The sequence below is a fragment of the Adiantum capillus-veneris genome, unplaced genomic scaffold, assembly GCF_014529385.1.
Source record: "Adiantum capillus-veneris isolate H3 unplaced genomic scaffold, ASM1452938v2 Hic_scaffold_461, whole genome shotgun sequence".
Lineage (NCBI taxonomy): Eukaryota > Viridiplantae > Streptophyta > Polypodiopsida > Polypodiales > Pteridaceae > Adiantum > Adiantum capillus-veneris.
In genome coordinates this window covers 160,848-304,487 of record NW_028221547.1, presented here as the reverse complement: position 1 = coordinate 304,487, position 143,640 = coordinate 160,848, and the positions used below count along the sequence as shown (strand labels likewise).

Sequence of the window (143,640 nt, the reverse complement as noted above, 5' to 3'; positions counted from 1 at the left end):
ACAAGATTATTTCCGGATGAATCCAAAGAAAAAACATAGTAAGCAGAGCCCTGACCCAAATGAAGAATAAGTGGTAGATTGGTAATGTTATCATTAAGGTTCATTGGTTTTATATAATGTCAACAATACAACTAAGCATTCGTTGACAGAGTCAAAGTTCCCCGTTTCTCAATCGTGGCATCCACGTTAATAAGTCGAAAGCCTCTTGGGCCGTCATTATCAACCAGGAAGGAAATCCTAGAGGAACTAGGATTTTTGGTCCAGTAGCAAGGGAATTGAGGGAATGTAATTTTGCCAGAGTAGTCTCGTTAGCTCCCGAAGTGTTGCGATAACTAATGAAAAAAAAAAGAAAGCTCGTTTCATTTATTAGAACTCAAAGAAACTTCAATTCCTTTAAAAATTTGGGTTTGAAGAGTTAGTTGTCGAATAGTCCAATACATACACATATACAAATATACAGAAAAATCTATCTATATCTATTCTATCTATATCTATTTAGATAGATACAACTCAATAAAACGAAGATGGATAGCCAATGAAAATGAGTAGAAAGGAAAGAACCTTTTTTCCGCCTTGAATATCATTTAGATTTTGCCAAGAGGAAAGGCTGGAGATTTTAGGAATTACTTAAGTAAAAACAATTCTAATAATTACCGATTGATATTTCACGAATAATGATGCCATCTCCACCACAGTTACTTCAATCAGAAATGCGAATACGAAAAGAAAAGCTATGACTAGGATACCAGCTACTAAAATGACTAGAGGTATCGTGCAAATCTTACTGGAAGAAGGTTTTTTAAAAAGCGTCACGGAACACACAGAGGGGGGAAAATTTTTATGGATGTCAAGATATTTTGGCAAAGAAAAAAAGCCTTACCTTACGTGGCAACTAAACTATAACTATTAGGTACATTAGCAAACCCGGTCTCAGAATCTATTGCGATCATATAAGAATCCCTAAGATCTTAGGGGGCATGGGAATTGCAATTTTATCAACGTCTTATGGACTCATTACAGATCGGGAAGCTAGGCGAAGAAAAACTGGGGGGGGAAATTCTACGCCATATTTGGTAATTGAAAGGGAGAAACAGGGACAAAAGTTACTTATTTTCACCAGTTACGTCTTCAATGAAAAGAATTTTTTTGGAGAAACCTGTAATGTAAATAGGAGGTTTACTTATTCCAAATGATGAAGAAACAGAATCTCATTGACATGGAAGGTACAGTTACAGAATCTTTACCCAATGCCACGTTTTGAGCGTGTTCGGATAATGGATGTCAAGTTTTGACTCATATATCGGGGAGGATGCGACGCAGTTATATAAGAATACTACCAGGAGATAGGGTAAGAGCTGAACTGAGTCCCTATGATCTTACAAGGGACCATCATCTACCGCCTTAGAAGTAGGCATACAAAAATAGTCAGTAGATTTCGGTATCAGTTTAGATTTTCGGCAGTTAACCAAACCACTTCTCTTGCCAAATTTTCCTATCTTGATTAGATCGAAGAAACATGTAGCAAACCTACAGGTAGATTTACCCAATTAATTCAAGGTTATAGATACGAAAATCCGTGCTTCCATTCGGAAAATATGTAAAAAATGTCGATTGATTCTACGACGTAGACGAATCATGGTAATTTGTTGCAACTCAAAACAATAAACAGAAACAAGGATAATAAATATTTCTATCTGAAAAAGAATATTAATTAAACAGAGCTTCCCAATAAAAATAATTAATTAATTATGTCAAGTCAAATAAATCGAGAAAAATTCGTTCACGTGGGGAAAACGCGGAGTTCAAAAGGGAGTCATTCATATACAGGCGAGTTTCAATAACACTATCATTACCGTCACAGACGTCCGGGGACAGGTAATTATTTGGTCTTCCGCCGGTGCCTGTGATTTAAGGGAACACGCAAAAGCACGCCATTTGCTGCGCAAGCTGCGGCAGAATGCAATTAAAGCATCAGTGGATCGGGGTATGAAACAAGCAGAAGTTATGATGAGCGGGCCCGGACCGGGAGAGACACCGCTTTGCGAGCTATTCGCAGAAGCGGCATAATCCTCAGTTTCATACGTGACGTGACTCCTATGCCGTATAATGGTTGTAGACCCCCCAGAAAGAGACGCGTCTAACTAGTGATTAGTCACATCAAAAGGAGAGAAAAAAAAATTACGTATGCGCACGCAAAAACGAGATGTCGACCTCTAAGCAGGCAATTCAGTGGAAATGCCTTGAATCCAAAATAGAAAGTAAGCGGCTTCATTATGGTCGTTTCCTTGTATCTCCCTTTAAAAGGGGTCAAGCCAGTATTGTAGGAATTGCCATGCGTAGAGCTTTGTCACAAGAGATTGAAGGGACAAGCATAACACGTGCAAGATTTTGCGGAGTCGTGCACGAGTATTCCACAATAACGGGTCTTCAAGAGACAATACATGATGCTTTAGTTAATCCGAAAGAGATTGTGCTTAGGGGCGATTCAAAAGAAGATATTCAAGAGGCGTTTTCATCTGTAACAGGTCCTAAAGAAGTAACTGCGGGCGATCCATCATTACCACCTGGCGTCGAAGCAATTGACAATTCGCAATATATAGCTACCATTACCCAACCAATATCTCTAACTATTGAATTAGAGATTGAAAAAGATTGCGGATATCGTATAGAAAATCTAGCGAAATCCGAAAGGGACAATTTCCCATCGATGCTGTATTTATGCCTGTCCGAAACGTAAATTATAGCATCCATCTATTTGGAAGTGGTAGAGCGACGCAGGAAATCTCATTCATTGAAATATGGACTAATGGTAGTCCGACACCACACGAAGCACTTAGGAAAGCTTCTGAAAAACTCATGGACTTGCCAACCACCTTCTCGTATGTAAGGGGCGGAGACGTATCTCTCTTCGAAAATGGATTCTCTTGCTTCCTTTGCCTCCTTGAAAGTTTATAAAGGGTGATTCCCTTGCCTCTGCTTCCAAAGTAGCTTTTGCCTAAACATTTTTAGATTCCTTTGCCTTTTTTAGAGTTTCTAATGATTTTATGCCTTTGTTAGGCACATCTCTATGTTTATAAGCATAATAATAGAATAAAAAAGGCGTTCTTTAAAAGATCTACTAAGAAGCAGAAACACACTACTGTAAGCACCAGATGAGTAATAAACAGTAATGAAACCCCCCTAACCTAAAAAAGTTAGTGGTTGGCTTGTTTTGTTTGCCCTAGCGACACCATTAAGAGGACTGGGTGATTGTGATTAGAGATCAATTCACTGTCGCTTCGAGTACACGACGAGGTTACGAAACCCGTCATGGCGATAACATGGTAATTTAGAAACAAGGCGTGTATGAGGAACTATCAATGTCTACGGTTTGCGTTGGGATTGCCCTTCGGCACTTCAGGGCTCAACCAATTAAACTCTCGGTGTCTACGGCGTTAGAATGAACTTCGTGCATCCATTTATTTCTACGGAATTACCAACGCTAGACTGGACGTATTCGACCATGCGCCCAGATTATGCAGGGAAAACCAGCGATACTTTTTAAGAGCAAAGGGTACAGGAACGTAGTGGCGTTCTCAACTCATTCCTCTGATCCCAGTATAAATTGGATCGGCGAGAAAGGTTAACCCAACCCTGCTTGACACTTTGTGCCCCTCGCTCCCTAGTCTTGGCATAGGATTTAAAACATCGAAAAGGTGGGCTATAGGAAAAAGCGTAGGGAACCGCTTACTTTAAATAAAACAAGAACTGAAAGAAAGAGGACTGAACATAATACCGGGTGGAAGATACATGCTTTACCTTGCAAGTTGTGAAAGCTTTCTTCTCAATAAGAGTGAGAGTTAGTGGTATATAGCTTTATCGAAGCCCGAAATGAAACGATGTTGCACTGAAGAGGACTCGAACCCCTAACTACCTGGTTCGAAGCCAGGGACTCTATCCAATTGAGCTATCGGTGCGGGGGGGTTGGGTCAAGGAAAGCCCAACCCTGGAAATGTTTTTTGCGTTATTTCAAAATGAGTTTACGTAATTAAAGAAAATTAACTCAATTAAAAGACAAAAAAGTCAATCTTTGTCGTTGATGATCTCTCGGTTGGTTACCGAATAATTTAACCATCCCTTCCCTAAAAGAAAGTAATTACTTGATATATGTAATCCGTAATATTCGGATTCAGTCGTCAGCTGTGGTTTTTACCCTCCCCAGGGTGTCCGCTCTGCCCGTGAGACGGTTTTTTAACCACGACGTCTACGTTTAAGTTTAAAGGCAGTCCCTTTACGAATCCGGCTTCTAAGCCTATGGAACTTAACGAAAATCTGGACAGCGTCCCTGGCTTTATTATGAACGGCTTGGATTTTATCCGCCTCCTCCTGCGAAACAGTTATTTCTGTTTCTGGATTCAGCGGCGGCATGTCTTGCTCAACAAAAACTACTTCTGGAGTCGAAGGCAAGAGCTCAAACAGGGCTTTATACATGTCAATCAAAGGTTGCGCCTGGGAGACTATTTGCGCGGCATAATGCGCTATCACTTCCTGGGAGAAGGGGACCTTCAAGAGGAGTTCTATGCCCTCTTCCGGGGACATGCTTAAAGGAGAGATACCCCAGAGATGAGCATCAAGCCAGAATAAGGTCCTTATGGAACGACGTGAACAGACGGGAGTTTGCCTCCTTAAACTGTACCGAAATCTGAGCCCATTCCTGCATTGTGGCTTCGCTGACTATGGAGGGGTTTAACTTGGCAGAGATAGAGTTTACTAGATTGTTTATTTGCGCAGGCTGCAGTTGTGAAACGAATTCATAACCGTTCTCAGCGCTGGGCAATCTGCCTTGTTGGCAGGTTTTTAGTATTTTATCACAATCTTGCCAAGTTTCAAATAAGATTGAACGGCAATCCTCCTCCTTTAGTTGCATAAACTGTGAATGTGAAGACGCTTGAGTTACTATTGAAGAACTACTAGCGCCCATATTCATACAGTATGCTGTTTCAGCAAACCCAAGCCCAATTAGATTTAATAAAATTAAAAAAAGAGCAACAAACAAGAATACCTTTCTCAACGAAAGAAAGGAGAGATATATGGTGAGGTTATTAAAAAGAAAGGAGAGATATATGTTGAGGTTCTTAGAAATAAAGGAGAGATATATGGTGAGGTTATTCAAAAGAAAGGAGAGATTTCTGGTGAGGTTATTCAAATTCAAAAGATTTCTGGTGAGGTTATTCAAAAGATTTCTTTTTTTAGTAGAGTTACTCATTTATGTCAAGTTTTCTGTTCAGGTTCAAGCTTGCAGCTTCTTTTAAACAAAGTAAATGAATTTCTTTTGTTATTTCTTTACTTAAGAGCTTTTCTTCTCAAATCTTTGAAAATATGTATGGGTTGTCAAGAAGTTTTTTTTCATATGTTGTGATCTGCGTTAAAGGGATTTAGTCCAGGAACCCATTGACCGCTACATAAATAATTACAATTTATTATTCGATAGGAATTAGGGAATATTATGCTTGTTTAAGTACCTCAGTAGGTCTAGCGCCGCGATGTGGCAAATACCGAGTAGCAGGATCGAGGTCTGACCCAAATTGCGCAAAAGCGGCAACTTCACGATATTATGCTAGCTCCAATTTCAAGGTGCCACAAAGGGCTTTCATAGCTTTCAGCTAAGCAGCAGACCCAACGCGACTAACGAATAATCCTACGTTAATAGCAGGCCGAATTCCGCGATAGAAAAGTTCAGTTTCCAGGAAGATTTATCCATCTATAATGGAAATGACATTAGTAGGAATATAAGCAAAAACGTCTCCAGCTTATGTTTCAATGACAAGTAAAGCGGTTAAGCTACCTGCACCAGTTTAATCTGACCTTTTGGCGGCTCTTTCCAATAAACAGAAATGTAAATAGAAGACATCTCCAGAAAAAGCCTCACGACCTAGTAGTCAACGTAGCAATAATGGCATTTATCAATATGCCACTGATTGCTTACTGAGATCGTCATAGATAATTAATGCGTGCATTCCATGATCTCTAAAAAACTCTCCCATAGCACAAGCCAAATATAGTGCCAGAAATTACAAGGGAGCAGGATCTAAAGCCGTAGCTGCAACAATAATAATATATTCTAAAGCACCAGCTTCTGCGAGAATCTTAACCAATTATGCCACGGTTAAACGTTTTTATCCAATCGCTACGTACACGCAAAACACTTTTTCACTATCGGAAGTGCCCTGTGCGTTGATTAGTTTCTGGTTCAAAATGGTATCAATAGCTATAGCAGTCTTTCCGGTTTATCAGTCGCCGATTATCAGTTCTCATTAACCACGACCTATAGGGACTAGGCTATCTACCGCTTTTAACCCTATTTACATAGGTTCGTGAACAGATTTACGTGCAATAATCCCAGGAGCTTTGACTTCTACACGTCTTCGTTCTATCGCGCTTAAAGCACCTTTTCCATCAATAGGTACTCCTAACGCATCAACTACGCGACCTAACATGGCCTTTCCTACAGGAACATCCACAATAGATCCAGTGCGCTTAACCATATCTCCTTCTTTAATGGCGGTATCACTACCGAATATAACAATTCCTACATTTTCATTTTCAAGATTCAAAGCCATTCCTTTCACGCCGCTGGCGAATTCTACCATTTCCCCTGCTTAAATCTTGTTTAATCCATAAACACGTGCAATTCCATCTCCAACCGCTACCACACTCAACCGATCTCATCCACTGGCAATTTAGTGTAATAATTGGTAATTCTTTCTTCTAAGATAGTAGAGAATTGTTCTGTTGCTCTAGCTTTACTCATTTCCTCTTTTTTCCGTCAAATCTCAAACCTTGCCTTGGTGTTAATAATAACTCGCTTAGCTAGGGCAGTCTCCTGCATTCATGGCAGTTCCTATCCTAATGGTTAGCTATAGTGGCAGATTTGGCCTTTAGATGAAAGGGAATACGTAGAATGGCTGCCGCTTTTTGCACTGATTGACTTAGTGCGGCTTAGAATCGAGTTTAGAACCACAACTAAATCTTCGACGTTGCCTCTTCCCTTCTTTAACATGCGGCTTTAATCTCCTGAAACGATAACTTCCATGTATCAAAGTATTTGTCCGCCGTTAAAGAGAGAAGTAGGGGAGACTATAAAGGAATAGTTCTGTCCGGGAAACTGGGTAGAGGGAGAGGTTACCTGCCCTCGACCGGAGTTATAATAAAATATTAGAGGTAACTCTCAGAAAGGGGCATTGGGCTTTAAAATACTCTCTGCCCCCTAAGCAATAAACAAAGTAGCAGTTCGATTCAACTTAACTCCAGCTAAATAAAACCTTACTTTACGCTTAATGTGAACCTCATTAAAGTATCCCGCTTACCCTTGCGAACTGCAGCAGCTTGGAATGGCTCGCGTCTTCAAATAACCGCCTCACAGGCAGCATTCCTTTCGAGCTGGGTCTCATGGCCGAAATTAACTATCTGCATCTCAATAACAATTCACTGTCTAACACAATTCTTTTTGCACTGAGAAACTGTAAGCATCCAGTGTGAGTAGATCTCTTTGCAATGAATTGAAGGGCACCATCCCTAAGAGCTTGCCAAGCAGAGAAGGTGAAAAAAGGGACACTAGCTTGCATTTAGCCTTTTTCAAGCAGATTTTGTTAAAACTTAAAGAACACGCTATGGCGAAAGTAATTCCTAGAAGAACTATATTAGTTCAATTCATATCCGTTCATGATAAAGGTTATCTTCTTTTCTTTTACATATATTTATGGCATTTTCCTTTTACTTTAGAAAGGTTATTTTGATTACTATAGGATAGGCCTCGCAGTTTCCTAGTGGTCATAGCGTAGGTTATACCTGCTATTTGATATTTTATGCTTTTTTTCTTTCTGCACTTATTGCCATAAGGTTAGGAAGTGAATGACAGTTTCTCTTCTTTCATTAAGTCAATGTCAATGCGGGGAAAAGGCCTAACATCTACAATTCACTATTAGAGTAGTCGAAGGAAAAAACAAACCCAGCAAAAAATTAATGTTACTTGTTTGTTTGTGAAGTCAATAATTGGGCAACAATAAAGTAAGAGCCGTAGCTATGAGTGCCACAGATGGTTCAATGAGAGGTATGGGCGCTGTTGAGTTGATACAAGAGCCCTTTTTAGTGTTCCTGTTAGTGAAACTACGCCGAATAGATAATGTCCTCGGACATTAGCGGCGCAGCGCTTCGCTTTTTAAGAGCTAAGCCTAAGGGATCGTCATAATTTGTGATGCGGGCAGTAAGTCACGCTGCTTTCCTGGGAGAATTAAAATGTACAGTGGCAGCCTAATTGCTACGCTATCTAAGCTTTGCTCTGCCATTGGCTTGGCTTTATTTGGTCAACTGTGAAAAAGGGTTGTTTTCCAACTCAATAAGAACATTTCGAAGTAAGAATCAATGTGCGGATATGATGGAATTGGCAGACATGCCAGGTTTAGGTTCTGGTGACCTTACTCAGTCGTGGGGGTTCAAATCCCTCTATCCGTATTCCTTGAAGTTATACAATCATTAGGCTTCTAGTAAGAAATCGAATAGACAAAAGCTATTTGCCTTAACTCTTGCTTGCCCTTGACAAATCTGTGCATGCTTCCGACAGACTTAGGTATCGATGACTTGTGGATTTCCTATCCTTAAGGCAGATTCCATGGCTAAAACCCATGATCCACTTAACTCTTATTTTCAATTAACTTTCTTTGTTGTTTAGTGATAGGTGCATGCTGGCTTAAGTTTGCAGCGCTTCAGGAGGAGGGTCCTCCTTCCCTTACCTTAGTGGATTTTGGCTGGTCGACCTTAGCGAAAGATACGCAAACTTTCGTACCTTGGAATGCCAGTCAGTGTGTGTTCCCTTCAGTCCACAGGTTACGATCAGGTGCCGGGGCTAGCGTTTCAGCAGCGGCAAGCCACTACCACTGCGATTTGATCTGCTGCCCACGTGTTAGATTCCTCGTAGCCTTGCGCCTGTCCTTGAGAACTTAATCCCTTGCCCGATCCATTGCTATTCCTGTAGAAGGAAAGAAGATAGTTGGACAGAGAGTCTGATTCAGACGAGCCATGAGAGCCCAGAAAGAAAGAGCAAGTCTGAAGCATCAGTAGTGACAGCCTACGAGTTCGGTATTTGACTCGTGCCTGCTTTCGTCTCCATGCTATCTGTCCTACGGCCTTATGCCCTGTTCTTTACGAAGATTAATTCGGTAAATAATAGTATAGACGTGTACACCGTAGAAGTTTTAGTCATATATGCATTAAGTCAAATGTTTAATGATATCCTTAGGGTAAATCCAGTATTGAAATGAAAGTGGCTACAGTAACGGATAAACAAACACCCGGCATTAGCGTTCAACAACGTAATCTTTGCAGCCACCTCCTGCCGCTAACATTTTCATTTAATACGTTAGTAGTTATTAAACTATACGTTATGTTTTGGTTATCTGACGACATCCAACGTGTTTGGTAGGGTAGATAGGCTTTCTATTTGAGAAAAAGGAAAGTCCCTTTACATCATTTGTAAGGGAAATTTATGATGAAAGAAAGGAAGCTAAAAAGAAAGGAGATCAAGTTATCTCATCTTTACATAAATTAACCATGAATTCCCTATACGGGAGGTTCGGCATCAAACCTGATTGTAATATAACAGAAATCTGCAATCAAGAAAGAGTTAATAAACTAATCTTTATCAATTTCACATGGTAGAACAATTAAACAATACCCACTACGTATTAAGCTATACGGGAACCCTACAAAGATTGTCTGATGAGACTTTTATAGATGCAAAAGCCCATTGGCGGGATTCAATTAACAATAACAGTTCAGCTGCAGTGCAAATGTCAGCTGCAATTACATCTTATGCTAGGATACACATGTATCCCTATATTTCTTTACCAGGTTGCTACTACACAGATACTGATTCAGTAGTGTTGGACAAACCACTTCCTGACTTGGAGGTATCCTCAGTGGAATTAGGTAAACTTAAATTAGAGCATAAAGTTAAAGAGGGATACTTTTTAGTACCTAAATGCTATACATTAGTCTTAGAAAGCGAAGATGTAATAATTCGTAACAAAGGATTGGCTAAAAACGAAGTTAACCTTCAATGGTTCATTGATCAATAGAAAGATATAAGCTTTATAACGAACCGCACTGTTCAAGCAAACTTCTGCATAGATTGGAAAAAGTTAAATATTTATAAAACAACCATAATGTTAAATATGGGTATTAATCCATCAAGCAAGCAAAAGAGACCTTATAATAGACGAAAACAATAAATGGGTTGGTACCTCGAAAATTACCACTTTATAACCAAAAGCCAATTGATTCACTACAAAGCAAAGAGACACGCAGTGTACCACTTTATAACCAAAAGCCAATTGATTCTACGCATAACGATTCATTACAAAGTAAAGAGGCACGCACGCAGTGAAGCAATGAAGCTCTTTAAAGAACTACAAATTGAGCGTGAACATAGGGCTAAAAGAGAGAAAGAACTCTTTGATTTACTAACATATAATAAACAACTCTTTAAAGAACTACAAATTGAGCGTAAACATAGAGCTGAAATAACTAAAGAACAACAAAATTCAAATGAATACAATAAACAACTCTTTAAAAAATTGCAAATTAAATACAATGACCTTAAGGAAAGATTTAAAGCCTTGGAGTTAAGTATTTATAGCAAACATCCCACAAGGCTAAAGGATGAAAAACCTTGGGAAAAGGATGATTTATCAAGCCCACCTAAAGGTAAACATCAAATGAATGATTTACCAAGCAAAGACTTTATAAGCAAAAGAGTTTTTTTAACTAAACTAAAGAACTCCTTAATGAGTATTTAAAAGCTTCAAAGGCAAAGGAGGATAAAAATCAAGACTCTGAAACTACTTCAAGTGTAAGTTTCGGGGCTCCATTTATGTTAACTAAAACTAATTTAGAGAAGCATTTAGCAACGGATAATTTTTACAGTCTTTGCGTGCCTAAAATAACTGCTAGCTATCTATGGTACTTAGCAAGTGAGCTGCTTTTGATTCTTTCCCTATTTCTAGTAGTATGTGCACGCAGTCTAAGAAAATATTGGCATGTAAAAGTTAAAAAAAGCGAAACCCCATATCAATAAAAAGCAAGAGGAAAAGGACAAAGAGCGCATAAAGAGTGGGCAAAGTTAGTGGTCAGACATGTATAGTGGTCGAATAGTTAATACAGGTTATGGCTTGAAAGGACTAATTACTGTGATTCGTGGAGCTATCAATTGGTTTAGATCCGTTAGTCGACGCAAAAATGTTAACCAAAAACTCCGTGACCGAGGAATCGTGTAATCATGCCTCTAATTCACGTATTGGCGAATCGTCTGCATGTGGGCGACGGAGATGCGGTTTATTCCTTGGCTTTAGATCTTTTCAATTTGTTCAGATCGCATCTAAAGCTTACTTTTCGTTGTAGATTTAACGCTGCCTTTGTTTTGTTTAGCTGTGGATTAATTGCTTTGCTTTTTGTCTTAATACTAATTGCATTCCTGCTTGTTTTTTCTTTTCTTGTGCTGCTTTACCTTGGTTAGCGTTCCGGAACGCGTTGTATGCCTGTCTCTGCGACTCAGCGGGTATTGACTAAAGCCAGCCCTGCAGGCGGGCAAAGACTGGATCCGACCGCACCGCGCCAAGTGTCCAGTGCTGAGTTGTATGTTCGCTATGGTCTTGAAGTAAGACGAAACAAAAAAGGTTATGAATACAAAAGATGAAAAACCCAATACGAAAAAAAGATTAAACTAAAAAGTTTATGGTAAACGCTTTATCTGTTTTTAAAAGCCAGTATCCCGCGTTCAACGAGATGGAAGACCAACGTTTTCTATCTATCGTTGGTTTTATGACAACAAATCTGGGAACCAGTCGGACCAGATTGTTACACAATAAAGGGTTTTAACCCCTATCGCAGAATCTAAAGCAGCCTTAGACGCCTTCCGATTACCGGAAGGTTGGGGGCACTTTTTACGTTCTTTCACAGATCAGTTAGTTGAGGGAATACCCTGGGTATGTCTCTTACCGCAATAGCTGATATTGCGGGGATCCATATTTAACTTTATTACTTCAGATCGTGCGAATATATTCTTTATTTATCGAAAGTCGAAGTAATAAAGGTAAAACTAGCCTAGATCAAATTCTTACGCGGCAAGATGCCCGTGAAATAGTTAAAGAAAATGAACATTTAGGGGCTCTAATGTCAAATGCAGAAGAGCTGCTAAATTTATTGGGATTCCTAACTAAATTAAAAGGGGGAGAAACTAGGCTCCATAAGCGTATTTTCGACTGTGTCGAGAGATTGTTGGAAACACCCTGATAATCTAAAATGCCTTTAATCCTTATTTTTACAATATACGGGTCAGGGCTCCGCCTACCCATTACTCTACTTTTTGAAACTTCATTTTGCTTTTCGTTTTTCATGGCTATACGCTATGCCAACGCCGTCTTAATGCCTGGATAGTATGGCTTTCCCTTTAGGGTCAAAAATACTCACCTTAAACCGGCCCCTTTTCGAAAGGAAAGGACTACTGGTATGGTTCCAGAGCTTGCTTGGTGTTGGTTAGCGTTGGCAGGGTCTGGATGTTTGTGTCCAGGCTGGCGGTGTTTTATTAAAAATGTAAATTTGCTTACTTTTTGTAAAAAAAGTATAACATAGAACGAACACTGAGGGAATTATTCTCCTCCCGGAGGTATGGCTGAGCGGCTTAAGGCATTGGTTTGCTAAATCAACATACAATACATTGTATCATGGGTTCGAATCCCATTTTCCTCCAAGCAGTAATTGTAGTTTTTCAATTTAATTTGATTAAATAATTCATTCCATTCATAAAACGTAGGTTACGGCAAGCGTAGCTCTGGATTCCCGGGGGGAAGCCAGAGCGTAGCGATAGGGCTGTTCCTTAAGTCAAACTAACTCATGCAAAGCTAAAAGGTCTAAGTTACAGTTTCAGATTGATAGACCCCGAACATTCAGTTTACAAACTCAGTGTCGATGGACCTGGCGATTGAAATTGTTTGCCACCGGACTTTGCAATTGTTTGGTCTTGTCATTGATACTTTGCTTTGTAAATTGCCTGGAATGGCAAACATACCTTGCCCCACATCAGATCAATAACGGGATGTTCATGCAGCAGGTCGCCAGTGCCTGGCGCAGCTCCCTGCCTTCTTCATACGCGTGGAGGAGTTTCGACCTACCGCTTGGTCGAGCTTTTTTGTGTGTGTGGAGCAGGTTATCGGGTTGCGCCATTGGCGGGTCTGCCTATGGGTCACTATGGCGCTTACCACGCCGATGGCTTTCCATTTGGTTGGTCTATTACTATCCTAGAGGTCACCATCCCATCCCCTGGATGTGATGGTTGTCAGCCGCTCGACGGCGCCTCGTTTCGTCAGAGGCAATTGGGGTCCTTCACCATCAATTATTGGAAGCTTGGTTTTCGTCACTTTCCGGTGAGGGATGGTATACGAAGGATTCTCAGTTTGACGACACGGTTTGGTGGGAGGAGGCTACTCGAGCCCCTTGGGTAGAGATTTACCTCAACCAACTCCGTGATACCTCTTTGAGTTGATACAAGGTGAACCGATAGATCCTCTGCTGGATGCAGTTGAAGTGAAGAATGACCTGGAACGCCTGCCCCTTGTGGGGCTTCAAGTGAGGCGCTCCGTAAGTGGTCTCGGAGCTTCCGACTGTATGATCGTATGAGTCGTATCTTGCCGCATCCGTTGCCGAAGCTACTGACTTCGGGGGGAGCGCCTCTGAGCTGAGGAGGCGTCTCCTTAACCTTAGTGCGTGACTGAACTTGAGTCACGATCTATCCTACCATTACGTTGAATGTGGATGCATCTGAGCAATTATTGTTCTTTAAATCCTTTATTGATATGGGGCCCACAAATGCTTCTCTTGTATTGGCTTGACCGCTTGGGCTTTCCCCCGCCCTTCGCTTGCCATTACAGGGGCTAGCTTTATGTCGTAGGAACAAAGGTGCTACTAAAGCAAAGGAAGAGCTAGTGCAACTTGTTAATAACAACTTGTTTTCTAAGGGTAAATAGGGTTTAATTATTAACCATAATAGATTCTTTGTTTAAGGGTTAAATCGTTAATTTTAATGGCCTTTAATAGTTCACTATTAAAGTAAAGTCGTATAAGCCCTGGTCCATCACCTTATTGTCTAGCAATGCTTGGTACGTTGAGGCGAGACGGGCGACTCGCTTAGATCACCCAGCGGCAGTGTCAGGCCTTTACTGCTAAAGGATACGTCTTTACATTTAACAAACACTACACTACCAACAGTTCAGTTCCCTAGCCCGGTTAGTTAACGTCAGGACAACTGTGAGAAGGGTCTCCGTGCCGTGCATGAACCGCCGCGATGCAATCATAGCCATAGACAACGCCAAACAGTTGCAGCTTCTTCAGTTCAGGGATACGAAGCAATCAGCGCTAAGCAGCAGCTTCGAGAATACAAAGCAAAGCCTCTACGTTCATTGACTGGACAAACAGTTATAAAATACGTATCTTCGGTGGTTGAAGGGCAAAGTGTTGACTAACGTCTACGGGCTTCAATTTTTTCATACTGGCCCTTCCCTTTTGCATGACCGAATAAGCGAGTAGCTATTACGTATTTCGGTATAGCTATCCCTCACTAATTCGTAGTTCGGTCGAGCAGTCATAGAAATCTATCACGGTTCATGATTAGACTTCATTCCACCTTGCAAAAAGTGGCATAATTGGCCCCGGCTAGAGCCGCGGTAGCTGCAGAATCGAGTAAGTAGACCACCGTATGGACAGATAGGCTTACCAGTCGACCGCCTTTCTTGCTACTAAAGCAGTGCCGCAGGCAGTGCTTGCTTGGTTGCAGGGATTTCAAAATACCTTTTCCCTGCCGCTCGGACGGACAATTAATTACGTTTCCCTGCCTCCCATTAATTACGTAATATAGAGAGTTGTTTCATTGCTCGGACGAGGAAATTAAGCAAACGACACCCTATTTGATCAAGGTATTTTGAAATCCCCGTGTCTGCGTGCTCGTTTGGGCACGAAGTTCACTCTAACGCCGTAGACACCGAGAGTTTAGTTGGTTGAGTTTCGAAGGGTAGAGCGGTAGCCTACGTTATAGTTCGTACAGTTCTTCGCTTCGAGGAGCCATAGTTGCCTACAAATAAGAATCAATCTGCCCACATTCTATCTCAAAAGAGCTTTGCTTTCCTCGCTTGGCAGTAGTTTAGTTTTTCGCAGCTCATGTAACTTAAAGGAGAGAGTCTGTGAAACGGCACCGGTTCAAGCCCGGTCATGAGCCAAACTGGATCGGAAGGATCATCTACTACTCTGTCATTAAGTTGAGCACTGGTATGGTGACTGGAGATTATTGGGGCAACCCTTTTCCGGAATGTAAGATGATCCGCCTTGCCGTGGCCATTCCGCTTACGGTTATTGGCTTTGCCAGTAACTAACTACTAAGAGATCATCAACAAAAAATGATGAAAAATAACCTATTCGAAACTTCAAAAAGTCTAACTCTTTCGATGATTAGCCGTCGGGGGGTTTCCAGTGAACTACCAAAAAGAAAAATCCCTTTTCGTTTGTTCGTTAAGAGTTACCCGTACGGTGTCACTCTAGAGTGACTCGGGAGTTCATATCGAATGTGTTTTCTTAGTGGTCGCCATTTCAATGTACGAATTTGGAAGGAATAAGCGGGGGCAATTTTTTAACTTGTTACTTCTATTCTTCCAATTCCGACAGTTCAGAAGACAGGCCGGAAGCGGAAACAAGCCAGCAGCCCGCCGAACAAGGCTCGACGCCGACAGAGAATTTATCGTTTCCTCCTCCTCCATCATCTTCGGGGGCGCCGTTATGGGAAGAGGAGTTTGGAGGGGATACTCGTGAAATCAAGGATGACAACTCCACTCCAGAAGGAGACAAGGCCGGACACGAATTGAGCTCAGGGCCGTCAAGCGAAGTTGAGGGAAGCCCTTCGTCATCGAAGAACAGGAAGGAGGAGGGTACTAGCGAGGCTCCCGAGACTAGCGAGGCAAAGAGCCAGAGCCCCTTTTCTTGACAACAAGAAGAGGAGCTGCTTTCCAAGCTGGATCACCTTGCACAATCACAAGTGCCTAAACGTTCTTGGTGGAACCGGGTTTTGTGTTTCTGTAGGGGACCAAAACCGGAGGAAGACACTCCTTCCGGAAATGAAGGGAACGGTCAGGATACTGGGTCGGGCGATAATGACCCCGGAGAATAGGAAGCACTGGGGGGAATTTCCTGGCTTTGCCCCTTCCTGCTTCCCGAAAAAGAGAATGGCAAGGATGAACCCGAGAATGAGAAAAGGAGCAGCAGTAGGTATTGGAAACGTATTTAGTCCTTTGACAAGCCCTGTGGCGTGAAATCTATCATTAGCCAAACAATTATTCGGTCTCCAGGCTTTGCCTTAACAAAAGCTATTGCCCTGTTTGCTTTGATGATGGCCTTTTCGATATTCTTCGTATTTTAAGGAAATCAATAAACAACCCTGAAGATAAGTCTAGATAAATAACGGTTACTTCGGGGTGGCCTTTGCTTTGGTCACCCCCCAACTAGGTAACATAATGGTAATGCGTTGGACTTACAGTCCTAGAATGATGGTTCGACTCCATCCCCAGTTTTTTTTAAGTAAACCCACTGTGGCATGACGGTACATGACAAGGGACCCTAGCTTAGAATGCAATGGATGTATGTGGGTTCCCCCCAGCTACCTACTCCTTTTGCTAGGGATTTGGACACGCGAGGAGGAGGCTCTGTTGCTAGCCCTTATTGACATAGAGCTACTGCCTTGGCAAGAGCTGCTGTCTTCGCTATGTCAACCGTGCATAAAGAAATGCCATAAACGTTGAAAACAAAGAAATTGCTAGAAGAATGTCGATTGATTCTACGACGTAAACGAATCATGATAATTCGTTGCAACTTGAAGTCCCGCCTTGGCAACCGCTACGTAGCATCCCAGGTTCAGTAAGCACATAGACTCTTAACAAGCTATGGGGCCGGATCATGTTAAGATGAAATGCCATTTGACCTCAGGTGCTGGCAAGGGCATCTAGCCAATGCCTTCCTGGCATGCGTGAATGCTGGGTTGTGAAATTAATCGTTTAAATGCAGAAGCCAACGATAGCACTATGACTACGAGATTAGGTCAGGCCCAAGGATTCCTCCCTTTACCGCGTCCTTTTCTATCTATCTATCACGGATTACCCTTTTAGCATTTGACCATGCCTATCTATTCGTAGCGTCTTAAAAGAGCTTTCGAAAGAATAGTCGTTTAATTTGTTTTTTTGGATTCGTCCGGAGAGAAGCAGTTAGTCGATTTACGCGTGCCGACCTTTTTTTAGAGCTTCGGTTCTTCCGCCTGAGCATCAGTGGAATAAGGACTACATGGCGCTAGCCACACAAATTCTTTGCTTTAAAAGAAAAGTTTTGTTTGCCTATATGATACGTGTTGCACATGAAACGAGGGCGGGGGCGTAGTTTAATCGGTAGAACGCATGTTTTGCAAGCATGAAGTTATTGGTTCAAGTCCGATCGTCTCCATTCGTATACAGATTAGCACATTAAATTTATAACTAGGCTAGGAAATTCAAATTGTAATGAAAACTTCCCTGTTGCCTGGAGCCCAGCACTACATTGGCCGGGACGCCTTACCCCTTGGCACGGCACCTTAAGCTAGGGAAAACCCGGCTAACCGCCACCCCGAGTCGCTGCCGGGGCCTGGTCAAGCGACTCAACGACGAGTGCACAGCGGCAGTTAATGCATGCTACATGCTCTATAGGCTCTTCTGGCCAAGGGAAAGCACCTACTTTAACCAAAAGAGCTCAGTACGGCACCTGTTCGCTACCACCTATACAGAATCGGTGGGTTACCCGCTTTAGGCTGTAGCCGAAGAACAGGCGGGGGGCTGCTACCATAGCCAATCTAAGGCGCGACCTTGAGGGGGTTCTAAGGGCGGCAATTGACCGTTTAATCCTCTTAGAGGAACTCTCCCTGAGCAAGGTAGACATGGTGGCTTGCCACACTGGCATATACGCCGGGCCCTCTAAAGCACCCGAGACATAGGAAGCCTACATATCAGGGTCCCTTCCCTATGTGAGTACATATTCCTTTGATGGGCTAGACATTTCGACTGCCCAAACCCAAAGCTCAAGCGCTGGCATTCATAAGGGTCAGTTTGCTTGCTGTTTTAGAAACGAAAAAGTTTTCTTGTCGAAGAGTATCTCAAGGATCGAAGAGTTTACATCTTTTCTTAATTCTTCACGAAAGTCGAAACCGTATTTTTCTAGGGCTATAGCGGGAATTGGGCTTATTTTAGCTTTCGTTGAAGTAATTGTTTTTCTATTTGTCTTAATCGTCGGCTTGGTCTATGCATGGCGAAAAGGAGTTATTTTGCAGCGTGGCTTCTCATCTAGTTTAATAACAACACTTTAAAACAAAGCCTATATCGTATCCTATACGTCACGTTACGTATTATATCATTCCTGACTTACGCAAGCAAAATACTTGATAACTACGACCCGTATAGGATTTCAACTCGTTACTACTTTAGCTACCCATCTCTTTAGATCGTTTTTTTACCCGGCTATACGTGCTCATGCTAAGGTGTGTGTCGTACGCGCTTTCGTGCCATCCCTTGCCCCACCTGGGGTAACCATACAACATCGTTAGTGGAATCTTGAAAAGAGATTAGTACGAGGAAGCCCATTGTCCTTGCGGCGCTTTTACCTCTCGCCTATCAAAGTGATGTTCTTTCACCCGGTAGAAGAACTTGTCTAGAGAAGGATTTCCCGCTTAGATGCTTTCAGCGGTTCTTCCCTACCAACTTAGCTACCCGGCGCTGTTACTGGCACAACAACCGGAACACCATAGGTTGACCTAACCCAGTCCTCTCGTACTAGGGCAAGCTTCTCGCAGTTCTCTAAAACCAACGGTAGATAGGAACCGAACTGTCTCACGACGTTCTAAACCCAACTCACGTACCACTTTCATCGGCGAACAACCGAACCCTTGGGACCTTATTCAACCCCAGGATGTGATGAGTCGACATCGAGGTGCCAAACGACTCCGTCGATAAGAGCTCTTGGGAGTCATCAGCCTGTTATCCCCGGCGTACCTTTGATCCGTTGAGCGAGAGCCCTTCCACACGGGACTCCCGGATCACTATGGCCGACCTTCGTCTCTGTCCGACTAGTAAGTCTTACAGTCAGGCAGGCTTCTACCATTACGCTCATAAGCTGTTATAATATTAGCTTGAGCCTACCTTCGCACACCTCCGTTACTCTTTGGGAGGCATCCGCCCCAGATAAACTACCCACCTTGCAATATCCCGCTTCTGACAGCAGCGGCGGTTAGGCATCCAACGACGAGAGAGTGGTATTTCAAGATTGGTGGCGACATTGCCATCACCTCCCATCTATCCTACACATTAAATCAAGGATGTCACTGCAAAAGTATAGTAAAGGTGCACGGGGTCTTACCGTCTAGCCGTTAGTACTCCGCATCTTCACGGAGAATTCAATTTCACTGAGTCCATGTTGGAGACAGCGGGGCAGTCGTTACCTGTAAGTCTTGCTAAACTTTTTGGTTTAGCTTGGGCTTTCTCTTTACCCAGGCCTTTTCTCAGTTCCAATAGAATAAGCCATAGCGGTAAGCCTGGGCGCTTCATGTAAAGTCTCTGGGGATTGGACCTCTGCTATCCAGTCTGGATGTTCTGGAGCAAGTGCATGCTTTTCCATTCCCCAATCCTGCGGATCGTCCATTGTGTCATATCTAAGTCCTTGAAGACAAGTGCACTTAGATCTTTAAAGTGTTCCCGCATGTAATGTGGCCTAAAACCTAATAATTACTTAGAAGGCTGGCGTAACTTACTGTGTACACCATTCATGCAGGTCGCTACTTATGCGACACAATAAAGTTAATCAAACGGCAATGGATGGTATTCAGTTCCATGCCATCCTCGCCTATGGCCTTATAGTCGCCTATAAGTTCGGACTATATCATCATCTCGAAGGATGTCTGGCGTGTGGTCGTTGGGGATCGAGTTTAGATCTTGGAACTACGTTCGCGGGCGCACGGCGCGAGGCTACGAAAATGGTCAGCCGCGGGCTCGAAAGACGATGTATTTCCAACTTGCTATCCTGCTGATGGTCCGCGCCACCAACTACATTTTCCATTCAGCCGTGGATAGGCCGTAGGTTGGTTGAAAGCGCTTCGCGCTGTCGACAGCCAGATTTTTTTGATTTTATCCTGTTCTGTATGAGTATTGGATACTGAAATTCGGGCGGATGTCCCAGCATATTGCCCGATTATGTTGTCGAACATCTCTGTCAAACCACCCCTTTGTCGGGGAATTTCGCTACCTTAGGACAGTTAGAGTTACTGCCGCCGTTTACCGGGGCTTCCATTCAAAGCTTATAACACTTCTCCTTTTTACCTTCCGGCACCGGGCAGGTGTCAGACTCTATACATCGTGTTACCACTTAGCGGAGTCCTGTGTTTTTAATAAACAGTCGCTACCCCCAATATGTGCCGCTTTCCCAATCCTTCAATAGGAGAGCACCCCTTCTTCCGAAGTTACGGGGCCATTTTGCCGAGTTCCTTCAACATGGTTCTCTCAAGCGCCTTAGTATATTCTACTTGTTCACCCGTGTCAGTTTGGGGTACGGTTGGTTTTGCATTTTAAATGTTGAATCGCCCTCCCAATTCCACGAAGTTTTTTCCCGGGAGTTTCAACCCTGCAGCCGGAGTGACTTTGTAGCCCCCTGCCCAATCATCCAATTCACGAGTTTAACAAACACGCATGGTTCAGTAGTTAAAGCAACTTCGTCGCTTTCGTGTACCCATCGGACGTTGCCCTTTCGGGGTTCCTTAGGGACCGATTCACTCTGCGTAGATTGACTGAACGCAGAAACCCTGGAACTGGCAGGCGATCATGTTTTTCACATGATTTCTCGTTACTCATGTCAGCATTCTCACTTCTGGTACCTCCAGGTGTTGTCACCAACAACTTTCCTTGATTGACAGAACGTTCCGCTACTGACACTTGAAAAAGCTTCTTTCAAGGTCTCGTCGCTTCGGTGAGTCACTTGAGCCCCGAGACATTTTCAGTGCCATGAAGCTAGACCAGTGAGCTATTACGCTTTCTTTGAAAGATGGCTGCTTCCAAGCCACCCCCTGGTTGTCATCGCTTGATCACTTCCTTTTCCACTAAGTGATTGCTTAAGGACCTTAGCGTACGATCTGGGCTGTTTCCCTTTCGACTTTGGATCTTAGCACCCGAAGTCTGTCTGTACAAACCCATGGCCTGTATTCGGAGTTTCCTTGGGGTCGGTCAAGCTTTGGGCTACCCTAGCCCATTGAGTGCTCTACCTCAAGCCATAAACGTTATACGCTCTACTTCAATAGATTTCGCGGAAAACCAGCTATATCCGATCTTGGTTATTCAGATAGGTAAGCCCGGAACGGAAGAGCTTTCCCCCCTCTTTGAACCGCACGTGCAAGTTTCCTTGCATACGGCTCAAATGACGAATGGGAAGTCTAGGCCCCGGCAGCTTTTGGTTCCTGCGTTTCAGGAACCGCTCGGAGCGTTTAGAGAGAAGCTAGAAGCAAAGCGCAACTCAGTTTCCTTGGTTTCCAGTATGCATGAAACCAGAAGAAAGGGCAGCTGGCTCAGCCAGGGGAACCCTAGCGGGGGAAGCCCAGCGACCCTTGCATAACCTTTGTGGCGTTACTGCTCGCAGTTATTCATTTAAGGCACGAAGTGCGTATAAATGGTCTTTTCGCGCGCGCTTCGTCATTCATGATACGAGTTAGCACCGGGCCCCCAACTCAAAAGGTCAGGTCGGCGATTCATTGAATAGATATGTCTCTATCTACCTCCGCTGCCTATTTTACCCTACCCAGTAAAGCAAGCTGGTGGCTTTTCATATCGTCTTCTGCCCACTGGACGGTATCTGATCTTACGACCAGACCTCCTGAGGGGAGCCCATTGGGTTTACCTTGTCGACATGTTGACTTTATTACAAGGAAAAGCGATCCTGTGCTATACTCCGGTGATCATTTGCCGATCGGGGCACGCAGAGGCCCATCGTGTCCCAAATCACATTCTGGTTCATTCTTCGCCAACAGAGTGCCTGCTGGCCCGTAATGATACAGCAGCTTTATGGTTTCTACGAAGCGTTGTCGCACAGTTCACTTGCGTTGATCAGTAGTCTTGCCACTCCTAGCGGGTTCTATGCTGCCACCTCTTGCATTGTTTTGTTAGCTTCACACCCTCCCCAAAGGAACGCATGGTGGGGTAGGAGCCTCCCGCTAAGCTGAAATGACAGTAGCCTTGGCAATCGGGTCTCCCCGGACACTTGCTTGTAAAGGAGACAGGGCGCGCGATTTGAAAGGGATAACCAAAGAAGCGCGCTTTTTTAGGGCCCTCTCTCTCCAGCGGAGTGACGTTTGCCCTAACGCAAGCAATTTTGCATTCTGCGGAATCTCATTTCAGCCAGCCATTTCTTTTCAAACAGTTTTCTCTTTTCGATTTGAAAAGAATGGAATGTTGAGAAAGAGTTAGTGCCGTTAGGCACTTCCCCCGGCAAAAGTGGGCGCTGCAGGCACTTACCCTGCCCGGCGGAAGAGAGGGACCTTAGGCTCCCGAAAGGAAAGTGCCGGTAAGTACAACGTTGGTCTTGAGTTTGGCGGCTGCCATAACCATTGCCTTATGCTCCTCAAGTCGCACGGCCTTTCCAAGCCGCTCTATCTCTCGATTGAGATTAGACTATACATTTTTCTCATCTCTAATTTAAGGTCAACGTTAGGGTACAAGTGCCGATGCAATATTTTCATAAAGGTGTGACTCTTGGTCAAAGAAGGCCTTGGTCTCTTCTCCATAAGCCGGACGCCAACGTCAAGGCGAGATCACATTGGTCCAGTCCCCGCCCAGTGGAAGCATCCACTCGGATAGCAAGGAAAGGTCAGATGACTGCAGCATCCGCCGCTAGCAATTGTTTAGAATGACTGCAGCCACGTCATCGCTTTGGTGGTCGAATTACTGCAGTTAATTCGAAGAATTGCCTAGCTTTTGCTATCCGTTATGGCGTTCCTTTCTCTTTCCTCTTCGCATCTTTAGTGGGTCCGGGCTGTCAACTATGTCTCCCGACAATTCTCAGTACATATAGCGGAAAACGCTTTTCACATATCGAGGTCGGAATGGGATCAGGTGTTCCGCGTTTTACTAGGATGCCCGGACAAAACAAACACGCTTGATTAAGAAACAAAAAAGTGCTAACGACAAAAGCACCTGCCAGAGAAAATGCAAATACAGCTAGTACAAGCCTTTGATTATTTAATCGCTACCAACCCCACACTTCCCCCTCGCACAGTTAGCTTACCCGAACGAATTGACTTTATCAACTCACGTACAGTTAATAAAAAGACGCTAGCGCCTCCCTTTAAGATTCCCTCCAGCCACAGGTTCCCCTACGACTACCATGTTACGACTTCACCCCAGTCACTGACCCAACCGTGATATGCGCCAAGGAGACCACCCATACCAAAATGGGCCACACTCAACGCCGGCATGAAACACTTTAGCAATAGGTGATCTCTGGTCGATGCTTTGGGCGAAACCAATTCCCAGGGTGTGACGGGCGGTGTGTACGGGGCCCGGGTACGTATTCACCGCGGCATGCTGATCCGCGATTACTAGCGATTCCAACTTCATGTTCTCGAGTTGCAGAGAACAATCCGAACTGAGGCAATCTTTATGGATTCGCTCCGCCTTACGGCCCTGCTTCCTATTGTAATTGCCATTGTAGCACGTGTGTAGCCCAGCCCATAAGGGCCATGCGGACTTGACGTCATCCCCACCTTCCTCCATAGTAGAACTATAGGCAGTCTCCTGTGAGTGCAACATCGGCACAGAGGAAGTGTCATCAATCCCGTACCGCCCCGCTGACAAGTAAATAATGACATTGATCCTTTGAGAGCAGCATGTCTTAGCAACACAAAACAAGGGTTTCGCTCGTTATAGGAGTTAACCAAAAACGTCTCACGACACGAGCTGACGACAGCCATGCAGCACCTGTATGAATTTTCGTTTCATCCCGTTAAGGACAAGCACACTTGTTCATATGTCAAGTGTTCATACGTCAAGTGTTCATATGTCAAGGGCTGGTAAGGTTTTGCGCGTTGTATCGAATTAAACCACATGCTCCACCGCTTGTGCAAGCCCCCGTCAATTCCTTTGAGTTTCAGTCTTGCGACCGTACTCCCCAGGCGGAGTGTTTAATGCGTTAGCTGAGCCCCCGATCCGCGGACCAAGGACGAACACTCATCGTTTACGGCATGGACTACCAGGGTATCTAATCCTGTTTGCTCCCCAAGCTTTCGCACCCTAGCGTCAGTAGAAACCCAGAAAGCTGCCTTCGCTACTTCGGCGTTCTTTCGTATATCTCCGGATTTTATCCCTACCACACGAAATTCCACTCCCCTCTATCCCACTCAAGTGAATTGGTTTTGAAAGCATTCCGCCAGTTGAGCTGGCGCCTTTAACTTTCAACCTGATTCACTGCCTACGTGCCCTTTACGCCCAGTCATTCCGAATAACACTAGCCCCTCCCGTCTTACCGCGGCTGCTGGCACGGAATTAGCCGGGGCTTCTTTTTCGAGTCTTGTCATAATCGTCACTCGACGAAAGAGCTTTACAAGCGGCATTGCCCTTCCTCGCGTTAGCGACGTTTTTCACTCACTCACGCGATATTGCTGGATCGGGCTTTCGCCCATTGTCCAATATTCCCCACTGCTGCCTCCCTATGGAGTCTGGGCCGTGTCTCAGTCCCAGTGTGGCTGATCGTCCGAAAAGATCAGCTAAGCATCTGCGGCTTGGTCAGCCTTTACCCAACCAACTACCTAATACTACGCAGGCTCATCAAATAGCGCTTTTTAGCTTTATCGAAGCTTGCTTTTTTGCTTTCGTTTCTTTGGGATTCGGCCCAAACTGTTTGGCAGATTCCCACGCGTTACGCACCCGTTTGCCACTTTGTCTTCAACTGTTCTATAAACAGAAAACAACGTTCAACTTGCATGTGTTAAGCATATCGCCAGCGTTCATTCTGAGCCAGGATCAAACTCGGTTTTTTGGTTAAAAAAGGTCAATCTTTGTCGTTGATGATCTCTTGGTTAGTTACCAGCTCTTGCCAATAACCGTAAGCGGAACGGCCATCGGCAAGGCGAATCATCTTACGTCCCGGGATTGGGGCCGAGCGGGGGTTAAGCATAATCTCAGATCAACAAAGCAGTGCTCAACTAAATAATAGATACTACCGCGACCTTTCCGATCCAGGAAAGCGACCGGACTTGAACCGGTGCCGTTTCCTTTCCTGGTACATAGGAATGCTCTATCCCTTAAGCTACGTGAGCCAAACGGGGAAGCCCAACAACCCCAAGCCCCCTGTTACTTTGTCGCCTGTGCGCCTCTCTTTTTGTTGAGTGCCCAAAAACACAACACTCTGGCTATCCAATTTCACTCCACCTTATGATTGATAGCCGACAAGTACACAGCTTGCTATCAACGACCTGGCCTCTTAGTTTAGTGGTTTGTTACGTAAAGGATGGCTAAAGCCTAAAGACAAAGATTCTCTAGCGTTCTCGTATAATAGTCAAACTATAATAATCAAATGTAAATATTTGTGTGGTTAATGGACAGATCATCAAGAGGTGACTTGCGATGTTGAGAAGTCCCCACTTGCGCTTGGTCCGGGATCCCTGAGGGATAGTTTGGCTTCAGGGCGGGCGCTCCAGCAAAGCTAATTCTGTATGCCTATGCAGCGTGTTAGCCAAAGAAGAAGACTGAATTAACGCCATAGCTGCTCTCCGCAGTCTTAGTAAGAGATTTTATCCTACTTGGTTTTGTGAATAAAGAAAGTTGAACTGTGCTCGATACAAATCCGCAAGGTTTCAGAGCCTCTCCAATTCCAAAAGCATGCCCCGCACAAAAGAAACAAAAAAACAGCTTCCGCTTACGGAAAGCCCCGCAACGAAACCTAAACCAAACAAGAGCATGGTGCAATTAATGCTTTTCTTTTAACATCTGTTTTTACACATTTTCATAAATGCTTTTATGTAGTGTAGCTAGCACGCAAAAAAGCTAATGTCGAACGGAGTAAAGCAGTTGGCCGGCAAAGATTGCTTTGCTTCGATTTTGCTTTCTTTTAAAGCAAACGCATCTTTTTCTGCTTTCGCTTGTTTGCTTTCTCTATCGCATCTTTTTCTTTGCTTACAGCTTGCTTTCCTTTTCTTTTAAACGGTGTTTTTCTTTGCTTTAAAACTGCTGACAACATGTAGTGCGGGGGCAGGATTCGAACCTGCAGTCTTCAGGTCATGAGCCTGACGAGTTGGCCATTTACTCCACCCCGCAATCTTGGCCTTGGCGTTTGGGGTTGGTTGCCCACCAGCATAGGGACCACCTAGCCTACCATCGGTCCCGAGAGGTTACGTTAGCCTAGCACCTAAAGATCTAAGGGGAACGATACTCCCCAGGCGGGATACTTAACGCTAAGTTAGCTACAGCACTTAGGGGTTGATACGCGCAGCGCAGCGATTAGTCTCCATCGTTTACGGCTAGGACAGGGGTATCTAATCCCATTCGCTCCCCGCTTTCATCTCTCAGTGTCAGTGTTGGCCTAGCAGAGTGTCTTTGCCAAAGGAAAGGTGTTTGAATTGATTTCTACGCATGAAATAAATTGGAGCAGTGGTTTTAAGCCTTTTTTTTTCTCCGTGCGTCGTATCCATAACTTTTTATTCTGAAGCAGACATATCATCTCATTAGGAGTTGCCTCGATACCACCGGCATTGCAGCGCCAGTAACTTAATTATTCTCTTATCCCTCGCCCTCAAAGCGTACAGAATCAGTGACCACTCCGCATACAGCCTCAAAGCATACGCGTACAAAATCAGCGACCACTCCGGCCTCAAAGCGTACAAAATCAGGTAAAATATCTTATTTGTTCCATCCTTTGCCTTGCAGGGAATCGGTGGTTCACGTTGTAATGGATAGTAAAACTTCGATTTATCGTGGTTCGGTCTTGGATTTGACCCGTTAGAGTCTGTCTTCGGTTTGCTACTTTAGTTTCGCAACGCGCCATCTTTCATTTGTCGATGCCTCTGGCCATCTTCCTCCTTCCGTTGAGTGTAAATCCGCTACGCCTCCTTTTTTCCCCAGTTCTCGTTATTCGTTTCGCAACGATTCGAAGGCTGGCGTAAGGCTAACAAATCGGGTGTAGAGCAACTAGGCATTTCGCGTAAGTCATGAACAAAGGAGCTGTCGTCCTTTGCATTTGCTATCCTACGCTCTAAAGCTTTAATTCTGTCAAATAGTCTCTCCTTTTGTTCACGCACGACTTGTAGCTCTTTTTCAAGTTTTTTACTTGTGTTGCGTTCGATCCTACGCTCTTCCTCAAGTATCCCACGCTCATTGCCTGTACAAATTCGTTTACGTGCATGGTCCACGATATCCGAGTAGAGACGCTAAGGTTGTACCTTTGGAAGGAATTCTGCTAAGCCGGGCGAACTGGTAAGCACTGATCCCAAGCCATACTTTGTGCATTGATCGCCTAAAGATGCTTAAAAAAGGCTAAATGCAAGCTGGTGTCCCTTCTATCACCTTCCCTGCTTGCTTGGCAAGCTCTTAGGGATGGTGCCCTCCAGTTCATTGCTGCTGAGATCCACCCACACCAGATACTTACAGTCCCCCAGTGTGGGAGGAATTGTGCCAGACAGTGAATTGTTATTGAGATGCAGATAGTTGATTCCGGCCATGAGACCCAGCTCGGAAGGAATGCTGCCCACGTGAGAGCGCGAGCCACTCCAAGCTGCTAAAGTTAGCATATCCTTTATCCAAACAAAACGAAAAGAGCCGGCTATGCTATTTCGGCTCATGTAATGTAGCTGCTACCTTTGGATAGAGCCTTTCTATGTACTAGGAAACGGCACCGGTTCGAGTCCGGTCATGGGCTAGTAGGAAAGAAAAACGGGAACTTTGCTTTCACTTGTCTGAGGATGAAGAATATTATCTCAACCAAACCAAAAGAGCCGTGATTCGTTTGGTGTCGCTTGTTTCCTTTCCGATCCTGAAAATGCGAGCGGAAAAGCGAGGCGATAGCACCGGGGCTGCCAGAGGTTCAAGTCCTCTTTGCCTTCACAAAACATGGAGTCCTAGGATGGCAGAAATCGAGCGAAACAGACCCTCTTCAAGGTATTTCCTCTTCGAAGCTTTGATGAGCCAACCTATGTCGCCGTTAACCAAACAGGTAATCGCGATTAGGAGGAAATGGGATTTGAACCCTTCGCTCCTTGTCTAAAGTAATATGAATGGCGTAGCTCTTTCATTGCATTGTTTCTGGCCGATACCAGATTCGCATCTGAAGGCAATCGCATATACGATTTGTGGGTCCGGGCTGTCAACCACGTCTCCCGAGAATTCTCAGTACATATGGCAGAAAACGCTTTTCACATATCGAGGTCGGAGTGGGATCGGGTGTTCCGCGTTTTACTAGGATGCCCGGACGGAACGAACACGCTTGATTGATGAACAAAAGAGTGCTAACGACAAAAGCACCTGCCGGAGAAAGTGCAAATACAGCTGGTACAAGGATCGTTCAATCGCTACCAACCTTTTGTGTTATTTGTTCTGAATGTATATGCCATGGTTTTGTGAATCAATGTTTCGTTGATGATCTCTCGGTAAGTCATTAGCCTAGGCTAACAACCGTAAGCCGGACCGCCAACGTCAAGGCGAGATCACATTGGTCCGGTCCCCGTTAGCCCAGTGGAAGGATGAGGTGCATCCACTCAGATAGCAAGGGGAGGTCGGATGACTGCGGCCACGTCAATCCGCCGCTAGCAATTGTCTAGCTTATGCTACTAACTGAAACCCTCACCGGTTTCATCGGGCCTTGGAAAGCTTTCTCAGCATAAGTACGTAAAATAAGGCTAAAGGTCAATCTTTGTCGTTGATGATCTCTTGGTTGGTTACCGGCTCTCGCCAATAACCGTGAGCGGAACGGCCATCGGCAAGGCGGATCATCCTACGTCCCGGGATTGGGGCCTGAGGGGGAACCCCAATAATCTCAGATCGACAGAGCAGTGCCCAACTGAATGATAGATACTCCGATCCAGTTTCGCTCACGACTTCCCCGGACTTGAACCGGTGCCGTTTCACATGGGAATGCTCTATCCAAAGGTAGCAGCTACATAAGCGTTTATTATACGATAATTTGTAAGGTGGAATGATCCAAGTAAGCCAGGTAGCGATAGTGGCTGATTTGCAGGACAGAAACGTGGTGCGCAGGTTGCTTAGCACTTGCTGCGCAAAGCCACGCTTTTTCAATCGTTTGATTATTACATGAGAATCCTTGTCGCAGCGTCTGCACGGCGACAACGCCATCCTTTACCACGCAAACCACCAAACTAAGAGGCCAGGTCGCCGATAGCAAGCTGTGTGCTCGTTGAAGGACGGCAATAACACTAATCCAGGACTGGAGCGAGTTGCTCCAGGCACTGAGTTCAGCCACTATACTACCTACAACGCGTCGATAAGGAGAAGCGTTAGGCGCACAGCAACGTAGGGCCTGCTGACAACATGTAGTGCGGGGGCAGGGTTCGAACCCGCAGTCTTCAGGTCATGAGCCTGACGAGTTGGCCATTTACTCCACCCCGCAATTGATCTCTCTCGGCTAATTTCCTTTGCATAATTGAGCCTTTCGCATCCCTGTAAAGGCGTGTTGTTGATTATTTCGTTACTTGGTTAGTAGCGTGCTTTAGCTAGCTCATGCCATTTTACCGGTCCAGTTTTCATCATCGCGTGCTTTCTTCTCCGAGCCAAGGAACAGACGCGAGGCTCTTTGAAGAAAGCTTAATAGGAAATACGTGCGTGAAGAACGGACAGAATTACGCTTCAATCAGTGCACGATAACAAAGAAGAAAAGTTGATTGGACCTCTAGTAGCCCGGCCATTCCACTAAACTTTCTTGTATTGCAACTTTCTTACCGTCAAAGAACTAAATATGTTTCCAATACCTATACCTACTGTTGCGATGATTTCTTTTGCATTATTTAATTGAATGTTTTTCGTTGATTCCCTTGCCTTGGTGTTCGCCTAGCTAGGGTAGTATCCTGCATTTATGGCAGTTCCTAATGGCGTGGCGCCAAACCTGTCGTTGTTAATTAACTTGCTATGTAGCGTTACCTGTCGTTGCTGATCAACGCAGTGTAGTAGCGTTACCTTAACGTGTTGATTCACACCTAAGGTTTGGAAATAATGTTGCCTGCTCTTTTTCTTTTGCCGCCAAAGTAACCAAACAATTGCCTAGCTTTTGCTACCCGGCCGATATTCATGGCAATGTGAATCAATGTTTCGGATCTCTTGGTAAGTCATTAGCCTAGGCTAACAACCGTAAGCTGGACCGCCAACGTCAAGGCGAGATCAGATTGGTCCAGTCCCCGTTTTGTCTTCCACCATTCGATGGAAGCGGATAGCAAGGGGAGGTCGGATGACTGCAGCCACGTCAATCCGCCGCTAGTAATTGTTTAGAATGACTGCAGCCACGTCATTCTTCAATTGTCTAGCTTTTGCTATCGCTTTAGGGTCCGGGCTGTCAACCACATCTCCCGAAAACTATCAGTACATATGGCCGAAAACGCTTTTCACATATCGAGGTCGGAATGGGATCGGGTGTTCCGCGCTTACTATAATGCCCGGACAGAACAAACAATCTTGAGTAATGAACAGGGGCAGGAAGGCCGCCCCTGTGACCTGCTAGTTGGAGGGCAGGGCTGAAACCGCGGAACCGCCAACGTCAAGGCGAGATTACATTGGTCCAGTCCCCGCCCAGTGGAAGCATCCACTCAGATAGCATGGAGAGGTCGGATGACTGCGGCCACGTCAATCCGCCGCTAGCAATTGTCTAGCTTATGCTACTAACTGAAACCCTCACCGGTTTCATCGGGCCATGAAACAATGCAAAAAAGTTCTTTTGTTTCCTTTCCTCAGCAACGAACGAGTAAGGAAAACTATCATTTCTCTTATTTCAAGCATTAACCGCATCATCTTCGTAGGAATAACCGGGATTGTCGTTGAGATTTTTTTAACATCACTTACGTAATCGTTATCATTATTTACGCATTTGCCTGTTAGAAATGATTTTTCACTTGCCCCATCATATTTCACTTCCTGTCTACCATCGTTATTGGCCTTAACGCCATCATTATGAACCTCGTAACCATTGTTTGTGGCCTTGACACCATCGTTGTTGACAACGTACCTTGTTAGGATATCGTATAGAAAAGATGCTAGCGAACTTTTCGTGGTTGGTCTTTTGTTTAGTTTTTTTTCTTTTAGCTCTCGATACGCCGGTGCATATGGCCAGAGAACCAAAGGTTCGAGAGGGATTCGGCCGGGGTGAGAACCGGCGTGTTAGCATTAACAATCATGCTCTCATCTTTTAAATCAGTCGTTACGGGGTCAGTGAGCTAGCTTGTAGCGTAGAGAAAAGAAAAGAAAAGAGGGACAAGGTGTTTTTTCAAAACAACTTTATCTTTTGTTGAGGGCAAAAAAGGGCACTCAACCGCAAGCAACAAAGGGGGAGAAGCTTTCATGACTTCCCACGGTGTGGCCATTACTTCCAGAAACAGCTGGTTTCACCGTTATGAGCCAGTTATTGAAAAAGCGTTCGCACGCTTGTGGGGCGAAAGGCCAAAGGAGGACTCCTTTTCTTGCCTATAGGTTCTTATGGTCCAAAGGACTTCAACAAAGGCACTTTTTGGAGTCGTAGCTCTTTGATTCACCCCTAGCCACAAGTCATCCCCGTATTTTGCCACATACGTGAGTTCGGTCCTCTAAGGCCTCTGTGGAGAGCTCGATTCAACCTGCTCGTGGCTAGATCAATCGGTTTCGGGTCAAATAGAAACAACGCCGAAGATTCAACCTCATTACGCCTACACCTAATGGCTTAAGCCGCTGTTCCCATTTACTCGCTGACCCATTATGCAAAAGGTACGCCGTTAAAGTGGAAAGTGCGCCAAGCAAGAGCCGACAACGCGAAGCTTCGCTCAAGGGTTCGCTCAAGGCAAACATTAGTGGCTTTGCCTGGCTACAGCGCTTTCTTAGCTTCGCGTATGCGTTCCATTAAACATTAGTGGCTTTGCTTTTGTTTTCAACGCTTTGCTCTTCCGACTGATAGTTTGCATCGGATTTCAGGTTTTCTATTGCACTCCCGGCATACGGCGGGGTCTTTTCACCTTTCCCTCACGGTACTTGTGGTACGCTATTGGTCATTGAGGAATACTTAGGCCGCGAGGGTGGTCCCCCTTAGTCACTACAAAGCGATCATTATTCAAACACGGTATTCGCGTTTTGCAATAGGAATCAAACTTGTTAGGAAAGATTTACGGGGCTATCACCTTCTTTGGCCAGATCTTCCAACCTTTTCATAATTCCTTGTGGTTTTAAGCCTTTTTTTTTATCGTTGCTACGTTCACGTCGTCATCAATGGTAAACTACAAATAATCATCAGATCCCTCCCATTTTCTATGGATCCATAGTTTAGTTCACCTACTTATTCTTATTGGGTAGTTCGTTAGGTTGCCGAATCCTCCTCAGGTAGCCTCGTCGGAACGAAATGAAGAACGAGAGTGAGATGTTGAAACTGCCTTCATTTCAAAATGAATTCCTTCTCAGAAAATGATTAATCATGTGGATAAGCTGATACCGACTCGTCAATCTCCTCCATATTCAATCCGCCTCATATTATTGACGCAAAGGCGGGAAACTCGTTGTATCGGTAAACCCACGCATCAATTTGGGATATTTTTCATTTTTCCATCTGCGTCGCTTTTTTGCAATCTGGCAAATTGGTGGGGCGCAACGGCGAAACTTTGAAAATGAATTTGCAAGGAAAAAGGGTAAGATTTCTTTTCGTAAATTTCTTTTTGTACTTGTAGTCGAAATCGATTGAGAAGAGCAACAGTAATTGAATGACGAGGAGCCGTATGAGATGCGAATCTCACGTACGGTTTTGTATAGCGACGTTATAGCTGTCGACTATCTCACAACTACACCGAAAAAACCCAACTCTGCCCTACGTAAAGTCGCCAGGGTTCGATTAACCTCCAAATTTGAGGTAACGGCTTACATACCAGGTATTGGCCACAATTTGCAGGAACATTCGGTGGTCCTCGTAAGAGGCAGAAGGGTCAAAGACCTACCCGGCGTTAGGTATCACATCGTTAGAGGAGCCTTAGATGCTGTAGGAGTGAAAGATCGTAAAAAAGGGCGTTCCAGTGCGTTGCAGAGCATTGTCGCAACTCGTATCATCGCAACGATTCCGTATCAATTGTTCTGATATGTTAAATGTGTAGCCGACCCAACATTGCCAGGGGACCGAAGCCTGCTACTGCAAAGATTGACCATTACCCGTCTATTTGTGTGAAACAACTTGGTGTCTAAGGTGTTTTACTTCAGTAGGTTAAGTTGAGTTTTACCCGGACTCCCACCTGATAAAAAAAAAAAAGCCTTTTCCTTCCGGAACAGGTTCGGGTTAAGACTACGAATATTTGACGGAGACTTTGCCTACATCTACCGATTGGATCGGGAAACCTACGGACATTACTGGTGAGATAACTGAATTGCAAGATTTTTCCTTTCCATGCCTATTTCTTCTTCCTCCGTGGAAGAGAGGGAGACGGATACTCAATGTGCAATGAGTAAATATGATTTATGTGATGAATAAAAATTGGTTGGAAACCATAGTTATTACCCAATCATATGGAAAGCTGTATTCGACGAAAGTCGCACGTGCAGTTTGGAGGGAGATCCCCCACTAACCGGTGGATCCACTCTACAATATGGAGTGAAGAAGCCGAAATAGTAGCTTAAAACACCGCCGCGCCGGGAAAAGACATAAAAAAAAATTGGTTGAAGTCTGACGTAGTTGTAAACTCGTGGTACATCGGAGCAGTGTAGCGAACGAAATTATAAATATCGAATCGGATCCAATTTATCGCAATCGATTGGCAAACATGCTAGTTGATCGTATCCTGAAAAACGGCAAAAAATCACTAGCTTATCAGATTTTTTATCAGGCTATGAAGCGGATTAGATAAAAGACAAATAGGAACCCACTGTCTGTTCTGCGACAGGCAGTGCGTGGGGTAACTCCCGATGTAGTCACAGAAACCAAACGTGTGGGTGGATCAACTTATCGAGTTCCCATTGAAGTAGTACCTGCAAAAGGAAAAGCTTTGGCCATCCGGTGGTCATTGATCGCATGTCGAAAACGCTCAGGTCGAAGTATGGCTTTAAGGTCGAGTGATGAATTGATAGATGCCGCCAGAAATTCTGGGAGTGCCATACGGAAGAAGGAAGAGACTCATAAAGTTGCGGAAGCTAACAAAGCTTTTGCCCACTTCCGTTAGTTTTGCTTAGATGAGATTAGTTCCAATCCACAATCTTTTCGTTGTGGATTGGAATCGGGGCGCAAGTATCGGGGAATCGAGAAACACTACGCAGAGATGGATGAGTGAGGGGTTGACGACTACTTCCTCCTTAGTTCGTCAATTATTCCAATATTTACAATACGTTGGCCGATGCAAAGCTGCGGAGTGCTTCGTCCATGAAAAGGCTTGACGCAGGATTCTTTTTTTAGAGACCAAAATTGATTAGGGGCGTGCATTACCTAGGAGATAAATTTCATTTCTCCCTCTCCCCTTGTTTTAGGGAATCCAGGTTGTGAAATAAGTGACAAAAAATTTTGAGATACGGGGAAAAAGCCTCTGTATCCAAGAATTCTAGAGACTCAATCGATTTTGGTTGACACGGATAGGTTTTTGTGATATGCTACATAGTAACAGGCTTACTAGCCTGGGGAATCACTAATTCCTTTTCGAAAACCAAAAATTCCCATGACCGCAACTTTAGAACGACGCGAAAGCGCAAGCCTATGGGGTCGCTTCTGCGACTGGATCACCAGCACTGAAAACCGTCTTTACATCGGATGGTTCGGTGTCTTGATGATTCCCACCCTACTAACCGCAACCTCTGTATTTATCATCGCCTTCGTCGCAGCTTCTCCCGTAGATATTGACGGTATTCGCGAGCCCGTTTCTGGTTCTTTGCTATACGGTAACAACATTATCTCTGGCGCTATCATCCCTACTTCTGCAGCTATTGGGTTACACTTCTACCCAATCTGGGAAGCAGCTTCCGTCGATGAATGGCTTTACAATGGTGGTCCCTACGAACTGATCGTTCTTCACTTCCTACTTGGTGTAGCTTGCTACATGGGTCGCGAATGGGAACTAAGCTTCCGTTTAGGTATGCGCCCTTGGATTGCTGTCGCTTATTCAGCTCCAGTCGCAGCTGCTGCCGCCGTCTTCCTGATCTATCCAATTGGTCAAGGAAGTTTCTCTGACGGTATGCCTCTGGGCATTTCTGGTACTTTCAACTTCATGATCGTATTCGGCGGCTGAGCACAACATCCTTATGCATCCTTTCCACATGTTGGGTGTAGCTGGCGTATTCGGCGGCTCTCTATTCAGTGCTATGCATGGTTCTTTGGTAACTTCTAGTTTGATTAGAGAAACTACTGAGAATGAGTCTGCCAATGCAGGTTATAAGTTTGGTCAAGAAGAAGAAACTTACAACATTGTAGCTGCTCACGGCTACTTCGGTCGTTTGATCTTCCAATATGCTAGCTTCAACAATTCTTGTTCTCTACACTTCTTCTTAGCTGCTTGGCCCGTGGTAGGTATCTGGTTCACCGCCTTAGGCATCAGTACTATGGCATTCAACTTGAATGGTTACCCATCACACGGCTCTCCAACTTAAGTTACCTTAGGGAAAAGGATCGCTCTGGGCACAGCCAAAGGTTTATTATTCAACCATAATGATTGCCGTCCAAACATCCTACATCGAGACCTCAAGACAGCGAATGTGCTTCTTGACGAGGCGCTAGAGGCTCACGTCGCCGACTTCGAGATGGCGCGGTTAGTGAGTGCATGTGACACATATCTTATTGTGTTGTGCTGTGAGCGCAGGGGACACCTGGATATGTGCCGGTACTACCAGACTCCCAAATGCACAGACAAAGGCAATGTGCACAGCTTCAGGGTGGTTGGTGTTTTCAGAGCTAATGACAAAAAGGCAGCCAACATGGTCGTCGGGAGCGACCGACAAACTATTGAATGATAGCTCTCGTAACCCCTCATATACTATATGACCTCCGGCTCGCCTAACCCCGATAAGCTCAACTCAGATAAGCCTGACTCGGATAAGCACGATAAGCTTAACTCAGATAAGCCAGACGGCCAGACAGTGGCTTGCCCCTGACCAACACTACCTAACAAGAAAAGAAGGCACGGTAAGGTTTAAGGTTGCGTTTTGCTCGCAGGACTTGTGGTTGCCGTGAAAGGGATAGCGGGTGACAGGATTCAGAAGGGCGGAAAGCAAATAAAACGAATCCTTCATCTACTCAAGCTACTTCAAATTTACTTAAAGCACCCGCATCTTCATCTACTAAAGGTACTTTACCTGAAGCACCTGCATCTTCACCCACGACTTCATCCACTAAAGGTACTTCGCTCGAAGTAACAGCACCTTTCATCCACTAAAGCTAGTTCACTCGAAGTACCTGTTCCAGACTCAAAGAATGTACCGTCGAAATCGCGTGCAGGCTTCTTTTCTTTGGTTATATCGACAGAAACTGCAGAGAAAAGACACTTACTTGAAGAATTAGCCGCAGCTCGTGGGAGAGAGCACCTAATAATGGAGGAATTCCGCGGGATTTCTTGCGCGCGCTAAAAGTCGAGTCGACTAAAGGCCAATTCATCCCCTCCCGCAAACCACCTAACCTATAGGTTAGATGATCTATCTCGAAAGATGGAGAAACCCAGTAGAGTAGTTCCAGTCCTGCCCTGAGCATTCCACTTTCACGATAACTGGTATGGTAGCTTCGCAGAGTGGGTTCGATGATTCATCATCAAATTGTTGACAGAAATCGACGATCAACGTTAAAAAGTACCCCACCCGGGTTCGGTTCATCCAGCCGCTATTTTCTTTTAATGGCGGAGGCAGAACAGGCGCAGTACGACAGGGAGTGGATTTGTAATCTTGGGGAAGGGAAGGGTTTGATTGCGTGCTTGACAAGGCTTTCGCACAACAACTTCTCTGGCGCTCTCTCCTCCATTGCGGCGCCCTTTCTTTCATGGCGTTTCAAACAACAGCCTTTCAGGCAGCCTCCCGATGGGTATCGGCCAATGCAGGACACTTAAACATCTTAACATTTCCTTTAATCAAGGAACTGGCGAAATACCTCTTAAAGCCTTCTTATTATCTACCTTGAACCTCACAACTGCCATAGCTGGTAGTTGCTCAGACCTAACTCTGTTAGATCTCTCTAAAAATTTTATAACAGGCCCAATTCCCACATCCCTCAGCTCCTGCCAAAGCTTGCGCCATGTCAACATCTCCTTGAACTCCATATTCCCACCATCTTCAACCAGCTAGTAAGCCTAGAGGTGCTTTCCGTCTCCAAAAACAATCTCACAGGCGCAATACTACCCGATTTTGGGGATTCTTTACACCAGCTTAAGAAGCTGGATCTTTCGGCAACAAGAAGAAACAAGATAATCCCAATTGCCGGCTCTGCATAAGCTTGTATTGAGCTTCAACAAGTTCACGGGGCCTCTTCCTGCATCCCTCCCCAACTCCAGTAGGTTAAGGGTACTTGACCTCAGTGCAAATGCCTTCACAGGAAGTATTCCTGGCAAGATCTGTGGTCCTTCGCTCCGCAGATTGCTATTAGCAGACAATGATTTGTCTGGGGTGGTGCCCTTGGTCCTCTTTTTTAGGTAAGTGCTTGCCTTCTTTTTCTTTTAAATCACTAGTTTGATTCCTAAGCTCTATAGCTTGAAGCCTTTCATTAAGCTCTTCACGTGCTAGACGTTCAATTCGTAGTTGTTTTTCAATACTTTCACGTGCTAGACGTTCATTTTGTAATTGTTCAAATAGCATCTTACGTGCTAGACATTCATTTTGTAATTGTTCTTTGAGCACCTCACGTGTTAAACGTTCATTTTTACGTTGTTCTTCGACAACCTTACGTTCACTTTTACGTTGTTCTTCGACAACCTTACGTTCAATTTTACGTTGTTCAAAGACTACCTTACGTTCAATTTGTAGTTGTTCAAAGAAAAGATGTAGTTCAATTTGTAGTTGTTCAAAGAGTATTGTTCTGGCATCATTTGATTGGTCAGCTTGCTGCATGGAGGGCTTAGACTCTGACTGCGGCATGGAGGGCTTAGACTCTGACTGCGGCATGGAGAGCAACGAATCTGAATGCAGTGTAAAGGGTTTAGACTCTGACAATTGCGTAGATAGCAACGACTCAGCCTGCAACGACTCTGACAATTGCGTAGATAGCAACGACTCAGCTTGCTTCATAGACTCTGACAATTGCGTAGCTGGCTGCAGGTTAGATTTCGTCGGCTTATTTGGTCTTGTCACTGACTTTTCAGATACCTTCAAGGGTAAGGTATCAACCCATATATTGTTCTCATCAATCACGAGGTTTCTTTTGGTTGATGGGTCAATGCCTAGATTTAACATAATTGAGGCTCGGTAAATATTGAGTTTTGGCCAATTAATCTTAAAAGAAGACTCGTAAGTACTTTTAATAACTCGCCCAAGATTTTTATACTGTTCTATAAACCATGAAAGGTTGACCTTGTCTTTGGCTAACCCCTTGTTACGAATTATGTTATTAGATTCATCTAAGACTAAAGCATAGCATTTAGGCGCTAAGAAGTAACCCTCTACAATCTTGTGCTCTAGTTTAAGTTTTCCTACCTAAAATTCAATAACTTACTTCATGAAATACACTGCACTGCGGCAGACACCCACGCTATAAGATTTCTTCATCAGTCAAAGGGACTCAGTCAAAACCTATCCCATAATATAGTGGTTAAAAAAGAGGCATCAAGCAAAGCTAGAGTAGGCGGAGCGAAAGAATAGTTGTAGCTTATTCGACTGGTATTCATTTCGTTTAATAAGAGGTGGATTGTTAATGCAAGCAAGCAGTCGCGGAAAGAGCCGGGGTCCCCCGTTCCTTAGCGACGACATCAGTTTGAGAATGTTAAACAGGTTTTGCATCTGCGAACTGATAAACCATAGGTAGGCATTATTCGCAACAATATTCTCTCCCTCTTCTTCTTCTATGGCAAATGTGCCATATGCAATTAGCAGTTTTATCAACAAAACCAGGCTCGGGTCACAGGTAACCTGAGAGATCAAGTCGACAGTCGGTATTCCTTGAACGAGAGGAGCGGTTAAATAAAGCAGATAATCGCCCCAACCTTCAGGTAATTCCAAAGAGGTTAAGAATACATTTGCTCTCGCCGGGTCTACTGGCTCCAACGAGCGCTTGCCTTGCACCAATATTGTTCGAATGGTTGCAGAGTGGGTTTTCGCTTTGTACGCAAGCATCTCAAATTGGTCGTTATCTAGATCTTGAAGCGCAGGATATTCCTTTCTGATTCTGGCCCAGATTTGCGCATTATTCATGATGTAAGGTTGCTTTTTGCTACGCAGGTAGTGCGTTGATGTAGTTACTCTCACTAGTTTCTTCGTATCCATAACTTTTTTGCAAGCAAATTGCCCGATCCCAGCACCAGTCACGAATTAGTTTAGGGATTCCGAAACAAGTTTTTTGCCGCCCACCCTCGCAAACTGCAGCAGCAATAAAGGGCCCACATAATGCTTGCCAAGCAAGCGGAAAAGGTAATAAAAGCTTGCATTTAGCCTTTTTCAAGCATCTTTAGGCGATCGATGCACAAAGTATGGCTTAAGATCGGTGCTTACCACGGGAAGAGTTCGGGTTTAGCTCAGCATAATTCCAAACTTAACTAAACTAACTTACAGAGCAGAGCAGAGCAAAGCAGAGATGCAACCTTAGCGTCTCTACAACGATATCGTGCCATACTACATCCCTGGCCCTCCAAGATCAAGTTGAAAAGGAAGCCTCGATGTCGGAACAAGCTCACGGGCACGATCCCAGAGCAGAGGAATTAAGAACCCTAACCTACCTCACCAGCTCGACCTCCCTAACAACGACCTATCTCCCGCCCGCTACGAGTGGAATGCCAGCGAGACTGAAGGCACTCGACGGGGTAATCCGTGATAGATAGATAGATCGTAGGGTTTGGTTTTATAGTATACGAGGGATACATGTGTATCCGGGCATATGCGGGCTGCCGACATCTGCACAGCAGATAAGCTACTCTTAGGGCCCATATCGAATCCATCCAGTAGATCATGGATGAGGCATCCTCGTTCTGACGATCCTGCATTCTTTGCAGCGTGCCCGTGTAACCCGGGAGTTTCAACCCTGCAGCCGGAGTGACTTTGTAGCCCCCTGCCCGGGGCGGGGAGATTTCAGCTTTCAGAAGCGGGCTCGTTAGAAGGAGTTTGGAAGAAGCATTCATTCACGAAGTCGCGCATCAATATTATGTTTTATCGATGACGATGAATAGGGTGTTACGCTAAATAAACTTATCAAACCTTGCCTACTTAGTGAATAATACGCAGCTAAAGCAATAATAAATGCGCTAAAGAAAAAGTGAAAACAAAGATGATCGCTACACTTAGGCTTCCCAACCCAAATAGGGGAATCCTTTCGTTCCGCTTGCCTTGCACCAAGTTATAATATAAAATAGGCAATGATCGCTATGCTCAGGCTTCCCTATTGATTTAATAGGGTAATCCTTTCGTTACGCTTGCCAAAGCGCCCGTGCACTCTTTATATTGTATTGCCGTGTGCGCATGGGTAGCGATCGCTCAGGCTTCCCTGCCCTTTGCTTGCTTTTTTCCTTTCCTTTCCTTGCCTTTTTTCCATGAAAAAGAACAAAAACCTAAGGTAATAAGTAGCGATTGCTACGCTCAGGCTTCTCTGAATCCGAAAGCGAGGAAACCAAAGAAAACCAAAAAGAAAAGATAAAACAGGAAAGAAAAGATAAAACCAAAAACACTTTAGTTCTTAGATTTATTAGTTGAAACTAAGTTTCTTTTGAAATGTGCCTTGCACTTTGTTTTTTGGTGTGCGTGCGGCCCTTATGCAAGCTCCAGTCTTGCTTCTACCGCTCTTTTTCTTCTTCTATATCAGAGTTACCCTTTGAGTCTTTCACTACATATTTTTCTAAACCGTCAAACACGCATGTTAGGGAAGCAGGCTGGGTTTTTCACTTTACGTTTATGGGCTTATGTGTTTTCTTTTTTTCATTGGGGTCTGGACGCCGCGACCAGAACCCCATTCTTTTAACATCATGATATGCTCAATTCATTCTCTAAGGTAACCAATCAAAGGCTACTAAAGCGCCAAATACAAAAACTACCCGAGCTAATGATAAAGGCAGGAAGACTTTCCGTCCAGGTCTCGTTAGTTAATCATAACGATGTCATAGAAATGCTGCGCAAACCCATATATGTACAAACGAAAATAAAATAACCTTTATACCAAACCGGATTGAGCCTGGGATTCCCTAGAAACCGGGAAGATCTAAAATGAGTTGCCAACCTCCCAAGAGAGGTAATGTACACAGACTAGGAGAGTGAGGGCGCGGCTCTGTAGCCCTTAGCCCGATAGGTGTATCCACACCCTTCTCAAAGAACCGTACGTGACACTTTCGCGTCATACGGCTCCGTCCCGGAAAACACAGGAATATTCAATTTCCTTTTCTTTAACCTGTCCTAAAAGGTAAAAGGAGGATCGAAGGGACGAAAGCAAGCCTAGACAAAAGCAGCTCTCTTTACTTTAAAGAAGGCCAAGGACACTCCACTCTGCAAAAGGGAAAACGCCAAGCGTTGGATGCGTCGAGATTTACTTTTGGCCTCAAATTTATTGCATTACCAAAATAATAATAATATTCAAGCCAAGTCAACTTGCGTATATAGCGCATCTACACCAGGTCCTCCTTACATCTTCCTTCCCGCATAATAGCTTAGACCGGTAGTCACGTTTTCGGAATATCATATGTACACCTAATCTAAGGTCTCGTATGCGTCCCCCTTGTTTAGACCCTTTCTCGTCAGGAACTCTGATCTAAGCTTCCTAAGCTCTATGCTGTTAGGAAACTTGGCAAGGGTCTCGCCTTTTCCATTAACTATATGCAAGTCTTTGGAGTACTTTGAGATTCTTTCTCACGCTGAGGATTTATATTTATAGGCAAGGGTAAATATAGTAGACCAGCGAATCTAGTAGTCGACAATCGCTCGGACTTAGTGAAAGTTATCACGACACTTATAATAGGACAAAAAACCTCTTGCGACGCTCGCGAACCAATTGACGATGTATTCGTCGCTGACGTCTGTTAAACGGGCCACGTAGATTGGACAGGCCCTTTTCTAGCTGAGGATATCCCAATCCCGAAGTCTCTAGAATATTCTCCTCATGAGCGCCCAAATCTATATAAGTAACTTGCTAAGAGATCCTGCCTATTTCCAGCGCCCCCGTTTTTTTAAGCTTTTCTGACCTCTTAGTGCTCTAAAAGTATCTAATGAAGACATCCAAACACTCAACGATTCGTCTAATCATAGGACTGCCTATTAAACATCTAATGGCATGTTGCTCCGACCTGGACTATGCAAGATCTCTTTTGATCTTTACTAAGTGTCCCTGGCGGTCTTTTATAATACGCTCCCTTAAGAACTGACCCCTGCCGTTTTCAGAGTCTCCGCTAGTTAAAGCTCTGCGTCCCGTAAACTTCCTGTTTCTTTTCTCTTCTTCGTTAGCTACCAAACTAAGATACTCTTCCCCAGGTCTTCTGACTTGGAATAGATAGCGGAGCGTTAGTAGGGAGCTGTGAGATGGATACGGTGCTTTATTCTCCGACGCTTCTCTAACCCTCGCAAAAATCAAGTATTTGAAGCCGGGACTCTCTAAACAATCGTACCAGGGAATTCCGTCGTCCCTGCAGCTATTTCCGTGAATTTTGCGGAGCCTGTTTCAGGGTTTAGGTCAAATTATGGAAAGTGAGTGATACGTTCCCAGATTTTCATTATCAACTCTACAAGACCAACGATTCCCAGTCAGAAGTCGTCGGCATGTCAAACATAACAGATCCTAATAAAGTCTAGGTCACTGGAGTCTATAGGGGATAGCTCCTGCTTGCGAGCCAGGCGTCTATGTTCCAACTTGATAGCTAGTCTTGCCTCCTTATCTAACGTCATCTGGCCATGGTGGTTTCTCACGGAGAATGCGTGGAGCTCTCTATCTCTGGCCTTTGTTCATTTCAAGGGGAAACCGTTGGCTTTACAAATGAAGGCATGAAGGCTTTATTTTGGCTCTGCCTCGGCTTAGAGGCCCAAAAAACGAAAACCGCCTCTTAGCGTTAGAAGAGGGAACGGAAAGGAAAAAAGGGCAAGGAGCCGCTCCCCTCCCAAGTCAGGGAAGAAAGGGAAGCAAAAAGGGGCGAAGCCAGAAAAGTGCAAAGCAATTCCCCTAATTTCGGGGGTCTGGGATGGATTTCCGGGGAATCTATTGGACCTCCTGATGGAGGTCCGAAAAGAAACCGCTTTACGTTATATGCATTTTATCTCCACGATGGCTTTGTTGCCTGGAGAGTCAGAGTTAGAGCCTGCTTCTTTTTCAGAGTTTATTTAGTTCTTTTGACTCGTTATTCCAAAGAAAACCGATCTTTCTTTTTAAGCCTCCGGAGTTTCGTGTTCCTACCGGATCCTTTCCATCTCCCGATCGGGCTTATATAAGTAAATATTGCACAGTAGGGGTGATAGTACACTGCCCTGTGGGACCCTGGAGGAAAGGCCAAAGGGGAAAGTTGGCTTGCTTGCTTTCCGGCCATCTTTTTTGTCTCCGTAAAGTCTAGCAGAAAACGGTTTGTAAGTAAGGCTAAATAAATTGAGATCGCTGATCTCCCCTTTCAAGATTGAAGTAAATCAATGTCAGTTAATGGTGCCAAAACACTTCCTAATGTCAAATTCCAAAAACCAAGAAGTTCTAGTCCACTCTGTTTTGATCTATTTCGAGGCTGAGTGGCAGCTTTAACTTAAACGAAATCCATGCAATGTATCTAGAAACTAGGGTTCGTAAATAGATTCAAGTACCGCCCCTATTGCCCCCCAAAGAATTTTGTCTTTTGGTGCTACTGCTATGAGCAGTTTAAACTTGCCTGTTTTTTGCAAAAAAATCGTCGGTCCGAAGAGGAATTTATAGAAAAGGCCCTAAATACAATTTCCAATAACGAAATAGGCAATACCATCACTTCTCTCGCGGGCTCAGGGCGCCTGACAAAAGGCGGGTCTTTTTCCGACCATTCCAAAAAGATCCCACAAGTTTTTAAAAATGAACCCTCTTCGCTGGGGGTTAAGTCGCAGTTGCCTAGTCTAAACTTAATTCGCTTATAAGATGCTAGTAGCAGTCTTTTGTTTGCAACAGTTCTGAGTACATGGATGCGCTTTGTGTCTTGCCTTAGTGATTCGTAGTGCTTTGCGCTTCCGGTGTCTCTTTTTGTTGGTGAGTTATTTTTTCTAGGACTGGAATGATTATCCCTGTTTAATGAGTTTACATTTATCCCTAGATATCAGGTACTGCTTTCTTCCCCGCTATCTTTGTAGCTGTTACCTGTAATCCATGCAAGTGTGTCTGCACCCCCTGGAGAGGACGAAAGAGGATTTATCAAAGCAACCCTCCCTGGTTCCAGACCTAAGAGCGCACTTTTCCATATGAGCATTTAAGAATATAGGTCTAAGGAAGAGTTACGGGATACCCATTTAATATATCCCCTTAATCTTAGATAAGTCGTCCGATGGGTTCGCGGTTCATTGCTATGCCTACACACTAGGCTACCCCTCAAAGAAAGCTTCACGATACCTATTAATTTTTAGATCGTCGCCCAAAGAAGTTTACTGCACAAGGCCCTTAAGGGGACGCTGGCTCTTGCAGAGAGCGAAAGCTCAACGAATGTCGGATACAAAGCTCCGCACCTCATTAAGATCATATTAGCATACTCTCCTAAAAGAAAAGGAGCAAATCCCATTAAGAGATATTCCGCATTATGGCCCACGACTGATTCAGCCTCTGCTTCTAGTAAATCGGATAGAGCCCAATTAGTTTCTACTAGGCAAGAGATAAAAAACGGAATCAATACAAGAAACAAAAGAATGCAAAACCATATCTACTCTTACGCTACGACAATCTCACTGAAATTGCGAGGACCTACACAAGTTAGTGCAGTAATAATAATGAGACCAATAGATACTTCATACAAAACCATTTAGACAGCAAATCATAATACTCCTAAGAAAGCATATTTAGAATAAGGAGTGAAGCCTTTCTACCAATCAACAAGATCAGTGTGCGCCAAGTCCTCTCCAAACCATACAAGCACGTCGCCGTGCATATGGCTCTCTACCCCAACAACTTACGCAGGAGACCTACGTTTTTATGTTCTGTTTGTTTCCAAAAAATCCGATTGCGAAATCATCGATATTCCCTCCGTAGAGGCACATTGACACGTGGCTGGCGGGTAAGGCAAAGCCCCTCTTCAAAGCCATACGTGATAGTCTATTACTATCTGGCTTTCTTTTTTACTCCGTTGATTTAATAGAGAGAGGCTCGACATAGTTGCAGGGGCTCGGTTCGTTGTCTTTTGCTTTTTTGTCGTTTGGAGTGGAAAATTCCGACTCAGCGCCCTCGCTTCGTACCCTTCCGTCCTGTTTAGGTTCAGTTCTGGCCCTCTTTGAGTACACCTGTGGCAATCGTCTCTGTGGTTTGTTTAAAACTGGGGCAAGGCGAACTGGACGTTACGGATCCAGGTCCTGTGATCCGGCCTTAGCCCTCGCAGATCGATTGTTTGGCAGCTAGGCTATATGTTCTCCCTTCGAATCTTATGATACGTCCCGTTCTTTCGGTTAAAACTAACCGGAGATCCACCAAACGACGATCAATTCTATTCCGCATTGAGTTAGATTTCAAGGATTGGATTCGTGAGATTCGAGTTCGCAGATTGCGTTGAGTAGAATCCGCCGAAGCTAGGCAAACATCCAGACTCCTTTCCTGCTATTAAAAGAAAACAGAGTGAAAAAGAGATACTTTCTTTTCTTCAAACTAGCGTCTTCCCTTCACGGGGCTGGGCCCCTTTTAAGTACAGCGGGTACTATGAGTCCTCTGACTACCTGCCATCTGGCTGGGTTTCGCCGGTATCACCTACGGCTCTCATCCCAGATGATATGTCCCGGAATGCAGTAAATCGGGATGTCGTTTAGTCTCTTGTCCCCAAGAGGATAGGTAATGTGTTTCCATGTAATGGTTGCTCCAATCTGACCTAGCTGGCAAGCAATCCCAGCCGGCAGGAAGCAAGACAGCATACAGTCGTTCGCTTTAAGATAAGAGATGCAGGGAGAACTATAGGTCATTGGCAGGAGACTTCGATTCGCTAAGACAGCACCTCATCCTGATCCACAAGGAAAGGTTCCACATGGTGTTGTTAGGTACTCTTTGGGAAGAAGAGATCGACTCTTAACCATGCATGCACGCTTTTATGGCATGCTCTCCTTTTCTTCCTTCTTTAAACGTATTCTTATCAAAAAGCGGCTTTAGCCTTTTACACAAGAACCCCCTATCTTTCACGAGTCAAGCTTATTACTAGTTCTGTTAAAGAGCCTTACACCCTGTATGGATAGAGCAGATTGTTTCGCACTACAAACAATTTAGGGCGTACTACAGGTGGCTGAACGGCCGCCCTACTAGACCAACCCACTATAATAATACCATAAACCCCTAAGGAAGATATAGCAAATGGATGGAATATACCTACATTTGAATCCAACAATACCATACCATAATCAAAAGGTGTAACGGCCCAAGCAACCAAACTTAAATAGGGGTCAGTTAATGCTATGCTGCCCTCCAAACCGTACGTGACAATTTTTCGTCATACAGCTTTCACTTAGAACACCTCAATTGAATTGCTGAGAGTATCACTGTTCTGTCCCTTCTGTTTTAAAGATACAATTGTTCCTTATTCTTAACGCATACGTACTGGCTGCCAACGTTGAATTAAGGTTTGTTCTGACTAGTTGCCTTCGCGGCTCGGCCAGGTTGCTGGCATTTATTCTTTGCTACTATGCAACCTCTGAGGCCGCGCATCGTTTGCTAGACAATGCAAAGCGGTTACTTCCCGTGGTTACTCTTCTCTTGTACCTTTGCCCTTCGAGAACAGAGTAAGCGCTACACACTTTCTTGCTTCGCCCCGTCAGAGCACCCAATGGTTACAGGTCCTTGCGCACCTGTTTAATAGTTCAAGTCAATTCCTATGTTTGCTTGTGGCTTACTGTCTAGCAACCTTGACCGCTTCATGTGGAAGTCAAAGCTTTCGCCTAGATTGGGCCCTAGATTACTCCGCTCCGCTACACACATATTGACGTATTCCGTTTAAGATACGTAGCCCTTACTTGGGCAGTAGGTACGTATCAAGTAAGTCAATCTAACCTTTCTCGCATCAGCTAAGGGACACCATCGAAGGGGGCTAGGCTGTCTGTCCTTCAGGGAACCTGCTTTGCGCTCCCGGCTTCGCCTCTTTTTGTTTTCGACTAATCGCTTGCGAACTCGATGGATTATTAGCCCAAGATGTTTATTGTATTAGCTTTTTCAAGCAAGTTAAATATCTATGTAGAAGGGTCTTCCTCTATTACGAAAACAAAAACAAGAATGAGCCTCACACGACGCACCGTAGATGTAATTACTAGAGCCATTACAAAAAGAAAAAAATTAGCATTTGGAGGTAAAATAGGTTCTTTTAAAATTGATTTCAAACCATCCACTAAAAGTTATAACAACCCAAATGATCCCACCACATTAAGACCCTTTCAACGTTACATGGAAGCCATGACTTTGCATTCAACTGACACTGGAAAGGCTACTCCTAGTAGAAATGATATAATGATTCCAAAGATTTTAGCTAAAAGATAAAGGATATATAGCAAAGATACATCGACAGCCAATCCCTATCTCCACATATAGCAAAGACAGTAAGTTGCAGTGCCTAAAAACCCGATACCGCCTCCAAACAGACTTAAAGAGAAAAGAAAAAGGTTAACTGTTTCAAAATAGTCCGTTTTATTCCCTCTGCCTTATTTTCGTTTGAAATGTAAGACATATTCATGACAATTTTACGTTTCTTTCTTTTTATCAGTTAAGCATCAAGCTTATCATTAGGGAAGACCCAATGATGACACGCGGCCAAACGCCAAAGTAATTTGCGTAACCGGAACTAGAAAGGCAAGCAAAAACTCTTGCTTAAGGAATCAAGGCATGTTCTATTCAATAGTTCCGGCTGCGGTTTCCTTGATAGCTGAAAGGAAAGTATGAAAAGAATTTTTTTGGAGAAACCTGTAATGTAAATAGGAGGTTTACTTATTCCAAATGATGAAGAAACAGAATCTCATTGACATGGAAGGTACAGTTACAGAATCTTTACCCAATGCCACGTTTTGAGCGTGTTCGGATAATGGATGTCAAGTTTTGACTCATATATCGGGGAGGATGCGACGCAGTTATATAAGAATACTACCAGGAGATAGGGTAAGAGCTGAACTGAGTCCCTATGATCTTACAAGGGACCATCATCTACCGCCTTAGAAGTAGGCATACAAAAATAGTCAGTAGATTTCGGTATCAGTTTAGATTTTCGGCAGTTAACCAAACCACTTCTCTTGCCAAATTTTCCTATCTTGATTAGATCGAAGAAACATGTAGCAAACCTACAGGTAGATTTACCCAATTAATTCAAGGTTATAGATACGAAAATCCGTGCTTCCATTCGGAAAATATGTAAAAAATGTCGATTGATTCTACGACGTAGACGAATCATGGTAATTTGTTGCAACTCAAAACAATAAACAGAAACAAGGATAATAAATATTTCTATCTGAAAAAGAATATTAATTAAACAGAGCTTCCCAATAAAAATAATTAATTAATTATGTCAAGTCAAATAAATCGAGAAAAATTCGTTCACGTGGGGAAAACGCGGAGTTCAAAAGGGAGTCATTCATATACAGGCGAGTTTCAATAACACTATCATTACCGTCACAGACGTCCGGGGACAGGTAATTATTTGGTCTTCCGCCGGTGCCTGTGATTTAAGGGAACACGCAAAAGCACGCCATTTGCTGCGCAAGCTGCGGCAGAATGCAATTAAAGCATCAGTGGATCGGGGTATGAAACAAGCAGAAGTTATGATGAGCGGGCCCGGACCGGGAGAGACACCGCTTTGCGAGCTATTCGCAGAAGCGGCATAATCCTCAGTTTCATACGTGACGTGACTCCTATGCCGTATAATGGTTGTAGACCCCCCAGAAAGAGACGCGTCTAACTAGTGATTAGTCACATCAAAAGGAGAGAAAAAAAAATTACGTATGCGCACGCAAAAACGAGATGTCGACCTCTAAGCAGGCAATTCAGTGGAAATGCCTTGAATCCAAAATAGAAAGTAAGCGGCTTCATTATGGTCGTTTCCTTGTATCTCCCTTTAAAAGGGGTCAAGCCAGTATTGTAGGAATTGCCATGCGTAGAGCTTTGTCACAAGAGATTGAAGGGACAAGCATAACACGTGCAAGATTTTGCGGAGTCGTGCACGAGTATTCCACAATAACGGGTCTTCAAGAGACAATACATGATGCTTTAGTTAATCCGAAAGAGATTGTGCTTAGGGGCGATTCAAAAGAAGATATTCAAGAGGCGTTTTCATCTGTAACAGGTCCTAAAGAAGTAACTGCGGGCGATCCATCATTACCACCTGGCGTCGAAGCAATTGACAATTCGCAATATATAGCTACCATTACCCAACCAATATCTCTAACTATTGAATTAGAGATTGAAAAAGATTGCGGATATCGTATAGAAAATCTAGCGAAATCCGAAAGGGACAATTTCCCATCGATGCTGTATTTATGCCTGTCCGAAACGTAAATTATAGCATCCATCTATTTGGAAGTGGTAGAGCGACGCAGGAAATCTCATTCATTGAAATATGGACTAATGGTAGTCCGACACCACACGAAGCACTTAGGAAAGCTTCTGAAAAACTCATGGACTTGCCAACCACCTTCTCGTATGTAAGGGGCGGAGACGTATCTCTCTTCGAAAATGGATTCTCTTGCTTCCTTTGCCTCCTTGAAAGTTTATAAAGGGTGATTCCCTTGCCTCTGCTTCCAAAGTAGCTTTTGCCTAAACATTTTTAGATTCCTTTGCCTTTTTTAGAGTTTCTAATGATTTTATGCCTTTGTTAGGCACATCTCTATGTTTATAAGCATAATAATAGAATAAAAAAGGCGTTCTTTAAAAGATCTACTAAGAAGCAGAAACACACTACTGTAAGCACCAGATGAGTAATAAACAGTAATGAAACCCCCCTAACCTAAAAAAGTTAGTGGTTGGCTTGTTTTGTTTGCCCTAGCGACACCATTAAGAGGACTGGGTGATTGTGATTAGAGATCAATTCACTGTCGCTTCGAGTACACGACGAGGTTACGAAACCCGTCATGGCGATAACATGGTAATTTAGAAACAAGGCGTGTATGAGGAACTATCAATGTCTACGGTTTGCGTTGGGATTGCCCTTCGGCACTTCAGGGCTCAACCAATTAAACTCTCGGTGTCTACGGCGTTAGAATGAACTTCGTGCATCCATTTATTTCTACGGAATTACCAACGCTAGACTGGACGTATTCGACCATGCGCCCAGATTATGCAGGGAAAACCAGCGATACTTTTTAAGAGCAAAGGGTACAGGAACGTAGTGGCGTTCTCAACTCATTCCTCTGATCCCAGTATAAATTGGATCGGCGAGAAAGGTTAACCCAACCCTGCTTGACACTTTGTGCCCCTCGCTCCCTAGTCTTGGCATAGGATTTAAAACATCGAAAAGGTGGGCTATAGGAAAAAGCGTAGGGAACCGCTTACTTTAAATAAAACAAGAACTGAAAGAAAGAGGACTGAACATAATACCGGGTGGAAGATACATGCTTTACCTTGCAAGTTGTGAAAGCTTTCTTCTCAATAAGAGTGAGAGTTAGTGGTATATAGCTTTATCGAAGCCCGAAATGAAACGATGTTGCACTGAAGAGGACTCGAACCCCTAACTACCTGGTTCGAAGCCAGGGACTCTATCCAATTGAGCTATCGGTGCGGGGGGGTTGGGTCAAGGAAAGCCCAACCCTGGAAATGTTTTTTGCGTTATTTCAAAATGAGTTTACGTAATTAAAGAAAATTAACTCAATTAAAAGACAAAAAAGTCAATCTTTGTCGTTGATGATCTCTCGGTTGGTTACCGAATAATTTAACCATCCCTTCCCTAAAAGAAAGTAATTACTTGATATATGTAATCCGTAATATTCGGATTCAGTCGTCAGCTGTGGTTTTTACCCTCCCCAGGGTGTCCGCTCTGCCCGTGAGACGGTTTTTTAACCACGACGTCTACGTTTAAGTTTAAAGGCAGTCCCTTTACGAATCCGGCTTCTAAGCCTATGGAACTTAACGAAAATCTGGACAGCGTCCCTGGCTTTATTATGAACGGCTTGGATTTTATCCGCCTCCTCCTGCGAAACAGTTATTTCTGTTTCTGGATTCAGCGGCGGCATGTCTTGCTCAACAAAAACTACTTCTGGAGTCGAAGGCAAGAGCTCAAACAGGGCTTTATACATGTCAATCAAAGGTTGCGCCTGGGAGACTATTTGCGCGGCATAATGCGCTATCACTTCCTGGGAGAAGGGGACCTTCAAGAGGAGTTCTATGCCCTCTTCCGGGGACATGCTTAAAGGAGAGATACCCCAGAGATGAGCATCAAGCCAGAATAAGGTCCTTATGGAACGACGTGAACAGACGGGAGTTTGCCTCCTTAAACTGTACCGAAATCTGAGCCCATTCCTGCATTGTGGCTTCGCTGACTATGGAGGGGTTTAACTTGGCAGAGATAGAGTTTACTAGATTGTTTATTTGCGCAGGCTGCAGTTGTGAAACGAATTCATAACCGTTCTCAGCGCTGGGCAATCTGCCTTGTTGGCAGGTTTTTAGTATTTTATCACAATCTTGCCAAGTTTCAAATAAGATTGAACGGCAATCCTCCTCCTTTAGTTGCATAAACTGTGAATGTGAAGACGCTTGAGTTACTATTGAAGAACTACTAGCGCCCATATTCATACAGTATGCTGTTTCAGCAAACCCAAGCCCAATTAGATTTAATAAAATTAAAAAAAGAGCAACAAACAAGAATACCTTTCTCAACGAAAGAAAGGAGAGATATATGGTGAGGTTATTAAAAAGAAAGGAGAGATATATGTTGAGGTTCTTAGAAATAAAGGAGAGATATATGGTGAGGTTATTCAAAAGAAAGGAGAGATTTCTGGTGAGGTTATTCAAATTCAAAAGATTTCTGGTGAGGTTATTCAAAAGATTTCTTTTTTTAGTAGAGTTACTCATTTATGTCAAGTTTTCTGTTCAGGTTCAAGCTTGCAGCTTCTTTTAAACAAAGTAAATGAATTTCTTTTGTTATTTCTTTACTTAAGAGCTTTTCTTCTCAAATCTTTGAAAATATGTATGGGTTGTCAAGAAGTTTTTTTTCATATGTTGTGATCTGCGTTAAAGGGATTTAGTCCAGGAACCCATTGACCGCTACATAAATAATTACAATTTATTATTCGATAGGAATTAGGGAATATTATGCTTGTTTAAGTACCTCAGTAGGTCTAGCGCCGCGATGTGGCAAATACCGAGTAGCAGGATCGAGGTCTGACCCAAATTGCGCAAAAGCGGCAACTTCACGATATTATGCTAGCTCCAATTTCAAGGTGCCACAAAGGGCTTTCATAGCTTTCAGCTAAGCAGCAGACCCAACGCGACTAACGAATAATCCTACGTTAATAGCAGGCCGAATTCCGCGATAGAAAAGTTCAGTTTCCAGGAAGATTTATCCATCTATAATGGAAATGACATTAGTAGGAATATAAGCAAAAACGTCTCCAGCTTATGTTTCAATGACAAGTAAAGCGGTTAAGCTACCTGCACCAGTTTAATCTGACCTTTTGGCGGCTCTTTCCAATAAACAGAAATGTAAATAGAAGACATCTCCAGAAAAAGCCTCACGACCTAGTAGTCAACGTAGCAATAATGGCATTTATCAATATGCCACTGATTGCTTACTGAGATCGTCATAGATAATTAATGCGTGCATTCCATGATCTCTAAAAAACTCTCCCATAGCACAAGCCAAATATAGTGCCAGAAATTACAAGGGAGCAGGATCTAAAGCCGTAGCTGCAACAATAATAATATATTCTAAAGCACCAGCTTCTGCGAGAATCTTAACCAATTATGCCACGGTTAAACGTTTTTATCCAATCGCTACGTACACGCAAAACACTTTTTCACTATCGGAAGTGCCCTGTGCGTTGATTAGTTTCTGGTTCAAAATGGTATCAATAGCTATAGCAGTCTTTCCGGTTTATCAGTCGCCGATTATCAGTTCTCATTAACCACGACCTATAGGGACTAGGCTATCTACCGCTTTTAACCCTATTTACATAGGTTCGTGAACAGATTTACGTGCAATAATCCCAGGAGCTTTGACTTCTACACGTCTTCGTTCTATCGCGCTTAAAGCACCTTTTCCATCAATAGGTACTCCTAACGCATCAACTACGCGACCTAACATGGCCTTTCCTACAGGAACATCCACAATAGATCCAGTGCGCTTAACCATATCTCCTTCTTTAATGGCGGTATCACTACCGAATATAACAATTCCTACATTTTCATTTTCAAGATTCAAAGCCATTCCTTTCACGCCGCTGGCGAATTCTACCATTTCCCCTGCTTAAATCTTGTTTAATCCATAAACACGTGCAATTCCATCTCCAACCGCTACCACACTCAACCGATCTCATCCACTGGCAATTTAGTGTAATAATTGGTAATTCTTTCTTCTAAGATAGTAGAGAATTGTTCTGTTGCTCTAGCTTTACTCATTTCCTCTTTTTTCCGTCAAATCTCAAACCTTGCCTTGGTGTTAATAATAACTCGCTTAGCTAGGGCAGTCTCCTGCATTCATGGCAGTTCCTATCCTAATGGTTAGCTATAGTGGCAGATTTGGCCTTTAGATGAAAGGGAATACGTAGAATGGCTGCCGCTTTTTGCACTGATTGACTTAGTGCGGCTTAGAATCGAGTTTAGAACCACAACTAAATCTTCGACGTTGCCTCTTCCCTTCTTTAACATGCGGCTTTAATCTCCTGAAACGATAACTTCCATGTATCAAAGTATTTGTCCGCCGTTAAAGAGAGAAGTAGGGGAGACTATAAAGGAATAGTTCTGTCCGGGAAACTGGGTAGAGGGAGAGGTTACCTGCCCTCGACCGGAGTTATAATAAAATATTAGAGGTAACTCTCAGAAAGGGGCATTGGGCTTTAAAATACTCTCTGCCCCCTAAGCAATAAACAAAGTAGCAGTTCGATTCAACTTAACTCCAGCTAAATAAAACCTTACTTTACGCTTAATGTGAACCTCATTAAAGTATCCCGCTTACCCTTGCGAACTGCAGCAGCTTGGAATGGCTCGCGTCTTCAAATAACCGCCTCACAGGCAGCATTCCTTTCGAGCTGGGTCTCATGGCCGAAATTAACTATCTGCATCTCAATAACAATTCACTGTCTAACACAATTCTTTTTGCACTGAGAAACTGTAAGCATCCAGTGTGAGTAGATCTCTTTGCAATGAATTGAAGGGCACCATCCCTAAGAGCTTGCCAAGCAGAGAAGGTGAAAAAAGGGACACTAGCTTGCATTTAGCCTTTTTCAAGCAGATTTTGTTAAAACTTAAAGAACACGCTATGGCGAAAGTAATTCCTAGAAGAACTATATTAGTTCAATTCATATCCGTTCATGATAAAGGTTATCTTCTTTTCTTTTACATATATTTATGGCATTTTCCTTTTACTTTAGAAAGGTTATTTTGATTACTATAGGATAGGCCTCGCAGTTTCCTAGTGGTCATAGCGTAGGTTATACCTGCTATTTGATATTTTATGCTTTTTTTCTTTCTGCACTTATTGCCATAAGGTTAGGAAGTGAATGACAGTTTCTCTTCTTTCATTAAGTCAATGTCAATGCGGGGAAAAGGCCTAACATCTACAATTCACTATTAGAGTAGTCGAAGGAAAAAACAAACCCAGCAAAAAATTAATGTTACTTGTTTGTTTGTGAAGTCAATAATTGGGCAACAATAAAGTAAGAGCCGTAGCTATGAGTGCCACAGATGGTTCAATGAGAGGTATGGGCGCTGTTGAGTTGATACAAGAGCCCTTTTTAGTGTTCCTGTTAGTGAAACTACGCCGAATAGATAATGTCCTCGGACATTAGCGGCGCAGCGCTTCGCTTTTTAAGAGCTAAGCCTAAGGGATCGTCATAATTTGTGATGCGGGCAGTAAGTCACGCTGCTTTCCTGGGAGAATTAAAATGTACAGTGGCAGCCTAATTGCTACGCTATCTAAGCTTTGCTCTGCCATTGGCTTGGCTTTATTTGGTCAACTGTGAAAAAGGGTTGTTTTCCAACTCAATAAGAACATTTCGAAGTAAGAATCAATGTGCGGATATGATGGAATTGGCAGACATGCCAGGTTTAGGTTCTGGTGACCTTACTCAGTCGTGGGGGTTCAAATCCCTCTATCCGTATTCCTTGAAGTTATACAATCATTAGGCTTCTAGTAAGAAATCGAATAGACAAAAGCTATTTGCCTTAACTCTTGCTTGCCCTTGACAAATCTGTGCATGCTTCCGACAGACTTAGGTATCGATGACTTGTGGATTTCCTATCCTTAAGGCAGATTCCATGGCTAAAACCCATGATCCACTTAACTCTTATTTTCAATTAACTTTCTTTGTTGTTTAGTGATAGGTGCATGCTGGCTTAAGTTTGCAGCGCTTCAGGAGGAGGGTCCTCCTTCCCTTACCTTAGTGGATTTTGGCTGGTCGACCTTAGCGAAAGATACGCAAACTTTCGTACCTTGGAATGCCAGTCAGTGTGTGTTCCCTTCAGTCCACAGGTTACGATCAGGTGCCGGGGCTAGCGTTTCAGCAGCGGCAAGCCACTACCACTGCGATTTGATCTGCTGCCCACGTGTTAGATTCCTCGTAGCCTTGCGCCTGTCCTTGAGAACTTAATCCCTTGCCCGATCCATTGCTATTCCTGTAGAAGGAAAGAAGATAGTTGGACAGAGAGTCTGATTCAGACGAGCCATGAGAGCCCAGAAAGAAAGAGCAAGTCTGAAGCATCAGTAGTGACAGCCTACGAGTTCGGTATTTGACTCGTGCCTGCTTTCGTCTCCATGCTATCTGTCCTACGGCCTTATGCCCTGTTCTTTACGAAGATTAATTCGGTAAATAATAGTATAGACGTGTACACCGTAGAAGTTTTAGTCATATATGCATTAAGTCAAATGTTTAATGATATCCTTAGGGTAAATCCAGTATTGAAATGAAAGTGGCTACAGTAACGGATAAACAAACACCCGGCATTAGCGTTCAACAACGTAATCTTTGCAGCCACCTCCTGCCGCTAACATTTTCATTTAATACGTTAGTAGTTATTAAACTATACGTTATGTTTTGGTTATCTGACGACATCCAACGTGTTTGGTAGGGTAGATAGGCTTTCTATTTGAGAAAAAGGAAAGTCCCTTTACATCATTTGTAAGGGAAATTTATGATGAAAGAAAGGAAGCTAAAAAGAAAGGAGATCAAGTTATCTCATCTTTACATAAATTAACCATGAATTCCCTATACGGGAGGTTCGGCATCAAACCTGATTGTAATATAACAGAAATCTGCAATCAAGAAAGAGTTAATAAACTAATCTTTATCAATTTCACATGGTAGAACAATTAAACAATACCCACTACGTATTAAGCTATACGGGAACCCTACAAAGATTGTCTGATGAGACTTTTATAGATGCAAAAGCCCATTGGCGGGATTCAATTAACAATAACAGTTCAGCTGCAGTGCAAATGTCAGCTGCAATTACATCTTATGCTAGGATACACATGTATCCCTATATTTCTTTACCAGGTTGCTACTACACAGATACTGATTCAGTAGTGTTGGACAAACCACTTCCTGACTTGGAGGTATCCTCAGTGGAATTAGGTAAACTTAAATTAGAGCATAAAGTTAAAGAGGGATACTTTTTAGTACCTAAATGCTATACATTAGTCTTAGAAAGCGAAGATGTAATAATTCGTAACAAAGGATTGGCTAAAAACGAAGTTAACCTTCAATGGTTCATTGATCAATAGAAAGATATAAGCTTTATAACGAACCGCACTGTTCAAGCAAACTTCTGCATAGATTGGAAAAAGTTAAATATTTATAAAACAACCATAATGTTAAATATGGGTATTAATCCATCAAGCAAGCAAAAGAGACCTTATAATAGACGAAAACAATAAATGGGTTGGTACCTCGAAAATTACCACTTTATAACCAAAAGCCAATTGATTCACTACAAAGCAAAGAGACACGCAGTGTACCACTTTATAACCAAAAGCCAATTGATTCTACGCATAACGATTCATTACAAAGTAAAGAGGCACGCACGCAGTGAAGCAATGAAGCTCTTTAAAGAACTACAAATTGAGCGTGAACATAGGGCTAAAAGAGAGAAAGAACTCTTTGATTTACTAACATATAATAAACAACTCTTTAAAGAACTACAAATTGAGCGTAAACATAGAGCTGAAATAACTAAAGAACAACAAAATTCAAATGAATACAATAAACAACTCTTTAAAAAATTGCAAATTAAATACAATGACCTTAAGGAAAGATTTAAAGCCTTGGAGTTAAGTATTTATAGCAAACATCCCACAAGGCTAAAGGATGAAAAACCTTGGGAAAAGGATGATTTATCAAGCCCACCTAAAGGTAAACATCAAATGAATGATTTACCAAGCAAAGACTTTATAAGCAAAAGAGTTTTTTTAACTAAACTAAAGAACTCCTTAATGAGTATTTAAAAGCTTCAAAGGCAAAGGAGGATAAAAATCAAGACTCTGAAACTACTTCAAGTGTAAGTTTCGGGGCTCCATTTATGTTAACTAAAACTAATTTAGAGAAGCATTTAGCAACGGATAATTTTTACAGTCTTTGCGTGCCTAAAATAACTGCTAGCTATCTATGGTACTTAGCAAGTGAGCTGCTTTTGATTCTTTCCCTATTTCTAGTAGTATGTGCACGCAGTCTAAGAAAATATTGGCATGTAAAAGTTAAAAAAAGCGAAACCCCATATCAATAAAGCAAGAGGCAAAGGACAAAGAGCGCATAAAGAGTGGGCAAAGTTAGTGGTCAGACATGTATAGTGGTCGAATAGTTAATACAGGTTATGGCTTGAAAGGACTAATTACTGTGATTCGTGGAGCTATCAATTGGTTTAGATCCGTTAGTCGACGCAAAAATGTTAACCCCAAAACTCCGTGACCGAGGAATCGTGTAATCATGCCTCTAATTCACGTATTGGCGAATCGTCTGCATGTGGGCGACGGAGATGCGGTTTATTCCTTGGCTTTAGATCTTTTCAATTTGTTCAGATCGCATCTAAAGCTTACTTTTCGTTGTAGATTTAACGCTGCCTTTGTTTTGTTTAGCTGTGGATTAATTGCTTTGCTTTTTGTCTTAATACTAATTGCATTCCTGCTTGTTTTTTCTTTTCTTGTGCTGCTTTACCTTGGTTAGCGTTCCGGAACGCGTTGTATGCCTGTCTCTGCGACTCAGCGGGTATTGACTAAAGCCAGCCCTGCAGGCGGGCAAAGACTGGATCCGACCGCACCGCGCCAAGTGTCCAGTGCTGAGTTGTATGTTCGCTATGGTCTTGAAGTAAGACGAAACAAAAAAGGTTATGAATACAAAAGATGAAAAACCCAATACGAAAAAAAAGATTAAACTAAAAAAGTTTATGGTAAACGCTTTATCTGTTTTTAAAAGCCAGTATCCCGCGTTCAACGAGATGGAAGACCAACGTTTTCTATCTATCGTTGGTTTATGACAACAAATCTGGGAACCAGTCGGACCAGATTGTTACACAATAAAGGGGTTTTAACCCCTATCGCAGAATCTAAAGCAGCCTTAGACGCCTTCCGATTACCGGAAGGTTGGGGGCACTTTTTACGTTCTTTCACAGATCAGTTAGTTGAGGGAATACCCTTGGGTATGTCTCTTACCGCAATAGCTGATATTGCGGGGGATCCATATTTAACTTTATTACTTCAGATCGTGCGAATATATTCTTTATTTATCGAAAGTCGAAGTAATAAAGGTAAAACTAGCCTAGATCAAATTCTTACGCGGCAAGATGCCCGTGAAATAGTTAAAGAAAATGAACATTTAGGGGCTCTAATGTCAAATGCAGAAGAGCTGCTAAATTTATTGGGATTCCTAACTAAATTAAAAGGGGGAGAAACTAGGCTCCATAAGCGTATTTTCGACTGTGTCGAGAGATTGTTGGAAACACCCTGATAATCTAAAATGCCTTTAATCCCTTATTTTTACAATATACGGGTCAGGGCTCCGCCTACCCATTACTCTACTTTTTGAAACTTCATTTTGCTTTTCGTTTTTCATGGCTATACGCTATGCCAACGCCGTCTTAATGCCTGGATAGTATGGCTTTCCCTTTAGGGTCAAAAATACTCACCTTAAACCGGCCCTTTTCGAAAGGAAAGGACTACTGGTATGGTTCCAGAGCTTGCTTGGTGTTGGTTAGCGTTGGCAGGGTCTGGATGTTTGTGTCCAGGCTGGCGGTGTTTTATTAAAATGTAAATTTGCTTACTTTTTGTAAAAAAAGTATAACATAGAACGAACACTGAGGGAATTATTCTCCTCCCGGAGGTATGGCTGAGCGGCTTAAGGCATTGGTTTGCTAAATCAACATACAATACATTGTATCATGGGTTCGAATCCCATTTCCTCCAAGCAGTAATTGTAGTTTTTCAATTTAATTTGATTAAATAATTCATTCCATTCATAAAACGTAGGTTACGGCAAGCGTAGCTCTGGATTCCCGGGGGAAGCCAGAGCGTAGCGATAGGGCTGTTCCTTAAGTCAAACTAACTCATGCAAAGCTAAAAGGTCTAAGTTACAGTTTCAGATTGATAGACCCCGAACATTCAGTTTACAAACTCAGTGTCGATGGACCTGGCGATTGAAATTAGGTTTGCCACCGGACTTTGCAATTGTTTGGTCTTGTCATTGATACTTTGCTTTGTAAATTGCCTGGAATGGCAAACATACCTTGCCCCCACATCAGATCAATAACGGGATGTTCATGCAGCAGGTCGCCAGTGCCTGGCGCAGCTCCCTGCCTTCTTCATACGCGTGGAGGAGTTTCGACCTACCGGCTTGGTCGAGCTTTTTTGTGTGTGTGGAGCAGGTTATCGGGTTGCGCCATTGGCGGGTCTGCCCTATGGGTCACTATGGCGCTTACCACGCCGATGGCTTTCCATTTGGTTGGTCTATTACTATCCTAGAGGTCACCATCCCATCCCCTGGATGTGATGGTTGTCAGCCGCTCGACGGCGCCTCGTTTCGTCAGAGGCAATTGGGGTCCTTCACCATCAATTATTGGAAGCTTGGTTTTCGTCACTTTCCGGTGAGGGATGGTATACGAAGGATTCTCAGTTTGACGACACGGTTTGGTGGGAGGAGGCTACTCGAGCCCCTTGGGTAGAGATTTACCTCAACCAACTCCGTGATACCTCTTTGAGGTTGATACAAGGTGAACCGATAGATCCTCTGCTGGATGCAGTTGAAGTGAAGAATGACCTGGAACGCCTGCCCCCTTGTGGGGCTTCAAGTGAGGCGCTCCGTAAGTGGTCTCGGAGCTTCCGACTGTATGATCGTATGAGTCGTATCTTGCCGCATCCGTTGCCGAAGCTACTGACTTCGGCGGGGAGCGCCTCTGAGCTGAGGAGGCGTCTCCTTAACCTTAGTGCGTGACTGAACTTGAGTCACGATCTATCCTACCATTACGTTGAATGTGGATGCATCTGAGCAATTATTGTTCTTTAAATCCTTTATTGATATGGGGCCCACAAATGCTTCTCTTGTATTGGCTTGACCGCTTGGGCTTTCCCCCGCCCTTCGCTTGCCATTACAGGGGCTAGCTTTATGTCGTAGGAACAAAGGTGCTACTAAAGCAAAGGAAGAGCTAGTGCAACTTGTTAATAACAACTTGTTTTCTAAGGGTAAATAGGGTTTAATTATTAACCATAATAGATTCTTTGTTTAAGGGTTAAATCGTTAATTTTAATGGCCTTTAATAGTTCACTATTAAAGTAAAGTCGTATAAGCCCTGGTCCATCACCTTATTGTCTAGCAATGCTTGGTACGTTGAGGCGAGACGGGCGACTCGCTTAGATCACCCAGCGGCAGTGTCAGGCCTTTACTGCTAAAGGATACGTCTTTACATTTAACAAACACTACACTACCAACAGTTCAGTTCCCTAGCCCCGGTTAGTTAACGTCAGGACAACTGTGAGAAGGGTCTCCGTGCCGTGCATGAACCGCCGCGATGCAATCATAGCCATAGACAACGCCAAACAGTTGCAGCTTCTTCAGTTCAGGGATACGAAGCAATCAGCGCTAAGCAGCAGCTTCGAGAATACAAAGCAAAGCCTCTACGTTCATTGACTGGACAAACAGTTATAAAATACGTATCTTCGGTGGTTGAAGGGCAAAGTGTTGACTAACGTCTACGGGCTTCAATTTTTTCATACTGGCCCTTCCCTTTTGCATGACCGAATAAGCGAGTAGCTATTACGTATTTCGGTATAGCTATCCCTCACTAATTCGTAGTTCGGTCGAGCAGTCATAGAAATCTATCACGGTTCATGATTAGACTTCATTCCACCTTGCAAAAAGTGGCATAATTGGCCCCGGCTAGAGCCGCGGTAGCTGCAGAATCGAGTAAGTAGACCACCGTATGGACAGATAGGCTTACCAGTCGACCGCCTTTCTTGCTACTAAAGCAGTGCCGCAGGCAGTGCTTGCTTGGTTGCAGGGATTTCAAAATACCTTTTCCCTGCCGCTCGGACGGACAATTAATTACGTTTCCCTGCCTCCCATTAATTACGTAATATAGAGAGTTGTTTCATTGCTCGGACGAGGAAATTAAGCAAACGACACCCTATTTGATCAAGGTATTTTGAAATCCCCGTGTCTGCGTGCTCGTTTGGGCACGAAGTTCACTCTAACGCCGTAGACACCGAGAGTTTAGTTGGTTGAGTTTCGAAGGGTAGAGCGGTAGCCTACGTTATAGTTCGTACAGTTCTTCGCTTCGAGGAGCCATAGTTGCCTACAAATAAGAATCAATCTGCCCACATTCTATCTCAAAAGAGCTTTGCTTTCCTCGCTTGGCAGTAGTTTAGTTTTTCGCAGCTCATGTAACTTAAAGGAGAGAGTCTGTGAAACGGCACCGGTTCAAGCCCGGTCATGAGCCAAACTGGATCGGAAGGATCATCTACTACTCTGTCATTAAGTTGAGCACTGGTATGGTGACTGGAGATTATTGGGGCAACCCTTTTCCGGAATGTAAGATGATCCGCCTTGCCGTGGCCATTCCGCTTACGGTTATTGGCTTTGCCAGTAACTAACTAAGAGATCATCAACAAAAAATGATGAAAAATAACCTATTCGAAACTTCAAAAAGTCTAACTCTTTCGATGATTAGCCGTCGGGGGTTTCCAGTGAACTACCAAAAAGAAAAATCCCTTTTCGTTTGTTCGTTAAGAGTTACCCGTACGGTGTCACTCTAGAGTGACTCGGGAGTTCATATCGAATGTGTTTTCTTAGTGGTCGCCATTTCAATGTACGAATTTGGAAGGAATAAGCGGGGGCAATTTTTTAACTTGTTACTTCTATTCTTCCAATTCCGACAGTTCAGAAGACAGGCCGGAAGCGGAAACAAGCCAGCAGCCCGCCGAACAAGGCTCGACGCCGACAGAGAATTTATCGTTTCCTCCTCCTCCATCATCTTCGGGGGCGCCGTTATGGGAAGAGGAGTTTGGAGGGGATACTCGTGAAATCAAGGATGACAACTCCACTCCAGAAGGAGACAAGGCCGGACACGAATTGAGCTCAGGGCCGTCAAGCGAAGTTGAGGGAAGCCCTTCGTCATCGAAGAACAGGAAGGAGGAGGGTACTAGCGAGGCTCCCGAGACTAGCGAGGCAAAGAGCCAGAGCCCCTTTTCTTGACAACAAGAAGAGGAGCTGCTTTCCAAGCTGGATCACCTTGCACAATCACAAGTGCCTAAACGTTCTTGGTGGAACCGGGTTTTGTGTTTCTGTAGGGGACCAAAACCGGAGGAAGACACTCCTTCCGGAAATGAAGGGAACGGTCAGGATACTGGGTCGGGCGATAATGACCCCGGAGAATAGGAAGCACTGGGGGGAATTTCCTGGCTTTGCCCCTTCCTGCTTCCCGAAAAAGAGAATGGCAAGGATGAACCCGAGAATGAGAAAAGGAGCAGCAGTAGGTATTGGAAACGTATTTAGTCCTTTGACAAGCCCTGTGGCGTGAAATCTATCATTAGCCAAACAATTATTCGGTCTCCAGGCTTTGCCTTAACAAAAGCTATTGCCCTGTTTGCTTTGATGATGGCCTTTTCGATATTCTTCGTATTTTAAGGAAATCAATAAACAACCCTGAAGATAAGTCTAGATAAATAACGGTTACTTCGGGGTGGCCTTTGCTTTGGTCACCCCCCAACTAGGTAACATAATGGTAATGCGTTGGACTTACAGTCCTAGAATGATGGTTCGACTCCATCCCCAGTTTTTTTTAAGTAAACCCACTGTGGCATGACGGTACATGACAAGGGACCCTAGCTTAGAATGCAATGGATGTATGTGGGTTCCCCCCAGCTACCTACTCCTTTTGCTAGGGATTTGGACACGCGAGGAGGAGGCTCTGTTGCTAGCCCTTATTGACATAGAGCTACTGCCTTGGCAAGAGCTGCTGTCTTCGCTATGTCAACCGTGCATAAAGAAATGCCATAAACGTTGAAAACAAAGAAATTGCTAGAAGAATGTCGATTGATTCTACGACGTAAACGAATCATGATAATTCGTTGCAACTTGAAGTCCCGCCTTGGCAACCGCTACGTAGCATCCCAGGTTCAGTAAGCACATAGACTCTTAACAAGCTATGGGGCCGGATCATGTTAAGATGAAATGCCATTTGACCTCAGGTGCTGGCAAGGGCATCTAGCCAATGCCTTCCTGGCATGCGTGAATGCTGGGTTGTGAAATTAATCGTTTAAATGCAGAAGCCAACGATAGCACTATGACTACGAGATTAGGTCAGGCCCAAGGATTCCTCCCTTTACCGCGTCCTTTTCTATCTATCTATCACGGATTACCCTTTTAGCATTTGACCATGCCTATCTATTCGTAGCGTCTTAAAAGAGCTTTCGAAAGAATAGTCGTTTAATTTGTTTTTTTGGATTCGTCCGGAGAGAAGCAGTTAGTCGATTTACGCGTGCCGACCTTTTTTTAGAGCTTCGGTTCTTCCGCCTGAGCATCAGTGGAATAAGGACTACATGGCGCTAGCCACACAAATTCTTTGCTTTAAAAGAAAAGTTTTGTTTGCCTATATGATACGTGTTGCACATGAAACGAGGGCGGGGGCGTAGTTTAATCGGTAGAACGCATGTTTTGCAAGCATGAAGTTATTGGTTCAAGTCCGATCGTCTCCATTCGTATACAGATTAGCACATTAAATTTATAACTAGGCTAGGAAATTCAAATTGTAATGAAAACTTCCCTGTTGCCTGGAGCCCAGCACTACATTGGCCGGGACGCCTTACCCCTTGGCACGGCACCTTAAGCTAGGGAAAACCCGGCTAACCGCCACCCCGAGTCGCTGCCGGGGCCTGGTCAAGCGACTCAACGACGAGTGCACAGCGGCAGTTAATGCATGCTACATGCTCTATAGGCTCTTCTGGCCAAGGGAAAGCACCTACTTTAACCAAAAGAGCTCAGTACGGCACCTGTTCGCTACCACCTATACAGAATCGGTGGGTTACCCGCTTTAGGCTGTAGCCGAAGAACAGGCGGGGGGCTGCTACCATAGCCAATCTAAGGCGCGACCTTGAGGGGGTTCTAAGGGCGGCAATTGACCGTTTAATCCTCTTAGAGGAACTCTCCCTGAGCAAGGTAGACATGGTGGCTTGCCACACTGGCATATACGCCGGGCCCTCTAAAGCACCCGAGACATAGGAAGCCTACATATCAGGGTCCCTTCCCTATGTGAGTACATATTCCTTTGATGGGCTAGACATTTCGACTGCCCAAACCCAAAGCTCAAGCGCTGGCATTCATAAGGGTCAGTTTGCTTGCTGTTTTAGAAACGAAAAAGTTTTCTTGTCGAAGAGTATCTCAAGGATCGAAGAGTTTACATCTTTTCTTAATTCTTCACGAAAGTCGAAACCGTATTTTTCTAGGGCTATAGCGGGAATTGGGCTTATTTTAGCTTTCGTTGAAGTAATTGTTTTTCTATTTGTCTTAATCGTCGGCTTGGTCTATGCATGGCGAAAAGGAGTTATTTTGCAGCGTGGCTTCTCATCTAGTTTAATAACAACACTTTAAAACAAAGCCTATATCGTATCCTATACGTCACGTTACGTATTATATCATTCCTGACTTACGCAAGCAAAATACTTGATAACTACGACCCGTATAGGATTTCAACTCGTTACTACTTTAGCTACCCATCTCTTTAGATCGTTTTTTTACCCGGCTATACGTGCTCATGCTAAGGTGTGTGTCGTACGCGCTTTCGTGCCATCCCTTGCCCCACCTGGGGTAACCATACAACATCGTTAGTGGAATCTTGAAAAGAGATTAGTACGAGGAAGCCCATTGTCCTTGCGGCGCTTTTACCTCTCGCCTATCAAAGTGATGTTCTTTCACCCGGTAGAAGAACTTGTCTAGAGAAGGATTTCCCGCTTAGATGCTTTCAGCGGTTCTTCCCTACCAACTTAGCTACCCGGCGCTGTTACTGGCACAACAACCGGAACACCATAGGTTGACCTAACCCAGTCCTCTCGTACTAGGGCAAGCTTCTCGCAGTTCTCTAAAACCAACGGTAGATAGGAACCGAACTGTCTCACGACGTTCTAAACCCAACTCACGTACCACTTTCATCGGCGAACAACCGAACCCTTGGGACCTTATTCAACCCCAGGATGTGATGAGTCGACATCGAGGTGCCAAACGACTCCGTCGATAAGAGCTCTTGGGAGTCATCAGCCTGTTATCCCCGGCGTACCTTTGATCCGTTGAGCGAGAGCCCTTCCACACGGGACTCCCGGATCACTATGGCCGACCTTCGTCTCTGTCCGACTAGTAAGTCTTACAGTCAGGCAGGCTTCTACCATTACGCTCATAAGCTGTTATAATATTAGCTTGAGCCTACCTTCGCACACCTCCGTTACTCTTTGGGAGGCATCCGCCCCAGATAAACTACCCACCTTGCAATATCCCGCTTCTGACAGCAGCGGCGGTTAGGCATCCAACGACGAGAGAGTGGTATTTCAAGATTGGTGGCGACATTGCCATCACCTCCCATCTATCCTACACATTAAATCAAGGATGTCACTGCAAAAGTATAGTAAAGGTGCACGGGGTCTTACCGTCTAGCCGTTAGTACTCCGCATCTTCACGGAGAATTCAATTTCACTGAGTCCATGTTGGAGACAGCGGGGCAGTCGTTACCTGTAAGTCTTGCTAAACTTTTTGGTTTAGCTTGGGCTTTCTCTTTACCCAGGCCTTTTTCTCAGTTCCAATAGAATAAGCCATAGCGGTAAGCCTGGGCGCTTCATGTAAAGTCTCTGGGGATTGGACCTCTGCTATCCAGTCTGGATGTTCTGGAGCAAGTGCATGCTTTTCCATTCCCCAATCCTGCGGATCGTCCATTGTGTCATATCTAAGTCCTTGAAGACAAGTGCACTTAGATCTTTAAAGTGTTCCCGCATGTAATGTGGCCTAAAACCTAATAATTACTTAGAAGGCTGGCGTAACTTACTGTGTACACCATTCATGCAGGTCGCTACTTATGCGACACAATAAAGTTAATCAAACGGCAATGGATGGTATTCAGTTCCATGCCATCCTCGCCTATGGCCTTATAGTCGCCTATAAGTTCGGACTATATCATCATCTCGAAGGATGTCTGGCGTGTGGTCGTTGGGGATCGAGTTTAGATCTTGGAACTACGTTCGCGGGCGCACGGCGCGAGGCTACGAAAATGGTCAGCCGCGGGCTCGAAAGACGATGTATTTCCAACTTGCTATCCTGCTGATGGTCCGCGCCACCAACTACATTTTCCATTCAGCCGTGGATAGGCCGTAGGTTGGTTGAAAGCGCTTCGCGCTGTCGACAGCCAGATTTTTTTGATTTTATCCTGTTCTGTATGAGTATTGGATACTGAAATTCGGGCGGATGTCCCAGCATATTGCCCGATTATGTTGTCGAACATCTCTGTCAAACCACCCCTTTGTCGGGGAATTTCGCTACCTTAGGACAGTTAGAGTTACTGCCGCCGTTTACCGGGGCTTCCATTCAAAGCTTATAACACTTCTCCTTTTTACCTTCCGGCACCGGGCAGGTGTCAGACTCTATACATCGTGTTACCACTTAGCGGAGTCCTGTGTTTTTAATAAACAGTCGCTACCCCCAATATGTGCCGCTTTCCCAATCCTTCAATAGGAGAGCACCCCTTCTTCCGAAGTTACGGGGCCATTTTGCCGAGTTCCTTCAACATGGTTCTCTCAAGCGCCTTAGTATATTCTACTTGTTCACCCGTGTCAGTTTGGGGTACGGTTGGTTTTGCATTTTAAATGTTGAATCGCCCTCCCAATTCCACGAAGTTTTTTCCCGGGAGTTTCAACCCTGCAGCCGGAGTGACTTTGTAGCCCCCTGCCCAATCATCCAATTCACGAGTTTAACAAACACGCATGGTTCAGTAGTTAAAGCAACTTCGTCGCTTTCGTGTACCCATCGGACGTTGCCCTTTCGGGGTTCCTTAGGGACCGATTCACTCTGCGTAGATTGACTGAACGCAGAAACCCTGGAACTGGCAGGCGATCATGTTTTTCACATGATTTCTCGTTACTCATGTCAGCATTCTCACTTCTGGTACCTCCAGGTGTTGTCACCAACAACTTTCCTTGATTGACAGAACGTTCCGCTACTGACACTTGAAAAAGCTTCTTTCAAGGTCTCGTCGCTTCGGTGAGTCACTTGAGCCCCGAGACATTTTCAGTGCCATGAAGCTAGACCAGTGAGCTATTACGCTTTCTTTGAAAGATGGCTGCTTCCAAGCCCACCCCCTGGTTGTCATCGCTTGATCACTTCCTTTTCCACTAAGTGATTGCTTAAGGACCTTAGCGTACGATCTGGGCTGTTTCCCTTTCGACTTTGGATCTTAGCACCCGAAGTCTGTCTGTACAAACCCATGGCCTGTATTCGGAGTTTCCTTGGGGTCGGTCAAGCTTTGGGCTACCCTAGCCCATTGAGTGCTCTACCTCAAGCCATAAACGTTATACGCTCTACTTCAATAGATTTCGCGGAAAACCAGCTATATCCGATCTTGGTTATTCAGATAGGTAAGCCCGGAACGGAAGAGCTTTCCCCCCTCTTTGAACCGCACGTGCAAGTTTCCTTGCATACGGCTCAAATGACGAATGGGAAGTCTAGGCCCCGGCAGCTTTTGGTTCCTGCGTTTCAGGAACCGCTCGGAGCGTTTAGAGAGAAGCTAGAAGCAAAGCGCAACTCAGTTTCCTTGGTTTCCAGTATGCATGAAACCAGAAGAAAGGGCAGCTGGCTCAGCCAGGGGAACCCTAGCGGGGGAAGCCCAGCGACCCTTGCATAACCTTTGTGGCGTTACTGCTCGCAGTTATTCATTTAAGGCACGAAGTGCGTATAAATGGTCTTTTCGCGCGCGCTTCGTCATTCATGATACGAGTTAGCACCGGGCCCCAACTCAAAAGGTCAGGTCGGCGATTCATTGAATAGATATGTCTCTATCTACCTCCGCTGCCTATTTTACCCTACCCAGTAAAGCAAGCTGGTGGCTTTTCATATCGTCTTCTGCCCACTGGACGGTATCTGATCTTACGACCAGACCTCCTGAGGGGAGCCCATTGGGTTTACCTTGTCGACATGTTGACTTTATTACAAGGAAAAGCGATCCTGTGCTATACTCCGGTGATCATTTGCCGATCGGGGCACGCAGAGGCCCATCGTGTCCCAAATCACATTCTGGTTCATTCTTCGCCAACAGAGTGCCTGCTGGCCCGTAATGATACAGCAGCTTTATGGTTTCTACGAAGCGTTGTCGCACAGTTCACTTGCGTTGATCAGTAGTCTTGCTTGCCACTCCTAGCGGGTTCTATGCTGCCACCTCTTGCATTGTTTTGTTAGCTTCACACCCTCCCCAAAGGAACGCATGGTGGGGTAGGAGCCTCCCGCTAAGCTGAAATGACAGTAGCCTTGGCAATCGGGTCTCCCCGGACACTTGCTTGTAAAGGAGACAGGGCGCGCGATTTGAAAGGGATAACCAAAGAAGCGCGCTTTTTTAGGGCCCTCTCTCTCCAGCGGAGTGACGTTTGCCCTAACGCAAGCAATTTTGCATTCTGCGGAATCTCATTTCAGCCAGCCATTTCTTTTCAAACAGTTTTCTCTTTTCGATTTGAAAAGAATGGAATGTTGAGAAAGAGTTAGTGCCGTTAGGCACTTCCCCCCGGCAAAAGTGGGCGCTGCAGGCACTTACCCTGCCCGGCGGAAGAGAGGGACCTTAGGCTCCCGAAAGGAAAGTGCCGGTAAGTACAACGTTGGTCTTGAGTTTGGCGGCTGCCATAACCATTGCCTTATGCTCCTCAAGTCGCACGGCCTTTCCAAGCCGCTCTATCTCTCGATTGAGATTAGACTATACATTTTTCTCATCTCTAATTTAAGGTCAACGTTAGGGTACAAGTGCCGATGCAATATTTTCATAAAGGTGTGACTCTTGGTCAAAGAAGGCCTTGGTCTCTTCTCCATAAGCCGGACCGCCAACGTCAAGGCGAGATCACATTGGTCCAGTCCCCGCCCAGTGGAAGCATCCACTCGGATAGCAAGGAAAGGTCAGATGACTGCAGCATCCGCCGCTAGCAATTGTTTAGAATGACTGCAGCCACGTCATCGCTTTGGTGGTCGAATTACTGCAGTTAATTCGAAGAATTGCCTAGCTTTTGCTATCCGTTATGGCGTTCCTTTCTCTTCTCCTCTTCGCATCTTTAGTGGGTCCGGGCTGTCAACTATGTCTCCCGACAATTCTCAGTACATATAGCGGAAAACGCTTTTCACATATCGAGGTCGGAATGGGATCAGGTGTTCCGCGTTTTACTAGGATGCCCGGACAAAACAAACACGCTTGATTAAGAAACAAAAAAGTGCTAACGACAAAAGCACCTGCCAGAGAAAATGCAAATACAGCTAGTACAAGCCTTTGATTATTTAATCGCTACCAACCCCACACTTCCCCCTCGCACAGTTAGCTTACCCGAACGAATTGACTTTATCAACTCACGTACAGTTAATAAAAAGACGCTAGCGCCTCCCTTTAAGATTCCCTCCAGCCACAGGTTCCCCTACGACTACCATGTTACGACTTCACCCCAGTCACTGACCCAACCGTGATATGCGCCAAGGAGACCACCCATACCAAAATGGGCCACACTCAACGCCGGCATGAAACACTTTAGCAATAGGTGATCTCTGGTCGATGCTTTGGGCGAAACCAATTCCCAGGGTGTGACGGGCGGTGTGTACGGGGCCCGGGTACGTATTCACCGCGGCATGCTGATCCGCGATTACTAGCGATTCCAACTTCATGTTCTCGAGTTGCAGAGAACAATCCGAACTGAGGCAATCTTTATGGATTCGCTCCGCCTTACGGCCCTGCTTCCTATTGTAATTGCCATTGTAGCACGTGTGTAGCCCAGCCCATAAGGGCCATGCGGACTTGACGTCATCCCCACCTTCCTCCATAGTAGAACTATAGGCAGTCTCCTGTGAGTGCAACATCGGCACAGAGGAAGTGTCATCAATCCCGTACCGCCCCGCTGACAAGTAAATAATGACATTGATCCTTTGAGAGCAGCATGTCTTAGCAACACAAAACAAGGGTTTCGCTCGTTATAGGAGTTAACCAAAAACGTCTCACGACACGAGCTGACGACAGCCATGCAGCACCTGTATGAATTTTCGTTTCATCCCGTTAAGGACAAGCACACTTGTTCATATGTCAAGTGTTCATACGTCAAGTGTTCATATGTCAAGGGCTGGTAAGGTTTTGCGCGTTGTATCGAATTAAACCACATGCTCCACCGCTTGTGCAAGCCCCCGTCAATTCCTTTGAGTTTCAGTCTTGCGACCGTACTCCCCAGGCGGAGTGTTTAATGCGTTAGCTGAGCCCCCGATCCGCGGACCAAGGACGAACACTCATCGTTTACGGCATGGACTACCAGGGTATCTAATCCTGTTTGCTCCCCAAGCTTTCGCACCCTAGCGTCAGTAGAAACCCAGAAAGCTGCCTTCGCTACTTCGGCGTTCTTTCGTATATCTCCGGATTTTATCCCTACCACACGAAATTCCACTCCCCTCTATCCCACTCAAGTGAATTGGTTTTGAAAGCATTCCGCCAGTTGAGCTGGCGCCTTTAACTTTCAACCTGATTCACTGCCTACGTGCCCTTTACGCCCAGTCATTCCGAATAACACTAGCCCCTCCCGTCTTACCGCGGCTGCTGGCACGGAATTAGCCGGGGCTTCTTTTTCGAGTCTTGTCATAATCGTCACTCGACGAAAGAGCTTTACAAGCGGCATTGCCCTTCCTCGCGTTAGCGACGTTTTTCACTCACTCACGCGATATTGCTGGATCGGGCTTTCGCCCATTGTCCAATATTCCCCACTGCTGCCTCCCTATGGAGTCTGGGCCGTGTCTCAGTCCCAGTGTGGCTGATCGTCCGAAAAGATCAGCTAAGCATCTGCGGCTTGGTCAGCCTTTACCCAACCAACTACCTAATACTACGCAGGCTCATCAAATAGCGCTTTTTAGCTTTATCGAAGCTTGCTTTTTTGCTTTCGTTTCTTTGGGATTCGGCCCAAACTGTTTGGCAGATTCCCACGCGTTACGCACCCGTTTGCCACTTTGTCTTCAACTGTTCTATAAACAGAAAACAACGTTCAACTTGCATGTGTTAAGCATATCGCCAGCGTTCATTCTGAGCCAGGATCAAACTCGGTTTTTTGGTTAAAAAAGGTCAATCTTTGTCGTTGATGATCTCTTGGTTAGTTACCAGCTCTTGCCAATAACCGTAAGCGGAACGGCCATCGGCAAGGCGAATCATCTTACGTCCCGGGATTGGGGCCGAGCGGGGGTTAAGCATAATCTCAGATCAACAAAGCAGTGCTCAACTAAATAATAGATACTACCGCGACCTTTCCGATCCAGGAAAGCGACCGGACTTGAACCGGTGCCGTTTCCTTTCCTGGTACATAGGAATGCTCTATCCCTTAAGCTACGTGAGCCAAACGGGGAAGCCCAACAACCCAAAGCCCCCTGTTACTTTGTCGCCTGTGCGCCTCTCTTTTTGTTGAGTGCCCAAAAACACAACACTCTGGCTATCCAATTTCACTCCACCTTATGATTGATAGCCGACAAGTACACAGCTTGCTATCAACGACCTGGCCTCTTAGTTTAGTGGTTTGTTACGTAAAGGATGGCTAAAGCCTAAAGACAAAGATTCTCTAGCGTTCTCGTATAATAGTCAAACTATAATAATCAAATGTAAATATTTGTGTGGTTAATGGACAGATCATCAAGAGGTGACTTGCGATGTTGAGAAGTCCCCACTTGCGCTTGGTCCGGGATCCCTGAGGGATAGTTTGGCTTCAGGGCGGGCGCTCCAGCAAAGCTAATTCTGTATGCCTATGCAGCGTGTTAGCCAAAGAAGAAGACTGAATTAACGCCATAGCTGCTCTCCGCAGTCTTAGTAAGAGATTTTATCCTACTTGGTTTTGTGAATAAAGAAAGTTGAACTGTGCTCGATACAAATCCGCAAGGTTTCAGAGCCTCTCCAATTCCAAAAGCATGCCCCGCACAAAAGAAACAAAAAAACAGCTTCCGCTTACGGAAAGCCCCGCAACGAAACCTAAACCAAACAAGAGCATGGTGCAATTAATGCTTTTCTTTTAACATCTGTTTTTACACATTTTCATAAATGCTTTTATGTAGTGTAGCTAGCACGCAAAAAAGCTAATGTCGAACGGAGTAAAGCAGTTGGCCGGCAAAGATTGCTTTGCTTCGATTTTGCTTTCTTTTAAAGCAAACGCATCTTTTTCTGCTTTCGCTTGTTTGCTTTCTCTATCGCATCTTTTTCTTTGCTTACAGCTTGCTTTCCTTTTCTTTTAAACGGTGTTTTTCTTTGCTTTAAAACTGCTGACAACATGTAGTGCGGGGGCAGGATTCGAACCTGCAGTCTTCAGGTCATGAGCCTGACGAGTTGGCCATTTACTCCACCCCGCAATCTTGGCCTTGGCGTTTGGGGTTGGTTGCCCACCAGCATAGGGACCACCTAGCCTACCATCGGTCCCGAGAGGTTACGTTAGCCTAGCACCTAAAGATCTAAGGGGAACGATACTCCCCAGGCGGGATACTTAACGCTAAGTTAGCTACAGCACTTAGGGGTTGATACGCGCAGCGCAGCGATTAGTCTCCATCGTTTACGGCTAGGACAGGGGTATCTAATCCCATTCGCTCCCCGCTTTCATCTCTCAGTGTCAGTGTTGGCCTAGCAGAGTGTCTTTGCCAAAGGAAAGGTGTTTGAATTGATTTCTACGCATGAAATAAATTGGAGCAGTGGTTTTAAGCCTTTTTTTTTCTCCGTGCGTCGTATCCATAACTTTTTATTCTGAAGCAGACATATCATCTCATTAGGAGTTGCCTCGATACCACCGGCATTGCAGCGCCAGTAACTTAATTATTCTCTTATCCCTCGCCCTCAAAGCGTACAGAATCAGTGACCACTCCGCATACAGCCTCAAAGCATACGCGTACAAAATCAGCGACCACTCCGGCCTCAAAGCGTACAAAATCAGGTAAAATATCTTATTTGTTCCATCCTTTGCCTTGCAGGGAATCGGTGGTTCACGTTGTAATGGATAGTAAAACTTCGATTTATCGTGGTTCGGTCTTGGATTTGACCCGTTAGAGTCTGTCTTCGGTTTGCTACTTTAGTTTCGCAACGCGCCATCTTTCATTTGTCGATGCCTCTGGCCATCTTCCTCCTTCCGTTGAGTGTAAATCCGCTACGCCTCCTTTTTTCCCCAGTTCTCGTTATTCGTTTCGCAACGATTCGAAGGCTGGCGTAAGGCTAACAAATCGGGTGTAGAGCAACTAGGCATTTCGCGTAAGTCATGAACAAAGGAGCTGTCGTCCTTTGCATTTGCTATCCTACGCTCTAAAGCTTTAATTCTGTCAAATAGTCTCTCCTTTTGTTCACGCACGACTTGTAGCTCTTTTTCAAGTTTTTTACTTGTGTTGCGTTCGATCCTACGCTCTTCCTCAAGTATCCCACGCTCATTGCCTGTACAAATTCGTTTACGTGCATGGTCCACGATATCCGAGTAGAGACGCTAAGGTTGTACCTTTGGAAGGAATTCTGCTAAGCCGGGCGAACTGGTAAGCACTGATCCCAAGCCATACTTTGTGCATTGATCGCCTAAAGATGCTTAAAAAAGGCTAAATGCAAGCTGGTGTCCCTTCTATCACCTTCCCTGCTTGCTTGGCAAGCTCTTAGGGATGGTGCCCTCCAGTTCATTGCTGCTGAGATCCACCCACACCAGATACTTACAGTCCCCCAGTGTGGGAGGAATTGTGCCAGACAGTGAATTGTTATTGAGATGCAGATAGTTGATTCCGGCCATGAGACCCAGCTCGGAAGGAATGCTGCCCACGTGAGAGCGCGAGCCACTCCAAGCTGCTAAAGTTAGCATATCCTTTATCCAAACAAAACGAAAAGAGCCGGCTATGCTATTTCGGCTCATGTAATGTAGCTGCTACCTTTGGATAGAGCCTTTCTATGTACTAGGAAACGGCACCGGTTCGAGTCCGGTCATGGGCTAGTAGGAAAGAAAAACGGGAACTTTGCTTTCACTTGTCTGAGGATGAAGAATATTATCTCAACCAAACCAAAAGAGCCGTGATTCGTTTGGTGTCGCTTGTTTCCTTTCCGATCCTGAAAATGCGAGCGGAAAAGCGAGGCGATAGCACCGGGGCTGCCAGAGGTTCAAGTCCTCTTTGCCTTCACAAAACATGGAGTCCTAGGATGGCAGAAATCGAGCGAAACAGACCCTCTTCAAGGTATTTCCTCTTCGAAGCTTTGATGAGCCAACCTATGTCGCCGTTAACCAAACAGGTAATCGCGATTAGGAGGAAATGGGATTTGAACCCTTCGCTCCTTGTCTAAAGTAATATGAATGGCGTAGCTCTTTCATTGCATTGTTTCTGGCCGATACCAGATTCGCATCTGAAGGCAATCGCATATACGATTTGTGGGTCCGGGCTGTCAACCACGTCTCCCGAGAATTCTCAGTACATATGGCAGAAAACGCTTTTCACATATCGAGGTCGGAGTGGGATCGGGTGTTCCGCGTTTTACTAGGATGCCCGGACGGAACGAACACGCTTGATTGATGAACAAAAGAGTGCTAACGACAAAAGCACCTGCCGGAGAAAGTGCAAATACAGCTGGTACAAGGATCGTTCAATCGCTACCAACCTTTTGTGTTATTTGTTCTGAATGTATATGCCATGGTTTTGTGAATCAATGTTTCGTTGATGATCTCTCGGTAAGTCATTAGCCTAGGCTAACAACCGTAAGCCGGACCGCCAACGTCAAGGCGAGATCACATTGGTCCGGTCCCCGTTAGCCCAGTGGAAGGATGAGGTGCATCCACTCAGATAGCAAGGGGAGGTCGGATGACTGCGGCCACGTCAATCCGCCGCTAGCAATTGTCTAGCTTATGCTACTAACTGAAACCCTCACCGGTTTCATCGGGCCTTGGAAAGCTTTCTCAGCATAAGTACGTAAAATAAGGCTAAAGGTCAATCTTTGTCGTTGATGATCTCTTGGTTGGTTACCGGCTCTCGCCAATAACCGTGAGCGGAACGGCCATCGGCAAGGCGGATCATCCTACGTCCCGGGATTGGGGCCTGAGGGGGAACCCCAATAATCTCAGATCGACAGAGCAGTGCCCAACTGAATGATAGATACTCCGATCCAGTTTCGCTCACGACTTCCCCGGACTTGAACCGGTGCCGTTTCACATGGGAATGCTCTATCCAAAGGTAGCAGCTACATAAGCGTTTATTATACGATAATTTGTAAGGTGGAATGATCCAAGTAAGCCAGGTAGCGATAGTGGCTGATTTGCAGGACAGAAACGTGGTGCGCAGGTTGCTTAGCACTTGCTGCGCAAAGCCACGCTTTTTCAATCGTTTGATTATTACATGAGAATCCTTGTCGCAGCGTCTGCACGGCGACAACGCCATCCTTTACCACGCAAACCACCAAACTAAGAGGCCAGGTCGCCGATAGCAAGCTGTGTGCTCGTTGAAGGACGGCAATAACACTAATCCAGGACTGGAGCGAGTTGCTCCAGGCACTGAGTTCAGCCACTATACTACCTACAACGCGTCGATAAGGAGAAGCGTTAGGCGCACAGCAACGTAGGGCCTGCTGACAACATGTAGTGCGGGGGCAGGGTTCGAACCCGCAGTCTTCAGGTCATGAGCCTGACGAGTTGGCCATTTACTCCACCCCGCAATTGATCTCTCTCGGCTAATTTCCTTTGCATAATTGAGCCTTTCGCATCCCTGTAAAGGCGTGTTGTTGATTATTTCGTTACTTGGTTAGTAGCGTGCTTTAGCTAGCTCATGCCATTTTACCGGTCCAGTTTTCATCATCGCGTGCTTTCTTCTCCGAGCCAAGGAACAGACGCGAGGCTCTTTGAAGAAAGCTTAATAGGAAATACGTGCGTGAAGAACGGACAGAATTACGCTTCAATCAGTGCACGATAACAAAGAAGAAAAGTTGATTGGACCTCTAGTAGCCCGGCCATTCCACTAAACTTTCTTGTATTGCAACTTTCTTACCGTCAAAGAACTAAATATGTTTCCAATACCTATACCTACTGTTGCGATGATTTCTTTTGCATTATTTAATTGAATGTTTTTCGTTGATTCCCTTGCCTTGGTGTTCGCCTAGCTAGGGTAGTATCCTGCATTTATGGCAGTTCCTAATGGCGTGGCGCCAAACCTGTCGTTGTTAATTAACTTGCTATGTAGCGTTACCTGTCGTTGCTGATCAACGCAGTGTAGTAGCGTTACCTTAACGTGTTGATTCACACCTAAGGTTTGGAAATAATGTTGCCTGCTCTTTTTCTTTTGCCGCCAAAGTAACCAAACAATTGCCTAGCTTTTGCTACCCGGCCGATATTCATGGCAATGTGAATCAATGTTCGGATCTCTTGGTAAGTCATTAGCCTAGGCTAACAACCGTAAGCTGGACCGCCAACGTCAAGGCGAGATCAGATTGGTCCAGTCCCCGTTTTGTCTTCCACCATTCGATGGAAGCGGATAGCAAGGGGAGGTCGGATGACTGCAGCCACGTCAATCCGCCGCTAGTAATTGTTTAGAATGACTGCAGCCACGTCATTCTTCAATTGTCTAGCTTTTGCTATCGCTTTAGGGTCGGGCTGTCAACCACATCTCCCGAAAACTATCAGTACATATGGCCGAAATCAGATTTTTCACATATCGAGGTCGGAATGGGATCGGGTGTTCCGCGCTTACTATAATGCCCGGACAGAACAAAACAATCTTGAGTAATGAACAGGGGCAGGAAGGCCGCCCCTGTGACCTGATAGTTGGAGGGCAGGGCTGAAACCGCGGAACCGCCAACGTCAAGGCGAGATTACATTGGTCCAGTCCCCGCCCAGTGGAAGCATCCACTCAGATAGCATGGAGAGGTCGGATGACTGCGGCCACGTCAATCCGCCGCTAGCAATTGTCTAGCTTATGCTACTAACTGAACCCTCACCGGTTTCATCGGGCCATGAAACAATGCAAAAAAAGTTCTTTTGTTTCCTTTCCTCAGCAACGAACGAGTAAGGAAAACTATCATTTCTCTTATTTCAAGCATTAACCGCATCATCTTCGTAGGAATAACCGGGATTGTCGTTGAGATTTTTTTAACATCACTTACGTAATCGTTATCATTATTTACGCATTTGCCTGTTAGAAATGATTTTTCACTTGCCCCATCATATTTCACTTCCTGTCTACCATCGTTATTGGCCTTAACGCCATCATTATGAACCTCGTAACCATTGTTTGTGGCCTTGACACCATCGTTGTTGACAACGTACCTTGTTAGGATATCGTATAGAAAAGATGCTAGCGAACTTTTCGTGGTTGGTCTTTTGTTTAGTTTTTTTTCTTTTAGCTCTCGATACGCCGGTGCATATGGCCAGAGAACCAAAGGTTCGAGAGGGATTCGGCCGGGGTGAGAACCGGCGTGTTAGCATTAACAATCATGCTCTCATCTTTTTAAATCAGTCGTTACGGGGTCAGTGAGCTAGCTTGTAGCGTAGAGAAAAGAAAAGAAAAGAGGGACAAGGTGTTTTTTCAAAACAACTTTATCTTTTGTTGAGGGCAAAAAAGGGCACTCAACCGCAAGCAACAAAGGGGGAGAAGCTTTCATGACTTCCCACGGTGTGGCCATTACTTCCAGAAACAGCTGGTTTCACCGTTATGAGCCAGTTATTGAAAAAGCGTTCGCACGCTTGTGGGGCGAAAGGCCAAAGGAGGACTCCTTTTCTTGCCTATAGGTTCTTATGGTCCAAAGGACTTCAACAAAGGCACTTTTTGGAGTCGTAGCTCTTTGATTCACCCCTAGCCACAAGTCATCCCCGTATTTTGCCACATACGTGAGTTCGGTCCTCTAAGGCCTCTGTGGAGAGCTCGATTCAACCTGCTCGTGGCTAGATCAATCGGTTTCGGGTCAAATAGAAACAACGCCGAAGATTCAACCTCATTACGCCTACACCTAATGGCTTAAGCCGCTGTTCCCATTTACTCGCTGACCCATTATGCAAAAGGTACGCCGTTAAAGTGGAAAGTGCGCCAAGCAAGAGCCGACAACGCGAAGCTTCGCTCAAGGGTTCGCTCAAGGCAAACATTAGTGGCTTTGCCTGGCTACAGCGCTTTCTTAGCTTCGCGTATGCGTTCCATTAAACATTAGTGGCTTTGCTTTTGTTTCAACGCTTTGCTCTTCCGACTGATAGTTTGCATCGGATTTCAGGTTTTCTATTGCACTCCCGGCATACGGCGGGGTCTTTTCACCTTTCCCTCACGGTACTTGTGGTACGCTATTGGTCATTGAGGAATACTTAGGCCGCGAGGGTGGTCCCCCTTAGTCACTACAAAGCGATCATTATTCAAACACGGTATTCGCGTTTTGCAATAGGAATCAAACTTGTTAGGAAAGATTTACGGGGCTATCACCTTCTTTGGCCAGATCTTCCAACCTTTTCATAATTCCTTGTGGTTTTAAGCCTTTTTTTTTATCGTTGCTACGTTCACGTCGTCATCAATGGTAAACTACAAATAATCATCAGATCCCTCCCATTTTCTATGGATCCATAGTTTAGTTCACCTACTTATTCTTATTGGGTAGTTCGTTAGGTTGCCGAATCCTCCTCAGGTAGCCTCGTCGGAACGAAATGAAGAACGAGAGTGAGATGTTGAAACTGCCTTCATTTCAAAATGAATTCCTTCTCAGAAAATGATTAATCATGTGGATAAGCTGATACCGACTCGTCAATCTCCTCCATATTCAATCCGCCTCATATTATTGACGCAAAGGCGGGAAACTCGTTGTATCGGTAAACCCACGCATCAATTTGGGATATTTTTCATTTTTCCATCTGCGTCGCTTTTTTGCAATCTGGCAAATTGGTGGGGCGCAACGGCGAAACTTTGAAAATGAATTTGCAAGGAAAAAGGGTAAGATTTCTTTTCGTAAATTTCTTTTTGTACTTGTAGTCGAAATCGATTGAGAAGAGCAACAGTAATTGAATGACGAGGAGCCGTATGAGATGCGAATCTCACGTACGGTTTTGTATAGCGACGTTATAGCTGTCGACTATCTCACAACTACACCGAAAAAACCCAACTCTGCCCTACGTAAAGTCGCCAGGGTTCGATTAACCTCCAAATTTGAGGTAACGGCTTACATACCAGGTATTGGCCACAATTTGCAGGAACATTCGGTGGTCCTCGTAAGAGGCAGAAGGGTCAAAGACCTACCCGGCGTTAGGTATCACATCGTTAGAGGAGCCTTAGATGCTGTAGGAGTGAAAGATCGTAAAAAAGGGCGTTCCAGTGCGTTGCAGAGCATTGTCGCAACTCGTATCATCGCAACGATTCCGTATCAATTGTTCTGATATGTTAAATGTGTAGCCGACCCAACATTGCCAGGGGACCGAAGCCTGCTACTGCAAAGATTGACCATTACCCGTCTATTTGTGTGAAACAACTTGGTGTCTAAGGTGTTTTACTTCAGTAGGTTAAGTTGAGTTTTACCCGGACTCCCACCTGATAAAAAAAAAAAAGCCTTTTCCTTCCGGAACAGGTTCGGGTTAAGACTACGAATATTTGACGGAGACTTTGCCTACATCTACCGATTGGATCGGGAAACCTACGGACATTACTGGTGAGATAACTGAATTGCAAGATTTTTCCTTTCCATGCCTATTTCTTCTTCCTCCGTGGAAGAGAGGGAGACGGATACTCAATGTGACAATGAGTAAATATGATTTATGTGATGAATAAAAATTGGTTGGAAACCATAGTTATTACCCAATCATATGGAAAGCTGTATTCGACGAAAGTCGCACGTGCAGTTTGGAGGGAGATCCCCCACTAACCGGTGGATCCACTCTACAATATGGAGTGAAGAAGCCGAAATAGTAGCTTAAAACACCGCCGCGCCGGGAAAAGACATAAAAAAAAATTGGTTGAAGTCTGACGTAGTTGTAAACTCGTGGTACATCGGAGCAGTGTAGCGAACGAAATTATAAATATCGAATCGGATCCAATTTATCGCAATCGATTGGCAAACATGCTAGTTGATCGTATCCTGAAAAACGGCAAAAAATCACTAGCTTATCAGATTTTTTATCAGGCTATGAAGCGGATTAGATAAAAGACAAATAGGAACCCACTGTCTGTTCTGCGACAGGCAGTGCGTGGGGTAACTCCCGATGTAGTCACAGAAACCAAACGTGTGGGTGGATCAACTATCGAGTTCCCATTGAAGTAGTACCTGCAAAAGGAAAAGCTTTGGCCATCCGGTGGTCATTGATCGCATGTCGAAAACGCTCAGGTCGAAGTATGGCTTTAAGGTCGAGTGATGAATTGATAGATGCCGCCAGAAATTCTGGGAGTGCCATACGGAAGAAGGAAGAGACTCATAAAGTTGCGGAAGCTAACAAAGCTTTTGCCCACTTCCGTTAGTTTTGCTTAGATGAGATTAGTTCCAATCCACAATCTTTTCGTTGTGGATTGGAATCGGGGCGCAAGTATCGGGGAATCGAGAAACACTACGCAGAGATGGATGAGTGAGGGGTTGACGACTACTTCCTCCTTAGTTCGTCAATTATTCCAATATTTACAATACGTTGGCCGATGCAAAGCTGCGGAGTGCTTCGTCCATGAAAAGGCTTGACGCAGGATTCTTTTTTTAGAGACCAAAATTGATTAGGGGCGTGCATTACCTAGGAGATAAATTTCATTTCTCCCTCTCCCCTTGTTTTAGGGAATCCAGGTTGTGAAATAAGTGACAAAAAATTTTGAGATACGGGGAAAAAGCCTCTGTATCCAAGAATTCTAGAGACTCAATCGATTTTGGTTGACACGGATAGGTTTTTGTGATATGCTACATAGTAACAGGCTTACTAGCCTGGGGAATCACTAATTCCTTTTCGAAAACCAAAAATTCCCATGACCGCAACTTTAGAACGACGCGAAAGCGCAAGCCTATGGGGTCGCTTCTGCGACTGGATCACCAGCACTGAAAACCGTCTTTACATCGGATGGTTCGGTGTCTTGATGATTCCCACCCTACTAACCGCAACCTCTGTATTTATCATCGCCTTCGTCGCAGCTTCTCCCGTAGATATTGACGGTATTCGCGAGCCCGTTTCTGGTTCTTTGCTATACGGTAACAACATTATCTCTGGCGCTATCATCCCTACTTCTGCAGCTATTGGGTTACACTTCTACCCAATCTGGGAAGCAGCTTCCGTCGATGAATGGCTTTACAATGGTGGTCCCTACGAACTGATCGTTCTTCACTTCCTACTTGGTGTAGCTTGCTACATGGGTCGCGAATGGGAACTAAGCTTCCGTTTAGGTATGCGCCCTTGGATTGCTGTCGCTTATTCAGCTCCAGTCGCAGCTGCTGCCGCCGTCTTCCTGATCTATCCAATTGGTCAAGGAAGTTTCTCTGACGGTATGCCTCTGGGCATTTCTGGTACTTTCAACTTCATGATCGTATTCGGCGGCTGAGCACAACATCCTTATGCATCCTTTCCACATGTTGGGTGTAGCTGGCGTATTCGGCGGCTCTCTATTCAGTGCTATGCATGGTTCTTTGGTAACTTCTAGTTTGATTAGAGAAACTACTGAGAATGAGTCTGCCAATGCAGGTTATAAGTTTGGTCAAGAAGAAGAAACTTACAACATTGTAGCTGCTCACGGCTACTTCGGTCGTTTGATCTTCCAATATGCTAGCTTCAACAATTCTTGTTCTCTACACTTCTTCTTAGCTGCTTGGCCCGTGGTAGGTATCTGGTTCACCGCCTTAGGCATCAGTACTATGGCATTCAACTTGAATGGTTACCCATCACACGGCTCTCCAACTTAAGTTACCTTAGGGAAAAGGATCGCTCTGGGCACAGCCAAAGGTTTATTATTCAACCATAATGATTGCCGTCCAAACATCCTACATCGAGACCTCAAGACAGCGAATGTGCTTCTTGACGAGGCGCTAGAGGCTCACGTCGCCGACTTCGAGATGGCGCGGTTAGTGAGTGCATGTGACACATATCTTATTGTGTTGTGCTGTGAGCGCAGGGACACCTGGATATGTGCCGGTACTACCAGACTCCCAAATGCACAGACAAAGGCAATGTGCACAGCTTCAGGGTGGTTGGTGTTTTCAGAGCTAATGACAAAAAGGCAGCCAACATGGTCGTCGGGAGCGACCGACAAACTATTGAATGATAGCTCTCGTAACCCCTCATATACTATATGACCTCCGGCTCGCCTAACCCCGATAAGCTCAACTCAGATAAGCCTGACTCGGATAAGCACGATAAGCTTAACTCAGATAAGCCAGACGGCCAGACAGTGGCTTGCCCCTGACCAACACTACCTAACAAGAAAAGAAGGCACGGTAAGGTTTAAGGTTGCGTTTTGCTCGCAGGACTTGTGGTTGCCGTGAAAGGGATAGCGGGTGACAGGATTCAGAAGGGCGGAAAGCAAATAAAACGAATCCTTCATCTACTCAAGCTACTTCAAATTTACTTAAAGCACCCGCATCTTCATCTACTAAAGGTACTTTACCTGAAGCACCTGCATCTTCACCCACGACTTCATCCACTAAAGGTACTTCGCTCGAAGTAACAGCACCTTTCATCCACTAAAGCTAGTTCACTCGAAGTACCTGTTCCAGACTCAAAGAATGTACCGTCGAAATCGCGTGCAGGCTTCTTTTCTTTGGTTATATCGACAGAAACTGCAGAGAAAAGACACTTACTTGAAGAATTAGCCGCAGCTCGTGGGAGAGAGCACCTAATAATGGAGGAATTCCGCGGGATTTCTTGCGCGCGCTAAAAGTCGAGTCGACTAAAGGCCAATTCATCCCCTCCCGCAAACCACCTAACCTATAGGTTAGATGATCTATCTCGAAAGATGGAGAAACCCAGTAGAGTAGTTCCAGTCCTGCCCTGAGCATTCCACTTTCACGATAACTGGTATGGTAGCTTCGCAGAGTGGGTTCGATGATTCATCATCAAATTGTTGACAGAAATCGACGATCAACGTTAAAAAGTACCCCACCCGGGTTCGGTTCATCCAGCCGCTATTTTCTTTTAATGGCGGAGGCAGAACAGGCGCAGTACGACAGGGAGTGGATTTGTAATCTTGGGGAAGGGAAGGGTTTGATTGCGTGCTTGACAAGGCTTTCGCACAACAACTTCTCTGGCGCTCTCTCCTCCATTGCGGCGCCCTTTCTTTCATGGCGTTTCAAACAACAGCCTTTCAGGCAGCCTCCCGATGGGTATCGGCCAATGCAGGACACTTAAACATCTTAACATTTCCTTTAATCAAGGAACTGGCGAAATACCTCTTAAAGCCTTCTTATTATCTACCTTGAACCTCACAACTGCCATAGCTGGTAGTTGCTCAGACCTAACTCTGTTAGATCTCTCTAAAAATTTTATAACAGGCCCAATTCCCACATCCCTCAGCTCCTGCCAAAGCTTGCGCCATGTCAACATCTCCTTGAACTCCATATTCCCACCATCTTCAACCAGCTAGTAAGCCTAGAGGTGCTTTCCGTCTCCAAAAACAATCTCACAGGCGCAATACTACCCGATTTTGGGGATTCTTTACACCAGCTTAAGAAGCTGGATCTTTCGGCAACAAGAAGAAACAAGATAATCCCAATTGCCGGCTCTGCATAAGCTTGTATTGAGCTTCAACAAGTTCACGGGGCCTCTTCCTGCATCCCTCCCCAACTCCAGTAGGTTAAGGGTACTTGACCTCAGTGCAAATGCCTTCACAGGAAGTATTCCTGGCAAGATCTGTGGTCCTTCGCTCCGCAGATTGCTATTAGCAGACAATGATTTGTCTGGGGTGGTGCCCTTGGTCCTCTTTTTTAGGTAAGTGCTTGCCTTCTTTTTCTTTTAAATCACTAGTTTGATTCCTAAGCTCTATAGCTTGAAGCCTTTCATTAAGCTCTTCACGTGCTAGACGTTCAATTCGTAGTTGTTTTTCAATACTTTCACGTGCTAGACGTTCATTTTGTAATTGTTCAAATAGCATCTTACGTGCTAGACATTCATTTTGTAATTGTTCTTTGAGCACCTCACGTGTTAAACGTTCATTTTTACGTTGTTCTTCGACAACCTTACGTTCACTTTTACGTTGTTCTTCGACAACCTTACGTTCAATTTTACGTTGTTCAAAGACTACCTTACGTTCAATTTGTAGTTGTTCAAAGAAAAGATGTAGTTCAATTTGTAGTTGTTCAAAGAGTATTGTTCTGGCATCATTTGATTGGTCAGCTTGCTGCATGGAGGGCTTAGACTCTGACTGCGGCATGGAGGGCTTAGACTCTGACTGCGGCATGGAGAGCAACGAATCTGAATGCAGTGTAAAGGGTTTAGACTCTGACAATTGCGTAGATAGCAACGACTCAGCCTGCAACGACTCTGACAATTGCGTAGATAGCAACGACTCAGCTTGCTTCATAGACTCTGACAATTGCGTAGCTGGCTGCAGGTTAGATTTCGTCGGCTTATTTGGTCTTGTCACTGACTTTTCAGATACCTTCAAGGGTAAGGTATCAACCCATATATTGTTCTCATCAATCACGAGGTTTCTTTTGGTTGATGGGTCAATGCCTAGATTTAACATAATTGAGGCTCGGTAAATATTGAGTTTTGGCCAATTAATCTTAAAAGAAGACTCGTAAGTACTTTTAATAACTCGCCCAAGATTTTTATACTGTTCTATAAACCATGAAAGGTTGACCTTGTCTTTGGCTAACCCCTTGTTACGAATTATGTTATTAGATTCATCTAAGACTAAAGCATAGCATTTAGGCGCTAAGAAGTAACCCTCTACAATCTTGTGCTCTAGTTTAAGTTTTCCTACCTAAAATTCAATAACTTACTTCATGAAATACACTGCACTGCGGCAGACACCCACGCTATAAGATTTCTTCATCAGTCAAAGGGACTCAGTCAAAACCTATCCCATAATATAGTGGTTAAAAAAGAGGCATCAAGCAAAGCTAGAGTAGGCGGAGCGAAAGAATAGTTGTAGCTTATTCGACTGGTATTCATTTCGTTTAATAAGAGGTGGATTGTTAATGCAAGCAAGCAGTCGCGGAAAGAGCCGGGGTCCCCCGTTCCTTAGCGACGACATCAGTTTGAGAATGTTAAACAGGTTTTGCATCTGCGAACTGATAAACCATAGGTAGGCATTATTCGCAACAATATTCTCTCCCTCTTCTTCTTCTATGGCAAATGTGCCATATGCAATTAGCAGTTTTATCAACAAAACCAGGCTCGGGTCACAGGTAACCTGAGAGATCAAGTCGACAGTCGGTATTCCTTGAACGAGAGGAGCGGTTAAATAAAGCAGATAATCGCCCCAACCTTCAGGTAATTCCAAAGAGGTTAAGAATACATTTGCTCTCGCCGGGTCTACTGGCTCCAACGAGCGCTTGCCTTGCACCAATATTGTTCGAATGGTTGCAGAGTGGGTTTTCGCTTTGTACGCAAGCATCTCAAATTGGTCGTTATCTAGATCTTGAAGCGCAGGATATTCCTTTCTGATTCTGGCCCAGATTTGCGCATTATTCATGATGTAAGGTTGCTTTTTGCTACGCAGGTAGTGCGTTGATGTAGTTACTCTCTCACTAGTTTCTTCGTATCCATAACTTTTTTGCAAGCAAATTGCCCGATCCCAGCACCAGTCACGAATTAGTTTAGGGATTCCGAAACAAGTTTTTTGCCGCCCACCCTCGCAAACTGCAGCAGCAATAAAGGGCCCACATAATGCTTGCCAAGCAAGCGGAAAAGGTAATAAAAGCTTGCATTTAGCCTTTTTCAAGCATCTTTAGGCGATCGATGCACAAAGTATGGCTTAAGATCGGTGCTTACCACGGGAAGAGTTCGGGTTTAGCTCAGCATAATTCCAAACTTAACTAAACTAACTTACAGAGCAGAGCAGAGCAAAGCAGAGATGCAACCTTAGCGTCTCTACAACGATATCGTGCCATACTACATCCCTGGCCCTCCAAGATCAAGTTGAAAAGGAAGCCTCGATGTCGGAACAAGCTCACGGGCACGATCCCAGAGCAGAGGAATTAAGAACCCTAACCTACCTCACCAGCTCGACCTCCCTAACAACGACCTATCTCCCGCCCGCTACGAGTGGAATGCCAGCGAGACTGAAGGCACTCGACGGGGTAATCCGTGATAGATAGATAGATCGTAGGGTTTGGTTTTATAGTATACGAGGGATACATGTGTATCCGGGCATATGCGGGCTGCCGACATCTGCACAGCAGATAAGCTACTCTTAGGGCCCATATCGAATCCATCCAGTAGATCATGGATGAGGCATCCTCGTTCTGACGATCCTGCATTCTTTGCAGCGTGCCCGTGTAACCCGGGAGTTTCAACCCTGCAGCCGGAGTGACTTTGTAGCCCCCTGCCCGGGGCGGGGAGATTTCAGCTTTCAGAAGCGGGCTCGTTAGAAGGAGTTTGGAAGAAGCATTCATTCACGAAGTCGCGCATCAATATTATGTTTTATCGATGACGATGAATAGGGTGTTACGCTAAATAAACTTATCAAACCTTGCCTACTTAGTGAATAATACGCAGCTAAAGCAATAATAAATGCGCTAAAGAAAAAGTGAAAACAAAGATGATCGCTACACTTAGGCTTCCCAACCCAAATAGGGGAATCCTTTCGTTCCGCTTGCCTTGCACCAAGTTATAATATAAAATAGGCAATGATCGCTATGCTCAGGCTTCCCTATTGATTTAATAGGGTAATCCTTTCGTTACGCTTGCCAAAGCGCCCGTGCACTCTTTATATTGTATTGCCGTGTGCGCATGGGTAGCGATCGCTCAGGCTTCCCTGCCCTTTGCTTGCTTTTTTCCTTTCCTTTCCTTGCCTTTTTTCCATGAAAAAGAACAAAAACCTAAGGTAATAAGTAGCGATTGCTACGCTCAGGCTTCTCTGAATCCGAAAGCGAGGAAACCAAAGAAAACCAAAAAGAAAAGATAAAACAGGAAAGAAAAGATAAAACCAAAAACACTTTAGTTCTTAGATTTATTAGTTGAAACTAAGTTTCTTTTGAAATGTGCCTTGCACTTTGTTTTTTGGTGTGCGTGCGGCCCTTATGCAAGCTCCAGTCTTGCTTCTACCGCTCTTTTTCTTCTTCTATATCAGAGTTACCCTTTGAGTCTTTCACTACATATTTTTCTAAACCGTCAAACACGCATGTTAGGGAAGCAGGCTGGGTTTTTCACTTTACGTTTATGGGCTTATGTGTTTTCTTTTTTTCATTGGGGTCTGGACGCCGCGACCAGAACCCCATTCTTTTAACATCATGATATGCTCAATTCATTCTCTAAGGTAACCAATCAAAGGCTACTAAAGCGCCAAATACAAAAACTACCCGAGCTAATGATAAAGGCAGGAAGACTTTCCGTCCAGGTCTCGTTAGTTAATCATAACGATGTCATAGAAATGCTGCGCAAACCCATATATGTACAAACGAAAATAAAATAACCTTTATACCAAACCGGATTGAGCCTGGGATTCCCTAGAAACCGGGAAGATCTAAAATGAGTTGCCAACCTCCCAAGAGAGGTAATGTACACAGACTAGGAGAGTGAGGGCGCGGCTCTGTAGCCCTTAGCCCGATAGGTGTATCCACACCCTTCTCAAAGAACCGTACGTGACACTTTCGCGTCATACGGCTCCGTCCCGGAAAACACAGGAATATTCAATTTCCTTTTCTTTAACCTGTCCTAAAAGGTAAAAGGAGGATCGAAGGGACGAAAGCAAGCCTAGACAAAAGCAGCTCTCTTTACTTTAAAGAAGGCCAAGGACACTCCACTCTGCAAAAGGGAAAACGCCAAGCGTTGGATGCGTCGAGATTTACTTTTGGCCTCAAATTTATTGCATTACCAAAATAATAATAATATTCAAGCCAAGTCAACTTGCGTATATAGCGCATCTACACCAGGTCCTCCTTACATCTTCCTTCCCGCATAATAGCTTAGACCGGTAGTCACGTTTTCGGAATATCATATGTACACCTAATCTAAGGTCTCGTATGCGTCCCCCTTGTTTAGACCCTTTCTCGTCAGGAACTCTGATCTAAGCTTCCTAAGCTCTATGCTGTTAGGAAACTTGGCAAGGGTCTCGCCTTTTCCATTAACTATATGCAAGTCTTTGGAGTACTTTGAGATTCTTTCTCACGCTGAGGATTTATATTTATAGGCAAGGGTAAATATAGTAGACCAGCGAATCTAGTAGTCGACAATCGCTCGGACTTAGTGAAAGTTATCACGACACTTATAATAGGACAAAAAACCTCTTGCGACGCTCGCGAACCAATTGACGATGTATTCGTCGCTGACGTCTGTTAAACGGGCCACGTAGATTGGACAGGCCCTTTTCTAGCTGAGGATATCCCAATCCCGAAGTCTCTAGAATATTCTCCTCATGAGCGCCCAAATCTATATAAGTAACTTGCTAAGAGATCCTGCCTATTTCCAGCGCCCCCGTTTTTTTAAGCTTTTCTGACCTCTTAGTGCTCTAAAAGTATCTAATGAAGACATCCAAACACTCAACGATTCGTCTAATCATAGGACTGCCTATTAAACATCTAATGGCATGTTGCTCCGACCTGGACTATGCAAGATCTCTTTTGATCTTTACTAAGTGTCCCTGGCGGTCTTTTATAATACGCTCCCTTAAGAACTGACCCCTGCCGTTTTCAGAGTCTCCGCTAGTTAAAGCTCTGCGTCCCGTAAACTTCCTGTTTCTTTTCTCTTCTTCGTTAGCTACCAAACTAAGATACTCTTCCCCAGGTCTTCTGACTTGGAATAGATAGCGGAGCGTTAGTAGGGAGCTGTGAGATGGATACGGTGCTTTATTCTCCGACGCTTCTCTAACCCTCGCAAAAATCAAGTATTTGAAGCCGGGACTCTCTAAACAATCGTACCAGGGAATTCCGTCGTCCCTGCAGCTATTTCCGTGAATTTTGCGGAGCCTGTTTCAGGGTTTAGGTCAAATTATGGAAAGTGAGTGATACGTTCCCAGATTTTCATTATCAACTCTACAAGACCAACGATTCCCAGTCAGAAGTCGTCGGCATGTCAAACATAACAGATCCTAATAAAGTCTAGGTCACTGGAGTCTATAGGGGATAGCTCCTGCTTGCGAGCCAGGCGTCTATGTTCCAACTTGATAGCTAGTCTTGCCTCCTTATCTAACGTCATCTGGCCATGGTGGTTTCTCACGGAGAATGCGTGGAGCTCTCTATCTCTGGCCTTTGTTCATTTCAAGGGGAAACCGTTGGCTTTACAAATGAAGGCATGAAGGCTTTATTTTGGCTCTGCCTCGGCTTAGAGGCCCAAAAAACGAAAACCCCTCTTAGCGTTAGAAGAGGGAACGGAAAGGAAAAAAGGGCAAGGAGCCGCTCCCCTCCCAAGTCAGGGAAGAAAGGGAAGCAAAAAGGGGCGAAGCCAGAAAAGTGCAAAGCAATTCCCCTAATTTCGGGGGTCTGGGATGGATTTCCGGGGAATCTATTGGACCTCCTGATGGAGGTCCGAAAAGAAACCGCTTTACGTTATATGCATTTTATCTCCACGATGGCTTTGTTGCCTGGAGAGTCAGAGTTAGAGCCTGCTTCTTTTTCAGAGTTTATTTAGTTCTTTTGACTCGTTATTCCAAAGAAAACCGATCTTTCTTTTTAAGCCTCCGGAGTTTCGTGTTCCTACCGGATCCTTTCCATCTCCCGATCGGGCTTATATAAGTAAATATTGCACAGTAGGGGTGATAGTACACTGCCCTGTGGGACCCTGGAGGAAAGGCCAAAGGGGAAAGTTGGCTTGCTTGCTTTCCGGCCATCTTTTTTGTCTCCGTAAAGTCTAGCAGAAAACGGTTTGTAAGTAAGGCTAAATAAATTGAGATCGCTGATCTCCCCTTTCAAGATTGAAGTAAATCAATGTCAGTTAATGGTGCCAAAACACTTCCTAATGTCAAATTCCAAAAACCAAGAAGTTCTAGTCCACTCTGTTTTGATCTATTTCGAGGCTGAGTGGCAGCTTTAACTTAAACGAAATCCATGCAATGTATCTAGAAACTAGGGTTCGTAAATAGATTCAAGTACCGCCCCTATTGCCCCCCAAAGAATTTTGTCTTTTGGTGCTACTGCTATGAGCAGTTTAAACTTGCCTGTTTTTTGCAAAAAAATCGTCGGTCCGAAGAGGAATTTATAGAAAAGGCCCTAAATACAATTTCCAATAACGAAATAGGCAATACCATCACTTCTCTCGCGGCTCAGGGCGCCTGACAAAAGGCGGGTCTTTTTCCGACCATTCCAAAAAGATCCCACAAGTTTTTAAAAAATGAACCCTCTTCGCTGGGGGTTAAGTCGCAGTTGCCTAGTCTAAACTTAATTCGCTTATAAGATGCTAGTAGCAGTCTTTTGTTTGCAACAGTTCTGAGTACATGGATGCGCTTTGTGTCTTGCCTTAGTGATTCGTAGTGCTTTGCGCTTCCGGTGTCTCTTTTTGTTGGTGAGTTATTTTTTCTAGGACTGGAATGATTATCCCTGTTTAATGAGTTTACATTTATCCCTAGATATCAGGTACTGCTTTCTTCCCCGCTATCTTTGTAGCTGTTACCTGTAATCCATGCAAGTGTGTCTGCACCCCCTGGAGAGGACGAAAGAGGATTTATCAAAGCAACCCTCCCTGGTTCCAGACCTAAGAGCGCACTTTTCCATATGAGCATTTAAGAATATAGGTCTAAGGAAGAGTTACGGGATACCCATTTAATATATCCCCTTAATCTTAGATAAGTCGTCCGATGGGTTCGCGGTTCATTGCTATGCCTACACACTAGGCTACCCCTCAAAGAAAGCTTCACGATACCTATTAATTTTTAGATCGTCGCCCAAAGAAGTTTACTGCACAAGGCCCTTAAGGGGACGCTGGCTCTTGCAGAGAGCGAAAGCTCAACGAATGTCGGATACAAAGCTCCGCACCTCATTAAGATCATATTAGCATACTCTCCTAAAAGAAAAGGAGCAAATCCCATTAAGAGATATTCCGCATTATGGCCCACGACTGATTCAGCCTCTGCTTCTAGTAAATCGGATAGAGCCCAATTAGTTTCTACTAGGCAAGAGATAAAAAACGGAATCAATACAAGAAACAAAAGAATGCAAAACCATATCTACTCTTACGCTACGACAATCTCACTGAAATTGCGAGGACCTACACAAGTTAGTGCAGTAATAATAATGAGACCAATAGATACTTCATACAAAACCATTTAGACAGCAAATCATAATACTCCTAAGAAAGCATATTTAGAATAAGGAGTGAAGCCTTTCTACCAATCAACAAGATCAGTGTGCGCCAAGTCCTCTCCAAACCATACAAGCACGTCGCCGTGCATATGGCTCTCTACCCCAACAACTTACGCAGGAGACCTACGTTTTTATGTTCTGTTTGTTTCCAAAAAATCCGATTGCGAAATCATCGATATTCCCTCCGTAGAGGCACATTGACACGTGGCTGGCGGGTAAGGCAAAGCCCCTCTTCAAAGCCATACGTGATAGTCTATTACTATCTGGCTTTCTTTTTTACTCCGTTGATTTAATAGAGAGAGGCTCGACATAGTTGCAGGGGCTCGGTTCGTTGTCTTTTGCTTTTTTGTCGTTTGGAGTGGAAAATTCCGACTCAGCGCCCTCGCTTCGTACCCTTCCGTCCTGTTTAGGTTCAGTTCTGGCCCTCTTTGAGTACACCTGTGGCAATCGTCTCTGTGGTTTTTTTAAAACTGGGGCAAGGCGAACTGGACGTTACGGATCCAGGTCCTGTGATCCGGCCTTAGCCCTCGCAGATCGATTGTTTGGCAGCTAGGCTATATGTTCTCCCTTCGAATCTTATGATACGTCCCGTTCTTTCGGTTAAAACTAACCGGAGATCCACCAAACGACGATCAATTCTATTCCGCATTGAGTTAGATTTCAAGGATTGGATTCGTGAGATTCGAGTTCGCAGATTGCGTTGAGTAGAATCCGCCGAAGCTAGGCAAACATCCAGACTCCTTTCCTGCTATTAAAAGAAAACAGAGTGAAAAAGAGATACTTTCTTTTCTTCAAACTAGCGTCTTCCCTTCACGGGGCTGGGCCCTTTTAAGTACAGCGGGTACTATGAGTCCTCTGACTACCTGCCATCTGGCTGGGTTTCGCCGGTATCACCTACGGCTCTCATCCCAGATGATATGTCCCGGAATGCAGTAAATCGGGATGTCGTTTAGTCTCTTGTCCCCAAGAGGATAGGTAATGTGTTTCCATGTAATGGTTGCTCCAATCTGACCTAGCTGGCAAGCAATCCCAGCCGGCAGGAAGCAAGACAGCATACAGTCGTTCGCTTTAAGATAAGAGATGCAGGGAGAACTATAGGTCATTGGCAGGAGACTTCGATTCGCTAAGACAGCACCTCATCCTGATCCACAAGGAAAGGTTCCACATGGTGTTGTTAGGTACTCTTTGGGAAGAAGAGATCGACTCTTAACCATGCATGCACGCTTTTATGGCATGCTCTCCTTTTCTTCCTTCTTTAAACGTATTCTTATCAAAAAGCGGCTTTAGCCTTTTACACAAGAACCCCCTATCTTTCACGAGTCAAGCTTATTACTAGTTCTGTTAAAGAGCCTTACACCCTGTATGGATAGAGCAGATTGTTTCGCACTACAAACAATTTAGGGCGTACTACAGGTGGCTGAACGGCCGCCCTACTAGACCAACCCACTATAATAATACCATAAACCCCTAAGGAAGATATAGCAAATGGATGGAATATACCTACATTTGAATCCAACAATACCATACCATAATCAAAAGGTGTAACGGCCCAAGCAACCAAACTTAAATAGGGGTCAGTTAATGCTATGCTGCCCTCCAAACCGTACGTGACAATTTTTCGTCATACAGCTTTCACTTAGAACACCTCAATTGAATTGCTGAGAGTATCACTGTTCTGTCCCTTCTGTTTTAAAGATACAATTGTTCCTTATTCTTAACGCATACGTACTGGCTGCCAACGTTGAATTAAGGTTTGTTCTGACTAGTTGCCTTCGCGGCTCGGCCAGGTTGCTGGCATTTATTCTTTGCTACTATGCAACCTCTGAGGCCGCGCATCGTTTGCTAGACAATGCAAAGCGGTTACTTCCCGTGGTTACTCTTCTCTTGTACCTTTGCCCTTCGAGAACAGAGTAAGCGCTACACACTTTCTTGCTTCGCCCCGTCAGAGCACCCAATGGTTACAGGTCCTTGCGCACCTGTTTAATAGTTCAAGTCAATTCCTATGTTTGCTTGTGGCTTACTGTCTAGCAACCTTGACCGCTTCATGTGGAAGTCAAAGCTTTCGCCTAGATTGGGCCCTAGATTACTCCGCTCCGCTACACACATATTGACGTATTCCGTTTAAGATACGTAGCCCTTACTTGGGCAGTAGGTACGTATCAAGTAAGTCAATCTAACCTTTCTCGCATCAGCTAAGGGACACCATCGAAGGGGGCTAGGCTGTCTGTCCTTCAGGGAACCTGCTTTGCGCTCCCGGCTTCGCCTCTTTTTGTTTTCGACTAATCGCTTGCGAACTCGATGGATTATTAGCCCAAGATGTTTATTGTATTAGCTTTTTCAAGCAAGTTAAATATCTATGTAGAAGGGTCTTCCTCTATTACGAAAACAAAAACAAGAATGAGCCTCACACGACGCACCGTAGATGTAATTACTAGAGCCATTACAAAAAGAAAAAAATTAGCATTTGGAGGTAAAATAGGTTCTTTTAAAATTGATTTCAAACCATCCACTAAAAGTTATAACAACCCAAATGATCCCACCACATTAAGACCCTTTCAACGTTACATGGAAGCCATGACTTTGCATTCAACTGACACTGGAAAGGCTACTCCTAGTAGAAATGATATAATGATTCCAAAGATTTTAGCTAAAAGATAAAGGATATATAGCAAAGATACATCGACAGCCAATCCCTATCTCCACATATAGCAAAGACAGTAAGTTGCAGTGCCTAAAAACCCGATACCGCCTCCAAACAGACTTAAAGAGAAAAGAAAAAGGTTAACTGTTTCAAAATAGTCCGTTTTATTCCCTCTGCCTTATTTTCGTTTGAAATGTAAGACATATTCATGACAATTTTACGTTTCTTTCTTTTTATCAGTTAAGCATCAAGCTTATCATTAGGGAAGACCCAATGATGACACGCGGCCAAACGCCAAAGTAATTTGCGTAACCGGAACTAGAAAGGCAAGCAAAAACTCTTGCTTAAGGAATCAAGGCATGTTCTATTCAATAGTTCCGGCTGCGGTTTCCTTGATAGCTGAAAGGAAAGTATGAAAAGAATTTTTTTGGAGAAACCTGTAATGTAAATAGGAGGTTTACTTATTCCAAATGATGAAGAAACAGAATCTCATTGACATGGAAGGTACAGTTACAGAATCTTTACCCAATGCCACGTTTTGAGCGTGTTCGGATAATGGATGTCAAGTTTTGACTCATATATCGGGGAGGATGCGACGCAGTTATATAAGAATACTACCAGGAGATAGGGTAAGAGCTGAACTGAGTCCCTATGATCTTACCAAGGGACGCATCATCTACCGCCTTAGAAGTAGGCATACAAACAATAGTCAGTAGATTTCGGTATCAGTTTAGATTTTCGGCAGTTAACCAAACCACTTCTCTTGCCAAATTTCCTATCTTGATTAGATCGAAGAAACATGTAGCAAACCTACAGGTAGATTTACCCAATTAATTCAAGGTTATAGATACGAAAATCCGTGCTTCCATTCGGAAAATATGTAAAAAATGTCGATTGATTCTACGACGTAGACGAATCATGGTAATTTGTTGCAACTCAAAACATAAACAGAAACAAGGATAATAAATATTTCTATCTGAAAAAGAATATTAATTAAACAGAGCTTCCCAATAAAAATAATTAATTAATTATGTCAAGTCAAATAAATCGAGAAAAATTCGTTCACGTGGGGGAAAACGCGGAGTTCAAAAGGGAGTCATTCATATACAGGCGAGTTTCAATAACACTATCATTACCGTCACAGACGTCCGGGGACAGGTAATTATTTGGTCTTCCGCCGGTGCCTGTGGATTTAAGGGAACACGCAAAAGCACGCCATTTGCTGCGCAAGCTGCGGCTGAGAATGCAATTAAAGCATCAGTGGATCGGGGTATGAAACAAGCAGAAGTTATGATGAGCGGGCCCGGACCGGGGAGAGACACCGCTTTGCGAGCTATTCGCAGAAGCGGCATAATCCTCAGTTTCATACGTGACGTGACTCCTATGCCGTATAATGGTTGTAGACCCCCCAGAAAGAGACGCGTCTAACTAGTGATTAGTCACATCAAAAGGAGAGAAAAAAAAATTACGTATGCGCACGCAAAAACGAGATGTCGACCTCTAAGCAGGCAATTCAGTGGAAATGCCTTGAATCCAAAATAGAAAGTAAGCGGCTTCATTATGGTCGTTTCCTTGTATCTCCCTTTAAAAGGGGTCAAGCCAGTATTGTAGGAATTGCCATGCGTAGAGCTTTGTCACAAGAGATTGAAGGGACAAGCATAACACGTGCAAGATTTTGCGGAGTCGTGCACGAGTATTCCACAATAACGGGTCTTCAAGAGACAATACATGATGCTTTAGTTAATCCGAAAGAGATTGTGCTTAGGGGCGATTCAAAAGAAGATATTCAAGAGGCGTTTTCATCTGTAACAGGTCCTAAAGAAGTAACTGCGGGCGATCCATCATTACCACCTGGCGTCGAAGCAATTGACAATTCGCAATATATAGCTACCATTACCCAACCAATATCTCTAACTATTGAATTAGAGATTGAAAAAGATTGCGGATATCGTATAGAAAATCTAGCGAAATCCGGAAAGGGACAATTTCCCATCGATGCTGTATTTATGCCTGTCCGAAACGTAAATTATAGCATCCATCTATTTGGAAGTGGTAGAGCGACGCAGGAAATCTCATTCATTGAAATATGGACTAATGGTAGTCCGACACCACACGAAGCACTTAGGAAAGCTTCTGAAAAACTCATGGACTTGCCAACCACCTTCTCGTATGTAAGGGGCGGAGACGTATCTCTCTTCGAAAATGGATTCTCTTGCTTCCTTTGCCTCCTTGAAAGTTTATAAAGGGTGATTCCCTTGCCTCTGCTTCCAAAGTAGCTTTTGCCTAAACATTTTTAGATTCCTTTGCCTTTTTAGAGTTTCTAATGATTTTATGCCTTTGTTAGGCACATCTCTATGTTTATAAGCATAATAATAGAATAAAAAAGGCGTTCTTTAAAAAGATCTACTAAGAAGCAGAAACACACTACTGTAAGCACCAGATGAGTAATAAACAGTAATGAAACCCCCCTAACCTAAAAAAGTTAGTGGTTGGCTTGTTTTGTTTGCCCTAGCGACACCATTAAGAGGACTGGGTGATTGTGATTAGAGATCAATTCACTGTCGCTTCGAGTACACGACGAGGTTACGAAACCCGTCATGGCGATAACATGGTAATTTAGAAACAAGGCGTGTATGAGGAACTATCAATGTCTACGGTTTGCGTTGGGATTGCCCTTCGGCACTTCAGGGCTCAACCAATTAAACTCTCGGTGTCTACGGCGTTAGAATGAACTTCGTGCATCCATTTATTTCTACGGAATTACCAACGCTAGACTGGACGTATTCGACCATGCGCCCAGATTATGCAGGGAAAACCAGCGATACTTTTTAAGAGCAAAGGGTACAGGAACGTAGTGGCGTTCTCAACTCATTCCTCTGATCCCAGTATAAATTGGATCGGCGAGAAAGGTTAACCCAACCCTGCTTGACACTTTGTGCCCCTCGCTCCCTAGTCTTGGCATAGGATTTAAAACATCGAAAAGGTGGGCTATAGGAAAAAGCGTAGGGAACCGCTTACTTTAAATAAAACAAGAACTGAAAGAAAGAGGACTGAACATAATACCGGGTGGAAGATACATGCTTTACCTTGCAAGTTGTGAAAGCTTTCTTCTCAATAAGAGTGAGAGTTAGTGGTATATAGCTTTATCGAAGCCCGAAATGAAACGATGTTGCACTGAAGAGGACTCGAACCCCTAACTACCTGGTTCGAAGCCAGGGACTCTATCCAATTGAGCTATCGGTGCGGGGGGGTTGGGTCAAGGAAAGCCCAACCCTGGAAATGTTTTTTGCGTTATTTCAAAATGAGTTTACGTAATTAAAGAAAATTAACTCAATTAAAAGACAAAAAAGTCAATCTTTGTCGTTGATGATCTCTCGGTTGGTTACCGAATAATTTAACCATCCCTTCCCTAAAAGAAAGTAATTACTTGATATATGTAATCCGTAATATTCGGATTCAGTCGTCAGCTGTGGTTTTTACCCTCCCCAGGGTGTCCGCTCTGCCCGTGAGACGGTTTTTTAACCACGACGTCTACGTTTAAGTTTAAAGGCAGTCCCTTTACGAATCCGGCTTCTAAGCCTATGGAACTTAACGAAAATCTGGACAGCGTCCCTGGCTTTATTATGAACGGCTTGGATTTTATCCGCCTCCTCCTGCGAAACAGTTATTTCTGTTTCTGGATTCAGCGGCGGCATGTCTTGCTCAACAAAAACTACTTCTGGAGTCGAAGGCAAGAGCTCAAACAGGGCTTTATACATGTCAATCAAAGGTTGCGCCTGGGAGACTATTTGCGCGGCATAATGCGCTATCACTTCCTGGGAGAAGGGGACCTTCAAGAGGAGTTCTATGCCCTCTTCCGGGGACATGCTTAAAGGGAGAGATACCCCAGAGATGAGCATCAAGCCAGGAATAAGGTCCTTATGGAACGACGTGAACAGACGGGAGTTTGCCTCCTTAAACTGTACCGAAATCTGAGCCCATTCCTGCATTGTGGCTTCGCTGACTATGGAGGGGTTTAACTTGGCAGAGATAGAGTTTACTAGATTGTTTATTTGCGCAGGCTGCAGTTGTGAAACGAATTCATAACCGTTCTCAGCGCTGGGCAATCTGCCTTGTTGGCAGGTTTTTAGTATTTTATCACAATCTTGCCAAGTTTCAAATAAGATTGAACGGCAATCCTCCTCCTTTAGTTGCATAAACTGTGAATGTGAAGACGCTTGAGTTACTATTGAAGAACTACTAGCGCCCATATTCATACAGTATGCTGTTTCAGCAAACCCAAGCCCAATTAGATTTAATAAAATTAAAAAAAGAGCAACAAACAAGAATACCTTTCTCAACGAAAGAAAGGAGAGATATATGGTGAGGTTATTAAAAAGAAAGGAGAGATATATGTTGAGGTTCTTAGAAATAAAGGAGAGATATATGGTGAGGTTATTCAAAAGAAAGGAGAGATTTCTGGTGAGGTTATTCAAATTCAAAAGATTTCTTTTTTTAGTGAGGTTATTCATGGAACAAATACGTTTCCAATACCTACTGCTTGCTCCTGCTAGGGCATGGTACCGCTCCTACTCCAATTAATTTTGCACCTTCTAGCGTAACTAATTCTTAAGTGTCTGTGTAATAATAATAAAAAGGTGTAGCTAGCACGCAAAAAAAGCACTTTTTTGTTCAGAAAAGAAACAAAAAGAAATGTTATCAACACTTGAAATAAGATTTTTCTTAGTAACTTGTTATTTGACATTGATTATAATTCAATGCGTATGATACTACTAATGCATAACTATACTTAAAAGAATACTTATATCATATTGTATTAAATTACTATTAAAATTGTCAATTAAACTATTCTCATTTATCTCACCTAAATAACTATTATTTATTATATGAAATATTAATGGAAATAAACTTACCACTTTTAATAACAATAGTTTAGGCTTGATAACTTATTACTTATTACTGAATTTACTATATGCGGGTTGAAACACATTGTATACCCGACAAAGAAGAAGAAAAAGCAATTGGTTTCGACGAAGAAGCGTAAGGCAAAGAAGCAATAGCTGAGAAACTGCGGTTTCAACGAAGAAGCAATTGGCAAAGATGCTACGGGTTTCGACGCTGCGGGCGAAGACGGAGAAGCTACTGGCAAAAAAGCAATTGGTTTCAACGAAGAAGCTACGGGTTTCGACGAAGATGATTTATGCGTATTTATTTTAATTTTGGGGCCGAGGATTGATCTATCGATTGATCCTCAGCAGCAAGGTAACGAGAAAAAATCAGGTGACAATAAAGGATCAGCCGACGATAAAGGTTTAGGCATAGGCAACAAACTATCAGCGTAGACGATATAGGATCGACACGTTAGATACAGAATCCGCACTGACGATACAGGATTAGGCACTGACGATACAGATCAGGCATAGATAAAGGATCTGGCACTGACGATACAGGGGGGTTGGTTCTGAAACCGATAAAGGAATTGATACTTCAGTAAACATATGGTTACAGGCTTATTAACATCTGTTTTAAATTTGTTGTAATCTTTTGATAGTTTATTTACTAACTAAAAGTATAGTTACATGAATTACAAATCTTCAAAAGTTAGCGTTTGTTTTAAATTTAAGTACTTCTTTATTGTATCTTATATAAGGTCTTATCCCCCGTAATTTTTTGAAACAAAATCAAATCATTTTTTAGAACTCAAAACTTGTTTTTTTTTTCCTTCTTTCTTTCACTTTTATTATTCTTTTCGAGCGCTTCTTTTCTTTGAAGCGTTGAAACACGAGGAAATCACCACACCAACCACGAAAGTTTCTGTCCCGCAAATCAGCCACTATCGCTACCTGGCTTGAATCACTCCACCGACGTAGCTGGGTCATTCCACAGATCAGGCAAGACGCTATCCTTCTCCGCTACTTAGGGCTTGGATCATTCCATCGCGGAGTCGCGGCTCCCGTTTGGTTTGCTTGCCGTCATTGGCTTTCTGCGTGGACGGATAGGCAACTCGGTTGGAAAGCTATCTCCGACCTTCATGGCAGACTTCCTTCGATACCCAATACAGGAGTCGTTGCGTTGGAGCACTTCGATAGCTGCGCAGAAACCCGGGAAATGTCCATGGTATCAAGCCCCGCCATCCTGCCCTGCCCTGCATTTCACGCGATTATTCTACTATACCATTACTTAGCGCTTCCCCAGTGATTGGCGCGGAAGGAAACCGGCGATAGCACTACGACTACGAGGTCAGGCCCAATGATTTCTCTATCTATCGCGCGGAACCCTTGCTGGCATGCGATTACCTTTTTGGTCAACTAGCTATTACATAGGTTGGCTCAAAGGCCTGCCTTAGGTCCGTTTGAAAGTGATCCATAACATAGTCAAAGCGCTTCTCGTGTCCATGTGACAACCGTATCAATCGAGACAATATGCCCTACCAATGCGGCGCGTAGGAAACCGGAACAAACGTCTTCGATTCAGAAAGACACAAAGCATCCTTCTGACGTAATAGAATTGGTTGATGGCATGAGCAAACAGCCGAAGATAACGTGTTTGCGTGAAATTGACGATTTGACCATTAGATGATAAATAATCATGGTTTCTAATTAAACTTCGTTTTTCTCTAATAAAAAAGTGAATATTAAAGGTCACGCTGATATCTCAGCACATGGCAGTCTGTAAAGCACATCCTAGCAAGCGAAGGATTTCCGGGAAAAAAGCCCAAGCGATAAAGCATTAGCCATATCAAGAATACTTTACTTTACTTAAATGTACTACATTTTGAAACTTAATGGTAGGATTGACGAGCCTCCTTCAAGAGTCTAAAGATCCCTTACTGTGGCAGCAACGGGTAAAGGCAAGCGAAGGGATTTCCGGGGGAAAGCCCAAGCGATTAAGCGCTATATCTTTATTAGTACAATGCATCTACATTCAACGTAATGGTAGGATTAACGAGAATGCCTTTAAGAGTCTAAAGAGCCACGGTCAAAGGCAATTGAAGAGAAAGCCCAATTAAAGTGCAAGCGTACAAAGGGTTTTTCGTGGGGAGGGAAAGCCCGAGCGGACGAGCAGCCAATTAATAGAACAATGATTGCATTCCTAAATGGTTAAAGACAGAGAGTTTCACCCGTTTAGGTAACCTAGCTATTACGTTGATTTGTTTCATCCTTGGTTGTTTGAGTGAAAATCTAGAATTACCATGTTAATGACGGATTTGCTTGCCCACTAATGTTATTTTAACACTCTAACTCTAGTTTTTTCATGAACCGGTGGTTCGCGTGGTAATGGATGGTGCTTAATATTCTTTTTCCTTTCTTTTTCTTGCAACTTTTATAAGGCTCTTTCCCTGGCTTGGTGAGTCAGTCTTTTCATTCTTTTGCTCTGTTATAAAAGGTTGCGAAACTCATGGTTTTGATTTTGTCAGAGGAGCTAGTGCTTTCCAAAGTTAAGTTTCCTTGGTCCCTTTTTTAGGTAAGTGCTTGCCTTCTTTTAACTCACTAGTTTGATGCCTAAGCTCTATAGCTTGAAGGCCTTTTATTAAGCTAAAAAGAAAAAAAGCCTTACCTTACCTTACCTTACCTTACGTGGCAACTAAACTATAACTATTAGGTACATTAGCAACCCGGTCTCAGAATCTATTGCGATCATATAAGAATCCCTAAGATCTTAGGGGGATGGGAATTGCAATTTTATCAACGTCTTATGGACTCATTACAGATCGGGAAGCTAGGCGAAGAAAAACTGGGGGGGAAAATTCTACGCCATATTTGGTAATTGAAAGGGAGAAACAGGGACAAAAGTTACTTATTTTCACCAGTTACGTCTTCAATGAAAAGAATTTTTTTGGAGAAACCTGTAATGTAAATAGGAGGTTTACTTATTCCAAATGATGAAGAAACAGAATCTCATTGACATGGAAGGTACAGTTACAGAATCTTTACCCAATGCCACGTTTTGAGCGTGTTCGGATAATGGATGTCAAGTTTTGACTCATATATCGGGGAGGATGCGACGCAGTTATATAAGAATACTACCAGGAGATAGGGTAAGAGCTGAACTGAGTCCCTATGATCTTACCAAGGGACGCATCATCTACGCCTTAGAAGTAGGCATACAAACAATAGTCAGTAGATTTCGGTATCAGTTTAGATTTTCGGCAGTTAACCAAACCACTTCTCTTGCCAAATTTCTATCTTGATTAGATCGAAGAAACATGTAGCAAACCTACAGGTAGATTTACCCAATTAATTCAAGGTTATAGATACGAAAATCCGTGCTTCCATTCGGAAAATATGTAAAAAATGTCGATTGATTCTACGACGTAGACGAATCATGGTAATTTGTTGCAACTCAAAACAATAAACAGAAACAAGGATAATAAATATTTCTATCTGAAAAAGAATATTAATTAAACAGAGCTTCCCAATAAAAATAATTAATTAATTATGTCAAGTCAAATAAATCGAGAAAATTCGTTCACGTGGGGGAAAACGCGGAGTTCAAAAGGGAGTCATTCATATACAGGCGAGTTTCAATAAACACTATCATTACCGTCACAGACGTCCGGGGACAGGTAATTATTTGGTCTTCCGCCGGTGCTGTGGATTTAAGGGAACACGCAAAAGCACGCCATTTGCTGCGCAAGCTGCGGCTGAGAATGCAATTAAAGCATCAGTGGATCGGGGTATGAAACAAGCAGAAGTTATGATGAGCGGGCCCGGACCGGGGAGAGACACCGCTTTGCGAGCTATTCGCAGAAGCGGCATAATCCTCAGTTTCATACGTGACGTGACTCCTATGCCGTATAATGGTTGTAGACCCCCCAGAAAGAGACGCGTCTAACTAGTGATTAGTCACATCAAAAGGAGAGAAAAAAAAATTACGTATGCGCACGCAAAAACGAGATGTCGACCTCTAAGCAGGCAATTCAGTGGAAATGCCTTGAATCCAAAATAGAAAGTAAGCGGCTTCATTATGGTCGTTTCCTTGTATCTCCCTTTAAAAGGGGTCAAGCCAGTATTGTAGGAATTGCCATGCGTAGAGCTTTGTCACAAGAGATTGAAGGGACAAGCATAACACGTGCAAGATTTTGCGGAGTCGTGCACGAGTATTCCACAATAAGGGTCTTCAAGAGACAATACATGATGCTTAGTTAATCCGAAAGAGATTGTGCTTAGGGCGATTCAAAAGAAGATATTCAAGAGGCGTTTTCATCTGTAACAGGTCCTAAAGAAGTAACTGCGGGCGATCCATCATTACCACCTGGCGTCGAAGCAATTGACAATTCGCAATATATAGCTACCATTACCCAACCAATATCTCTAACTATTGAATTAGAGATTGAAAAAAGATTGCGGATATCGTATAGAAAATCTAGCGAAATCCGGAAAGGGACAATTTCCCATCGATGCTGTATTTATGCCTGTCCGAAACGTAAATTTTAGCATCCATCTATTTGGAAGTGGTAGAGCGACGCAGGAAATCTCATTCATTGAAATATGGACTAATGGTAGTCCGACACCACACGAAGCACTTAGGAAAGCTTCTGAAAAACTCATGGACTTGCCAACCACCTTCTCGTATGTAAGGGCGGAGACGTATCTCTCTTCGAAAATGGATTCTCTTGCTTCCTTTGCCTCCTTGAAAGTTTATAAAGGGTGATTCCCTTGCCTCTGCTTCCAAAGTAGCTTTTGCCTAAACATTTTTAGATTCCTTTGCCTTTTTTAGAGTTTCTAATGATTTTATGCCTTTGTTAGGCACATCTCTATGTTTATAAGCATAATAATAGAATAAAAAAGGCGTTCTTTAAAAAGATCTACTAAGAAGCAGAAACACACTACTGTAAGCACCAGATGAGTAATAAAACAGTAATGAAACCCCCCTAACCTAAAAAAGTTAGTGGTTGGCTTGTTTTGTTTGCCCTAGCGACACCATTAAGAGGACTGTGATTGTGATTAGAGATCAATTCACTGTCGCTTCGAGTACACGACGAGGTTACGAAACCCGTCATGGCGATAACATGGTAATTTAGAAACAAGGCGTGTATGAGGAACTATCAATGTCTACGGTTTGCGTTGGGATTGCCCTTCGGCACTTCAGGGCTCAACCAATTAAACTCTCGGTGTCTACGGCGTTAGAATGAACTTCGTGCATCCATTTATTTCTACGGAATTACCAACGCTAGACTGGACGTATTCGACCATGCGCCCAGATTATGCAGGGAAAAACAGCGATACTTTTTAAGAGCAAAGGGTACAGGAACGTAGTGGCGTTCTCAACTCATTCCTCTGATCCCAGTATAAATTGGATCGGCGAGAAAGGTTAACCCAACCCTGCTTGACACTTTGTGCCCCTCGCTCCCTAGTCTTGGCATAGGATTTAAAACATCGAAAAGGTGGGCTATAGGAAAAAGCGTAGGGAACCGCTTACTTTAAATAAAACAAGAACTGAAAGAAAGAGGACTGAACATAATACCGGGTGGAAGATACATGCTTTACCTTGCAAGTTGTGAAAGCTTTCTTCTCAATAAGAGTGAGAGTTAGTGGTATATAGCTTTATCGAAGCCCGAAATGAAACGATGTTGCACTGAAGAGGACTCGAACCCCTAACTACCTGGTTCGAAGCCAGGGACTCTATCCAATTGAGCTATCGGTGCGGGGGGGTTGGGTCAAGGAAAGCCCAACCCTGGAAATGTTTTTTGCGTTATTTCAAAATGAGTTTACGTAATTAAAGAAAATTAACTCAATTAAAAGACAAAAAAGTCAATCTTTGTCGTTGATGATCTCTCGGTTGGTTTACGAATAATTTAACCATCCCTTCCCTAAAAGAAAGTAATTACTTGATATATGTAATCCGTAATATTCGGATTCAGTCGTCAGCTGTGGTTTTTACCCTCCCCAGGGTGTCCGCTCTGCCCGTGAGACGGTTTTTTTAACCACGACGTCTACGTTTAAGTTTAAAGGCAGTCCCTTTACGAATCCGGCTTCTAAGCCTATGGAACTTAACGAAAAATCTGGACAGCGTCCCTGGCTTTATTATGAACGGCTTGGATTTTATCCGCCTCCTCCTGCGAAACAGTTATTTCTGTTTCTGGATTCAGCGGCGGCATGTCTTGCTCAACAAAAACTACTTCTGGAGTCGAAGGCAAGAGCTCAAACAGGGCTTTATACATGTCAATCAAAGGTTGCGCCTGGGAGACTATTTGCGCGGCATAATGCGCTATCACTTCCTGGGAGAAGGGGACCTTCAAGAGGAGTTCTATGCCCTCTTCCGGGGACATGCTTAAAGGGAGAGATACCCAGAGATGAGCATCAAGCCAGGATAAGGTCCTTATGGAACGACGTGAACAGACGGGAGTTTGCCTCCTTAAAACTGTACCGAAATCTGAGCCCATTCCTGCATTGTGGCTTCGCTGACTATGGAGGGTTTAACTTGGCAGAGATAGAGTTTACTAGATTGTTTATTTGCGCAGGCTGCAGTTGTGAAACGAATTCATAACCGTTCTCAGCGCTGGGCAATCTGCCTTGTTGGCAGGTTTTTAGTATTTTATCACAATCTTGCCAAGTTTCAAATAAGATTGAACGGCAATCCTCCTCCTTTAGTTGCATAAACTGTGAATGTGAAGACGCTTGAGTTACTATTGAAGAACTACTAGCGCCCATATTCATACAGTATGCTGTTTCAGCAAACCAAGCCCAATTAGATTTAATAAAATTAAAAAAAGAGCAACAAACAAGAATACCTTTCTCAACGAAAGAAAGGAGAGATATATGGTGAGGTTATTAAAAAGAAAGGAGAGATATATGTTGAGGTTCTTAGAAATAAAGGAGAGATATATGGTGAGGTTATTCAAAAGAAAGGAGAGATTTCTGGTGAGGTTATTCAAATTCAAAAGATTTCTTTTTTTAGTGAGGTTATTCATGGAACTAAATACGTTTCCAATACCTACTGCTGCTCCTGCTAGGGCTATGGTAGCCGCTCCTACTCCAATTAATTTTGCACCTTCTAGCGTAACTAATTCTTAAGTGTCTGTGTAATAATAATAAAAAGGTGTAGCTAGCACGCAAAAAAAGCACTTTTTTGTCTCAGAAAAGAAAACAAAAAGAAATGTTATCAACACTTGAAATAAGATTTTTCTTAGTAACTTGTTATTTGACCCATACAACAAATTTAAAACAGATGTTAATAAGCTGTAAACAATATGTTTACTGAAGTATCAATTCCTTTATCGGTTCAGACCAAAACCCCCCTGTATCGTCAGTGCCAGATCCTTTATCTAGCCTGATCCTGTATCGTCAGTGCCTAATCCTGTATCGTCAGTGCCGGATTCTGTATCTAACGTGTCCGATCCTATATCGTCTACGCCTGATAGTTTGTTGCCTATGCCTAAACCTTTATCGTCGGCTGATCCTTTATTGTCACCTGATTCTTTCTCGTTACCTTGCTGCTGAGGATCAATCGATAGATCAATCCTCGGCCCCAAAATTAACAATAAATACGCATAAATCATCTTCGTCGAAACCCGTAGCTTCTTCGTTGAAACCAATTGCTTTTTTGCCAGTAGCTTCTCCGTCTTCGCCCGCAGCGTCGAAACCGTAGCATCTTTGCCAATTGCTTCTTCGTTGAAACCGCAGTTTCTCAGCTAATTGCTTCTTTGCCTTACGCTTCTTCGTCGAAAACCAATTGCTTTTTCTTCTTCTTTGTCGGGTAATACAATGTGTTTCAACCCCGCATATAGTAAATTCAGTAATAAGTAATAAGTTATCAAGCCTAAAACTATTGTTATTAAAAGTGGTAAGTTTATTTCCATTAATATTTCATATAATAAATAATAGTTATTTAGGTGAGATAAATGAGAATAGTTTAATTGACAATTTTAATAGTAATTTAATACAATATGATATAAGTATTCTTTTAAGTATAGTTATAGCATTAGTAGTATCATACGCATTGAATTATAAATCAATGTCAAATAACAAGTTACTAAGAAAAATCTTATTTCAAGTGTTGATAACATTTCTTTTTGTTTCTTTTCTGAGACAAAAAGTGCTTTTTTTGCGTGCTAGCTACACCTTTTTTTATTATTACACAGACACTTAAGAATTAGTTACGCTAGAAGGTGCAAAATAATTGGAGTAGGAGCGGCTACCATAGCCCTAGCAGGAGCAGCAGTAGGTATTGGAAACGTATTTAGTTCCATGAATAACCTCACTAAAAAAAAGAATCTTTTGAATTTGAATAACCTCACCAGAAATCTCTCCTTTCTTTTGAATAACCTCACCATATATCTCTCCTTTATTTCTAAAGAACCTACATATATCTCTCCTTTCTTTTTAATAACCTCACCATATATCTCTCCTTTCTTTCGTTGAGAAAGGTATTCTTGTTTGTTGCTCTTTTTTTAATTTTATTAAATCTAATTGGGCTTGGGTTTGCTGAAACAGCATACTGTATGAATATGGGCGCTAGTAGTTCTTCAATAGTAACTCAAGCGTCTTCACATTCACAGTTTATGCAACTAAAGGAGGAGGATTGCCGTTCAATCTTATTTGAAACTTGGCAAGATTGTGATAAAATACTAAAAACCTGCCAACAAGGCAGATTGCCCAGCGCTGAGAACGGTTATGAATTCGTTTCACAACTGCAGCCTGCGCAAATAAACAATCTAGTAAACTCTATCTCTGCCAAGTTAAACCCCTCCATAGTCAGCGAAGCCACAATGCAGGAATGGGCTCAGATTTCGGTACAGTTTAAGGAGGCAAACTCCCGTCTGTTCACGTCGTTCCATAAGGACCTTATTCCTGGCTTGATGCTCATCTCTGGGGTATCTCTCCCTTTAAGCATGTCCCGGAAGAGGGCATAGAACTCCTCTTGAAGGTCCCCTTCTCCCAGGAAGTGATAGCGCATTATGCCGCGCAAATAGTCTCCCAGGCGCAACCTTTGATTGACATGTATAAAGCCCTGTTTGAGCTCTTGCCTTCGACTCCAGAAGTAGTTTTTGTTGAGCAAGACATGCCGCCGCTGAATCCAGAAACAGAAATAACTGTTTCGCAGGAGGAGGCGGATAAAATCCAAGCCGTTCATAATAAAGCCAGGGACGCTGTCCAGATTTTCGTTAAGTTCCATAGGCTTAGAAGCCGGATTCGTAAAGGGACTGCCTTTAAACTTAAACGTAGACGTCGTGGTTAAAAAACCGTCTCACGGGCAGAGCGGACACCCTGGGGAGGGTAAAAACCACAGCTGACGACTGAATCCGAATATTACGGATTACATATATCAAGTAATTACTTTCTTTTAGGGAAGGGATGGTTAAATTATTCGGTAACCAACCGAGAGATCATCAACGACAAAGATTGACTTTTTTGTCTTTTAATTGAGTTAATTTTCTTTAATTACGTAAACTCATTTTGAAATAACGCAAAAACATTTCCAGGGTTGGGCTTTCCTTGACCCAACCCCCGCACCGATAGCTCAATTGGATAGAGTCCTGGCTTCGAACCAGGTAGTTAGGGGTTCGAGTCCTCTTCAGTGCAACATCGTTTCATTTCGGGCTTCGATAAAGCTATATACCACTAACTCTCACTCTTATTGAGAAGAAAGCTTTCACAACTTGCAAGGTAAAGCATGTATCTTCCACCCGGTATTATGTTCAGTCCTCTTTCTTTCAGTTCTTGTTTTATTTAAAGTAAGCGGTTCCCTACGCTTTTTCCTATAGCCACCTTTTCGATGTTTTAAATCCTATGCCAAGACTAGGGAGCGAGGGGCACAAAGTGTCAAGCAGGGTTGGGTTAACCTTTCTCGCCGATCCAATTTATACTGGGATCAGAGGAATGAGTTGAGAACGCCACTACGTTCCTGTACCCTTTGCTCTTAAAAAGTATCGCTGGTTTTCCCTGCATAATCTGGGCGCATGGTCGAATACGTCCAGTCTAGCGTTGGTAATTCCGTAGAAATAAATGGATGCACGAAGTTCATTCTAACGCCGTAGACACCGAGAGTTTAATTGGTTGAGCCCTGAAGTGCCGAAGGGCAATCCCAACGCAAACCGTAGACATTGATAGTTCCTCATACACGCCTTGTTTCTAAATTACCATGTTATCGCCATGACGGGTTTCGTAACCTCGTCGTGTACTCGAAGCGACAGTGAATTGATCTCTAATCACAATCACCCAGTCCTCTTAATGGTGTCGCTAGGGCAAACAAAACAAGCCAACCACTAACTTTTTTAGGTTAGGGGGGTTTCATTACTGTTTATTACTCATCTGGTGCTTACAGTAGTGTGTTTCTGCTTCTTAGTAGATCTTTTTAAAGAACGCCTTTTTTATTCTATTATTATGCTTATAAACATAGAGATGTGCCTAACAAAGGCATAAAATCATTAGAAACTCTAAAAAAGGCAAAGGAATCTAAAAATGTTTAGGCAAAAGCTACTTTGGAAGCAGAGGCAAGGGAATCACCCTTTATAAACTTTCAAGGAGGCAAAGGAGCAAGAGAATCCATTTTCGAAGAGAGATACGTCTCCGCCCCTTACATACGAGAAGGTGGTTGGCAAGTCCATGAGTTTTTCAGAAGCTTTCCTAAGTGCTTCGTGTGGTGTCGGACTACCATTAGTCCATATTTCAATGAATGAGATTTCCTGCGTCGCTCTACCACTTCCAAATAGATGGATGCTATAATTTACGTTTCGGACAGGCATAAATACAGCATCGATGGGAAATTGTCCCTTTCCGGATTTCGCTAGATTTTCTATACGATATCCGCAATCTTTTTCAATCTCTAATTCAATAGTTAGAGATATTGGTTGGGTAATGGTAGCTATATATTGCGAATTGTCAATTGCTTCGACGCCAGGTGGTAATGATGGATCGCCCGCAGTTACTTCTTTAGGACCTGTTACAGATGAAAACGCCTCTTGAATATCTTCTTTTGAATCGCCCCTAAGCACAATCTCTTTCGGATTAACTAAAGCATCATGTATTGTCTCTTGAAGACCCGTTATTGTGGAATACTCGTGCACGACTCCGCAAAATCTTGCACGTGTTATGCTTGTCCCTTCAATCTCTTGTGACAAAGCTCTACGCATGGCAATTCCTACAATACTGGCTTGACCCCTTTTAAAGGGAGATACAAGGAAACGACCATAATGAAGCCGCTTACTTTCTATTTTGGATTCAAGGCATTTCCACTGAATTGCCTGCTTAGAGGTCGACATCTCGTTTTTGCGTGCGCATACGTAATTTTTTTTTCTCTCCTTTTGATGTGACTAATCACTAGTTAGACGCGTCTCTTTCTGGGGGGTCTACAACCATTATACGGCATAGGAGTCACGTCACGTATGAAACTGAGGATTATGCCGCTTCTGCGAATAGCTCGCAAAGCGGTGTCTCTCCCGGTCCGGGCCCGCTCATCATAACTTCTGCTTGTTTCATACCCCGATCCACTGATGCTTTAATTGCATTCTCAGCCGCAGCTTGCGCAGCAAATGGCGTGCTTTTGCGTGTTCCCTTAAATCCACAGGCACCGGCGGAAGACCAAATAATTACCTGTCCCCGGACGTCTGTGACGGTAATGATAGTGTTATTGAAACTCGCCTGTATATGAATGACTCCCTTTTGAACTCCGCGTTTTCCCCCACGTGAACGAATTTTTCTCGATTTATTTGACTTGACATAATTAATTAATTATTTTTATTGGGAAGCTCTGTTTAATTAATATTCTTTTTCAGATAGAAATATTTATTATCCTTGTTTCTTTTGTTTTGAGTTGCAACAAATTACCATGATTCGTCTAATCGTCAAACATTTTTTACACATTTTCCGAATTAATATTTTCTATCTATAACCTTCACGGATTTTTATCTAAACCTTACTTTAATCTACATAATCTACTACCAAGGTTTGCTACATGTTCCTTCGATCTATTCAAGAAAGGAAATTTGGCAAGAGAATGGTTAAACTCCGAAAATCTAAACTGATACCGATATCTACTGACTAATTGGTTTTGACCTAACGTCGTAGATGATGCTCCTTGGTAAGATCAAGACACTCACTCACTACCCTCTCCTGGTAGTATCTTAATATAACTGCGTCGCATCCTCCCCGATATATGAGTCAAAACTTGACATCCATTATCCAAAAACGCTCAAAACGTGGCATTGGGTAAAGATTCTGTAACTGTACCTTCCATGTCAATGAGATTCTGTTTCTTCATCATTTGGAATAAGTAAACCTCCTATTTACATTACAGGTTTCTCCAAAAAAATTCTTTTCATTGAAGACGTAACTGGTGAAAATAAGTAACTTTTGTCCCTGTTTCTCCCTTTCAATTACCAAATATGGCGTAGAATTTCCCCCCCAGTTTTTCTTCGCCTAGCTTCCCGATCTGTAATGAGTCCATAAGACGTTGATAAAATTGCAATTCCCATGCCCCCTAAGATCTTAGGGATTCTTATATGATCGCAATAGATTCTGAGACCGGGTTTGCTAATGTACCTAATAGTTATAGTTTAGTTGCCACGTAAGGTAAGGTAAGGTAAGGTAAGGCTTTTTTTCTTTTTAGCTTAATAAAAGGCTTCAAGCTATAGAGCTTAGGCATCAAACTAGTGAGTTAAAAGAAGGCAAGCACTTACCTAAAAAGGGGACCAAGGAAACTTAACTTTGGAAAGCACTAGCTCCTCTGACAAAAGCAAAACCATGAGTTCGCAACCTTTTATAACAGAGCAAAAGAATGAAAAGACTGACTCACCAAGCCAGGGTAAAGAGCCTTATAAAAGTTGCAAGAAAAAGAAAGGAAAAAGGAATATTAAGCACCATCCATTACCACGCGAACCACCGGGTTCATGAAAAAACTAGGGTAGAGTGTTAAAATAACATTAGTGGGCAAGCAAATCCGTCATTTTACATGGTATTCTAGATTTTCACTCAAACAACCAAGGATGAAACAAATCAACGTAATAGCTAGGTTACCTAAACGGGTGAAACTCTCTGTCTTTAACCATTTAGGAATGCAATCATTGTTCTTTAATTGGCTGCTCCGCTCGGGCTTTCCCTCCCCACGAAAAACCCTTTGCTACGCTTGCATCTTTAATTGGGCTTTCTCTTCACTTGCCTTTGACCGTGGCTCTTTAGACTCTTAAAGGCATTCTCGTTAATCCTACCATTACGTTGAATGTAGATGCATTGTACTAATAAAAGATATAGCGCTTAATCGCTTGGGCTTTCCCCCGGAAATCCCTTCGCTTGCCTTTACCCGTTGCTGCCACAGTAAGGGATCTTTAGACTCTTGAAGGCAGGCTCGTCAATCCTACCATTACGTTTCAAAATGTAGATACATTTAAGTAAAGTAAAGTAATTCTTGATATGGCTAATGCTTTATCGCTTGGGCTTTCCCCCGGAAATCCCTTCGCTTGCTAGGATTGTGCTTTACAGACTGCCATGTAGCTGAGATATCAGCGTGCAACCTTTCAATATTCACTTTTTTATTAGAGAAAAACGAAGTATAATTAGAAACCATGATCTATTTATCATCTAATGGTCAAATCGTCAATTTCACGCAAACACGTTATCTTCCGGCTGTTTGCTCATGCCATCAACCAATTCTATTACGTCAGAAGGATGCTTTGTGTCTTTCTGAATCGAAGACGTTTGTTCCGGTTTCCTACGCCGGCCGCATTGGTCAGGGCATATTGTCTCGATATGATACGGATTGTCACATGGACACGAGAAGCGCTTTGACTTATGTTATGAGATCACCTTTCAAAACGGAACCTAAAGGCAGGCCTATGAGCCAACCTATGTAATAGCTAGTTGACCAAACAGGTAATCGCATGCCAGCAAGGGTTCCGCGCGATAGATAGAGAAATCATTGGGCCTGACCTCGTAGTCGTAGTGCTATCGCCGGTTTCCCTTCCGCGCCAATCACTGGGGAAGCGCTAAGTAATGGTATAGTAGAATAATCGCGTGAAATGCAGGGCAGGGCAGGATGGCGGGGCTTTCGATACCCATGGACATTTCCCGGGTTTCTGCGCAGCTATCGAAGTGCTCCAACGCAACGACTCCTGTATTGGGTATCGAAGGAAGTCTGCCAATGCAAGGTCGGAGATAGCTTTCCAACCGAGTTGCCTATCCGTCCACGCAGAAAGCCAATGACGGCAAGCAAACCAAACGGAGAGCCGCGACTCCGCGATGGAATGATCCAAGCCCTAAGGTAGCGGGAGAAGGATAGCGTCATGCCTGATCTGTGGAATGACCCAGCTACGTACGGTGGAGTGATTCAAGCCAGGTAGCGATAGTGGCTGATTTGCGGGACAGAAACTTTCGTGGTTGGTGTGGTGATTTCCTCGTGTTCCTCAACGCTTCAAAGAAAAGAAGCGCTCGAAAAGAATAATAAAAAGTGAAAGAAAAGAAGGAAGAAAAAAACAAGTTTTTGAGATTCTAAAAAATGATTTGATTTTGTTTCAAAAAATTACGGGGGATAAGACCTTATATAAAGATACAATAAAGAAGTTACTTAAATTTAAAACAAACGCTAACTTTTTGAAGATTTGTAATTCATGTAACTATACTTTTAGATTAGTAAATAAACTATCAAAAGATTACAACAAATTTAAAACAGATGTTAATAAGCCTGTAACCAATATGTTTACTGAAGTATCAATTCCTTTATCGGTTTCAGAACCAAACCCCCTGTATCGTCAGTGCCAGATCCTTTATCTATGCCTGATCCTGTATCGTCAGTGCCTAATCCTGTATCGTCAGTGCCGGATTCTGTATCTAACGTGTCCGATCCTATATCGTCTACGCCTGATAGTTTGTTGCCTATGCCTAAACCTTTATCGTCGGCTGATCCTTTATTGTCACCTGATTCTTTCTCGTTACCTTGCTGCTGAGGATCAATCGATAGATCAATCCTCGGCCCCAAAATTAACAATAAATACGCATAAATCATCTTCGTCGAAACCCGTAGCTTCTTCGTTGAAACCAATTGCTTTTTGCCAGTAGCTTCTCCGTCTTCGCCCGCAGCGTCGAAACCCGTAGCATCTTTGCCAATTGCTTCTTCGTTGAAACCCGCAGTTTCTCAGCTAATTGCTTCTTTGCCTTACGCTTCTTCGTCGAAACCAATTGCTTTTTCTTCTTCTTTGTCGGGTATACAATGTGTTTCAACCCCGCATATAGTAAATTCAGTAATAAGTAATAAGTTATCAAGCCTAAAACTATTGTTATTAAAAGTGGTAAGTTTATTTCCATTAATATTTCATATAATAAATAATAGTTATTTAGGTGAGATAAATGAGAATAGTTTAATTGACAATTTTAATAGTAATTTAATACAATATGATATAAGTATTCTTTTAAGTATAGTTATAGCATTAGTAGTATCATACGCATTGAATTATAAATCAATGTCAAATAACAAGTTACTAAGAAAAATCTTATTTCAAGTGTTGATAACATTTCTTTTTGTTTCTTTTCTGAGACAAAAAAGTGCTTTTTTTGCGTGCTAGCTACACCTTTTTATTATTATTACACAGACACTTAAGAATTAGTTACGCTAGAAGGTGCAAAATTAATTGGAGTAGGAGCGGCTACCATAGCCCTAGCAGGAGCAGCAGTAGGTATTGGAAACGTATTTAGTTCCATGAATAACCTCACTAAAAAAAGAAATCTTTTGAATTTGAATAACCTCACCAGAAATCTCTCCTTTCTTTTGAATAACCTCACCATATATCTCTCCTTTATTTCTAAGAACCTCAACATATATCTCTCCTTTCTTTTTAATAACCTCACCATATATCTCTCCTTTCTTTCGTTGAGAAAGGTATTCTTGTTTGTTGCTCTTTTTTTAATTTTATTAAATCTAATTGGGCTTGGGTTTGCTGAAACAGCATACTGTATGAATATGGGCGCTAGTAGTTCTTCAATAGTAACTCAAGCGTCTTCACATTCACAGTTTATGCAACTAAAGGAGGAGGATTGCCGTTCAATCTTATTTGAAACTTGGCAAGATTGTGATAAAATACTAAAAACCTGCCAACAAGGCAGATTGCCCAGCGCTGAGAACGGTTATGAATTCGTTTCACAACTGCAGCCTGCGCAAATAAACAATCTAGTAAACTCTATCTCTGCCAAGTTAAACCCCTCCATAGTCAGCGAAGCCACAATGCAGGAATGGGCTCAGATTTCGGTACAGTTTAAGGAGGCAAACTCCCGTCTGTTCACGTCGTTCCATAAGGACCTTATTCCTGGCTTGATGCTCATCTCTGGGGTATCTCTCCCTTTAAGCATGTCCCCGGAAGAGGGCATAGAACTCCTCTTGAAGGTCCCCTTCTCCCAGGAAGTGATAGCGCATTATGCCGCGCAAATAGTCTCCCAGGCGCAACCTTTGATTGACATGTATAAAGCCCTGTTTGAGCTCTTGCCTTCGACTCCAGAAGTAGTTTTTGTTGAGCAAGACATGCCGCCGCTGAATCCAGAAACAGAAATAACTGTTTCGCAGGAGGAGGCGGATAAAATCCAAGCCGTTCATAATAAAGCCAGGGACGCTGTCCAGATTTTCGTTAAGTTCCATAGGCTTAGAAGCCGGATTCGTAAAGGGACTGCCTTTAAACTTAAACGTAGACGTCGTGGTTAAAAAACCGTCTCACGGGCAGAGCGGACACCCTGGGGAGGGTAAAAACCACAGCTGACGACTGAATCCGAATATTACGGATTACATATATCAAGTAATTACTTTCTTTTAGGGAAGGGATGGTTAAATTATTCGGTAACCAACCGAGAGATCATCAACGACAAAGATTGACTTTTTTGTCTTTTAATTGAGTTAATTTTCTTTAATTACGTAAACTCATTTTGAAATAACGCAAAAAAACATTTCCAGGGTTGGGCTTTCCTTGACCCAACCCCCCCGCACCGATAGCTCAATTGGATAGAGTCCCTGGCTTCGAACCAGGTAGTTAGGGGTTCGAGTCCTCTTCAGTGCAACATCGTTTCATTTCGGGCTTCGATAAAGCTATATACCACTAACTCTCACTCTTATTGAGAAGAAAGCTTTCACAACTTGCAAGGTAAAGCATGTATCTTCCACCCGGTATTATGTTCAGTCCTCTTTCTTTCAGTTCTTGTTTTATTTAAAGTAAGCGGTTCCCTACGCTTTTTCCTATAGCCCACCTTTTCGATGTTTTAAATCCTATGCCAAGACTAGGGAGCGAGGGGCACAAAGTGTCAAGCAGGGTTGGGTTAACCTTTCTCGCCGATCCAATTTATACTGGGATCAGAGGAATGAGTTGAGAACGCCACTACGTTCCTGTACCCTTTGCTCTTAAAAAGTATCGCTGGTTTTCCCTGCATAATCTGGGCGCATGGTCGAATACGTCCAGTCTAGCGTTGGTAATTCCGTAGAAATAAATGGATGCACGAAGTTCATTCTAACGCCGTAGACACCGAGAGTTTAATTGGTTGAGCCCTGAAGTGCCGAAGGGCAATCCCAACGCAAACCGTAGACATTGATAGTTCCTCATACACGCCTTGTTTCTAAATTACCATGTTATCGCCATGACGGGTTTCGTAACCTCGTCGTGTACTCGAAGCGACAGTGAATTGATCTCTAATCACAATCACCCAGTCCTCTTAATGGTGTCGCTAGGGCAAACAAAACAAGCCAACCACTAACTTTTTTAGGTTAGGGGGGTTTCATTACTGTTTATTACTCATCTGGTGCTTACAGTAGTGTGTTTCTGCTTCTTAGTAGATCTTTTTAAAGAACGCCTTTTTTATTCTATTATTATGCTTATAAACATAGAGATGTGCCTAACAAAGGCATAAAATCATTAGAAACTCTAAAAAAGGCAAAGGAATCTAAAAATGTTTAGGCAAAAGCTACTTTGGAAGCAGAGGCAAGGGAATCACCCTTTATAAACTTTCAAGGAGGCAAAGGAAGCAAGAGAATCCATTTTCGAAGAGAGATACGTCTCCGCCCCTTACATACGAGAAGGTGGTTGGCAAGTCCATGAGTTTTTCAGAAGCTTTCCTAAGTGCTTCGTGTGGTGTCGGACTACCATTAGTCCATATTTCAATGAATGAGATTTCCTGCGTCGCTCTACCACTTCCAAATAGATGGATGCTATAATTTACGTTTCGGACAGGCATAAATACAGCATCGATGGGAAATTGTCCCTTTCCGGATTTCGCTAGATTTTCTATACGATATCCGCAATCTTTTTCAATCTCTAATTCAATAGTTAGAGATATTGGTTGGGTAATGGTAGCTATATATTGCGAATTGTCAATTGCTTCGACGCCAGGTGGTAATGATGGATCGCCCGCAGTTACTTCTTTAGGACCTGTTACAGATGAAAACGCCTCTTGAATATCTTCTTTTGAATCGCCCCTAAGCACAATCTCTTTCGGATTAACTAAAGCATCATGTATTGTCTCTTGAAGACCCGTTATTGTGGAATACTCGTGCACGACTCCGCAAAATCTTGCACGTGTTATGCTTGTCCCTTCAATCTCTTGTGACAAAGCTCTACGCATGGCAATTCCTACAATACTGGCTTGACCCCTTTTAAAGGGAGATACAAGGAAACGACCATAATGAAGCCGCTTACTTTCTATTTTGGATTCAAGGCATTTCCACTGAATTGCCTGCTTAGAGGTCGACATCTCGTTTTTGCGTGCGCATACGTAATTTTTTTTTCTCTCCTTTTGATGTGACTAATCACTAGTTAGACGCGTCTCTTTCTGGGGGGTCTACAACCATTATACGGCATAGGAGTCACGTCACGTATGAAACTGAGGATTATGCCGCTTCTGCGAATAGCTCGCAAAGCGGTGTCTCTCCCGGTCCGGGCCCGCTCATCATAACTTCTGCTTGTTTCATACCCCGATCCACTGATGCTTTAATTGCATTCTCAGCCGCAGCTTGCGCAGCAAATGGCGTGCTTTTGCGTGTTCCCTTAAATCCACAGGCACCGGCGGAAGACCAAATAATTACCTGTCCCCGGACGTCTGTGACGGTAATGATAGTGTTATTGAAACTCGCCTGTATATGAATGACTCCCTTTTGAACTCCGCGTTTTCCCCCACGTGAACGAATTTTTCTCGATTTATTTGACTTGACATAATTAATTAATTATTTTTATTGGGAAGCTCTGTTTAATTAATATTCTTTTTCAGATAGAAATATTTATTATCCTTGTTTCTGTTTATGTTTTGAGTTGCAACAAATTACCATGATTCGTCTACGTCGTAGAATCAATCGACATTTTTTACATATTTTCCGAATGGAAGCACGGATTTTCGTATCTATAACCTTGAATTAATTGGGTAAATCTACCTGTAGGTTTGCTACATGTTTCTTCGATCTAATCAAGATAGGAAATTTGGCAAGAGAAGTGGTTTGGTTAACTGCCGAAAATCTAAACTGATACCGAAATCTACTGACTATTGTTTGTATGCCTACTTCTAAGGCGGTAGATGATGCGTCCCTTGGTAAGATCATAGGGACTCAGTTCAGCTCTTACCCTATCTCCTGGTAGTATTCTTATATAACTGCGTCGCATCCTCCCGATATATGAGTCAAAACTTGACATCCATTATCCGAACACGCTCAAAACGTGGCATTGGGTAAAGATTCTGTAACTGTACCTTCCATGTCAATGAGATTCTGTTTCTTCATCATTTGGAATAAGTAAACCTCCTATTTACATTACAGGTTTCTCCAAAAAAATTCTTTTCATTGAAGACGTAACTGGTGAAAATAAGTAACTTTTGTCCCTGTTTCTCCCTTTCAATTACCAAATATGGCGTAGAATTTCCCCCCCAGTTTTTCTTCGCCTAGCTTCCCGATCTGTAATGAGTCCATAAGACGTTGATAAAATTGCAATTCCCATGCCCCTAAGATCTTAGGGATTCTTATATGATCGCAATAGATTCTGAGACCGGGTTTGCTAATGTACCTAATAGTTATAGTTTAGTTGCCACGTAAGGTAAGGTAAGGTAAGGTAAGGCTTTTTTTCTTTTTAGCTTAATAAAAGGCTTCAAGCTATCTAGAGCTTAGGCATCAAACTAGTGAGTTAAAAGAAGGCAAGCACTTACCTAAAAAAGGGACCAAGGAAACTTAACTTGGAAAGCACTAGCTCCTCTGACAAAAGCAAAACCATGAGTTCGCAACCTTTTATAACAGAGCAAAAGAATGAAAAGACTGACTCACCAAGCCAGGGTAAAGAGCCTTATAAAAGTTGCAAGAAAAAGAAAGGAAAAAGGAATATTAAGCACCATCCATTACCACGCGAACCACCGGGTTCATGAAAAAACTAGGGAAGAGTGTTAAAATAACATTAGTGGGCAAGCAAATCCGTCATTTTACATGGTATTCTAGATTTTCACTCAAACAACCAAGGATGAAACAAATCAACGTAATAGCTAGGTTACCTAAACGGGTGAAACTCTCTGTCTTTAACCATTTAGGAATGCAATCATTGTTCTTTAATTGGCTGCTCCGCTCGGGCTTTCCCTCCCCACGAAAAACCCTTTGCTACGCTTGCATCTTAATTGGGCTTTCTCTTCACTTGCCTTTGACCGTGGCTCTTTAGACTCTTAAAGGCATTCTCGTTAATCCTACCATTACGTTGAATGTAGATGCATTGTACTAATAAAAAGATATAGCGCTTAATCGCTTGGCTTTCCCCCGGAAATCCCTTCGCTTGCCTTTACCCGTTGCTGCCACAGTAAGGGATCTTTAGACTCTTGAAGGCAGGCTCGTCAATCCTACCATTACGTTTCAAAATGTAGATACATTTAAGTAAAGTAAAGTAATTCTTGATATGGCTAATGCTTTATCGCTTGGGCTTTCCCCGGAAAATCCCTTCGCTTGCTAGGATTGTGCTTTACAGACTGCCATGTAGCTGAGATATCAGCGTGCAACCTTTCAATATTCACTTTTTATTAGAGAAAAACGAAGTATAATTAGAAACCATGATCTATTTATCATCTAATGGTCAAATCGTCAATTTCACGCAAACACACGTTATCTTCCGGCTGTTTGCTCATGCCATCAACCAATTCTATTACGTCAGAAGGATGCTTTGTGTCTTTCTGAATCGAAGAGTTTGTTCCGGTTTCCTACGCCGGCCGCATTGGTCAGGGCATATTGTCTCGATATGATACGGATTGTCACATGGACACGAGAAGCGCTTTGACTTATGTTATGAGATCACCTTTCAAAACGGAACCTAAAGGCAGGCCTATGAGCCAACCTATGTAATAGCTAGTTGACCAAACAGGTAATCGCATGCCAGCAAGGGTTCCGCGCGATAGATAGAGAAATCATTGGGCCTGACCTCGTAGTCGTAGTGCTATCGCCGGTTTCCCTTCCGCGCCAATCACTGGGGAAGCGCTAAGTAATGGTATAGTAGAATAATCGCGTGAAATGCAGGGCAGGGCAGGATGGCGGGCTTTCGATACCCATGGACATTTCCCGGGTTTCTGCGCAGCTATCGAAGTGCTCCAACGCAACGACTCCTGTATTGGGTATCGAAGGAAGTCTGCCAATGCAAGGTCGGAGATAGCTTTCCAACCGAGTTGCCTATCCGTCCACGCAGAAAGCCAATGACGGCAAGCAAACCAAACGGAGAGCCGCGACTCCGCGATGGAATGATCCAAGCCCTAAGGTAGCGGGAGAAGGATAGCGTCATGCCTGATCTGTGGAATGACCCAGCTACGTACGGTGGAGTGATTCAAGCCAGGTAGCGATAGTGGCTGATTTGCGGGACAGAAAACTTTCGTGGTTGGTGTGGTGATTTCCTCGTGTTCCTCAACGCTTCAAAGAAAAGAAGCGCTCGAAAAGAATAATAAAAAGTGAAAGAAAAGAAGGAAGAAAAAAACAAGTTTTTGAGATTCTAAAAAATGATTTGATTTTGTTTCAAAAATTACGGGGGATAAGACCTTATATAAAGATACAATAAAGAAGTTACTTAAATTTAAAACAAACGCTAACTTTTTGAAGATTTGTAATTCATGTAACTATACTTTTAGATTAGTAAATAAACTATCAAAAGATTACAACAAATTTAAAACAGATGTTAATAAGCCTGTAACCAATATGTTTACTGAAGTATCAATTCCTTTATCGGTTTCAGAACCAACCCCCCTGTATCGTCAGTGCCAGATCCTTTATCTATGCCTGATCCTGTATCGTCAGTGCCTAATCCTGTATCGTCAGTGCCGGATTCTGTATCTAACGTGTCCGATCCTATATCGTCTACGCCTGATAGTTTGTTGCCTATGCCTAAACCTTTATCGTCGGCTGATCCTTTATTGTCACCTGATTCTTTCTCGTTACCTTGCTGCTGAGGATCAATCGATAGATCAATCCTCGGCCCCAAAATTAACAATAAATACGCATAAATCATCTTCGTCGAAACCCGTAGCTTCTTCGTTGAAACCAATTGCTTTTTTGCCAGTAGCTTCTCCGTCTTCGCCCGCAGCGTCGAAACCCGTAGCATCTTGCCAATTGCTTCTTCGTTGAAACCCGCAGTTTCTCAGCTAATTGCTTCTTTGCCTTACGCTTCTTCGTCGAAACCAATTGCTTTTTCTTCTTCTTTGTCGGGTATACAATGTGTTTCAACCCCGCATATAGTAAATTCAGTAATAAGTAATAAGTTATCAAGCCTAAAACTATTGTTATTAAAAGTGGTAAGTTTATTTCCATTAATATTTCATATAATAAATAATAGTTATTTAGGTGAGATAAATGAGAATAGTTTAATTGACAATTTTAATAGTAATTTAATACAATATGATATAAGTATTCTTTTAAGTATAGTTATAGCATTAGTAGTATCATACGCATTGAATTATAAATCAATGTCAAATAACAAGTTACTAAGAAAAATCTTATTTCAAGTGTTGATAACATTTCTTTTTGTTTCTTTTCTGAGACAAAAAAGTGCTTTTTTTGCGTGCTAGCTACACCTTTTTATTATTATTACACAGACACTTAAGAATTAGTTACGCTAAGGTGCAAAATTAATTGGAGTAGGAGCGGCTACCATAGCCCTAGCAGGAGCAGCAGTAGGTATTGGAAACGTATTTAGTTCCATGAATAACCTCACTAAAAAAAGAAATCTTTTGAATTTGAATAACCTCACCAGAAATCTCTCCTTTCTTTTGAATAACCTCACCATATATCTCTCCTTTATTTCTAAGAACCTCAACATATATCTCTCCTTTCTTTTTAATAACCTCACCATATATCTCTCCTTTCTTTCGTTGAGAAAGGTATTCTTGTTTGTTGCTCTTTTTTTAATTTTATTAAATCTAATTGGGCTTGGGTTTGCTGAAACAGCATACTGTATGAATATGGGGCGCTAGTAGTTCTTCAATAGTAACTCAAGCGTCTTCACATTCACAGTTTATGCAACTAAAGGAGGAGGATTGCCGTTCAATCTTATTTGAAACTTGGCAAGATTGTGATAAAATACTAAAAACCTGCCAACAAGGCAGATTGCCCAGCGCTGAGAACGGTTATGAATTCGTTTCACAACTGCAGCCTGCGCAAATAAACAATCTAGTAAACTCTATCTCTGCCAAGTTAAACCCCTCCATAGTCAGCGAAGCCACAATGCAGGAATGGGCTCAGATTTCGGTACAGTTTAAGGAGGCAAACTCCCGTCTGTTCACGTCGTTCCATAAGGACCTTATTCCTGGCTTGATGCTCATCTCTGGGGTATCTCTCCCTTTAAGCATGTCCCCGGAAGAGGGCATAGAACTCCTCTTGAAGGTCCCCTTCTCCCAGGAAGTGATAGCGCATTATGCCGCGCAAATAGTCTCCCAGGCGCAACCTTTGATTGACATGTATAAAGCCCTGCTTTGAGCCTCTTGCCTTCGACTCCAGAAGTAGTTTTTGTTGAGCAAGACATGCCGCCGCTGAATCCAGAAACAGAAATAACTGTTTTCGCAGGAGGAGGGGATAAAATCCAAGCCGTTCATAATAAAGCCAGGGACGCTGTCCAGATTTTCGTTAAGTTCCATAGGCTTAGAAGCCGGATTCGTAAAGGGACTGCCTTTAAACTTAAACGTAGACGTCGTGGTTAAAAAACCGTCTCACGGGCAGAGCGGACACCCTGGGGAGGGTAAAAACCACAGCTGACGACTGAATCCGAATATTACGGATTACATATATCAAGTAATTACTTTCTTTTAGGGAAGGGATGGTTAAATTATTCGGTAACCAACCGAGAGATCATCAACGACAAAGATTGACTTTTTTGTCTTTTAATTGAGTTAATTTTCTTTAATTACGTAAACTCATTTTGAAATAACGCAAAAAACATTTCCAGGGTTGGGCTTTCCTTGACCCAACCCCCCCGCACCGATAGCTCAATTGGATAGAGTCCCTGGCTTCGAACCAGGTAGTTAGGGGTTCGAGTCCTCTTCAGTGCAACATCGTTTCATTTCGGGCTTCGATAAAGCTATATACCACTAACTCTCACTCTTATTGAGAAGAAAGCTTTCACAACTTGCAAGGTAAAGCATGTATCTTCCACCCGGTATTATGTTCAGTCCTCTTTCTTTCAGTTCTTGTTTTATTTAAAGTAAGCGGTTCCCTACGCTTTTTCCTATAGCCCACCTTTTCGATGTTTTAAATCCTATGCCAAGACTAGGGAGCGAGGGGCACAAAGTGTCAAGCAGGGTTGGGTTAACCTTTCTCGCCGATCCAATTTATACTGGGATCAGAGGAATGAGTTGAGAACGCCACTACGTTCCTGTACCCTTTGCTCTTAAAAAGTATCGCTGGTTTTCCCTGCATAATCTGGGCGCATGGTCGAATACGTCCAGTCTAGCGTTGGTAATTCCGTAGAAATAAATGGATGCACGAAGTTCATTCTAACGCCGTAGACACCGAGAGTTTAATTGGTTGAGCCCTGAAGTGCCGAAGGGCAATCCCAACGCAAACCGTAGACATTGATAGTTCCTCATACACGCCTTGTTTCTAAATTACCATGTTATCGCCATGACGGGTTTCGTAACCTCGTCGTGTACTCGAAGCGACAGTGAATTGATCTCTAATCACAATCACCCAGTCCTCTTAATGGTGTCGCTAGGGCAAACAAAACAAGCCAACCACTAACTTTTTTAGGTTAGGGGGGTTTCATTACTGTTTATTACTCATCTGGTGCTTACAGTAGTGTGTTCTGCTTCTTAGTAGATCTTTTTAAAGAACGCCTTTTTTATTCTATTATTATGCTTATAAACATAGAGATGTGCCTAACAAAGGCATAAAATCATTAGAAACTCTAAAAAAGGCAAAGGAATCTAAAAATGTTTAGGCAAAAGCTACTTTGGAAGCAGAGGCAAGGGAATCACCCTTTATAAACTTTCAAGGAGGCTTTGCTTTTGCTTTGGAAGCAAGGGAATCTTTGGTTTGGAAACTACAAGAGAGGCGCATTTTGTTAATCAGGATTCTAACATTCGACACGGCTTACATAAAATTTTACTAAAAAAACTGCCATAAATATTGAGAACAAAATGAGAAGCCGAACAACGAAATCAAGTCAAGTCTATGGAAGCTTAATCCGTTTGTTCTTCGTAAACAATTGGATATAAAGTCAGTACTAACCCATAAGGCTCTGTTTCGAATTTAAAACTAGGGTTCAGCTATGAGATTTGACTCTAGGTCACGCCTTCGGTTTGTGTTTTCCGCTCAAAGTATAATATCACTTGTTGCACTGGAACGGATCCCTAAAAAGTTACTTAATCCGCTGTTAGCGTTAAAAGCTGCAAACCTCCTGAAGTTTATAAGGGAAGAGGTATAAAATATTAAAATGAAATTATACGTAGAAAAGAGGGGGGGAATAAATAACTCGCGTCATATATTCCAGGAACCAAATTAGTTTCCAATAAATAAATCAGACTTGCCTTAACCTAAATCTTTGGAATTGGACCCAAAAAAGCCACTTGGATTCGTGATTAATCAGGTCTCAGCGATAACACCAAGGTTAATAATCCGACTCGGCACTAAATTAACTGGATTAGCAAAATAGTACGTTGAAAAAAGAAACTAGTTGATTCAGAATTAAAGAGAGGCATTTAAGAAAATATCAAATGATTAATTAATATCTGCCGTTACCGTGGATTTCGCCACAAAGCAGGATTGCTATTATGTGGTTAATGAACCTACAGCAATGCTAAAACCTTTCGTAAGTTAAGAATTCTAATCAATTAACGGAAAAAGGAGAATAATTCGCGTTTTTTTAAAGGCAAGAATAGAGGAAGGCAAGACGCCAAAAAAAAAACGAAACCGAAAAAAGGGAAATGAAGAATACAATTACGTAAAAGTAGCCTTTTAAGCACTAGTAATAATAGCACAGCTATTAATAGAAATAGGGAAAACACCACTAAAAGCCAAGAAAGTACCACAAGCCAAGAAAGCACTACAAGCCAAGAAAGCACCACGGTATTGCCCATACTTAATCAACTTATAGTAATACCAAAATTACTATAACAAATTGCAAGGGAGAGAAAAGAACAGGGTCCTTTTCAGGGTGTTTAAGTGAGTTTAGGGGTTCCCGTCGCTCGCGCTCGAATAAGTATGCAGCTTAAGCAACTGCGGAACGTGTCGCGTAAGCTGCTACTTAACTTAAAATTGAGTCAGTCGAAGTGAAAATAAAAGGAATTGGAAAAGTAAGAAAGGGATTTTTGCCGAAAGGTTCAAAAGAAGGAGGTCCTATTACTACCAGAATTCGTGACGTAACCCCAGTGCCACATAATGGATGCTGACTCCCTAAAAGACGTCGTGTCTAAATACCACGGTAAAGTTCTTTTTTCCTACTCACTAACGCAACGGCGGAAGGTAAGGTTTAGATTGATTCTATGGCTTAACAGGTCAGGTCGTGAAAGGCTTGGCTTAAGCAAAGTGAAGAAAAAAGAAAGCACTTGGCTTTAGCGCTTCATTCACCCAGTCTATAAAATTAAAACCTACTTTATAATACAAACTAACGCTGGGGGAAGGTCCGACCCCTTCCCCCTCCTTTCACGAACTTTCCGTACTCTAAAAAACTTATTCCAACTTACTTTATTGCCTAGCTGCTTTTTGCGGGGTGGGTGTGGCTGTCTATAATTAATCCCCTGCAGTGTATCAAGCTTAAAGTCCAGTCCAGGGCTGTGCTAAGCCCCTTCTCCCATCTAGAGTTGCTTTTGCTATTATAAAGAATAACAAAAAAACGCATAGTCATAGTAAGGTAACAAACAATATTTATTAGTTTTTTTTTCCAATTATTAGTGCTGCGAAGGGAAAGCAAAAAAGAGCAACTAGCGTTCCTGTCTTCTTTTCTTTTTTTTTCCTGGCCGGCTTTTGGTTTTTGATTGGCCCGGTCTTGTTTGCCCTTACGTAATTATTAGGGTAAGGTAAGATAAGGAGACCTTCCTAGACTAGAGGTTTATGGTAAAAGGCGTATAGCCATAGCTTTCTAAGAACCTGTGGCTCCTTCTTAGGCAGCTTTCAAGGGAAGTGCTGGGACCTGAAGATTCGTCTTTGAGCCGTAAAAGCCAAAGCCAGCCGCTAAGCAACGCTCTTTTTACGCTTTACGTTTAAACGTTTTTGAAGTTTGGTCTGATTTAATCTTATGACCTTGGAATTTGCGTTAGCGCGACTTTTTCTAGCCTATGCCCTATCATACAGTTCATTACATATTATATATGGGTAAACGCTTGCGTTTTCTATCCAAGCACTATAAACTGCCACGAGTACTGAAGACGAAGAGGTAATGAACAAAAACAGATATGTTGGTATCAGGATCTAAAATTCGTCGTTAGATAAGAGAAAATGTTTGGCATAAAAAACTCAATCCAAGAAAGAGAGCCCTTATTTGGGAGTGGGGATTTTCCTTCATTTGAAGAGACAGGCTTTTAACAAAAAAAACAGCGTGGAAAATAAAGAAAAAAAGGAATATAGCCAACCTAATTATGAAGTTAGCTTCACTTCGGAAAAGACCATTCGAAAGATGAAAAAAATATAAATCTCAATATTTTTATGAAAAATTACATGCTTCGTGAAGGCTGTTCCTTTTTTACGGATTACCCATGAAAAAAAAGATATAGAAGCTTAAACCATTACTAAAAACTATTAAAGAAAAACACATTAATTTTTTACCCTTTCTAGAAAAAAGATTGGACGTTATTCCGGTTTGCATTTCCTCTCGTGAACATATTTTTTAAGCTAGATAGCTAATAAATCATAAACATATTTATGTCAATCCTAAAGTAGTCAATATTCCCGGTTTTACGGTATCCTGTGGTGATCTTACATTCATTGAAGAAGCTTCTTGAGATCTTATTAAACTAAACATAGCGTAATGCGTAAAAAATAAAAAATGAATTAGAAAATTGATAAAATAACTGAAATAAAGAAAATGATCTTTTTTGAGGCCTTTGTTTTACCCTTTTATTTAAAAAGATTCTTCCCATTATCCTTATCCCTTTAGTTATAAAGGTTATTATCGGATACTTAAAAAATATATTACCTTTTATCAGAAAAGAAAGCCTTTCCGTTATAAAAGAAATCAATTTCTGAAAAAAAGCACTTTTTTGTCTCAGAAAAGGAAAATAAATCCTTTCTATCAAAACAAAAACAAAACTTTTTCTTTTTTTTTCATTGTCTAGATTATTTTTACCCATATTATTTAGAGGTCGAGCATGATAAACTCAATGTTGTGGTATTTTCTGAACCTCACCATAATTATCTGAAACATCCCTATAGGGATGAAATAAATAAACACTGTCTTCTTTAATTCCTGAGAGGTTGGGTCTTCCCCGACCCAATGCGAAACAAAATCTACAGCTGTACCAATAGGGTTATGTCCAAGCACTCGAAGCTAAGCTCCGCGGCCAGGTAGCCGAGTCTACAAAAGAGTCTGCATTCGCCGAGTGAACCAATGATTCATGGAAAAGATTATGATTTTGATAGTGAACTTGAAACAACATTTTCATGAAAGGCAAAGGTAGAGGAAGAGAATAAATGCTTTCAAATCACGTTCTCTTTTAAGCATCATTTTAATCCTAAGCGGCCTCGTGTGATGATTGCATTTCCAGCTTAAGTCTTTTGTGCCTCTAGCAAGGTTATGTGCTTGCTTTTGCAGAAAGATAGAGTTTGCATGCCTATCTTACCTTTCACATTGGATGTCTGACGATAACTAAGACATAACGTATAATAACATAACCACTAACGTATTAAATGAGTTAGCTAAGGTGCAAAGATGTAGTCGTTAAACGCGTCATGTCAGCCAAGGTAAAGGGGCAAGCAACCCTGAGGAGAACTATTATGTGCTTGCTCTTTTATGTTTGTATAACATTCCCTGCTTCAAATAAATCAATGTCAGATGCCTGCTGCTGTACTTGTAATTCATAGAAAGCGTCGTGCTCTTTATACATTGCCAATAGGCTTCTATTTCCCTTGAAAGAGTTAGCTTCTTTGTTTGCTTTAATGTAAATTTTATAACTTAGCTAACAGCTAAGGGCCGCGGCTCCCGCAGCTAGGACCGCTAAAGCAATTGTTTTAACTTCCGGATGCTTGTAAATCCAATGCATCATTTTTTCTTTTCTTCGTTCAATTTGATATTTTATCTAAAGCTTCATAAGACACGATAACGCCAATTAAACAGAGCCACATGCAAAGGAATGGATGAAAACAGTTATAACAGCACTGTGCTAGCAAGAAACTAAGCTCGTTTCAAAGAATTAAAACGTAACAACCTTAACGAAAAGCCGCCTTGGAGTGTAAGGTATCCAGTCTGCCATCTATTTGCATGACTTTGCTAACTTCAATGAACGGGGGCAAACAACGGGGATAGGGATGATTTATTAAAAATGCCCTGCCCTCATAATGGTATGGTAAACAGCCAATTCTTGCTTGCTTGCTTGCACCCTGACGCAAACTTAAGGTAAACTTAAACTGTGCGTGTTAAACTTTTTTTAATCCTTTTTATCGCCAACCTGAAAGCTAGCTTACTTGATGACTTTCGAATTCAAGGAACAAATAGCGTAATTAGAATTGAAACAGCGGTATACTTGCTAGCACTTTCGTTTCATACACCTATATGATAGTGAAAACTGCTAGAGACAGATGACGACGACGTATAGTTTTCTTTACTTATCACTATACTTTTATAAATAAAGGTAGTGCTTAAGCGTTTAATTATTGTCTCTATTGACAATCTACACCTATCAGTTAACTCTATATGTGATAGGGTCACTAGAATGTAGTAACAAAGACTGCTTTTACTTGCTTGCTTTGGGACTACTAATGCAAACGATACTAGGATAAAAAAAAAAACCAAGTGGCATGGGACGCCGATACTAGAATTAGCATGAACGCGTGGCTATGTCGATCATAAATAGGGGTGGCGTGGCACGCTATGAACATTCGAGTATTGGCTCTTTTCTTCTATTAGGGTTCAAAGTTTTCCTGTTAGCATTATATTAGCTAGGTTTGTTTTAAAAGTCAGAGTTGATGATATCGATGGAAAGGAAGCCTGACTACCTTTGCCCTCCAAGTAGAGCATGTAGCTTGCTTCCATTAACAATATTTACTAATAAGTAAAGTAAAAGACGTAGATAACAACAATAGTGGATCTAGTAATAGTGAAAGCAAAAGTGGCATTAGTGCGAATAAAGTAATGAATTAGTTGAATTAATTTTGCCGTTCGTGAAGTAACCAGTTGGCTCCCTGGGAGTGTCAATTAGTCGTTAACTCGCCGTATCGTCAAGGTAGAAAAATTGGTTTATTTGGAGTTAAGAAGACGGTTCTTATCATGGAATCGATCAATAATATTGCGAAAGCTCATGGCATAAAGGTGTATCTATATCTGGTGGGGTAGGAAAATGTACACGTAAAAGTAATGACCTCTACATGGCATGGAAACAAGGGAATCAAAAGTTATTAATGTTGGAATCGTTATTTAAGAAGCTATAGATGCTTTTATTGATAGTGGTATACGCGTTATGAGAGATATTAATAACAGGCCAGGCTCTATAAGTCATTTTCTTAGGGCAAGCAAGAAGGGACAGATGATTTTGAATTGAAAGGGTCGATTGCAACGGTCGTTTCGTTATTGTCGTAGGTTCATTTCTTTTATTACATAAATGTGGATTGATAAATGTCAATTAAACTAAGCCTTTCGCCATTCGTAACTTGATTGAATGACACTGTAATAGCTCGTAATTGTAGAGCTGCTAAGAGCATAATACGAAAGAGAGACCCCATCATATGGTATGGAAAGTTCGAAGTTATGCAAAATCATCCCATACTGTACCTACTTCGCATAGGTTGAGTATACAGGCTTTTGTTTCAGCCCATCTTAATAGAAGGACGCGCCATTTGTTTGCATCCATTGGTTCGTGGGAGGCGCAGATCTTTAGGAGATTAGATGGCCTGTCTGCCTTTCTCTTTTGAAGCTTAGATTGAAGCTTGTTTCTTGATGTGAGGTAAGGTTTTTGCATAACAATTTATTATCCCTTGCCCCGCGTAGGGCGATTCTGTATCTGTACTGAGTTAAGACATGCTTCTTAGTCTTTATAGACTATACTAACAATTAAAAATAAGCAAGGCAACTGCTGTTTCGCCTCTTGCTTGCAGCAGTTCGACTTGGGATTAGCGCAGCGGTTCGGTTTCCTTGCGCATTCGTTGAAATGGCTGGATCTTGGTCTATCAAACCATAAGTAGCAGATTTGACTACTTTGGCCCTTGCTGTCCTCGGAATCAGGATTAAGGCTACCTAGCATGCATCTAGGGCTGCTTGCGGCTCTTAGATTTAAGACAAAAATGAATCCTGAGCCAATTGAGTCTCCAATTTTCAGTTCACCAATACAATAAAGACGCAGCCACAGGTTGAGTGTTGCGCGATTGTAAATCGAACACTCATTAAGATTTTGTACGGTGTTCGGTAGGTTCAATTCCTACAGCATCGAAAAGAATGCATTGGATGGATGCCTGGGCATTGAGAAAAAAGGACGCTTCCAAAGGCGAAAGGCCATGGGGAGATACCGTCTGTGATCCATGGGTTTCCAATCGGGAAACCGTATCCAAGCTTGCCGGGCATGCCGTGTGCTGCGGCTCTGCCTCGGACTTGAGAGACTTAGCGAACTGAAACATCATTGTAGCTAAAGGAAAGGAAATCAACTGAGACTCCGTTAGTAGCAGCGAGCGAAAGCGGATTAGGCAAAGAAAGGGGAAGGGGCCCCGAGAAAGGGACCTCCGCTTTCCCTGGCCCTGTGCAGGGGAGAACTTGTAGTAGGGGGAAGGCGAAGACACCCGGTGTCTTCGCCCCTTCCTCAAGGAATTATGAAAAGGTTGGAAGATCTGGCCAAAGAAGGTGATAGCCCCGTAAATCTTTCCTAACAAGTTTGATTCCTATTGCAAAACGCGAATACCGTGTTTGAATAATGATCGCTTTGTAGTGACTAAGGGGGACCACCCTCGCGGCCTAAGTATTCCTCAATGACCAATAGCGTACCACAAGTACCGTGAGGGAAAGGTGAAAAGACCCCGCCGTATGCCGGGAGTGCAATAGAAAACCTGAAATCCGATGCAAACTATCAGTCGGAAGAGCAAAGCGTTGAAAACAAAAGCAAAGCCACTAATGTTTAATGGAACGCATACGCGAAGCTAAGAAAGCGCTGTAGCCAGGCAAAGCCACTAATGTTTGCCTTGAGCGAACCCTTGAGCGAAGCTTCGCGTTGTCGGCTCTTGCTTGGCGCACTTTCCACTTTAACGGCGTACCTTTTGCATAATGGGTCAGCGAGTAAATGGGAACAGCGGCTTAAGCCATTAGGTGTAGGCGTAATGAGGTTGAATCTTCGGCGTTGTTTCTATTTGACCCGAAACCGATTGATCTAGCCACGAGCAGGTTGAATCGAGCTCTCCACAGAGGCCTTAGAGGACCGAACTCACGTATGTGGCAAAATACGGGGATGACTTGTGGCTAGGGGTGAATCAAAGAGCTACGACTCCAAAAAGTGCCTTTGTTGAAGTCCTTTGGACCATAAGAACCTATAGGCAAGAAAAGGAGTCCTCCTTTGGCCTTTCGCCCCACAAGCGTGCGAACGCTTTTTCAATAACTGGCTCATAACGGTGAAACCAGCTGTTTCTGGAAGTAATGGCCACACCGTGGGAAGTCATGAAAGCTTCTCCCCCTTTGTTGCTTGCGGTTGAGTGCCCTTTTTTGCCCTCAACAAAAGATAAAGTTGTTTTGAAAAAACACCTTGTCCCTCTTTTCTTTTCTTTTCTCTACGCTACAAGCTAGCTCACTGACCCCGTAACGACTGATTTAAAAGATGAGAGCATGATTGTTAATGCTAACACGCCGGTTCTCACCCCGGCCGAATCCCTCTCGAACCTTTGGTTCTCTGGCCATATGCACCGGCGTATCGAGAGCTAAAAGAAAAAAAACTAAAAAAAAGACCAACCACGAAAAGTTCGCTAGCATCTTTTCTATACGATATCCTAACAAGGTACGTTGTCAACAACGATGGTGTCAAGGCCACAAACAATGGTTACGAGGTTCATAATGATGGCGTTAAGGCCAATAACGATGGTAGACAGGAAGTGAAAATATGATGGGGCAAGTGAAAAATCATGTTCTAACAGGCAAATGCGTAAATAATGATAACGATTACGTAAGTGATGTTAAAAAAATCTCAACGACAATCCCGGTTATTCCTACGAAGATGATGCGGTTAATGCTTGAAATAAGAGAAATGATAGTTTTCCTTACTCGTTCGTTGCTGAGGAAAGGAAACAAAAGAACTTTTTTGCATTGTTTCATGGCCCGATGAAACCGTGAGGTTTCAGTTAGTAGCATAAGCTAGACAATTGCTAGCGGCGGATTGACGTGGCCGCAGTCATCCGACCTCTCCATGCTATCTGAGTGGATGCTTCCACTGGGCGGGGACTGGACCAATGTAATCTCGCCTTGACGTTGGCGGTTCCGCGGGTTTCAGCCCTGCCCTCCAACTAGCAGGTCACAGGGCGGCCTTCCTGCCCCTGTTCATTACTCAAGATTGTTTGTTCTGTCCGGGCATTATAGTAAGCGCGGAAACCGATCCCATTCCGACCTCGATATGTGAAAAGCGTTTTCGGCCATATGTACTGATAGTTTTCGGGAGATGTGGTTGACAGCCCGGACCCTAAAGCGATAGCAAAAGCTAGACAATTGAAGAATGACGTGGCTGCAGTCATTCTAAACAATTACTAGCGGCGGATTGACGTGGCTGCAGTCATCCGACCTCCCCTTGCTATCCGCTTCCATCGAATGGTGGAAGACAAAACGGGGACTGGACCAATCTGATCTCGCCTTGACGTTGGCGGTCCAGCTTACGGTTGTTAGCCTAGGCTAATGACTTACCAGAGATCCGAAACATTGATTCACATTGCCATGAATATCGGCCGGGTAGCAAAAGCTAGGCAATTGTTTGGTTACTTTGGCGGCAAAAGAAAAAGAGCAGGCAACATTATTTCCAAACCTTAGGTGTGAATCAACACGTTAAGGTAACGCTACTACACTGCGTTGATCAGCAACGACAGGTAACGCTACATAGCAAGTTAATTAACAACGACAGGTTTGGCGCCACGCCATTAGGAACTGCCATAAATGCAGGATACTACCCTAGCTAGGCGAACACCAAGGCAAGGGAATCAACGAAAAACATTCAATTAAATAATGCAAAAGAAATCATCGCAACAGTAGGTATAGGTATTGGAAACATATTTAGTTCTTTGACGGTAAGAAAGTTGCAATACAAGAAAGTTTAGTGGAATGGCCGGGCTACTAGAGGTCCAATCAACTTTTCTTCTTTGTTATCGTGCACTGATTGAAGCGTAATTCTGTCCGTTCTTCACGCACGTATTTCCTATTAAGCTTTCTTCAAAGAGCCTCGCGTCTGTTCCTTGGCTCGGAGAAGAAAGCACGCGATGATGAAAACTGGACCGGTAAAATGGCATGAGCTAGCTAAAGCACGCTACTAACCAAGTAACGAAATAATCAACAACACGCCTTTACAGGGATGCGAAAGGCTCAATTATGCAAAGGAAATTAGCCGAGAGAGATCAATTGCGGGGTGGAGTAAATGGCCAACTCGTCAGGCTCATGACCTGAAGACTGCGGGTTCGAACCCTGCCCCCGCACTACATGTTGTCAGCAGGCCCTACGTTGCTGTGCGCCTAACGCTTCTCCTTATCGACGCGTTGTAGGTAGTATAGTGGCTGAACTCAGTGCCTGGAGCAACTCGCTCCAGTCCTGGATTAGTGTTATTGCCGTCCTTCAACGAGCACACAGCTTGCTATCGGCGACCTGGCCTCTTAGTTTGGTGGTTTGCGTGGTAAAGGATGGCGTTGTCGCCGTGCAGACGCTGCGACAAGGATTCTCATGTAATAATCAAACGATTGAAAAAGCGTGGCTTTGCGCAGCAAGTGCTAAGCAACCTGCGCACCACGTTTCTGTCCTGCAAATCAGCCACTATCGCTACCTGGCTTACTTGGATCATTCCACCTTACAAATTATCGTATAATAAACGCTTATGTAGCTGCTACCTTTGGATAGAGCATTCCCATGTGAAACGGCACCGGTTCAAGTCCGGGGAAGTCGTGAGCGAAACTGGATCGGAGTATCTATCATTCAGTTGGGCACTGCTCTGTCGATCTGAGATTATTGGGGTTCCCCCTCAGGCCCCAATCCCGGGACGTAGGATGATCCGCCTTGCCGATGGCCGTTCCGCTCACGGTTATTGGCGAGAGCCGGTAACCAACCAAGAGATCATCAACGACAAAGATTGACCTTTAGCCTTATTTTACGTACTTATGCTGAGAAAGCTTTCCAAGGCCCGATGAAACCGGTGAGGGTTTCAGTTAGTAGCATAAGCTAGACAATTGCTAGCGGCGGATTGACGTGGCCGCAGTCATCCGACCTCCCCTTGCTATCTGAGTGGATGCACCTCATCCTTCCACTGGGCTAACGGGGACCGGACCAATGTGATCTCGCCTTGACGTTGGCGGTCCGGCTTACGGTTGTTAGCCTAGGCTAATGACTTACCGAGAGATCATCAACGAAACATTGATTCACAAAACCATGGCATATACATTCAGAACAAATAACACAAAAGGTTGGTAGCGATTGAACGATCCTTGTACCAGCTGTATTTGCACTTTCTCCGGCAGGTGCTTTTGTCGTTAGCACTCTTTTGTTCATCAATCAAGCGTGTTCGTTCCGTCCGGGCATCCTAGTAAAACGCGGAACACCCGATCCCACTCCGACCTCGATATGTGAAAAGCGTTTTCTGCCATATGTACTGAGAATTCTCGGGAGACGTGGTTGACAGCCCGGACCCACAAATCGTATATGCGATTGCCTTCAGATGCGAATCTGGTATCGGCCAGAAACAATGCAATGAAAGAGCTACGCCATTCATATTACTTTAGACAAGGAGCGAAGGGTTCAAATCCCATTTCCTCCTAATCGCGATTACCTGTTTGGTTAACGGCGACATAGGTTGGCTCATCAAAGCTTCGAAGAGGAAATACCTTGAAGAGGGTCTGTTTCGCTCGATTTCTGCCATCCTAGGACTCCATGTTTTGTGAAGGCAAAGAGGACTTGAACCTCTGGCAGCCCCGGTGCTATCGCCTCGCTTTTCCGCTCGCATTTTCAGGATCGGAAAGGAAACAAGCGACACCAAACGAATCACGGCTCTTTTGGTTTGGTTGAGATAATATTCTTCATCCTCAGACAAGTGAAAGCAAAGTTCCCGTTTTTCTTTCCTACTAGCCCATGACCGGACTCGAACCGGTGCCGTTTCCTAGTACATAGAAAGGCTCTATCCAAAGGTAGCAGCTACATTACATGAGCCGAAATAGCATAGCCGGCTCTTTTCGTTTTGTTTGGATAAAGGATATGCTAACTTTAGCAGCTTGGAGTGGCTCGCGCTCTCACGTGGGCAGCATTCCTTCCGAGCTGGGTCTCATGGCCGGAATCAACTATCTGCATCTCAATAACAATTCACTGTCTGGCACAATTCCTCCCACACTGGGGGACTGTAAGTATCTGGTGTGGGTGGATCTCAGCAGCAATGAACTGGAGGGCACCATCCCTAAGAGCTTGCCAAGCAAGCAGGGAAGGTGATAGAAGGGACACCAGCTTGCATTTAGCCTTTTTTAAGCATCTTTAGGCGATCAATGCACAAAGTATGGCTTGGGATCAGTGCTTACCAGTTCGCCCGGCTTAGCAGAATTCCTTCCAAAGGTACAACCTTAGCGTCTCTACTCGGATATCGTGGACCATGCACGTAAACGAATTTGTACAGGCAATGAGCGTGGGATACTTGAGGAAGAGCGTAGGATCGAACGCAACACAAGTAAAAAACTTGAAAAAGAGCTACAAGTCGTGCGTGAACAAAAGGAGAGACTATTTGACAGAATTAAAGCTTTAGAGCGTAGGATAGCAAATGCAAAGGACGACAGCTCCTTTGTTCATGACTTACGCGAAATGCCTAGTTGCTCTACACCCGATTTGTTAGCCTTACGCCAGCCTTCGAATCGTTGCGAAACGAATAACGAGAACTGGGGAAAAAAGGAGGCGTAGCGGATTTACACTCAACGGAAGGAGGAAGATGGCCAGAGGCATCGACAAATGAAAGATGGCGCGTTGCGAAACTAAAGTAGCAAACCGAAGACAGACTCTAACGGGTCAAATCCAAGACCGAACCACGATAAATCGAAGTTTTACTATCCATTACAACGTGAACCACCGATTCCCTGCAAGGCAAAGGATGGAACAAATAAGATATTTTACCTGATTTTGTACGCTTTGAGGCCGGAGTGGTCGCTGATTTTGTACGCGTATGCTTTGAGGCTGTATGCGGAGTGGTCACTGATTCTGTACGCTTTGAGGGCGAGGGATAAGAGAATAATTAAGTTACTGGCGCTGCAATGCCGGTGGTATCGAGGCAACTCCTAATGAGATGATATGTCTGCTTCAGAATAAAAAGTTATGGATACGACGCACGGAGAAAAAAAAAGGCTTAAAACCACTGCTCCAATTTATTTCATGCGTAGAAATCAATTCAAACACCTTTCCTTTGGCAAAGACACTCTGCTAGGCCAACACTGACACTGAGAGATGAAAGCGGGGAGCGAATGGGATTAGATACCCCTGTCCTAGCCGTAAACGATGGAGACTAATCGCTGCGCTGCGCGTATCAACCCCTAAGTGCTGTAGCTAACTTAGCGTTAAGTATCCCGCCTGGGGAGTATCGTTCCCCTTAGATCTTTAGGTGCTAGGCTAACGTAACCTCTCGGGACCGATGGTAGGCTAGGTGGTCCCTATGCTGGTGGGCAACCAACCCCAAACGCCAAGGCCAAGATTGCGGGGTGGAGTAAATGGCCAACTCGTCAGGCTCATGACCTGAAGACTGCAGGTTCGAATCCTGCCCCCGCACTACATGTTGTCAGCAGTTTTAAAGCAAAGAAAAACACCGTTTAAAAGAAAAGGAAAGCAAGCTGTAAGCAAAGAAAAAGATGCGATAGAGAAAGCAAACAAGCGAAAGCAGAAAAAGATGCGTTTGCTTTAAAAGAAAGCAAAATCGAAGCAAAGCAATCTTTGCCGGCCAACTGCTTTACTCCGTTCGACATTAGCTTTTTTGCGTGCTAGCTACACTACATAAAAGCATTTATGAAAATGTGTAAAAACAGATGTTAAAAGAAAAGCATTAATTGCACCATGCTCTTGTTTGGTTTAGGTTTCGTTGCGGGGCTTTCCGTAAGCGGAAGCTGTTTTTTTGTTTCTTTTGTGCGGGGCATGCTTTTGGAATTGGAGAGGCTCTGAAACCTTGCGGATTTGTATCGAGCACAGTTCAACTTTCTTTATTCACAAAACCAAGTAGGATAAAATCTCTTACTAAGACTGCGGAGAGCAGCTATGGCGTTAATTCAGTCTTCTTCTTTGGCTAACACGCTGCATAGGCATACAGAATTAGCTTTGCTGGAGCGCCCGCCCTGAAGCCAAACTATCCCTCAGGGATCCCGGACCAAGCGCAAGTGGGGACTTCTCAACATCGCAAGTCACCTCTTGATGATCTGTCCATTAACCACACAAATATTTACATTTGATTATTATAGTTTGACTATTATACGAGAACGCTAGAGAATCTTTGTCTTTAGGCTTTAGCCATCCTTTACGTAACAAACCACTAAACTAAGAGGCCAGGTCGTTGATAGCAAGCTGTGTACTTGTCGGCTATCAATCATAAGGTGGAGTGAAATTGGATAGCCAGAGTGTTGTGTTTTTGGGCACTCAACAAAAAGAGAGGCGCACAGGCGACAAAGTAACAGGGGGCTTGGGGTTGTTGGGCTTCCCCGTTTGGCTCACGTAGCTTAAGGGATAGAGCATTCCTATGTACCAGGAAAGGAAACGGCACCGGTTCAAGTCCGGTCGCTTTCCTGGATCGGAAAGGTCGCGGTAGTATCTATTATTTAGTTGAGCACTGCTTTGTTGATCTGAGATTATGCTTAACCCCCGCTCGGCCCCAATCCCGGGACGTAAGATGATTCGCCTTGCCGATGGCCGTTCCGCTTACGGTTATTGGCAAGAGCTGGTAACTAACCAAGAGATCATCAACGACAAAGATTGACCTTTTTTAACCAAAAAACCGAGTTTGATCCTGGCTCAGAATGAACGCTGGCGATATGCTTAACACATGCAAGTTGAACGTTGTTTTCTGTTTATAGAACAGTTGAAGACAAAGTGGCAAACGGGTGCGTAACGCGTGGGAATCTGCCAAACAGTTTGGGCCGAATCCCAAAGAAACGAAAGCAAAAAAGCAAGCTTCGATAAAGCTAAAAAGCGCTATTTGATGAGCCTGCGTAGTATTAGGTAGTTGGTTGGGTAAAGGCTGACCAAGCCGCAGATGCTTAGCTGATCTTTTCGGACGATCAGCCACACTGGGACTGAGACACGGCCCAGACTCCATAGGGAGGCAGCAGTGGGGAATATTGGACAATGGGCGAAAGCCCGATCCAGCAATATCGCGTGAGTGAGTGAAAAACGTCGCTAACGCGAGGAAGGGCAATGCCGCTTGTAAAGCTCTTTCGTCGAGTGACGATTATGACAAGACTCGAAAAAGAAGCCCCGGCTAATTCCGTGCCAGCAGCCGCGGTAAGACGGGAGGGGCTAGTGTTATTCGGAATGACTGGGCGTAAAGGGCACGTAGGCAGTGAATCAGGTTGAAAGTTAAAGGCGCCAGCTCAACTGGCGGAATGCTTTCAAAACCAATTCACTTGAGTGGGATAGAGGGGAGTGGAATTTCGTGTGGTAGGGATAAAATCCGGAGATATACGAAAGAACGCCGAAGTAGCGAAGGCAGCTTTCTGGGTTTCTACTGACGCTAGGGTGCGAAAGCTTGGGGAGCAAACAGGATTAGATACCCTGGTAGTCCATGCCGTAAACGATGAGTGTTCGTCCTTGGTCCGCGGATCGGGGGCTCAGCTAACGCATTAAACACTCCGCCTGGGGAGTACGGTCGCAAGACTGAAACTCAAAGGAATTGACGGGGGCTTGCACAAGCGGTGGAGCATGTGGTTTAATTCGATACAACGCGCAAAACCTTACCAGCCCTTGACATATGAACACTTGACGTATGAACACTTGACATATGAACAAGTGTGCTTGTCCTTAACGGGATGAAACGAAAATTCATACAGGTGCTGCATGGCTGTCGTCAGCTCGTGTCGTGAGACGTTTTTGGTTAACTCCTATAACGAGCGAAACCCTTGTTTTGTGTTGCTAAGACATGCTGCTCTCAAAGGATCAATGTCATTATTTACTTGTCAGCGGGGCGGTACGGGATTGATGACACTTCCTCTGTGCCGATGTTGCACTCACAGGAGACTGCCTATAGTTCTACTATGGAGGAAGGTGGGGATGACGTCAAGTCCGCATGGCCCTTATGGGCTGGGCTACACACGTGCTACAATGGCAATTACAATAGGAAGCAGGGCCGTAAGGCGGAGCGAATCCATAAAGATTGCCTCAGTTCGGATTGTTCTCTGCAACTCGAGAACATGAAGTTGGAATCGCTAGTAATCGCGGATCAGCATGCCGCGGTGAATACGTACCCGGCCCCGTACACACCGCCCGTCACACCCTGGGAATTGGTTTCGCCCAAAGCATCGACCAGAGATCACCTATTGCTAAAGTGTTTCATGCCGGCGTTGAGTGTGGCCCATTTTGGTATGGGTGGTCTCCTTGGCGCATATCACGGTTGGGTCAGTGACTGGGGTGAAGTCGTAACATGGTAGTCGTAGGGGAACCTGTGGCTGGAGGGAATCTTAAAGGGAGGCGCTAGCGTCTTTTTATTAACTGTACGTGAGTTGATAAAGTCAATTCGTTCGGGTAAGCTAACTGTGCGAGGGGGAAGTGTGGGGTTGGTAGCGATTAAATAATCAAAGGCTTGTACTAGCTGTATTTGCATTTTCTCTGGCAGGTGCTTTTGTCGTTAGCACTTTTTTGTTTCTTAATCAAGCGTGTTTGTTTTGTCCGGGCATCCTAGTAAAACGCGGAACACCTGATCCCATTCCGACCTCGATATGTGAAAAGCGTTTTCCGCTATATGTACTGAGAATTGTCGGGAGACATAGTTGACAGCCCGGACCCACTAAAGATGCGAAGAGGAGAAGAGAAAGGAACGCCATAACGGATAGCAAAAGCTAGGCAATTCTTCGAATTAACTGCAGTAATTCGACCACCAAAGCGATGACGTGGCTGCAGTCATTCTAAACAATTGCTAGCGGCGGATGCTGCAGTCATCTGACCTTTCCTTGCTATCCGAGTGGATGCTTCCACTGGGCGGGGACTGGACCAATGTGATCTCGCCTTGACGTTGGCGGTCCGGCTTATGGAGAAGAGACCAAGGCCTTCTTTGACCAAGAGTCACACCTTTATGAAAATATTGCATCGGCACTTGTACCCTAACGTTGACCTTAAATTAGAGATGAGAAAAATGTATAGTCTAATCTCAATCGAGAGATAGAGCGGCTTGGAAAGGCCGTGCGACTTGAGGAGCATAAGGCAATGGTTATGGCAGCCGCCAAACTCAAGACCAACGTTGTACTTACCGGCACTTTCCTTTCGGGAGCCTAAGGTCCCTCTCTTCCGCCGGGCAGGGTAAGTGCCTGCAGCGCCCACTTTTGCCGGGGGAAGTGCCTAACGGCACTAACTCTTTCTCAACATTCCATTCTTTTCAAATCGAAAAGAGAAAACTGTTTGAAAAGAAATGGCTGGCTGAAATGAGATTCCGCAGAATGCAAAATTGCTTGCGTTAGGGCAAACGTCACTCCGCTGGAGAGAGAGGGCCCTAAAAAAGCGCGCTTCTTTGGTTATCCCTTTCAAATCGCGCGCCCTGTCTCCTTTACAAGCAAGTGTCCGGGGAGACCCGATTGCCAAGGCTACTGTCATTTCAGCTTAGCGGGAGGCTCCTACCCCACCATGCGTTCCTTTGGGGAGGGTGTGAAGCTAACAAAACAATGCAAGAGGTGGCAGCATAGAACCCGCTAGGAGTGGCAAGACTACTGATCAACGCAAGTGAACTGTGCGACAACGCTTCGTAGAAACCATAAAGCTGCTGTATCATTACGGGCCAGCAGGCACTCTGTTGGCGAAGAATGAACCAGAATGTGATTTGGGACACGATGGGCCTCTGCGTGCCCCGATCGGCAAATGATCACCGGAGTATAGCACAGGATCGCTTTTCCTTGTAATAAAGTCAACATGTCGACAAGGTAAACCCAATGGGCTCCCCTCAGGAGGTCTGGTCGTAAGATCAGATACCGTCCAGTGGGCAGAAGACGATATGAAAAGCCACCAGCTTGCTTTACTGGGTAGGGTAAAATAGGCAGCGGAGGTAGATAGAGACATATCTATTCAATGAATCGCCGACCTGACCTTTTGAGTTGGGGGCCCGGTGCTAACTCGTATCATGAATGACGAAGCGCGCGCGAAAAGACCATTTATACGCACTTCGTGCCTTAAATGAATAACTGCGAGCAGTAACGCCACAAAGGTTATGCAAGGGTCGCTGGGCTTCCCCCGCTAGGGTTCCCCTGGCTGAGCCAGCTGCCCTTTCTTCTGGTTTCATGCATACTGGAAACCAAGGAAACTGAGTTGCGCTTTGCTTCTAGCTTCTCTCTAAACGCTCCGAGCGGTTCCTGAAACGCAGGAACCAAAAGCTGCCGGGGCCTAGACTTCCCATTCGTCATTTGAGCCGTATGCA

General features: G+C 43.6%; 7 protein-coding genes, 2 long non-coding RNA genes and 8 pseudogenes across 9 annotated transcripts in view; 5 read left to right on the top strand and 12 right to left on the bottom strand.

Moving 5' to 3' along the window:
- The window catches only part of LOC147416811 (uncharacterized), a 2,395-nt gene extending 1,689 nt beyond the window's left edge, over positions 1-706 (bottom strand). The window contains exon 1 of the mRNA XM_086508046.1: positions 1-706. This exon is cut by the window's left edge and continues 1,689 nt beyond it. The gene's annotated coding sequence lies outside the window, so the exon portion shown is untranslated.
- A 17,415-nt stretch (positions 707-18,121) lies between these two features.
- LOC147416810 (uncharacterized) lies at positions 18,122-21,315 on the bottom strand. The gene is made up of 2 exons (XR_015187482.1): positions 19,896-21,315; positions 18,122-19,579 (listed from the first exon to the last, which is right to left on the bottom strand). It is a non-coding gene; the product is annotated as an uncharacterized LOC147416810 (long non-coding RNA).
- Positions 21,316-23,471: 2,156 nt separating this feature from the next.
- Positions 23,472-25,144, bottom strand: LOC147416809 (18S ribosomal RNA; annotated as a pseudogene).
- Positions 25,145-32,551: 7,407 nt separating this feature from the next.
- Positions 32,552-34,685, top strand: LOC147416808 (uncharacterized). Its single transcript, XM_086508058.1, has 2 exons — positions 32,552-33,346; positions 34,209-34,685. Exons 1-2 carry the CDS (start codon positions 33,061-33,063, stop codon positions 34,478-34,480), a joined length of 558 nt encoding a protein of 185 aa, XP_086364184.1. The 5' UTR covers positions 32,552-33,060; the 3' UTR covers positions 34,481-34,685.
- Positions 34,686-51,319: 16,634 nt separating this feature from the next.
- Positions 51,320-51,884, bottom strand: LOC147416807 (uncharacterized). The gene has a single exon (XM_086508056.1). It carries the CDS (start codon positions 51,882-51,884, stop codon positions 51,537-51,539), a length of 348 nt encoding a protein of 115 aa, XP_086364182.1. The 3' UTR covers positions 51,320-51,536.
- A 13,548-nt stretch (positions 51,885-65,432) lies between these two features.
- Positions 65,433-68,636, bottom strand: LOC147416806 (uncharacterized). The gene is made up of 2 exons (XR_015187487.1): positions 67,208-68,636; positions 65,433-66,890 (listed from the first exon to the last, which is right to left on the bottom strand). It is a non-coding gene; the product is annotated as an uncharacterized LOC147416806 (long non-coding RNA).
- Positions 68,637-70,790: 2,154 nt separating this feature from the next.
- Positions 70,791-72,463, bottom strand: LOC147416805 (18S ribosomal RNA; annotated as a pseudogene).
- Positions 72,464-80,242: 7,779 nt separating this feature from the next.
- LOC147416804 (uncharacterized) lies at positions 80,243-82,036 on the top strand (annotated as a pseudogene).
- A 5,100-nt stretch (positions 82,037-87,136) lies between these two features.
- Positions 87,137-93,153, top strand: LOC147416803 (uncharacterized). The gene is given in 3 exon segments (XM_086508041.1): positions 87,137-87,160; positions 91,971-92,096; positions 92,180-93,153. Coding segments are annotated over 3 exon segments (474 nt in total). The 3' UTR covers positions 92,504-93,153.
- Positions 93,154-93,529: 376 nt separating this feature from the next.
- On the bottom strand, positions 93,530-96,501 carry LOC147416802 (NADH dehydrogenase family protein). The gene is given in 2 exon segments (XM_086508040.1): positions 93,530-94,324; positions 95,061-96,501. Coding segments are annotated over 2 exon segments (489 nt in total). The 5' UTR covers positions 95,280-96,501; the 3' UTR covers positions 93,530-94,054.
- A 2,144-nt stretch (positions 96,502-98,645) lies between these two features.
- LOC147416801 (uncharacterized) lies at positions 98,646-99,840 on the bottom strand. The gene has a single exon (XM_086508053.1). The coding sequence runs from the start codon at positions 99,598-99,600 to the stop codon at positions 98,863-98,865; it is 738 nt and encodes a 245-aa protein (XP_086364179.1). The 5' UTR covers positions 99,601-99,840; the 3' UTR covers positions 98,646-98,862.
- Positions 99,841-106,147: 6,307 nt separating this feature from the next.
- Positions 106,148-106,616, bottom strand: LOC147416800 (uncharacterized; annotated as a pseudogene).
- Positions 106,617-113,876: 7,260 nt separating this feature from the next.
- LOC147416799 (uncharacterized) lies at positions 113,877-115,297 on the bottom strand (annotated as a pseudogene).
- A 274-nt stretch (positions 115,298-115,571) lies between these two features.
- Positions 115,572-117,278, top strand: LOC147416798 (uncharacterized). Its single transcript, XM_086508051.1, has one exon. The coding sequence runs from the start codon at positions 115,973-115,975 to the stop codon at positions 116,963-116,965; it is 993 nt and encodes a 330-aa protein (XP_086364177.1). The 5' UTR covers positions 115,572-115,972; the 3' UTR covers positions 116,966-117,278.
- A 5,113-nt stretch (positions 117,279-122,391) lies between these two features.
- LOC147416797 (uncharacterized) lies at positions 122,392-122,784 on the bottom strand (annotated as a pseudogene).
- A 1,157-nt stretch (positions 122,785-123,941) lies between these two features.
- On the bottom strand, positions 123,942-124,645 carry LOC147416796 (uncharacterized; annotated as a pseudogene).
- A 15,376-nt stretch (positions 124,646-140,021) lies between these two features.
- LOC147416795 (18S ribosomal RNA) lies at positions 140,022-141,699 on the top strand (annotated as a pseudogene).
- The last annotated feature ends 1,941 nt before the right edge of the window (positions 141,700-143,640 follow it).

Bases quoted from the DNA above. Each gene is read 5' to 3' on its own strand.
- LOC147416808 (XM_086508058.1), top strand. From the start codon at position 33,061: ATGCGAATCTCACGTACGGTTTTGTATAGCGACGTTATAGCTGTCGAC. The intron at 33,347-34,208 runs GTGCGTTGCAGA...TGCGACAGGCAG, and splicing joins TCGTAAAAAAGGGCGTTCCA to TGCGTGGGGTAACTCCCGAT.
- LOC147416807 (XM_086508056.1), bottom strand. From the start codon at position 51,884: ATGTCCCCGGAAGAGGGCATAGAACTCCTCTTGAAGGTCCCCTTCTCC.
- LOC147416801 (XM_086508053.1), bottom strand. From the start codon at position 99,600: ATGAATATGGGCGCTAGTAGTTCTTCAATAGTAACTCAAGCGTCTTCA.
- LOC147416798 (XM_086508051.1), top strand. From the start codon at position 115,973: ATGAATAACCTCACTAAAAAAAGAAATCTTTTGAATTTGAATAACCTC.